Source organism: Copadichromis virginalis, linkage group LG6 (assembly GCF_057382275.1).
Source record: "Copadichromis virginalis isolate Kocher_CV1m ecotype Utaka linkage group LG6, C_Virginalis_male_GT1.1, whole genome shotgun sequence".
NCBI lineage: Eukaryota > Metazoa > Chordata > Actinopteri > Cichliformes > Cichlidae > Copadichromis > Copadichromis virginalis.
The window spans coordinates 16,936,942-17,056,995 of NC_140623.1; the positions used below are offsets into that span (position 1 = coordinate 16,936,942).

The 120,054-nt window shown below is 41.1% G+C and overlaps 6 protein-coding genes, 2 long non-coding RNA genes and 1 pseudogene across 23 annotated transcripts; 5 read left to right on the forward strand and 4 right to left on the reverse strand.

The window, feature by feature from the left end:
- Window positions 1–1,182: 1,182 nt before the first annotated feature.
- On the reverse strand, window positions 1,183–5,991 carry LOC146707569 (annexin A5-like; annotated as a pseudogene). The gene is made up of 11 exons (XR_014920852.1): window positions 5,897–5,991; window positions 5,474–5,568; window positions 4,127–4,240; window positions 3,901–3,991; window positions 3,622–3,701; window positions 3,495–3,545; window positions 2,800–2,893; window positions 2,390–2,485; window positions 2,008–2,066; window positions 1,671–1,793; window positions 1,183–1,584 (listed from the first exon to the last, which is right to left on the reverse strand). The product of XR_014920852.1 is annotated as an annexin A5-like (transcript).
- Window positions 5,992–15,054: 9,063 nt separating this feature from the next.
- uchl1 (ubiquitin carboxyl-terminal esterase L1 (ubiquitin thiolesterase)) lies at window positions 15,055–21,038 on the forward strand. Its single transcript, XM_085458963.1, has 8 exons — window positions 15,055–15,285; window positions 15,383–15,951; window positions 16,365–16,506; window positions 16,750–16,835; window positions 18,246–18,293; window positions 18,570–18,639; window positions 18,726–18,784; window positions 20,057–21,038. Exons 2-8 carry the CDS (start codon window positions 15,823–15,825, stop codon window positions 20,138–20,140), a joined length of 618 nt encoding a protein of 205 aa, XP_085315089.1. The 5' UTR covers window positions 15,055–15,285; window positions 15,383–15,822; the 3' UTR covers window positions 20,141–21,038.
- Window positions 21,039–22,419: 1,381 nt separating this feature from the next.
- Window positions 22,420–53,626, forward strand: LOC146707571 (LIM and calponin homology domains-containing protein 1-like). 4 transcript variants are annotated; one of them, XM_085458964.1, is made up of 31 exons: window positions 22,421–22,843; window positions 32,093–32,163; window positions 32,275–32,344; window positions 32,434–32,540; window positions 32,633–32,663; window positions 32,760–32,870; window positions 33,338–33,465; window positions 34,083–34,153; window positions 35,625–35,826; window positions 35,983–36,183; window positions 36,639–36,947; window positions 37,116–37,385; window positions 39,398–39,655; window positions 40,824–41,186; window positions 41,322–41,630; window positions 43,368–43,727; window positions 43,992–44,030; window positions 45,378–45,507; window positions 45,584–45,741; window positions 45,855–46,503; window positions 47,832–48,155; window positions 48,601–48,700; window positions 48,790–48,815; window positions 49,012–49,125; window positions 49,280–49,372; window positions 49,487–49,688; window positions 49,853–49,952; window positions 50,280–50,354; window positions 50,491–50,599; window positions 51,882–51,984; window positions 52,312–53,626. In XM_085458964.1, exons 1-31 carry the CDS (start codon window positions 22,733–22,735, stop codon window positions 52,335–52,337), a joined length of 5,220 nt encoding a protein of 1,739 aa, XP_085315090.1. In that variant the 5' UTR covers window positions 22,421–22,732; the 3' UTR covers window positions 52,338–53,626. The 4 variants fall into 4 exon arrangements, with proteins under 4 accessions (XP_085315092.1, XP_085315090.1, XP_085315091.1 ...); XM_085458965.1 differs by having other exon boundaries at window positions 43,371–43,727; XM_085458966.1 differs by lacking the exon at window positions 49,012–49,125 and having other exon boundaries at window positions 22,420–22,843.
- A 256-nt stretch (window positions 53,627–53,882) lies between these two features.
- tmem192 (transmembrane protein 192) lies at window positions 53,883–64,924 on the forward strand. Of its 6 annotated transcripts, none has more exons than XM_085458970.1 (6): window positions 53,883–53,921; window positions 55,254–55,406; window positions 55,499–55,760; window positions 55,875–55,997; window positions 62,900–63,005; window positions 64,218–64,924. In XM_085458970.1, the coding sequence occupies exons 1-6, from the start codon at window positions 53,895–53,897 to the stop codon at window positions 64,330–64,332; spliced, it is 786 nt and encodes a 261-aa protein (XP_085315096.1). In that variant the 5' UTR covers window positions 53,883–53,894; the 3' UTR covers window positions 64,333–64,924. The 6 variants fall into 6 exon arrangements, with proteins under 6 accessions (XP_085315096.1, XP_085315094.1, XP_085315095.1 ...); XM_085458968.1 differs by lacking the exon at window positions 53,883–53,921 and adding an exon at window positions 53,928–54,503 and having other exon boundaries at window positions 55,251–55,406; XM_085458969.1 differs by lacking the exon at window positions 53,883–53,921 and adding an exon at window positions 53,928–54,503.
- A 2,737-nt stretch (window positions 64,925–67,661) lies between these two features.
- LOC146707573 (uncharacterized) lies at window positions 67,662–97,577 on the forward strand. 4 transcript variants are annotated; one of them, XM_085458975.1, is made up of 10 exons: window positions 67,662–67,934; window positions 68,092–68,220; window positions 83,190–83,590; window positions 89,645–89,695; window positions 90,786–90,859; window positions 91,878–92,696; window positions 92,850–93,030; window positions 93,143–93,287; window positions 95,598–95,642; window positions 95,736–97,577. In XM_085458975.1, the coding sequence occupies exons 3-10, from the start codon at window positions 83,504–83,506 to the stop codon at window positions 96,050–96,052; spliced, it is 1,719 nt and encodes a 572-aa protein (XP_085315101.1). In that variant the 5' UTR covers window positions 67,662–67,934; window positions 68,092–68,220; window positions 83,190–83,503; the 3' UTR covers window positions 96,053–97,577. The 4 variants fall into 4 exon arrangements, with proteins under 4 accessions (XP_085315101.1, XP_085315104.1, XP_085315102.1 ...); XM_085458978.1 differs by lacking the exon at window positions 95,598–95,642; XM_085458976.1 differs by lacking the exon at window positions 68,092–68,220.
- LOC146707574 (uncharacterized) lies at window positions 75,459–78,305 on the reverse strand. Its single transcript, XR_014920853.1, has 3 exons — window positions 77,567–78,305; window positions 77,354–77,487; window positions 75,459–76,345 (listed from the first exon to the last, which is right to left on the reverse strand). It is a non-coding gene; the product is annotated as an uncharacterized LOC146707574 (long non-coding RNA).
- LOC146707575 (uncharacterized) lies at window positions 79,181–81,628 on the reverse strand. Its single transcript, XR_014920854.1, has 3 exons — window positions 81,261–81,628; window positions 79,939–79,956; window positions 79,181–79,676 (listed from the first exon to the last, which is right to left on the reverse strand). It is a non-coding gene; the product is annotated as an uncharacterized LOC146707575 (long non-coding RNA).
- Window positions 97,203–101,267, reverse strand: tma16 (translation machinery associated 16 homolog). The gene is made up of 7 exons (XM_085458979.1): window positions 101,184–101,267; window positions 100,995–101,098; window positions 100,671–100,708; window positions 100,487–100,571; window positions 98,263–98,411; window positions 98,120–98,162; window positions 97,203–97,916 (listed from the first exon to the last, which is right to left on the reverse strand). The coding sequence occupies exons 1-7, from the start codon at window positions 101,184–101,186 to the stop codon at window positions 97,727–97,729; spliced, it is 612 nt and encodes a 203-aa protein (XP_085315105.1). The 5' UTR covers window positions 101,187–101,267; the 3' UTR covers window positions 97,203–97,726.
- An 8,757-nt stretch (window positions 101,268–110,024) lies between these two features.
- Window positions 110,025–118,794, forward strand: tmem154 (transmembrane protein 154). Of its 4 annotated transcripts, none has more exons than XM_085458983.1 (9): window positions 110,025–110,498; window positions 111,219–111,275; window positions 113,259–113,315; window positions 113,489–113,506; window positions 113,753–113,899; window positions 115,018–115,072; window positions 115,404–115,480; window positions 116,124–116,166; window positions 117,914–118,794. In XM_085458983.1, exons 1-8 carry the CDS (start codon window positions 110,405–110,407, stop codon window positions 116,153–116,155), a joined length of 537 nt encoding a protein of 178 aa, XP_085315109.1. In that variant the 5' UTR covers window positions 110,025–110,404; the 3' UTR covers window positions 116,156–116,166; window positions 117,914–118,794. The 4 variants fall into 4 exon arrangements, with proteins under 4 accessions (XP_085315109.1, XP_085315107.1, XP_085315106.1 ...); XM_085458981.1 differs by having other exon boundaries at window positions 110,026–110,498; window positions 113,738–113,899; XM_085458980.1 differs by having other exon boundaries at window positions 110,027–110,498; window positions 113,486–113,506; window positions 113,738–113,899.
- Window positions 118,795–120,054: the final 1,260 nt, after the last annotated feature.

Sequence of the window (120,054 nt, forward strand, 5' to 3'; positions counted from 1 at the left end):
TATTAGTTTGAATCTTTTAACTTTTTTGCATCAAGTAAAAATGAAATTATATGAAACATTCTCTGACTTGAAGAAATGTTTTTAACATTTAAACCTATTTTCTCCATATTCCAGCATACAAAATAAAATATTTTTACATAGCAAAACATAAAGTCAAAGATTCAGGACCACTAAGTACTGTTGCTCTTAAGTCTATTTTCACCTGCAATAGTAATCCCTTACTTTTACAAATTACTTGGAAAAAGTAATCAGATTACAGTAACTGGTCATAAGTGGCTGTCACATGAGAAAAATAAATGCAAATCATCACGTGTCCTTTTTCACTTCCGTATAAAAACAACCCTTGACCACGTATATGTATGTATACATATGTGTATATATATATATATCTAGCTATACATATATATATGGTCATGTCCTATTTATAAGAAAATTACCTTATGTGGCTTCTTCAACATTTAGTTACTTCATTGCCAGTGTAAACAGGAATCAAAGACGTTTGACAAGCCTGTATTTTTCCTTTGAGGCAGAGCTCTTGTGGTCAGTGTGCATTTTCTGTAAAGGTTGTGCAACAGTGGAGCTCTATACAAACTAGTATTAGACAGCAGACCATCTACAGCTTTTAAACACAGTTTAATGGACGCCTAATAGATAGAGATGGACCGATCCGATATTACGTATGGACCTCATTATTGGCTGCCGGGTTCTGTGGCAACAATAAATGCCAACCTCTTCCACAAAAACAATGACAGAGTATCATAACAAGACCTGAGATAATCCCTCCTTTATAATGCACATTTGCCTCTTATATGTAATAGAGTTTTTTTGTAAATGAGAGAGGACGAACCGGCTGTACAAAGGCCCAATTTAAAATAAATAAGTATTTTAATATTTTAATTACTTAGCTTTGCATGATTTACAATTCTGTTTTAGTACAGCCTGGGAAATAAAAACATGCAGCTCTTCTGTGATGTTGAAGATGAACACCGAGTAGTGAGTGACTTCCCCATCTATCAGCTGAAGAAGACGCCTACAGAGGGTCAGAGCTCAGCAGCTCACCTCATCTCTAACAAAACTCCTTTGACTCCCTCTTGTGGTCATGAGAGGTCAATACATATGTAAAAAACAAAAACAAAAAAACAGCATACTGGCTGCAATATTATTAACGAGACACCACTGAACTTCATCAAATTAAGCATTTATTATTGGATATATATGTTCTCCCATACAAAGTGCAAACTAGACAATTGAAGTCTGATACTTCAGCATAATATTTCGTTGTATAGTGAAGATATTAGTGGATAAAAGCTGCATTCATGTTGACAAAATGTTAGCTACCTTTCAAAGACACTGTTTGGAATCATAGTTTTAAAAGATCTCATGTGTTCTCTCTCCGACACAAGACAGCTTTGCTGAGAGGAACCAAGACTTTGAGTTTCTTGTGGTTAGCTTGTTGTTTCACTGAGCCGACAGCCGAGAAGGCACTTCAGGTGTGGTTGCCGTTAGCGATTATTGCCATGATTATGCATCATCACCGCCACAGAGCGCAAGTAATGCCTTACGATAGTCACCGCTGGCGTCTCCCTGCAACAAACAAAGACGGGCACAATTTAGGAGAAAAGGCAAAAAGTATCAAGGTGTCTATGTAGGTAAAAATATTATGTGTGTACCTTGATCATCGAATGCAGAGAGCAGGCGAACAGCCTCCTGAACTGAGCTCTGATGTCCAACAGGTCCACCTCACTGCGAGTCACCATCACTCTGATCAGGGTGTTATCGTCAGTGCCTGCACCCTGAGTCGAGAACACACAATGCAGTGACCAAACACCTCACAAACATCAACGCACAACCGTAAAACATACATGAATAACTCCATAGTGATAAGCATTAAGCCCTTTTGCCTTCATTATGTCATAAACCCATTTTGACAGGTTAAACCATTACTGGCAAACATGCACCGACTCAGATAGCCTCACTTCAAGCTGCCAAACCTGTCTGTGCTGTTACCTTCATGGCGTAGTACAGGGTTTCAGCAAAGTAGGCAGGAACACTCCTGGCACACTTCACTGTACAAAAAACACACACAGAAAGGAAATTCATCACTGTGTACTTATGGGTAGTAAGACTGAGTGATGAACTGAACCAATGTCCAAGTATGACGCCATGACCCAGTTTAAAATGTGCTACAGAAATGTGGTTTTTGCAAGATCCAAATAGGAAAAAAGCTTTGATGATCTCTCTCTCTCTATCTATATATTATTTTTTCATTTGCTGATGCTTTCTTTTTTAGTTTATTGTTGTGTTGTTTTACCAGGATTGAAATAAAGCCTTCCTTTTTGGGGGGCAAGCGACAAAAGAATAACTTCAGGGAGTCGTCTAGAGCACATACCAACGGCAAGGAGGAGGTCCTTCAGGTTTCCAGATGTTTCTCTCTTGATACTCTCCTCAATCTCATATCCAGACAGCTTCATGTAAGCGTCGAATACTGGAATGCAAATAAAGTTTGGAATGAGTCTGATGTTAGTGCAGCTATACGGCTTATCTCCCGTTTCAGTAAAGCTCAACCCACAGTGTGTAGGGAAAGTGTGTAGGACCAAATAAGAACCTGTGGCAGTAAGTGGAGGTGAGTAAACTTCAAATCAAAGCTGTTGAATCTTGTCATATATTCATTTAGCCAACACATAATTGACATCACTGGCTGCAGATGTAATTTGTTTCAGAGTGCAAACACTGTCCACACCCTGGACCACTCTGTCTTCACCCACTCATACAAACTGTTTTTACCCCACACTCACAAACCTTTCCTGAGGTGTTCTGCACTCCGGTTACCCAGGATGGTAACAAAAGATTGTTCATCAGTGCCAAACTTCTGCTCTCCAGCCTTGAAGAGGGCCTAAAACCAGAAAATGACAATTATTTAAGGCGTGTTTTTTTTTTTGTTTTGTTTTTTAAATCACAGGGAGAACTGGCAGAGTACAGGAGAAAACTTGAAAAAAACTGCACATTTTTACTGTAAACTCTGCAGGAGATTATCCTGCTTTTGTAGTCTTACAGGTCCAGAATTTTTGTGGACTACCAAGCCTGAATACCTCAGATCCTGCTGCACTGATACTGAGTCTTTGTACTAGACCCAGCATGTTGTTGTCCGATCCAAATCACTGTGCTTCACTTTGAAGTGATTTCCACGTGACAAAATTGATTTGCAACAGAAATCACACCTAGATACATTTCACTAAGCTATCTATGATCAGATTTGGCAGTAAAAACTCCAGAGAGGAAAAGAGCTGAGCCTAGTAAAGATTCACAGGACCTTTTCTCTAAGCAAAAACATGACAACATTTTAAGGGAAGTTTTGCTCATGTTGTCCAGCAGAGGTCGTCAAACCATCGTTACAGACTAACTGAACACCTGACCAAACGCATGTGATGGTCATGCCGTGAGACTAAAAACAAAAGCCACTGATGATGAGGAATCAAATATTTTAAAAAGCCTACCTGAGCGTCACTCTCGATGCTTTCCGCCTGGATCCCCGTCTGCCTGTTTGCCTGAGAAGGGACAGAACATTTTAATTAAAGAGAGGTGAGGAGAGAAGAGGAGAGGAGAGGAGAGGATTACATTTACCTGAAGAAGAATAACCAGAAGCCTCTGGAAGTGACCTGAAGTGTCACCCGTTATATCTTTCTCCAGGTCGTCATCATACTCTGAAGGAAACAAACTGCAATACTCAATGCCCTCACATGACCCCAAAAAGATTTGTGTCTTCTCCAAGAATCAAAACAGGTGTCTTTTACTTCTTAGCACGTTGAATGTGCTTCATTTTAAGTACACTAAAATTATATTGAAACCATTATCAGTGTGAAAAAACATTGTCTAACTTGTGTGTGTCTGTGCAAGTGTTACCCTGTTTGTAGGCAGCGACGATTTGCTTCACCTGCTGAGATGTTCTGGAGGCAAGAATCTCCACAAGCACTTTCTCATCTGTCCCTGCCCCCTACAGGCCAAAGTGGGAAATGTCACAGATGCCGCCTGAGTTTCCAGCTGCTATCGGTGCTAAAATTTCTGTCTGTACATGAAGATCATGGCGTGAGACTTCTGATCGGTTTATATCCGTCACTGGCACACGTACCTTGATTGCATTGCGAAGTGATGTCACATCATAAGTAATGGGTGGAGTCATCAGAGCCACAATCAGCGTCTCAAATTTCCCACCCAGCTCTCCTTTCAGGTCATCTATCAGGTCCTGACAGATGTGGAGATACACAATATGCACTTTAACGAGGTGTGGATCACCACAAACCCAGAGTGTGAAGCAACTTTCTACTATTGTCAAATACTTTGAAGCCTCATTGTACTTAACCAAAAAAATAAAATAAAAAAATTGCAAAATACACTTAGATTCAGATTAGGGTTCGAACAGCTACCTGGCTCTGCTCAAAGGTTCAGTAAACCTTTGTGTTAACGTCAAGCTAATGTTAAACCAAATGACGCTTGTCGTTTCATCTTTTACGTCAAGCTGTGCCAACATGACAGTAGCTAGCAGCAGCTTCGTTTATTGCACATTAAAGTATTGTTTTGCAGTCTTAATGCACTGTCAGCTAACTGTATAACCTGTATGGTGAACAGAGGTGTAGATGTGAACCTCTTTTTTTGTAACTAATCTTCACTAATTCATTGACTGTTTGTTCAATGTTTTTGGCAGCGTGGGTCCAGTTGTAAACACGTCAGATACGTCATCATCACCTTTACAGTTAATATGGCAGATTTGTTAAACTAGTTCATGCCCCAAGTTTAGTATTTCTGGTCTATTGCTAGGCAAAACGATGACGTCACACATGCATTTTGAAAATTTTGTCTTTGTCACGAAGCTAAAATTGCACTTTTACAAATGGGTTATTTTTATCCTGTTGGTAGATGGTTGCTAAGCAACACTATTACATCATAACATCTGATATAGATAACAGCCTTGGGCGCAGATGCACCAGGTTTTGTTGCTCCTGATCGTGTAGGAGGAAATCGCAGGCAGGCACAGATGTTGTGTATTGTAGTAAGACCGCTGACTAAATACCCAGAGCAACATTAGAGGGATAAATAAATATTTACATACACAGAGCTGTGATTTATTAACATGAAGGTATTAGCGATTTAAGATAATCATATTTCAACAATAAAAATATAGGAAAATTGGGGCTTTTTTGTAGTTTGTAACTTTTTTTACTACTGGTGCACAGTTCTATTTAGTATCATCTGCATTTTAGAGCATTCCAAACCTCTGTAATAGAGAATTACAGAGATTTGGAATTATAGATAAAGTGCCAAGACCGCAGAATGAGTCTGAGTGAGATTGGAGTGGCTTAATGCGGGGCAGTGTGACTTTGGCCCACAGATTTGCTCGGCTATAACAGTGGGACAGTTAAACTGAAGGTGTGACAGATGTGCTCGAGCGAGGTAACAGCTGTCCAAGAGGTGTTCAGACCTTGCCATACAGAGTTTTGAAGCTGGCCTTGATCTCCTGCCTCTGGGCGTTGCTGCGAGCCGTGACCAGCTGCAAGATGGCATCCTCGTCGGTCCCTACAGTGACAACAAACACGGTTCATGAGCAAAGCTCTTTATGTCACAGGATACGCTGCATGCAGCACAAATTGCATAACAATGGTCCTTCGCTGTCTAGGTGGATTCATATTTACATCTATTCAAACCACATAATTACAGCCTGCAGTCTAGGTCAGCAGATGTGTTTGCTCACAGTGACTCATCTCAAGTTACTCTGCTCACGTGGTTGTGAGTCACTGCTGTCTGTGCGATGCTCCACCCAGACAGCAGGGATTTCTACACTGAAAAGAAATTCCCCGAAACAAGCTCTCCCAACTGCATGTATGAATAAACATGATCAACTTACCCAGGCCTTTCATGGCCTTGTGCAGAACCTCTGCGTCCGCACTGGCACTGAAATTTGCCACTGGGTTTTACGGTTCCTCTGTTGGCCTGCAACATGGAAGATGTGCACAGAGAAAGTTGTTCTTTGCACTTTTTTTCCAAAGCCAAAGCCTTTTTGACTAAAATTCTTCTTTCTGTTGCACCCGATTACCTCTCCACAGAGACACTCAACTTCTACACCTTTATATGTGTAAATGCACACAACTTTGGTACACCTTGCTAGTACTGCCTTCATTGAGTTTAGTTTAGTTTCAACAAGGTGGTGGAAACACTCTTTAGAGGATCTATATTCACAGACAGCATCACACGGCTGCTGCACATTTGTCGGTTTCCCATCTATCTTGCTCTACTGGTTTGACATCTCGTGACTACAGAGGCCATTTGAATACAGTGAACTCATGTTAAGGGAACTGGTTTCAGAAGATTTGAGCTCTGTGACATGGTGTGCTATCTTTTTTTTTTTTTTTTTTGAAGTGTCACAGTTTAAACTTTATTGGCATGTTTGGCAGTAGCGCACAGTCTTGAAGGAACAGGAACTCTTCACAAAGAGTGCATTAGCTTAATGGTGTGCTATCCTGCTGAATACGTTCCCCATATCCTCACACCACCACCTCCAATCTGAACTGTTGAGACAAGCCAGGATGGACCATGCTTTCATGTTGTCTAAGCCAACGTCACATTCAAATTCACTTTAAAATCACCTTTCTTCCACATTCTGATGCTCAATTTGAACTTCAGCAGGTCATCTTGACCTATGGGATCGTACATGCACTGATATGATTGGCTGATATTTGCTTTAACAAGCAGCTGTAGCTAATAAACTGGTTGGTGAATGTATAGATGATAAAGTACGAAATCCTCCATGAAAACTGCAATAACACATGCAGAGTATTTGTCGGTAGAGTGGTAGCTATGATAATTACATTACACATATTGTTATTGTCAGTTGAATATATTCTGTTTATATCCAAGGTTATCATTCTCAATGTAGTGCGGTGTATTTAACACCAAGTACTGCTGATATTATATGGGCACATTCTTAACGTGTACAGTATCATCAAGGACGTTGGGTCTTTGCAAAAAATTCAAATCACTGGATTTAAGCCCACAAATATTCATTTCTCTGTGCGATACAACAGAACAATGTCAGATGTGTATACTTTGTTAGGCACATAGTTTTGTACACCTACTCCTGATTTGTACTCAGATTAATGACCCAATGACTTACAGCTTGACTTTAACATTGATTTTTAGTAAAACAGTCCCTTTCTGTAACAACAATGCACTGATTCCAGACACTCCCGCGCTCATAAAAATCAGCGGAACGTTTAGAGAGGAAAACTACTGGAATGCTTCTGGAATTCTGACCCTCAAAATTTTAAAAAGTCAAAAGGTCTAGAACACAAGAGTCGCTGTTAACAACCAGGATTTTGTCTGTTTCTGCACGAAGGAATGTCAAAATGACACGCATCCAATCATCCAATCAAGCAAAAAGAGACTCAACGTGGCTCCTTGAACAAGGAGGTATTTAGACAACAACATCATAACACAATGCACGTCCCTCACACTGGAATGCTAGGGGTTGGAGTCTGTAGCGAGTGATGCACTGATTCCCCTGAGCGGGTCCAGGCATGACCTGAGGGTGGGGGGGAATGTATGTAAACACCACAGGCCATCACAGCTGGCGTCTCTCCTTAAAAGCACTTCTTATTACTTACCATCCTTCTTAACTGGCTGCTGTTGCCATGGAGACTGTACACAATCCACCTAGCAATGCTTTTGCAAAAGGATGTCCTCCATTATGTACCATTTTATTGTTACCTGTGCAAATGCTGTCAACAGAGTTAAGCTCCGGTGATCACGACTACAGCTCTAGCCTGATACCCGATCCCGCATAAAGATGCAACGTATCATTATTATGCCATCTTTAATTAAAAAGCTCACTAAAGGAAACATCCTTTTATTTTCTTTGTGCAAACAGGATTATACAGTTGATCTGTTGTGGCATCCACATTATGTGCTGTAGTTAAGTATTTACAGAAGCAGCACTGTGTGCAAGTGTGTGAGTCAATATAAAGTCCACACTCGTCAGGAAAGCAAACAGGTGTGTTGGGAGAATAGTAGAGGTCTGTTGTTGACAGGGATAATATCAGATCTGAATGCACACGTAGTAGAAATGCTTGTCTAAGAAAGACCTATTCAAATGTTTTGTTAGCCCTTCATAGTAAACACGCTCTCAGAATAAACTGTCAGGAAACGAACAACAGCACAGCTGATGACATTAAAAAAAAAAAACAACAACACTTTTTTAGTAACTCAACTGCTGAAAAGTAAGAAATTCCCCTTTAAGAGGGGGAGGCTGGCTTTAAACTCCAGACCAGATGTGGAAATGTGTGCATTACACACAGAAAGAGGGGGAGAGGTGGAAAAACGCAGAGGAGACCCACCCGAATGGAGCAGAGCCCACATGAGTCATACACCAAACTTCCCCAAATGAGATTTCTCTCCAGCCTCACGATCATGCGCGCACACCCAAAACACGCATATAAAAACGGATCTAACTTTTACTGTTTCACGATGTTTAAGGTTCAATACAAACTGTAAAAGCGTCAAAGGTTAACCTGCTGTCTCCCGACAACAACAACGCTCACCGAGAACCTTATATAAAGTTTCATAAAGTGGGCGTTGTCTCGGACTTTACCGGCTTAAAGCCAGTGAGTCAAACATTTGCATAAATAACGGTTTTATTCCTCGAGACTTCTGCAAAATCTGATTAATCAGCAAGCGTTTTATATTCAGTTCTGCGTGTTTATTTGCGCTGATATTGAGAAATGAGCAGAGTGGAAAGGACTCACCATTTTTGACAGTCTTTTAAGTTTGTTTTTCCAACGAAAGAAAAAAGTGCAGATCTGTTGGAGAGAAACAAATGTTATCAGGCAAGGAGACGAAACAACTCTTTATTTCCGGTAAACTTTCGACTGTAATTAACTCATCCCTAATCATCTCCGCTAGGGTTTCCTGCTGTACGGTATATACAGCAGCTGCTATCTAGACTACAAGTCTTTTATCATCAGGTGGAGACGGGGTCCGGCTGTGCCCCTGATGTGCCAAGATAGATAGTATCCCCGACAGAAGGCGTCAAACTAAGCTGGGGTCTCCAAATCACGGACAAACAGTATCCCATAGTCTTGATCTTTAGTTCAAAAACACTTCTTATACTGAATAACTACTCCTGTAATTTTGGAGATGTTAGCTCTTTATTCAGTAAAGTTACAGGAGGATACAAATAGTTATCAGGCAAAAAGTCCTCAGTTTGTTGAAATAATCCCGTCCACGCGAGAACAATAATATAAATATATTTTTTTTCTGTAGTAACCCTCAAACTGAACGGTAATGGAACGACACTCATTTTTCACAGAACTAAAACATCACTACTTCCATGTCTAGTTGGCTATAATGGAGGCGGAATAAATTGGATCTGCTTTCCGTTCGCAGCGAATGCTCCGGACGCAGGAGAAACAGATTTTGTCCGGGATACCTATCTTGGCACAACCTGGTGGATACAACGGAACTTTCTATAGGTCTCCTATAAGTGAGAGTGAACACCGGTGAGGCACTTACCGATGAACCGCAGCTGTGAAACGGAGCTCAGAGGACGGAAGGAGAGACCCGCAGAGAGCGAAGTGAGGAGAAGTAGACAGGAGAAGCTCACTTGGAAAAACTATGCGCGTGAGTGAGTGAGCCACACCCCAGTGCTCAGGGCACCGGGGCTGCCTTGCCCCTGAGCACTCTGGGAAATGTCGTTTTCTTACGTGGTTGAGCTGCTAACAGGGAAATGATGACAAGGGTCTTTCTCGCGTCTTTATTTCATGCTGCGTGTTTTATAATGGTTTATAAGAGGAGGTGCGATATTTTGCATCTAACATGCTCCTTCTGGAGTACTTGGAGAAGCGGAGCAAGTTGAAAATACAATATTGACATTACATATTATAAAGTTTCTGTGTAAGCAAACAGATGCTTAGTTGTTGGTTTAGCCTGAAGGCGTGGTTCCCTCCACCTCCTTCTGATTTCGTGTCCATTACATCCTAGTGGAAATTATAACTGTGAACGTGGCATGGGATGTTTCACAAAAATGATTTGCAGCACTACACAGTGTTTACAAGTTACAGCTTCTAGTCCATTTCCTTGATAATGCTTCGGTCACGTGTTTATTTTCATGACTTGATGTGAGAAGATACGGTGGGCGAAATGATTATTTCATCTTCTGCTGAATTTGTAAGTTTGCGGATTTGCAAAAAAAACCCTTTAATTTTTATGGTAGTTTAATTTTAACAGAGAGACAGAACAAAAGGTGCCAGAGATAATTTATCGCTACTGTTTGATGATGCAACCTATAAAAACACGGGTGAACTTTAACAGAAGGGCAGGTATTCATGTCAGGGGAGACTGACAGAAACATGGCTGTCACCGTGAAAAAAATGTGACCAATAAAGAACGTCACCATTGAAACACATATATGGATTTGATTTGTATCATTAGCCTCATGAATGCTCTTCATTTAGTAGCCTTCTGCTTTGGCATGTTGGGAATCTTCATCCCATGTCAATAATTTACCAAGTAAACTGAGAGGGAGTGATCGATTCAAACAAAGAAGCTATACACACACAGACAGAGGTGTGTGTTTGCCTGTTAAAAAACACGAGTTATGTGGGTAAGATTTGTGCAGATTTTGACACCATCGCACACGACTGAAAGCTTTTATTATAAACACAATTTTTGAGAAATAAAGAGTTGATTTTTCACATTTAAATGGGTAAAAAGAAATACTGAACTTCCAACATCACACTTGTATGAACTGCATGTGGGAAATTGGCTTTTTCTGAGACGTCATGATTGATGCTGCCAGTATGTCCAGGTGTTACAGGAATAAAAACTTTCCCCTTCAGCATGACAGATTGCCAGTACTTACAAATATCACACACACCGTTCTGCATCGTGAAGATCAAACATCCCAATTTTCTTAGCATTGACATAGTTGGTACAAAGAATTTTTAACTGGAGGATGACTTTAAGCATCAGTTTATCAGAAAAAGTTCTGAGGGCTTCACCCATACACATTTGCTTACGACTCTGGCTATTGGAAGCTCCGAAATGCTCCATCCATCCATCAGTTTATTCAATTTAGGGACATGGGGGCAGCTGGAGCCTATCCCAGCTGTGACAGGGAGAAAGGTGGGCTAACACAGACAGACATTCACAGCTAAATTGGCCAATTTAGAATTACAAACTGTGGGAAAACCCACAGAGCACCCAGAGAATGTCCACACGGATACTGGGAGAACATGCAAATTCCACACAGAAAGGCCCCAGCCAGCTGGAGGAGTCTTCTTTCATTTCTAACCAGTGCACCACCGTGGTTGTCTTCACAACGCAAACTCTCAACTTCATCCAAAAATCTTGTTTGTTTTTTTTTTGTATTTTTCTGGACTCTTTGCACTTCTGCACTCATCCAGCACATATCAAGCTGAGGTCTAGAAGTAATCATACATTTATGAACACTATGAGCAGAATCGCTCCTGGAATGACAGACATGACATTTAATAAAACTGTAATCCGACTGACATGCATCCACGTGTGGATGCAAACATACTACGAATACAACATGCATCAATAAACATACTATTTTGAATTACTATTTAAAGACACCTAATATATTTTAAATATTATACCACAATTCATAAATTGATCACATTAATTAAAAAACAAGAAAAACAGGCCGCTTTTGGAAGCAGGTGTACATCACACCGCGTGTTTGTCACTTTCTGCCTCTGAAACGTTGTAATTGTCTGAGTAAGAACCAGAGTAACAGAGCCAACAGCATGCTGAGCGAGGCGAAGATACAACAGTACACCACCGTGCTCCATCCCCAACCTGCTCCTAAAGGAGGCACACCATTCATCTCAGCAAGTATGCACCAGGATGGACAGACCGCTGTCTGAAACTGTTGCCTCTTAGAGTTATGGTGATGTACAGTAACACTGTTAGGGTCTTATTCTGTTGTCTACAGGTAATTATTTGGTTTTTCTTGTCTTCTGGAAGATGCGACCATCCTGAGAGGCCCAGACACTAGGTGCTAAAAAAATAACAGCTTCAGTCAAATTTCTTCAAGATCAAATGGAAGAAGATGAAGTTCCAAGAATGAAGGTCTTAACTCAAGCCTCCAGTGTGTGATCAGAGGAATATTCCGCAAATATGAGGAGCATTCAAATGTATCCGATTTCTCTTTTCACTTCTTCTTCCTTCTGTCCTCTTCTACTGGATTTTCTATATACTCTTGCTTTCCCCTTTTAAACCCACAGGTAAATATGCCATCGACACAGGCAGACGGACAAATGGATGCAGACATATAGAATATATCACCAGCTACCCATTTCAGTCTGACCTGTGAGCCCACCCACATGAAATCTCCGCCCTTCCCTCAGGTGACTTCCATCATCACATCTGATTAAAACATACTTTTAAAATCCATTCTGCCTGAATAAAACATATATTTTGTAGGTTCAGTACAATGTACACTCATTTACTGCAACACTTTATTAGGTACACATTCCAAAGATCAGACCCCCTTTTGACTCCACAACTGCCTTATTTTTTTACTGCATAGATTCAAACATGGTACTGAAAACATTCCTCAGAGATTTTGCTCCATGTTGACATGATAGCACTACACAGATTTTCAGCTGTGTATTCATGATTTTAATCACCACATCCAGCAACAATCAGTCCAATTGAGATCTGATGATTGCGGAGACCATTTAATACATAAACTCACTGTTCATGTTATAGAAACTAATTTTAGATGAATTGAGCTTTTTGAATAGCACGTTATCCTGTTATAGGCGGCCATCAGAGGATGGGTATACTGTGGACACAAAGGGATGGACATGGTCAGCAACAATACTCAGGCTGTGGTATTTAAACAATGCTCAGCTGGCACTAAGGGCACAAATTGTGCCACCACCCATATGAATCATTGATGCAAGACAGGATGGATCCATTCCTTCATGTTGTTTAGACCAATTCTGACCCTATCATACAATGTGATACCCGGTATGGTCTTCTGCTGCTATAGTGTTTTATGTTTTCAGATATACTCTTCTATATACTTTGGTTGAGATGGGTGGTTATTTAAGTTATCTTTTTCTTACTCTCAGCCCAAAGGAGTCTGAACATTCTATGCATATTATTTTAATGGCTGATTAGATATTTGCATTAGCAAACAGCTGAACAGGTGCACCTCATGGCGTGGCCAGTGGGTGTATTTTAAAGTCCATTCTCCATGAATAAAACATGCATGCTGTAACCACAGTGTATTCGTACATGCAAGTACCTTAAAGAACCCAGTTTCAGGACACACTAGGCAGCACATTGATGAACACAAGCTGAGCTTTCATGGAAAACGTAACTGAAATCAACAAAACCAAAACAGAAGGAACCAGAAAGACAACACAGTCAGTAAAATTGGTTAGCCAACAACTTGCAGAGGAGAAAATAGGACTACAAATAAGGACCATAACTACAGGTGAATCCAGTGAAGGTGGAGTTGATAGCGAAGGAAAACAAACACAGAGGAAGTAAAATATGGGAAGACCCACAAGGAACAGCAGTTACCAAAATACAACAGGAAGTTACTGCAAATGAAACACAAAAGGCATACAGACAAGGGCAGTCTTTCTGTCTTTCTATCAGTGTGAAGAAGTTTAGCTACACATCAGATGTCAGAGTCAGATGATTCATGAGCTATGCAGTATGAAGGAAACAACATATTTTCATCAAGTAAAGTTTTCATATGCACAAGTGTACTTGTAATGTATGTAATGTAATGTTGACATTACATTCATCTCTTATGTTATTGTGCCATCAGGTGGAAGGCAGGAGAAAATGACTCTATTGCACATACAATTTACTCAGCAGGTTAGTCTCACCTAAACAGACAAGTACCTGCATAAATAATCAGGTGCTAACACAGGCATATAGGCCAGAATCACACCAAAGGAAGCAAACAGATGCAGAAAAGCAGGGAATATAAGACACAAGGAAACAATCCCACTGGAACCCTGGGCTAAGGTCATATTTAGCAACTAAAGTCTGTAGAGTTTTTCTTCTTTATTATTATAATAACAATTATAATAATTTAATATTATTTAAAGAACAACAACACAAGCAAATGAATAGTTAAATACATTATCCTGAAGCAGAAAACCCCATGTTTGGGGAAAAAAAGAAATAAAAAAATCTGATTTTCAAGGACATTGCACACAAAGATTTCATACAAGTAAAAACACTGAGATTGTTGTACGAAAAACACTCTTCAGACTAACCATCCAGTTCTAGGTGTGGCACAACATGTGATTACAAGTTTTATCAATTCAGGTTTTACTTACTACAAGCTATAAACTCCTAGCCTCATTTCATATGTAAATATGCTCTTTAGTTACTAATAAGTGGTTGTTTTTAAAGGAGAAAGGCTAAATAATAATAACTCTCTCTGGTAAAGAGACCAGAATAATAGTATTTAGGTATGGGAATACATTTGATCATTTATTATTACTAGCTTGGGTTATTTATTTTTTTAAAATATGGTTATTTGAAAAAGTATTATTTCTTCATACTGACTTTTTCCACGTTGATTATAATTGTCATATAACATAGCGAATTACAGAAAAAAATAATCTGTTTCTAGTTTTCTCTTAAGTGGTCTGTGGAAACAAGGACGACAAAAGGGGAATAAACGTAGTCTGTGCACTACAAATAAATATAATTAATATTGCTGTGACTGTTAGCTTGTTGCATGTGCAGTGAACAGGAGCGCAAGTAGCAGAGACGTTGAACAGGTATAAGAAGGCTGCAGTTTAAATCTTATTTAAGTGTTAGAGGCTGCACAAGCACAAGTATTGTTGATAGGCAGTCATCAATACGCCACACCTACTTTCTAGAAAGAACGCGATTTACTCGGAATGATCTTGTATTTAGAGGTGTCATTTCATGAATATCTACTTTTATAAACGTAAATGTCTTTCTGATATGTACTTTGGTATTCGGGCGTGTAGAACGTTAAATTTGGCGTTTAAGTCTGTCTGATATTTGTCCGGTAGTTTGCTAAATCTGTGCACCGACGGTTATTTGCTCTGGGCCCACCCCCGCGTCTGTCGGTAAGTGGTATGATCAGCAGCGATAAATAAGGGTACACGCGCGGCTGTTCGCTGTAGTCGAGATAGCAGATTGACCTAGAGAAGTGATAGCTCAACTTTAGCAACAATGGAGTGGACCCCGATGGAAATCAATCCGGAGGTAAGGAAATGTGTGCTTAATTACAACAGTAATGCTTTCAAAGACAGCAGATTTTTGTCTTACCGCTGTCTTTTTTCGTTTGTTTTTGTTGTTTCAGATGCTGAACAAGGTGCGTATGAAATTAAACGTTAGCCGCCGAATAATGGCGACATGTTAGTAACCACTGATTGACCCAACCGTGAGGTAAGTTTCACAGAGGCTAATTAGTTTAGAGGGCTGTTAACGTGTTTCCAACATTGAAACGCCATCAGACCACTACGAAGCACCAGTATACCAGTAGAGGTGTAGTTGCATCGCCAACTATCCAGGTAACAGCGTTAATTGATACTAAAAATGAAATTATCAGGGAGTTTGACCGTTATCCCATATTAACGGGCAGTAGCATCCTTCCCGCGGCTGTCCCAGTGTCTGGGCTAAAGGGTGTGGCCTGAGTGAACCAGCATAACGCAGCATCTCTGAGCAGCTTCTGAGAGCATCGTCTGCCAGTGTGCAACTGTTGGGGCTTATTCTTTATTCCGTCATCGTTGTGCCTTTCAGATGATGGGAAAGCTGGGCGTTGGTGAAAGCTGGCGCTTCGTCGACGTGCTGGGGCTGGAGGGTGAGCAGCTCTCCTCCGTGCCGAAGCCGTGCTGTGCCTTGATGCTGCTCTTCCCCTTAACGCAACAGGTAACACCAGGGTGGTGGCGCTGACTACTTCCTGGAAGGGTGGGTCGAGCAAGCGAATATTGGCCGTATCAAGTGGGGTGACGCAGAGATGCAGGGAGGGCATGGATAGAAAAAGAACTCCTAATGTTATTTAGATGGGTAGAGGAGTGAGAGCGAGAGAGATGGCTACGAGGAAATGAATCAGCAGATGCTATCACTACTATAAGTTTGAATGCAAATGGTTAAAGTTTAATATTTTTTCACATACTAAACAGTTTAAACATACTGCAGTTAATAAAACAATGGAATTTTTTTTTTTTGATGGTTGAGATTTCCTGACTCGGCTCATTTTAAGTGGTAGACCCACTACACAGTATTATCAGACTGATGATGACATGCTTCCCCCCCCCCCCCCCCCCCCCCCCCTCCCGCAGCATGAGTCTTTCAGATCTCAGCAAGCTGATAAGGTTTCAGGAGGTTCTGAGGCTTATTTCTTGAAGCAGACAGCAGTCAATTCCTGTGGCACCATTGCCCTGCTCCATGCTGTGGCTAACAACAAAGACAAAATGACTTTTGGTGAGTACAAGAGGGATCTGGCGCACCAACTGAACATGTGTGAGTAAATATTTAAATTGGTGACTAAAATAATTCTGCCTGTGTAAATTTTCCTACTGGACTTTCCAAATCTGTTTCTATAAAATGCATGGAGGAAGTGTACTAAATGAAAGGTTAAACAACAAAGAGTGCTGTTACCCCATGATTCAGCTTGATGTGCATAATCAATCTTCCTGGTATCTAAGATAATGTTGACATTTTCAGATGGTGCCTCTGCCTTGAAGAAATTTCTGGATGAGACAGCAAATATGTCTCCTGATGACCGTGCCAAACATCTGGAGAAAAACAAAGTAAAGTGCAGTTAAATTATTTGGTCTATAATAAATCTGATTTGGTAGATGAGAACCAGAATACTTTTATAATCCCTAAGGAAATTAGGATTATGGTTGCTCCAAGACAGTAACAGTAACATGTTGAACTAATTAAATAATATGATACATTACATAGTTTACACATTTAAGAAATGGCTCTAATATATACAAATCGCTCAATTATAAATATCAAGAATATTACAGAGGTGAAATATATGATTGACATTAAACTCTAAACTGAAACTTTGTCATTTGATGTTTTACTGTAAAGCATGTGCCACGGGTGTAACTATTGCAGTGTGCACAGTGTATTATATGGAGTTGTAGAGGGAGATGGGCAGGAATGATTTCCTGTTTCATTCAGTGGTGCTTTTTGGTAATCTCAGTGTCTCACTGAATGTGCTCCTGTGACTAGCCAGCACATCATGGAGTGGGTGAGAGGCATTATCCAGCATTGTCCTTATCTTGGGCAATATCTGCCTCTCAGACACCACCCTAAGGGAGTCCAGCTCCGTTCCCACAACATTACTGGTTTTGTGGATCAGTTTGAGTCTGTTGGCATCTGCGACTCTTGACCTGCTGCCCCTGCATGCAACAATCCTGAGCATTGTCGAAAAGATATTAAAAGACCTCTGCTGCCACCTCAGAAAATGGAGACTACTTTGGCCCTTGTTTTAGAATTCAGTGGTGTTTTTAACCCATTCAAGTTTATTTACTGTGTACTCCAAGGTATTTATGGTCCTCCACAATGTCCACATTGACCATGGATTGAAACGGGTCAAGGGTTTCCTGGCCCACCTAAAGTCCACAATCAACCTAGATAACTGGAGTCCAGCAAGTAATGGAGATTGTCGACCAACCAAATAAATGTAATGGCAAAGTATTATTGTATAAGGGGCTCATCTGACCTGAAATCAGCTCAATTGTACAGGGAAACTTGCAACGGTCCATTTTAAAATGGATGCTTTAAACTTCAGTTTGAAATGACTTGTCCTCCTTTGTGTGTATATATAAAAAAAAAAAATGCTATATTGTGCAAACATTGTTAATGTCACATAGGTGTATGTGTCTTTATATTCCAGTGTCATATCTGAGACTAGTGTCTGCTAGCAAAGTTGTAGTAAAGTGAAAATGAGTGAATATAATGGCCTAGAATTTCTAGAATGTTGCATAATGGAATTGGTTTTTAAGGCCACTTGGGGGTGCCACATACTGCCAAATTTTCTTTAGATGTAGTAGGTGGGTTCACTTATATACAAAACACTATAAAAACCTTTCAAACTTGTTTGACTGCCCTGCTACTTTTTTTTTTTTTTTTTTTTTTTTTTTAATAAAAATGGAAGTATTATGTTTCATTAGTTACATCTTGCACGTTCTTCCCCCTTTTAGGCAATCTTTGATGCTCACAATGAGATTGCTGCACAGGGCCAGTGTCGGGTAAGGCATTTTACCACAACATCAACACACTGTACCACATTCAGACCAAACACATGTAATGCAGGTCAATGTTAGACCTGTGTAGGACAACTTCATATGAGATTGCTGTTATGAGCAGTTTTATTTCATTAGCTTCCAGGCAGTTACATTGTTATGGACCACATGTGAGATGGGGTGCGGGTTATTAAAGAGATCAGACTATATATTTAAACAGAAGTAGTTGTTATGGTATCTTTGCTTTTTTCAAAGTTATTCATTTTGTCTCAACCTTCACAGCCAGAAGCAGATAAAGTCAACTTTCACTTTATTGCCTTCGTCAATGTAAATGGACAGCTGTATGAATTTGGTAAGAATTTGGCCCCATGCACAATCCTGTAGTTACTGTCCCTGTATTTGTTTTACATTGTGGATTCTAATATCTTATATCTTAAGATGGGAAAATAAATGGACCAGTGAACCACGGTCCTACCAAAGAGGAGTCCTTTGTAATGGTATGTATATCCAGTTATTGAACTTTTCAGTTTTTGAACATTTACAAACTGAAAATAACAGTCATTGTTCTTTGCATATCAACTAGTCGCGTATTAAACTGGAGAGGGAGTGTGAATGAGAGTCTGCCAAACTGGGCTTAGTCAATTTGTATATCTGATATACAAATTGCAGTCATTTAAAATGAGGTTAAATTATTACATAACCTGGCAATGCAAAAATGTGTGAGAGTTTTGCAGTTATTAATTCGTAAATTTTTATTGGATTATTTATGATTGCAGCAAATGATCACAAGGCAAACCCACGTTTATGTGAGATAAAACCGCATCATTAAATGTGGTAATTTATTGAGAACTAGATATGGTAAAAGACTTGCCTCTAAAGTAAGAATTAGTATTTAATTTAATTGAAGTTCAACAAGCTGGTTTGTTTTATGAACATCTGCTTGTAATGCATTACTACTACCGGAGGATGGCAGTATTGCACCTGGCAATGGTGTCGAATGCTCAACAAGTTCCCAGTTAATACCACAGTATTGTTTTAAAATCACCCAGCTACTAGGAAGTTGAATACCTTCATTCCACTATGATAGACTTGCACTGAAGTGGAACTTGCTAGACTGCTGCTTTCAGAGCTACCTATGTGCACAGCATGTAATGCTGTTGAAACATTTAGAGCAGAGGTCCTCAACCTTTTTTGCGCCACGGACCGGTTTATGCCCGACAATATTTTCATGGACCGGCCTTTAAGGTGTCGCGGATAAATACAACAAAATAAAACTAGTACCGGTACCGAAAAAAAAGAATTTATTCATAACACACGTGAAAAGACAAAGGAAAACAGAGTAAATGATACAAACGATAACAAAAACGCTGAAAACAGATTTAAAAACCATACATTTCACACCTGAACCTCAACTCTCGCGGCCCGGTACCAAACGACGCATGTACCGGTCCAAGGCCCGGGGTTGGGGACCACTGATTTAGAGGATGAATTTCCCTAAAGTGTTTCAATTTAACTTAACATGGATCTGTGTTAACTGGCAGCACTAGACCTCATTATCAGGGCATTTACATCAGTGATATTGCCCAGACCTACTAAAATATGAAAATATCAGCAGTAAAATAAACGTTAATACAAATGCGCTTTAGGACAGTCTCTCCTCATATTCTGAATAGTGCACTCCCATTTTAAAATTAGTTGATGTATTGTTTAAATATAGTGGATAGAGTTTTGAATAATTAGTTGACATGTCATCTTTTGATCATATCTAGGATGCAGCCAAAGTGTGCCGTGGATTTATGGAGAGGGAGAAAGGTGAAGTGCGCTTCTCTGCAGTGGCTCTCTGTCAGAATTAAGATGTTCAGTAGGACACAAAATTGAGCAAATTGTAAACCAAAATGTCCTGGAGCGTTCACATGACAAACAATCAACAGGCAACCTGTGTGCGCATACATCTGCAGACACTATGCACTAAAGCACATTGTTTCCACATTTCTCTTATTTCATGAACAAAGTCTTGTTTAGCATTACCACATGTACACAAACACAATCAGAGCCCTTTGTTCTGCAGACACTAACAGTACAAGCCTGTCCATACAGTTTAATGTGGTTTAGCTGTGAATCTGTACAGCATGTGGTCATTACCACTGCTTGTGTGCACATGTCTGAAAGTTTTTTCCACTGCATCTGTGTCAAACTCAGAAGACTGATGTTAAAATACCTTTTGTGCCAACAAGTGTGACAGATGAGACAAAAGATGTTGAGGGAAGTTTTGTTTCTGAAGCCCTTTAGTTTCTGTGTGGTTGAGTTCTTAATCTGATGTTCTGCTGAATAGCCCAAATGTATCTGTAGAAATAATCAACCATTGTTTAGAGCAAGGAAGAAACCTACTCACTGTTTTGAAACGTCTCTGGAAAACTGAGGTTCTTTCTGATAAGCTTATGTTTAGTGTGATCGCAAATCAGTTCAGTTCATTGCAGTGTTCAAAAAATGAACAGGCACCTTATTTAAAAACCCAAGGATCCACAAATGATCAAACGGATATACCCTTACTGTGCCAGTTTAACAGATAATACAACTTCCAAAGTGAAGTAGGGAACATCTGAAGTGCTACTGTATGTTGGTTGTTGTGCAGTGCTGGGTGTCTGGCTGTGTTTGAATTGTTTACCTTTCTGCACTTTCAAATCCTATGTCGCTGTCGTTATACTGTTAATACAGCTGTGGGAATATAATAAAGCAACTGTTGTCTCCTTGTCCTGTTGTCCTGTCTCCTAATATCCATTGGGTATATTTAAGTAAACGGTACAGGGAAATGAACTACTGGGCGATTGTGGCTCAAGAGTTGGGAGTTCGCCTTGTAATCAGAAGGTTGCCGGTTCGAGCCCCGGCTTGGACAGTCTCGGTCGTTGTGTCCTTGGGCAAGACACTTCACCCGTTGCCTACTGGTGGTGGTCAGTGGCGCCAGTGTCCGGCAGCCTCGCCTTTGTCAGTGCGCCCCGCTGTGGCTGTGAATGGGTGGATGACTGGTTGTGTAAAGCGCTTTGGGGTCCTTAGGGACTAGAAAAGCGCTATACAAATACAGGCCATTTACCATTTCACTGTTGAGAACTTTTCTACCCCTGCCATTACTCTAACATTACAGGCTTTTAGCTGACACACAAAGTGAAACCTTTGTCTTGTGATGTGGTTAAACGACCTCAGGCTCATCCTGGACTGCACTTGGCTGCTGTCCAACTTCAAAAGAGTGAAACTAGAGGAAAGAGCTGTATATAGCACCTCATCATTGTGCTTACATAAGACAGTCTGTCCTTCAGGTGAGCAGGCAGCATACTGGCACGAGCAACACTTCATGTTTTGATAAGAAACAAAGGAACATGACACTCAGGCAGTTAGAGCGGAAATATTGCATTTATTTCTTACTCCGAGAATGTCTTTCTGAACAGGTCACTGGATCCAACATAACTGGTTTGACCTGCCAGCTGAAAAAGCCACATTTAAGCTCAGTGATCTGAAACAGCTGTTATCACCAGTGCTGATAGTTACACATGACCAATCCATTCTTTTTAGTCTGTGTGTGTTAAACTCCAACACATGCCACTTAAATTGAGCTACAACTTAAATTGACTAACCTGGTGGTGCTGGGACTGGAGCTCACAGGTTCTTGACTTTTTGAGTCTGAAGCAGGACCTGATCAACCTGACATGGGGGGCAGGAGCCTGTTACCCTGCACCCCCCCCCAATCGTTTTAGTGCTTTTTTTTTTTTTTAACGTATACATGATGTCATGTCATTAATTATGGGACAGACTTCAGTATTGTCACATTACTAAACTAAAGACTTATCAGCTGTGATATAGGTATTGTATCTTGATTATATCATGCTTTGGAGATTCATACCAAACAAATCTGATTTTGTGAATAAAAAACACGCTGACTTTACCTGCCTGTGATTTAAATACTGCAGTTTTACATTTCTATGGTGCTCTTTGCTTCACATTTTAAAGCCTACAGTCTACCTGTGCTCAGGTATGACCAGTCCCCTTCAAACACATTATGGGTCACCTTCGAACAGCCCCCACCTCCCTCATCACTCTCTCTCTCTGCATCTCTCCTATCTATCTCGACCTCCCCCGCAGAGATTCCTGCCTGCGCGTTCACGTTTCTCGAAACGCGCGGCGGGGGCCGAGGACAGAAGCCTCGCGCAGTTCGGCGGAAAAGAGTCATTATTTTTAGCGCCTGTTTCGCGAGGAGCCGCTTGTCTGTCTCTGCGCCACAGTCTGCGCCGAGCTCGCGCGGAGCACGAGAGGACCCGCCGTGACAGAGCGCGGAGTTGCGGGGGAAGCGCGCGAGGACGAACATAACGGGCTCCGGACACAGACCATCTGAAGGGAGGCTTATCACATATCACGTATCACCGTATCGTCCGGCTTTGGTCTCGGCCTGTCCGGAGATGGCTAGCCCCGGTGCCTCTGGAGATTCACCGAATGCCCCGCGGGAGCAGGAGCCGCTGGAGCAGCACCATCCCGAACCAGCCTGTCGGGAGGCTCAGAAATGGATAGAGGTAAGTGAGGAGAGGGGGGCTCAGAGGCCTGCTGCTATTGCACACCGGGGACATAAACGGGTCATATAGCCACACGCTGTGAGCGGGGATATAAATAATCACCCCAGGCGTCACCTGTTTGGGAGGAGGGGGACGATGCGGTGTCCGTGTGGGACAACAGCCACTGTGCGTGTGAAAAGTTTTCACCTGTGTCGTCGTCCTAATGACACTGAACGCCAACACCTGCTCTGTAGGGACTTTAAACGCCGCTCGGGCTCGAAAATAAACCGTCATCATGAAGTAAAAGCTCGCAGAGTGTCTGTTTGTGTAGGGACGATGGAGAGCCTGTTTTCTACTTGCTAGGAGGAGAAACGCCCCCCTTTTTGATGCGCGAGGGGATTCCGGTTGCCATGGTTATGAAACCGGGCCAGTGTTCACGCACGAGATGCTTCACTGTACCCACGGTTGATCGCATCGGATGAGATTATCATTTGCTGCATCGCTTCCACCATCATCTGCTCGGATACAGTGCCTCCTTCCATCAGCCTGAGCGGTGAATCACGGTTTGCCCGCGGAGCTGCTGCCTTATGACCTATTTTATACCTCCAGAGCGGCTCAGCTACCTGCCAGCCAGCATTTCAGATAGAGGAGATAAAGGACTGGAGCTGCTTCAAAATGACTATTTTTATTTTTTTTAATGTTAAGTTTTGGCTTTAGCCTCACACCATGCTGTGTTTTCACAAGACTCCCACAGACTGTGCTGGCTGTCCTGTACATTAGCCAGTTTGCCACAGGCTCTGGTAGAGAGAGAACAGGATGCTGTTATGGATAAAGCCCCTTAAAATGTTTAACTTTGTTTCCTACCTGGTCCTACTTAGAAGAGATGTAAATACAAAATGCATCTTTAAAATTATGATTTAATTTTTTAGGGGAAAAGAAAAATCTATGAGATACCTCTATATGAAATCATAACTGTCCCTCTTGTTAAATCAAGAATTAACTGTAATTAATCACATTTTTTTGAAAGCTGAGTACAATTTCACTAGTCACTGCCAGGCCTGATTACTGTCACACCTGTTGAATCACTTAGATAGAACCTGTCTAATAAAGACAGGTAGCAAACTAAAGGAACTGAAGGATCTCAACAAACTCACGATTTAAAGAAACTCAAGAACAGCTGTGAAACAAAGTCATTGACATATATCAGTCTGGAAAGAGTCCCAAAGCCATTTCTAAGGCTTTGGGACTCCGGTGAAGCACAGTGAGATCCATTATTCACAAATGGAGAAAACTTGGAACAGTGGTGAACCCCTCCCAGGAGTGACCAGCCTCACAACATTACTCCAAGAGCATATTGATGATTCATTCAGGAGGTCACAAAGAACCCTCAACAACATCTAAAGAACTGCTGGCCTCACTTGCCTCAGTTAAGGTCAGAGTTCACGATTCAACAATAAGAAAGAGTCAGGACAAAAATGGAGAAAAAAAAGGAGAAACCCACTACTGACCATAAAGAACACAAAGGCTCCCATTTATTTAAAAAAACAAACAAACCCCAAAACAAAACATGTTGATGAACCCAGAGACAAAAAATATTCTGTAGTCTAACACAAAAGTTTTGGGAAGCTTTAAGTCCTGTTTCATCTGCATTAAACTGACAGTATTTCATGAAAAGAACATGATAGGTAATAACCAAATGCACCAGCAAGTCCTTCTCTGAGTGGCTTCAAAAAAATAAAAAAATAAATAAAATGAAGGTTTTTGGAGGAAGCTTCATCAAAGTAGGACTTGGGTATGCTTGAAAACCATCCAGTGTAGGTGAATTAAAACAATTCTGCAAAGAACAGTGAGCCAAAATTCCTCCACGGTGGTGTGAAAGACTCGCAGCCAGTTATCACAAGTGCTTGATTGCAGTTCTTGCATCCAAGGGTGACAGAACCAGTTATTAGGCTGAGGGGGCAATTAGGATAGCTGTTTTCCCTCAATCATTTAAAAAATGCATTTTGTATTTACTCGAGTCACCCTTTTGCAGTTGGACAGCGGCAATTACTTTTTCACAGCACTGGAGCTCACACTTGGTTGAATTTTAATATAGAGTAAGTCTCAGTGTCCTGTCATCAATGAGATGTGAAAAACTGCAGCAAAGCTGAAGCTCGACCAAATTTGAAGCACAGCAAGCTCTACATCTATTTTGTCCTCAGTAGTACTTGTCCTCTTTTAATGACAGTCCTGACGTCGAGGCTACAAAGGGTTACATCTATACAAGAAAGCACACCTAATACTGAATAATACTCGTGTTTTTGTCGAGGAGAAGCTGGATTCAGGAAAGCTTCATAGCCAAACAGTTAAGTGAACAGGCCTTTAATGAGTGCATACAGATAAGACTGAAATCCAATCAGAGATTAAACAACCAGCCAGTGCACTCAGTGTAACAGTGGCTCCTAATCTGGAGGTCAGGACCCCATTGGGTTGCATAATGATTAACAGGATAGAAGAGTAAAAGGACTGACGGTCCGTTAGCTGCATTAGTGATAATGGGGTACTTCTGGTTGTTGTCAACATGAGAATAATGGATTTGTTTTAAAGATAATTCATAGATGAGCTCAGATTTGTTGAGTTGCAGATTTGTTACTTGTTCATGTTTAAAAAGTTTGAAAGCTTTATCCATAACTTGGAGTATTCATCATTGTATTTCAGGCTGTGTGTGCTTTATTTATATGCACTCCATTTATTGTGACTTGTATCATCATTTAATAAGCATTAGATAAATAACTTTACATATGCATTGTTGTGTTGCCTCCAAACTTGTAAAGACAGCAGTATATTCAAAGTACTGAGATGAGAATTTAAAACACAGTACTGTGTCTTTATTGAGAAGAAAATAGGTCTTCAACTTTCAGATTTATCTAACACTCTAAATCTTGGAGATAAAAGTCATTTTTAAGCCCTTCTGCAGTTGGCTGAGTCCTCTTTGTTTTTTTGGGACCATCTGCCACTTTCATAACTACATATACAGCTTCAGCACCTGATAGTTTTTGACCCTACACTGTGGACTGTGTTAGCTTTTCCCTCAGCAGCAGGCACAGTCTAGTCTAGGTTAATGCCCACCTCTTAATCTTAATCTCTCCTGCGTCTTTGCTCAGTGTTCCTCTCGCTTTGTCGTCTTCCTGCCTCCTAATACTCCAGTTATTTTCAGGCTGCTCAGGCTCAACCTATTTCTGGTGGGGTATTTTTACACTCTCACAGGTGGGGATGGGGATTCAGAGATGACCATGCCACCAAACACTCCCTGCAACTTGTTCAGTGCCTGTCTGCCATGTCTGTAAACTATGCAAAGTGTATGCACACTCACGCATGCCAATCAGCTATGCATGATACTCCTGACAGCCTTGCACACTCCTCGGACACGCCCCGGTCGGGTGACACCGGTCACTATGGGAACATAACACGGGCAGGCTCTCAGGTGTCACTCTTTCCAGTGGGGGCAGTAGGCTATATATCATCAAATGACCCGAGCAGGAAATTCAGCTGGCACCGACAGGGCCTTTCTATCTGTTTATAGACAAGACAAGGCAGGAGTGTCACAGGGCTCATACACACAGTCTCAGCTGCTGAGCAGGTTAAACTCAACTTGAACCTCAGAGACAAACGTGAGCCTCTGCTTTCATCAGCATATACCACATAGCAAGAGATAGAGTCAGATGCATGGGGAATAAACTGAAGAATGTGTATGCCTGAATAAGTGTGTGTGCGCGTGTGTGTGCCAGATGTCACAGCTGTCCAAGTCAGATTAACGCTGATAGTCTCAGACAGCCAGCCGGGCTTGCACGGGAGAGTGTGAGAGCATGGATTCATGGATTTTCCATGCATCAGATGGGGAATGAAAGAATTTCAAAATACTCGCACAGGCTCGTTGTTAGCAGAGGTTTCTTTGGTTTATGGAAAGTCACTCTCATGTTTTACACAACACGCACAAAAACCAAATTGTGACTGGATGTGGTAATGTGGTATTAGTCTCTTGTGCATGAAACAGTACTATAGTTTAAGGTTCAAAGCACATCAAAATCTACACACAACCATATTTTTAGTGAAATATTTAAACAAGTATTATTCTTGTTGACCATGTGATAAAATTTTAAGATGTGGGTCTATGTAGTGAACACAGCTATTGTTTATCTACAAAGTACAGTAAAATGTAAATTAAGTTATCAAAAATGTCTAAATATGTTTTTGGAAGCTTCAATACTGGATGGCACCAGCATGGTTGACAGAGATCAGCCGGCAAATAAGATGACATTTGCTAATGTCAATGGCCGATTTATCTCTTGGTTTGCATACTTTAAAAAACGGATGGATAACGTTTTTTTATTGTTGTTACCCTGCTGGGTGGGTGGGTAACCAGTATGGACACCTAAGTTTGTGAATACGGTAACTTCAGAATGAGTTGTGTTGGAGTTTCAAATTGATAACATAGGGATATCTTCTAGAAATTTCAGATGTATTCTAATCCTGCTGATCTCAAGGTCAGAGGTCAAATTTTCTCAAAATCTTGTGAACTCATGAATGAGGTGACGTAGGATTTTGAAATTGATGCCACAGGTATATCTGCCAGGAGGCTGAGGGGCAAAGGAATCTACATAGATTTCTTTTTTTCATTGGTATAGTACATAGTATAATTAACCAAAGAACAAAGAGGGGCAGCATGGTGGTGCTATGGTTAACTCTGTTGCCTCATAGCAACAAGGTCCTGGGTTTAAATCCACCATCTGTGGAGTTTAGTAGGTTAATTGGTGATTCTAAATTGGCTGTCTCTCTGTTCCTGTGACAGACTGGGGATCTGTCCAGGGGCCCTATGGCAGATAGGATAGACTCCTGCTCCTCTATGACCCTGATTTCTCATTACTGGCTACATGGTTTGGATCTTGTGGGAAAATTGAAAATTCTTTCATTATAAGTTGATATATTCAATTTGTATTGGGTCTATTTTCACAAAGAAAAGCATCACCTCATTAAAATATGGATGGTTGGATGGATGGATGTTAAACACAGAATATAAGCTTGGGTGTAATATTGGTCTGACACTTCCTAATCATTTATTAAGTAATACTGGAATTACATAATGAAGTGCCTCTGAATTTGTATTTAACATAAATTGGGGGGTTCACAAGATTACAGAACATTTATATTTGGAAAGAAAATAATATGTAGATTTAACTCAGGAGGTTTCCTGACAGTTGCATCTTTAGCAAAGTGGCCCCAAATTGTCATCATGTTTAGTCTTGACCTGTGAAACCCTGTCTTTTACCACCTAAATGGATTACAGCACATGATATTTTTCTCCTCCTCTGCTTCCTATGTGTCTGCTCTCTCATTCTTTCCATCTTTTCAGTTGTTAAAATAAAGGGTACTTTGGCCTACTTCTGCATCTCCCCTACCCATCTGCGCATACACACACACACACACACCTCAGGGTTTAAGTGGTAGCTGCTGCTGCCATTCACGCAGGGTGAGCAGAGCGATCCACTATGAGCGAGGGTCGAATTACTGTTACTGGCGCTGAAATACCTCCGAGGCCTTTGGCTTGGGTTTTTGTAGCTAACATGAATACATACAATACATAAAGCCCCAGTTCTTCTTTTGGCATCTTCTCTTTTCTCTTCTGCTTCAATATTTTTGAGCTCTCTATCAAAAACATGCACACTTACATTAGTCACTGTGTTTAATCGCTGCATTTATTTCAGTTTCAGCTCACATAACCAATCATTAACCACCTCCACCTCCCACCCACTGTCTGTTTGCTGTCTCCTCCACAAACACACACACACACGCACACATGAACTATACAAAACACAAACAGTAGTCCTGCTCTCCCCTAAATACAGTACTCTACTCTGAGAGTAAATTATACATGGCTGTGCTCTAAATGTTTTACAGTCTTTAAAACACCTAACGAATACCAGCCTGCATTTAAAACCCTGTACTGAGGAGAGACTGCTCCTCTCTTCCTGATGTATCTTCAAAGAGCTGCTTTCATGTTAACACTTTTTTCTTCAAGGGTCAGTTTAGAATTAGAGTTTAGAACTTAGCTAGGAGATGTTGTGTGTGAATGAGGGGCCTCACAAAGATAGAAATATAAGCTTTATGTATGTGTTTCTCTGTGGGTGGGTGAGTGTAAGAGAGTGACACACAGAGTGATGAAAGACAAGAAAAAGAAGTGGATGCCAGTGGGAAACATCTGTTCATCACTTATGTAACAATAAAGAAAAGTGATATTGTTTTCATAGCTACAGATGCACTGTGCTTGTGTGTGCTCTTCTTCAAGAACAATATGTGCAGTGGAACTAAAAAAGAGAAATTGAAATAAAATATGTTGTATTTTATTTCAATTTCTCTCTTTTTTTAATATAATACATTGTAAATGGAGTTTGTATGTTCTCTCTATGTCTGCGTGGATACTCTAGCATACTCCCACAACCCAACGTACTTGTATATGTACTTTGTAGGGTTAGGTTAATTAGTGGTGCCGGCCAATAAATTCAAATGTATTCTCAGTGATCAACTTTAATCTGGTATGTATCCTGTAATTTGCCACCAGTCTGTATATGTGAAAAGCAGAATCAGAGAGTGTGGGCCTGCATTTAACGGTTTGGGTGCTAACTGTAATCTCTACTAATCTGGATTAAATGTCTAAACAGCATTGGTCTCTTCTCTTTCATTCATCTTTGGCCTCTGGTTACACAACTGCTCCTGAAAGCATGGCGTGCGGGTGCATTGGTGTGAGGGCGGTAAATCACCTCTGGTTTTCCTGATTCTCTCCTCTCCTACAGGATAGAGTCCAAATCAGAGCCTAGGTTAGAGGATTGAGGTTATTGCTGCGGCATATGGGAACATTTTGGATAAAATTGAAAGAGGACACTGAGCAGTGTGTCAGCGACGTGGCGTCATTCTAATTTGGTTTCAGCTGATGAAAAAATGCTGGGGGAAGGGTGAGCAGGGAAGGAGCAGGTTCCTCTGTCAGGAAAATAGAAAGGCACAAATCCAGGGCCTGTGTAAGCATGTGTCCTGTGAGTAAATGCTTCACATATGGGCTGCAAATAATGATGGAAGAACCGCCAGGTGATATCTTTCTTAGACAGAGAACTATGTTATTTATCGCCAAGGGGAAATTCAAATACCTAGGAGCTCATTTTAAAGAAACAATCATCCTTCCAGTCATAACCATAAAAGGATTAGATGTGTAAAATAATTTAAGAAATTGTGGTAAAAACAGGAGGTGCAGTCCATCCAGGTTGATGCAGGAGGCAGAATGTGTACGAGTGTGAGATGATGTTTTAGGTGGCTTCACTTCCCAGAGTGTCCACTGTTGTCCATTATAGGTTTCAGTTTCTTCACCACAGTTTCATACAGGCCTAATGGACATATTTTATCAATTTTGCTGCAAATTTACAAAACAATCCTCATCATTCAGGAGCCATTTAAATTTTCTCTCTAGCCCAAAACAGTTGAAGAACATGGTATTGTGACTCGTGCATGATAAAATCTACGTGGAGCTGATTTTTTCTGTCTGTGTTCAGATAGCGTTATCTTATGAATGCCTTGTGCTACCATGATAAACCAAATATTCATGTAAAGCTTGTGTTCTCTTCTTTATGAAACCATTTGAATGAGAGTTATGATCATTTAAAGAGCACTTGTAAAAAAGTGAGTCCAGCCTTCTGCCAAGCAGAGAGTTGGCTTTTTCCACCAGCTTATCCAGCCGTCTCAGTGGGAAGAAGAGGCGGCTCTGTCTCTTCCTGTAGAGAGCATTGGTGTTCAGCAACCAGTCCAACTTGCCATCCAATAGGACCTGTCCTCGCCTTGTATGGAGACTGGCAGATGGGATGCTCTAGCTCTACTGAAATCAATCACCATCTCCTTGGTTTTAGTTGTGTTAAGTGGGAGGCAGCTCCCACTGCATCAGTCCCTGAAGGCCTCACCAAGGTTCCTGTATTAGTGCTCTTGTCCACTACTGATTCATGTCACAATAACTGTGTCATCACAGTATTTTTGCATGTATTTAAAGTCCGCTGTTTATAGTGTTAACATGAATGGTGCTAAAACAGGCCACTGTGCGCCCGCTGTATCACACCTCACCGTCCCAGAAACACAGTTGACCAGCCTGACGAACTGAGGTCATACTAACAGTTTGTTACCCAGGACATCAGGAAGGGATCCACACCCAACCCCTCCAATATGAGAGGCTGGAGTTTGTCCAAAACACTAGAGAAATCAATACACTAGATTCTCACATGCATCCTGGCTCTCTAGGTGTGTGTAGGTCCTGTGCAGCATGTAAAGGACTGTATACAATGTGGTCCTGGTGACAAAAACTGGAGGGGTCCTGGACACGAAGCCTAGACTCAAGAGGGGGAGGGCCAGACACTCCAGGGTCTTTATAATTTGGTAGGTTAAGGTCATATATTTTTCTCAACCGGTCAATATACTCTGAGCGCCGGTTTGAGAGAGGATGTTTTCCACTATTACAGGACCACTTTCCTTTGGCTGCTTCAGGCTTCTCTTCAGTTCCCACTCCAGACACCTGAGCTTCTCCTTGTCCTCCTCTTCGAATGCCTGCTTTTTTTCTAGTTAAGGAGCTTTTTCATGATCCAGGATTTATTTATTTATTGGGAAAGCAGCCACATGTTTCTAACTGGAGCCACAGCATGCCTACAAAAGCTAATGTAGTCCCTGATGGTGTCCATCCTGCTGTCATTGTCCACATCTATGTTGTTATCCTGTGACTCCAGCAGCACACTCCAGTCTGGGCACTTGAAACACTCCCTAAGACACCGGTTAGCCTCCAGAGACAATTTCTTGAATAAGCGGGTGGTAACAAGCCGCCTCATTACACAGGGTTTATGTGTGGGCTGAAGAAAGACCAGATTGTGATCTGATCTGACAAGTGGTGGTAAAGCAGAGATATCATTCACATTAGCATCTTAATGCTAATCAGTGCTTGTTTATTCTAACTAAAGAGCTGAAAAATATTTGCTGATTAATTCTACCAACAGTAATAGAATACCAGTCTCTTTTTCTGTGTTATATAATGTTGTAAATAGAACATGTTGATGAGTTTTGGCCTGTTTTAACTGATCATACAGAAGAATCCACAGGTGTTTTATTTATTCTGTGATATTTTAAAGAAATATTCACCCATTTTATGCAAAGAGCTGCACTCTGTGTCCCCATCCACCACCTTTACATCTGTGTTTTCCTGTCCTTCTTCCACAGGCTGTAACCGGGAAGAGCTTTGGAGACAAGGACTTCCGCAGTGCGTTGGAGAACGGCATCCTGTTATGCGAGTAAGCCTGTGACCTCACTTCATATCACTTTTTGATGTCTCAAGCATCACCAACATGCACAAACTCCCATAAGACTCAATAAATCTCGGCCTCTCCTCCTCCTCTACACAGGCTCCTAAGTGCGATCAAACCAGGACTCGTCAAGAAGATCAACAGGCTGCCCACCCCCATCGCCGGGCTGGTAAGGAAACACTCTCCAGTGCGACACTGATCTCTGTAAATCACCCCTGTTCAAGTGATGAACTGACCGGCTGTTGCTGTCTCCTCCAGGATAACCTGTCAGTCTTTCTGCGTGGCTGCGAGGAGTTGGGCCTGAAGGGCGCCCAGCTGTTTGACCCAGGGGACCTGCAGGACACTTCCATACGAGCTAACCTCAAGTAAATGAGTGAATGTGCAAATGTGTGGTTTGTGTTTTTTTTTTTACAGTAGCAGAGTAACATGCAATAGTAATATTCTTCTCTCTTGTTAGGGACTCAGACTGCAACCGCAAACTAAAGAATGTGAGTTGTTACCATTTTTTTTCTTTCGTTAGCTTGAGTATTAGTCTGTTTGGCATTTATAGATATACCCTAAACCCCTGTGGCTGTGTCTCTCAGGTGCTGAACACAGTGTACTGGTTGGGGAAAGCTGCCAGTGGCTGTGCTTCCTATAGTGGGCCTACTCTAAACCTCAAGGAGTTCGAGGGGCTTCTTGCTCAGATGAAGTTGGTGAGTGAAATCACAGCGAGGTACAGAAATGGCAGATGGTGTGGGGGATGGACCTGTTAGTTTCCTGTCTTTGTTGGGGTGTCCGAGATGGGAAACAGGAGACGGGTTTGTTTTTGTTACACAACAACACCTGCAGACAGGATATGAAAAATTGTTCAGACTGGATCTGTGGACTCCATTGAATCAAGTCTGTTTAAATAAAATACCCTTTTCTAGTTTTTGCTTCTTAGACTTGGCGACCCATAACTTAGCTTCATCATGCATTGCTCCTGCTTCACACAGTCGACTGCATATTAACCTGAGATACCATTAATTTGAGATCTGTGGACTCAGTGGTGTCTTTTAAAAACAGCTAAAAACTCATCTTTTTAAACATGCTTTTGGTTGATTTTTGTTTTTATGTTTTAGCTTTACAAATACAAATACAATTTTACTTACTTAATTTACTTAACCTGATGTGTGTGCAGGAGAGCGAGGAAGGAGGGGACAGTTCACAGAAGCGCAATGTTAGAGACAGCGGTTATGACTGCTGGGACTCTGAGAGGAGTGAGTCCCTTTCTCCGCCACGGCACACTCGAGACAACTCCCTAGACAGGTGAGACACATCTGTCAACACTCCTGAACATGCTGTATAATTTGCTGTTGCAGGCACAAGGGTATTTAAAATGGACCTATTATGCTATTCCTAATTTCCTAACGATGGCAGATGCTTATATTAGGCATGGCCAAAGTTTATAATAAAAAGGTCAGTGGGGGCTGCGAGGCTCAGGTTTCAGACTGCTGTCGACATTCATACAGAGTTTTTCGCTTTGTTCTGTATGATGTCACAGAGAAAGAACGGGTTCCCTTCCCACCAGGTGTTCACACCTTATTTTTAAATGGAGGTGGGGGCATGGATCTAAATATGGACAAAAGTAATGGTCCATCTACACATCACACCTACAAGAGCTGCTCAGCCCGCAGAAACCCATGCCATGAAGCATCCGGCACACAGTTTTTGTTCTGATGTTAGAGTGTATCAGAAGAGAGCACTGCACTGCTTTTATCTTTGCCAGGCCAACTCTGGGCCCCAAGCCTTATGTTTGACACCCCTGGTCTACCCTGAATTGCACAGCTTTTGACCTCCATTTGTGTTCAAACAAGTGTCCCATCAGTGACTTCAGTTACATCATGTCTAATGTATTCTGGTATGTGTCCTTTTGTTCTTGCCAGTCTGGATTCCTTTGGCTCACGCTCGCAGCACAGCCCTTCTCCCGACGTCGTGAATCGAGGAAACAGCGACGGTCAGTTCTGATGAAATGCCTCTGAAGTGGATCCTGTTTTTATATTTTCAGAGAGCTGTTTGCTTCTCACCACTTCTACTGTGTCAAGCCTTTGTTGTTAAGCTGGTGGCCTGCAAAGCTCCCAAATGACTCTCAAAGGAAAACTGCAAAAGTGTAGATACCCAAATACTCAACTACAGCATTCCTTTAAATACAAATCTGCTCGTCCAGAATTAGACTCACTGCTGTTCGACAGCATGTTGGTTGTTTAACCTTCATATAGTGCAACTGGTCAGACTGGCTGAGGGCAACAGCTGAATATCACAGTGTGTGTGCGTGCATGTATGTGTGTGTTTTGGATCCCAGATGCAGCAGCTGTTGGTCCCAGTAGCAGTCTCTAGACTCTAGAGAGGTTTGGACCTGTGAAAAGACACAGGCTGAGGTTAACATCCTGCCTGTCACACGCCGTGTGTGTGTGTGTGTGTGTGTGTGTGTGAGAGAGAGTGATGGAGGGAGGGAGGGAGGGGGTATCACAGACATCCTGTTTGTGTCTTTTATGTCGACACTATAATGTACCGTATGCTCAGCAGGGTTACAAGAAAAACACTACCCCCAAACCACAAATAGCCTTATTCCCTACATTTCCTTTAGGTCATGGAGGTAGGAGTAGAAAGGACTTTGTGATGTTGCTATAAATTGATAAAATGCTTAAAAGTATCTATAATGATCATGTCACAAGTAATAAAAAAATATGGTGTTACTGTTTCTTTGGCAACATTTAGAAAGAACATTTACACAAAAGTTTACCATGTGATCTGTGTCTGAGTGCTTCAGCTGGGTAATGACATCTCATCCGTGGGTGTTCGCACCTGGTATAAATAATTGGTACTAATCTCATTATCTTGATCCTGCACTTATTGTGGTTGTTAATGTGCAAATTAGTTATCTGGAGCCTGTCGAACTTGTTGACAAACAGGATTCATGCCAAAGGGGATTGTCACTGCCTTCAGTCACTTTTTGTGAATGAAGGCTGGTTGGGCTAGTGGGAGATATTTGCTGTCAGGGCTTTGAGGCAGAAGGCGTTCCTTTCTTTGATGTTATTTTCAGTTTTCAGTTGCAGTTTGGTTAGATTTGAGAAATAGCTCTGCTCGGGCAAGTTTAGGAAAAGATGGTTTGCGTTGATACATCCTTTTAACAACATTAACCACATCTTAGATTGCAGTCTGGGAGGCAAACTCCTGCTATGTAAGAATCTGATGAGTCTTTTTTTTAAGCTACCAGGAGGAACTGAAGTGGCCTTTAAAATGTATTGGCTGCATTTAAATGTCGTTTCTCTTCTCCTGATAAGAGTCAACTACAGATTGCATCTCAGTGTCAGTGAAAACTGGGTCCTGTATGTCTCTATGTGTTATATCGAAGGCCTAATTTGAAGTAACTGCACGACCTTCAGCATTATTTTCTCTGTAATGCTCTGTTGCTCTTTGTTGCCCAGGGCGAGGCAGCGACTCGGAGGCCGATGCCCCCAACAGGAAGCCAGATGTGCGGAAGGATGACATGTTGGCCAGAAGGACTTCCAGCAAAGAAGCAAGAAGTTCTGTCCCCTTTAACCAGTTTCTTCCTAACCGAACCAACGCCACCTCCTACGTCCCAACTCCACGGCGAAAACCACATACGGAAGAGAGAGAGCAGCGGAGGTAATGAGCAACATATTAAAAATAAATTATTTGGCTTTAAATGATTTCCAAAGCAATACAAGTGTCACTGTGGAAAAACAAAAACCGAGGTGAAAAAAGAGGTAAAAGCACAAAAAACACAAATGTGCTTTTTTTAATCTTCCTGCCATTCCTCAGTCAGCCACAAGCTACTGCAGATCAATGCAAAAAAATTACACTCCTCCACAAAACCTCCAAGACTGTCACTTGGGCACCTGAGAACAATGGGGAAAAACAGGAAGAGGAAGTGGTCACCCAGGAAGTGTTGGAGCAGAGGAGGATGCAGAAGCTGGAGAAGGCAGGAATTAAAGTTCTTCCTGCTGTCGTTCGCTACAGCAGGTCAGGGAGGATGGGCATGACAACTCCTGCCTCTGCTGTGGTGGAGAAACGGTTTTGTTTACATGCACTAACATGAACTTCTGATGGTAGAAACAGGTGCTCTGGATGAACCTTTGGCTTAGTGATGCTGTCTGCCTGTAACTGTCTTGCTGCTTTAAGGAGAATGTTTGTGTGATAGCCCACTGATGTCTGTTGTGACTGTGAACTAACTGATTTGTCATTGCTGGTTTTATGGAGAAGAGACATATAGGAGCAGTTAAGCCATGTCACTTTGTGTTGTGATAGAGGTTTCAGCTGACGGGAATTCTGTGTGGTTGTGTCATGTTTCTAAAACACATAAAGACACATCTGACTACTGACCTGGACTAACAACCGTTTGGGCGCATGTCAATCAAAACCCGCACATTACTATCCTCTGAAACTGCCTCGCTGCACTACCCCGTCTCTAACCCCAGCCCTCCCGAAACGGAGGAAAAGGAACCGAGGTCACCATCTCCGAACATCATCCTCCGCCGTGATAACGACTTTTTGAGCTCCCAGAAGTCTGCGTGGGATTCCCCCTCTGACGGGGAAGAGGAAGCAGCAGTGCGGAAAGTTCCAGATGTCCGGAAGGATGACTTGGCGTCCAGGCGAGCTCATCGTGGCACAGTCGCACCCAAAGTGCACCAGTTCATCCCTCCTCCATTATGTACCGATAAAGACAGAGAGCGCTGGGAGGGCATCAGACGAGCCTCGCAGCAAATGCTTCAGGAGAAGGAGATCAGGTTAGCAAAGCGTGGTGTTGTTTTGACTCCATTTCCTCTCGCTCACCTCTAAACGTTCTTCTCACTCTTTGTTTCTTTGCCTGTTGCGGTCACTTGTGGTTTGATGTGTTGCGCTCCACTTTGATGTGTGCCGTGTGATGCTGCTGTACTGGCTCTGTGGTTGGACAGTGAGAAGGAGGCGGTTGCTGACATCATTACACGCAAAGACAACCCCTTCCTAAACTCTCCCTCTTGCCACGAGGAGGAGGAGGATGAGGAGGACGAGGGACACGAGGGGAAGGTTAAAGCGATGCCTAATAAGCAGAAGGACGACCTGGCTCGTAGACGGGCTCAGAGTAGGCCCCTCCCTCACAGGGACGGCCCGGTCAGCTTTGTGTCTTCCTCCATGAGCCAGGCAGATATGCAGAAGTGGGAGAGACTCAGGATGAGTGAACCAAGGTGCCCAAAACACACACAGTCTGTTTCAGCAAACACGCAAGACAATGCATGTAAATGCTGCTCTATGCAAAGTGTGTGATCTTTAAGAGGTGACAAGAGAATGGGTGGTGTGGGTGGGTGTGTTTCTTGTTTTATTTTAGTCTTCATCAGATCATCAAACTATTTATTGGTAAGCAGTTCTCATATAAAGAAGTGTTTAATTCATTTTTTAGCTGAAGCAATATAGATTCAGTTTGTGTCAGCCACTTTAAACCCCCCAGCAGGGTGTGACACAGAAGAGTATCACGTCTGGTGTTTTAATTGGAAATGTTATCAAAAAGGTGGAGGATAATGAAACTGAAAATGAGATGCTTTCTATAGAATTTAAAAAGGCAGAAAATTGAATATTCAGCTATCTAAAACCCAAACAACAAAAACATAAGTGAAATTATAATTTTAGAATAAATAATTGTTGTAAAAAAAACCAACACGTTCAGCCCGTTAAACAGCCAGAGGAAAATTCAGAGATTTTGTTTCAGACTTGATTGTTAAATGAGATAATAAATGATAATAAATGAGATAGGTATGAGTTTTAAAAAGTTTCAGAGTAGCTTTGTTTCACTTCAGCTTTTTATTGTATAAAATGTTTTGTTACAGTGTATGTTTTATTAGTTTCAGTGTCACTTTGATTATTTTAGTTGATAAGGATAAGAACAGGTATTGTAGTACAAACCTTGTGTTGTAGACGTCATAGTCTCAATAAGCATATCTAACAAAGCCTCCTCTGAAGACATATTTCTATAATATTATTTTTTGGCACAATAGCATTTCTGTTTGTTTTCATTTTTTAAAGCATGTTTTTGTTTATTTTGATTTAGGTTTTTAAAAAATTCACACTAAGTTTTAAGTTTTGGTCAACAATAATAACCTTACACCACAGTGGTATCAGTTTTTGGATCTTGTTCCTGGCAAGTGAGCATAGTTCTCAAAATGTCTAATTTTACTACACACCTGTGCCACGGCACTATTTGGCTCATTCGTGCTGTTGGCAAAGTGACACATTAATAAAAGTTTAAAAACATTAGGCGTAGTAGTGTTTTTCAGTGTTTATGCAAGGGAACAAAAGGGTCCCTTTAGCCTTTTGCTAGGTGGTTGCTAGACAACACGATGATAACATCATAGTATCTGATATAGATAAAAACCTTCAGGGGCCTAAATGTATCTGTGTACCAAGTTTAGTGGCTCAACTCCTAATGGTCCAGGAGGAGTTTGCGGACAAACAAGCAAACAGACAGACGTTTCCGTATCATAGTCACATTTATTACATTTACGAACAATTAAATAATCATCAACAATGTGAGCTGTCACTAGTTAAGCCTTTAAATTAAATAACGTTTATAGCCCTCCCAACAGTCTCTTACTGTTAGATATTTAGAGTAATTTTAAATTACATCTCTCTGGACTTTCCCTTCTTCCCTCGTCTCTGTTGTCCCCCTGTGTTCTCGCCTGCTGTTTGTTCTCCTCATCATTGTGCACTTCAGTCCTCTTCAGTCTTCTTTGACAGGACTTGAAAAGGAGCAGGGAATTGGCCGGTGTGTATGAGACCGTGTGTGAGACCAAAAAAGAGGCGACTGTTGGCTGCGAGCACTGCTTGGCTTTGTTTTTCTCCGCCTGTGCTGATGTCATTAGATAGGATAAAGACTTTTTTGTGTTCCCAGAGGAGCAGCAGTGAGCAGAAAATGTGACCACCTAGAATAGATCAAATCCTTACTGTGTGTGTGTGTGTGTGTCTGTGTGCGAACATGAGTGTTTGAGTAATTTGGATATAAAATCCCATGCTTTGTCCTCTTTTGTGCATCCATCCTCACTATCTGACTCAACATTTCCATGTAATCCTTCTTTTGTTTTCACAGTCTCATCCTCCGTCTGTAGTTGCTCATTATTTCTTTTCCCCCTGCTTGTGGTGTTGCTGGTGTTGTGTGTGTGTGTGTGTTTGTGGCTGTGGGTCTTAATTTGTGAGACTGTATGTACAGTGATACTAGCCCAGGCCCCGTGTGTCAGGCCTGCCTGGTGAAAAATTATGGAGGTCCCTTCAGCGGATCAGCAAAGGCTGGACGAGGTCAAGGCAAAGTTGTGACCTTTGGGGGCGTGACTGAGATCGAGCAGCCAATAGACACAGTCATGTCGAGTGAAGGCGAGGAGACGGAGTTACTTAGACGACTCCTTTCCAAGGCAACCATAGCCATGCCTACCATTGGCCTGGGCTCCCAGCTTTCAGAGTGGGAACGCAGGTATGGACGCGGCCAAACAGAGGCAACTTAGTGGTTTGAATTCCAAGTCGCTTGCATTAGTATGGATCGCACAAGGGAAGCTTTTGTGCTGCATCACTTGTTGCATTGCTCCTACTTGAATTTGTATAATAGGTAGTTTGAATGGTCTTTCCTGCAATGTCCTGATTTGCTTGTAGTTTTAATGGGCAAGGAAAGCCTACACATTGACACACACACACATGCATGTAGTAAATACTGCAGCAAATGGAGCTTGATAAATCTGCCGGGCAGCTCATACGTCAGCTGTAGGGGTTTTTCCTGGTTCAGAATGAGCCTTTAATAGAAGACCATGTACACAAGCACTATTACATACATATAGTAAAGTTCCTGTTGCTTATGAGCATGTGATGAATAGAAATGTGCTTAATTAAATGCAGTCACAAATACAAAAAATACAAACTGAAGGGATTTTCCTTTGGCTCTGACTACATTCTCTCTAAGAGGCTGTCAGAATTTTTTATCTGCAGGAAAAACCCTGTCGCAGATTTATCCTTAAATCTGATTTATGAAAGCCAAATGATTTAGTTATTAAGAAAAGTCATGGCCTCACTTATTTAAAGAGCAAATTTTGACCAGTTTTGTCAGGGTGTTGACTCAGCGATGTCTCATCATGTTTCTCGAACACGTTGAGATGGTCACTTCGAATCTGGAACAAACATTCGCTCACATTCAAGGACTAGAATTTGATGCTCAGTCTATTTTTGTCCCAATTAATTATATTATTATACAGATGTATAATAAAATAGAAAATGAAAATATGAAACAAAGTGTTTCATTTTTCATCATCAAGTGAACATCTGTTGATGTTGTGCACTTTTCTGGCCATTAATATCCGAGGGGGAGATTGTCACAATACGTCAGCCATGAACATACAAATGTACAAGATGATAATAATAATAATAACTAAAACACCTCTTGAATATCTTAGTTTTGTACCTTTGTCACGTTTGTGTGCTTTTTCCCCCCTAAATCTTGAATGTTGATATTTTCTTCTCTGGTCTGTGCTCTTGCTGCTGTGCTTTCCTGCATGTCGATGCCTGGGCTTTGTGGCCATATCTGGGTCATCTGCAGGTGCACGTGACCTGTTTTTTGCTGCTGTAGTTTGAGCCTTTATGCAATACTCCAACAGCCAGGTAGTTGGAGCCGACCCCAATCAAACTACCTCTCCCTCTGATGACCTCCCACCCTGGACCACCAAGGCCACTCCCACTCCCGCTGAGATCGATGCCCGCCTGGCTCAATATGAGGGGAGATCAGAGGAAGAGGAGGAGGAGGAAGAAGAAGAGGGGAGAGTCCCAGATCTTCAGAAAGACGACATGATGGCAAGGAGGACGGGAGTTTTCCATAAACAAAGCGCCTCTACAGTGACTTACAACCGCTTCCTACCTCTGCCTTCCTCCAAACGCTGCACACAGGGAGAGGTAACCACAGACGCTGCTCCGCAGAACAAGAAGAAAGTGCAGGCAGACAGGAGCAAGAAACTGGATGTCAGGTGGGCTGAGCTGTGATCTGGAGTGTGTCTAACAGGGTGCAGATGCAACTAACAAGCTCGGGTGTTGTTTGCATCATAAAAGAGGTTCTATAACTTGGTGTTTAGTTCTTTCAGTTAAAAGACTTTTTGTCACAGAGTGGAGCACCAGCAGCCCATGGAAGCACCTCAACAGCAGGTTGAGACAACAGTGATCCGATCAGCGTCTCAGGGAGAGTGGGAATACGGTGATAATGAGGATGAGTGTGGTGAAAATGTGCCTGCGCCTGACCCGGAGAAAGATGATATGATGGCTCGAAGGACGGGGTCGTTCCAAAAAGCGAGCACAGCTAAAAGAAATCAGTTCCTGCCTGTTCCTGGATCAGTGAAGTATAACATCAGTCCAGTGTCTGCTATGAAGCAGCTCCACAGCAGGCCTAAGCTGACAGAAAAGAAGGAGGGTGAAAGGTATTTAATGAAAAGAAATCGTGGCACTTGTGAACTACTGCAACTAACAAAGAGTGTTTATTGGCAAGGATTAAGGTTTAATGATGTTTACTTTACATCTTCAAGTACTAACATTAGCATGTGTCCTGGGTGAATTACAGTCTCGACTTGCCTGCATTGTTGCTGTGAGTGTTTCTGAATGCCTGCAGCGTGGAGTGTGATGTTCATTCATTCATATGAAAGGATTGGTTGACTTTGATTTGCTGCTGTGGTCGGATTCTCGCAGCTCTGTTTTCCACGTGGTTTGGCTCATTTGTGCTTTGGTTGAACTAATGTGGTTGAATGTTTTGTCGTGACATCTAACGTAGGTTTTGTTAGGCGTGACTTTTGTCGTTGTTGTGTAAAGGACTGTTGGCTATGAATCACGGCTGAATCACATAAATGGCTGCTGTTTCAGTCTGAAGAGGTTGAAACTCTTAAAGGTTGGGTCACCCTAATTATGTGAAAATGTAAACTTGAAAAAGTCTATAAATACTTAATCTGTCTTTGGCAGAGATCTGGCTTTAGGGATGAGAAACACATTTATGCAAATTATAAAAATTCTCCAAATCTATAAAACTGCCAGAAAGCTTTGCCTATTTATGTAAACTAGTACTTACCCATGCTGCAGTGCTGTGTAGTATTTTCATGCTGTTGGCAAACCAATATACTTCATCACTCTAAGAGAGTGTGATTACTTAAAGCAATTAGTCCATTTTTGGGTCCCCAGTAATGCTCAGATCCTTCTAGTCCATTGTTAGGTGGTTGCCATGCAACATGATGGCATTATAATATATCATATATCTCATAATATGTCATGTTCATGTTTTGTGAACATAAATAGAATCTTAATGAAGTGAAATGATGCAAAAGTATCATTTTACAAGATGATATAACATGTAGTAGCAAGATTTACCTGTGTGCCATGTTCAATGTCCAGTTAAATTACCATCATTACAAATAATTACCTAAATCTTCTGCATCACCCTCTAAATATATTGTTCTGGTAGTCTGGTTGTTTTGTTGATAATGACATTTGTATCATTGTACAATTTCCAATAAAGAAAGATGCTATCAGGTGTTCCTTAGGGGGTCTCTACAGCAGGTAGCGCCGCATATTTGATCTGGCAGATTTTTACACCAATGACGTAATGCCTTTCTGAACACAACCCCAAAGGGATTTGTGTCTTCCAGAATGAAACCAGGGATCTTTTTCTTCTTAGGTTAATATGTAAACTAAGCCACATCATTATGGAGCCACTATAATTTGCTCAGTTCAGTTTTTCAACTGCAGAGAACTGCAACAATTCTCTATAAGCAAGCACTTGGCAACTGTATGAAGGAAGAACACCCCTTCAACAGCAAGAGACTTGGTAGCTACTACAGAGAGCATCTAGTGTAATACAGTGTGACTTTAAAATGAATCCGTGAAACAGAACTGATGAAACAGTCTAAAAACTCACACTCCACCTTCTTGGTTCAACAGCAAAGTTGAACTTACAGTAGATCAGATGAAAAGTTGACAAGAAAAGCATTATTATGTTGTTTGGGTGACCCGACTCTTTAAGCACTGTCTAACCATCCCCGCTCAGTGATCTCATAGCAGGCTGTAACATACCCAGAGTGGATCAGCTTTCAGTCTTCAGTGATGCAGTTTTAATTTCCCCTATAAGCATATTTTCTGTTAATATTGGCCTTGTCACTGGGTTGCTGTTCCAGCAGTATTGTTGCTGTGGCAGCAGAGCCACAGGCCCTGCCCTCCAAAGCTCCAACCAGTCCCACGTTTGCAGTGCTGAGAGAAAGGCGTGAGGAAAAGGAGGAAAAGCAAGAAAGCGAAGGTGCGATGGTCCCTAATACCTCTGCCACAGTTACTGCTGAACCCCTCTTTTCTCCTTCACTCGTGCCTGCACCCAGTCCTGGTCCTGCACAAGTCTGTAGTGTAAAGTCAGGGCTGGAAAAGCAGAAAGTGGAGGAGAGAGTTGAGGAAAAAGCTGAGGTGGAGGAGAGAAAGAAGGATGTAAATGAGAAACCTCGAAAGAAACCCTTCTGGCTGGAGGACGACGAGCTTCCTCCAATGATGTGAGATAACTGTTAAGCTTTTTGTGCATGTGTTATCACTCCCCCTCCCAGATTTGATGAATGGGATTGCTGCTCTGCTTTTCTAGCAGGTTTTATTTGTTATGATTTTGTTCAGATGTGCAAAGCAAAACATTTCCCTCTGTTAGCGATTCACACGTTAAATTGCTAGCTTTGAAAAATATTGTGTGCATTTAGGGCGCCTGCAAACCCCGCTCTTACCCATACCCTCACCTGCTCTTTCCTCTCATTTACTTGCTGTTTTAGGATGAGCCGACGTGTTGCTTTTATGTCTGAGGACACCGAGTAAGTGTTTATCTGTGAATCTGGATGAGCACCTGCATGATAACAATATGGACACACTACACATGCCACAATTCATGAGTAGAATCCAAAAATATGCTTACAATAATAATGTGCTTTGATACATTTTAATTCATCAATAGCGTCAGGCTTTTGGTTTCCATTGATTGCTTTTACATATGAAACTACACATCAACATAGACTCCTTCATCGGATTGTACTACATTGCAAAGTTGAATGACTGTGTTTCTTATCTTATGTTCATAGACTGTATGTAAAAGATGGACACAGCCACTGTGCCACACTTACTGGTTAGTATGGTTAGTTAGTAAGTCTCATATGCTTGGAGATGAGCATTTTTGTCAAACACTATCTTGATGTTTCAAAACTGTACTCAATGAGGAAGAAGTGGATCTAGCTGAGAAGCTGGGTTTATACCAGCTTCTCCGTCTACCGAGGACCATAACACACTTGAAACCAGGAAGTGAGCCCATAAATTCATCAGGAAGGGTCACGAAGAAACGAAGCACAGGCGTTTTCTATTTTACCGTGTACAACTGGAAGCCTCTTTTTCCATCCACAGGAGTCGCCCCCTGCTGGTGTTAACAGGAGTGCAGGTTTTAAACCTAGAAGCCATGTCCATCTTTTATATACAGTCTGTGGTTGTGTTTGCTCAGTTTATTAGCTGGTTCGTGATTAGTTTGCAGAAGCAGTAACATGTCTTTGCTAGTGTTACTGTGTTGAGACACGGGCAACACATACACAACTAATATACAGAAAGATTGATTTTAATATATTTTTTCTATCATGCTGTATTTGTTTTTTTTTTTCATGTATAAATAATATATTCATCCTTGAACCAAAAGAACCCAGATCCAGGATAGGACGTATGGACATTATCCAGACTTTAAAAAGAAAGGTTGTTACCTTGTGAACAATGTTTTTAAAAAAAACCCCCAAAAAACTCAAAACATTTATTTCTAACTTCTATCAAAGTAGCAAAGAAAGTTAAGGAGGGCATTTTGTATTCTTAGTGGACAGTTGTTGGTTGTGCATGTCTTTCTCCGTGTTTGTGTATATTTATAGAAAAAAAATTGCAGTTGCATTTATTTTCAAGACTTTTTTTCCTGTTTTTGCTGCTTTTTTTTTTTTATCATGGACTATGTGTTGTTTTAGACTAGTGCTTGGGTGTTATTTTAGGCTCTGTGTTATACACACGTTGATGTCACTAAATGCAAATAATAGATTAAACTTGCTGGAGGGGTTTTCCAGAGCCAAATCAGGCAAAATGATTAACTGTGGCGTTTAAGGGATTTATCTAAAGTAAAACTATAGCCTTTGTTTTTCTAGGAGTGTAAGTATGGGTGACATGCTTAACGAGGAAGAGGTGGGACACTTACCGTCGCTGAGCCAATCGCGACATGAACACATGCACGAGCAGTACAACAACTTTCTGGAGGATGAGGACCACTGGCAAGATGTGAGTGATGTGAGGAAGCATTTAGGGTGCATTGGGAAAATAAGAACCACATATTAATGATGTGAACTTGTGACAGGACCTGGCTCGCTGGAAGAATCGCCGCCGCAGCGCGTCACAGGATCTAATCAGAAAGGAGGAGGAGAGGAAGAGAATAGAAAAGAGGATGAAGGGGGAGGGACGTGACGGCAATAAGAGGAAGAGCATTAAGACTTATAAAGAGATCGTGGAGGAGAAGTAAGGATTATACAGAGACCATTTTTCTTGCTTTCCTTACAAACATACTTTATTTAGTGTCGTGACAGTATTTCTACCTTTGGACAAATGCTTTGTGTTGCTGCTCTTTTTAGGGAGCGCAGAGAAGCAGATCTGTGTGAAGCCTACAGAAGCGCAGCGACTCCAGAGGAGGCAGCCTTGGTTTTGCAGCGCTATGCTCTCCGCTTCACCATCAGTGATGCAGTACTGGACACCCTAAAACTACCCAGATCCACCTCCACACCCAAAAACGAACTAAATGAGCTGGACAAAGAGCAGAAGCCAGAATCACCTGTTAATAACGCTGAGATGTCAGAGGCTCTGCGCCAACCAGAATCACATGTAGTTACAAATCAGGAGCACATGAAACCTGAAGAGATAGAGACAGACACATCAGATCAGCAAGAAAAATTAGCCACCAGCCCTCTAACACCAAACAGTCCAACCAGTCCTCTGTCCACAGTCACAGACTCACTGAGTGTGTCACCTCAGTCTCTGGAGTTTAATGAACCCCAGACCCAACTAATGGAGTCTCCAACTGCGCAACAGGCTGCGATCACAGGAGATCCACAGCCTCAGACAAAACACACTTCACCTCAGAGTGCGCAAGGGCAGCCTCACCCCACACAGTCGGCAAACGCTCTCCCCTCCCCACCATCTGTGTCCTCCAGGCCCATCCCCCTGCTGGCAGCCAAACCCTACTGCCAGCCTGGGGCCGTCCTCCCTGGGCACAAACCTATTAAGGTAATGACTCAGATCCATCAGGATTGACTGATAGCTGGTACCTGTGTTGTTTGTAGCTTTTAATGTTTTTAAAGTTTTATTATTTTCCTCTTGCTCATCAAAACCTTTTGTAATACTCTTCATGAAAAAAATATCATGGGCGACTTTTTTATTAGTATTATTTTTTAAAGTATTCATTATGAAGATTTAAACACTAATGAAAATGTAAAACTGTATGTATTTTCCCATCCATATAGTCTAGGTAAAATATCCCTGTAGTCCTAATGTTTGTTTACATGTAAATAACACTAAATTTTGCCATTAGTAATTAAAGCCTTCACATGGCTAAATGGTTAATGCTTAGATTAGACATTGCAATGCAAGTGTAAGCAAATATCAGTTTCGGGAAGCATGAAAACAAAAGTGGACCCAGCAGCAGACATGGGAAGCAAAATGTGAAAACTAAAGCTGAGCTTTTTACATTTTTTATTAAGCAAGAAAAGGTGAAATGAAAAATGTACAAGCCCCCCAAAATAATTGAAAAGTAGGGAAAGGGAACAGAGGCAGCAGGCAGTCAGACTACAGAGACAAACAGGTGAACAGAGGGAAATGACAGGAGGGAACGGGACACAGGTGTGGGCAGAAAGCAGGCAGAAACAACATGTGAAAACAGGAGGTAAACACAAGAGACACATAACAAAAAACAAGTAGATGAAAGTGTTTGCACGCATAGACATGGCTGAGGGAGTCAAAGGCAGGAGAACACTGAGGAGTCGTCAATAACAGAAGCAAGACAAGGACCAAAAGCTCGATAAACGCAAGAATCAAAAACTTCACAAGCAGCAGAACAGCATTGATAACAAAACAGAAACAAATCTCAATAATATTAAACAAGAATCCAAAACTGAGAAACAACACAAAAGCCCCATCAGTGTCAACAACTGTATGACTTTTCCTGTCATACAATAATTGGAGTCTTGTGTAAAAACAGATCATTATAAGCAGCAATTTTTTGTTATTAATGAATAATGTGTCTTGATGAACACACTAGCCCTTACATATGCTTTTAACTACATTATAAGTTTTATAAACCATTTCTTAAACCCTGCAGCACCAAATGTGTCATATTCAATACATGGGTTTTTGAGCCCTAAAGCAAAGGTTGCAAAAATGATACAAATTGAAACTTGTCAGAAGGTTCAATAAGCACTCCAGTTAAAAAATTGAACTTTCTGACAGTTGGTGAACATGGTTTAGGCTTTACAGGGTTAAAGTTTGTACAGTTTTAGTAAATGCCAAATAGGTTGGCTATAGTTACTCATCGCCTTTCTCTGCTTTCCTCTCAAAAGGACGGGTTGGTACGAGTGAATGGAGAGGAGACGGAGGAGCTAACTGTTTCCACTCCACCTACCTCCCCTCAGCACTCACCACAGGAGACCAAAGATGTTTTATCCAAAGAGGCGGAGAAAGATGCTCCACCTGTGGAGGCTGTTAAAAGTGCCGAGACTGCAGAGCAGCAGCCTACGGAGACGGAGAAGTCAACGCCGTCTTCAAGCTCTGCCATCAGCTCCCTGATCGAAGGTCGAAACTGTATCATCACAACAACTATTGTGACAGAGCTTACGCAGAAGGTTGTGGAGCCGCTTCACACAGACACCCAAAACGACGGAGAGGTAATGCTACAAGTGACATATTAAAAGATGCTTCCTATTTGTCCCATTTAGCAAAAGTACCACACAAAAGCTGTCATTCTGCTACAGTCATTTCTTCCAGCGATGGATCTCCCTTGTAAAGCAAAAGTATAGTTTAAAGAAGATCACATTATTGAACAATTACATTAACGTAAAACAGCAGCTGCATAGGGTGTAAAGAGAAAATTCATCAGAGTCTTGAGCAATAGTTCTCCACGGTTTCTGAAGGTCTTTCAAAAAAATTGTATTGGTCATTATAGAAAGTTGCACAAGGCCCAGTATGAGAGAAATAAGTATTTAAAACTATGAATCATGCAAAGCCACTCAAGCAGGGTTAATTAAGTTTTCATTAATTATTTTTCCTGCCTTTTTATTACCACTGGATAGTTTATAAATATAGTTTAATATTCACCCCACATATCCACAGGTTGAGACCACTGGCTTGTTTGAGAAACCAGAGGATGAAAAAAATACTCAACCATCTTCCACACCCAGCAGCATGGAAGAATATTCTCCCACCGTCTCGGGTAAAACTGCATTTCAAACAAATCCTTCACAACGTAGCCGTCCCGTTTCATTTCTCTAATATTCTGCTTGCGTCTGTCTCGTTCCACAGAAGGACTTGAGGAGAGCAGTGTGACCGTGAGTATCTCTGAGCAGCTCCAGCTCCTCCTTTCTGTTTCTCCTTCATTCTTTAATATGATCCTGTCCTGACCCCTCGTCTCCAGTGGTCACTGTAGTCGCTGTAGTCAGACTTGTCCTCTCACCTTTCCTCTCTTTCTGTCCTTTTGGTGGGTATACATGTGTGTGTCTGTGGTTGTTGGTCGGGTCTGGGTAGATTGAGACCCCCATGTTGAACTTGGCTAAACGTGTTAATCACTGGGTCTGGGACCCCAATGAGGAGCGTAAGCGCTTGGAAAGGTGGCAACAGGAGCAGGAGCGCCTCTTAAAGGTACTGCAGTGTAATGATGTGTATGTGCACGAATGCCTTGCAGAAAACAGACTGCACGCGATGTAATGGACACGTGTGTAAATGTTGTGTGTGTGTGTGTGTCACATGTGTTTTCTGAGCATTCAGAAATTAACATGAACGTGTTTCACTTCAGGAGCAATACCAGCGAGAGCAAGAGAAGCTGATGAAGGAATGGGAGAAAGCACAGCTCGAGGTGGAAGAGGAGGAGAGGAAGCACAATGAAGAGGTGCAAACATCTAGACAGACTCACTTTAAGCTAAAAAAAACAAAACTATGTGTGTTGGTTCTGCACGTCCTATTTTTCATCTTTGATTTTTTGTTTTCTCTGTGCTTCTTCCAGGAAAGACGGATTCTAGAGGAGACCGTCACACCCCTCAATCCTACCGGCCTGTTAAACCAGGTGTCAGGACAGACGGCGACAACCTCACCTGGTACAGAAAACGACAACACAAAGGGAAAAAATGTTCCTCTGCAGCACAATGGCCAAAAAATCTCTACAGGGAATGAAGATCAGCATGCATCAAAGCTGCATTTCTTCCAGGGTGAGCATGAAGTACTTACATTTCTGGACCGACAAAGCGAGGGAAAAAACAAACATCTGAAGAAGTTGGATCAAAGAAGCTTTAGCCTCCAAAGGACAACGTTTATAATGAGAACAGTAAAGCATTCTTTAGAGTTTATCATACTATGTTATTCATTTTTATAGATTCTGGGGCTGATGTTGAACCTTCAAAGAAACAGGAATTGTGGAAAACAGCCTCTCTGGACCGCAATACTCAGCTGAACCAGGGACAGGTTGTTAAAAGGTACACCAGGTGGCTGTATATGCCTGTATCTACACCCTTGTGTTATTTTATACAGTTGTTTTACTTATTGGATTGAATTCTGGCAGCAGCAGTTCGCACTTTCGCTCTCTCTGGAGAGCCCTGTGATAAAATGGCAACCTCTCCTGTCTGGTGTTAATATTCAATTGTCAGAAGATTTAAGTTGTTTCTTTTGTTTGTTTATTTGTTTGTTTTTGTTTGTTTGTTTGTTTGTTTTTGTTTGTTTGTTTTTTTGGGGGGGGGGGGGGTACTAGCATGGCACATATCTTTCAGCTGTGTATGTGAATATTTTTCTTTTTTTAACCTCAGATCTGGATCTCATGATGGTGTTACAAGTGAACAACAGTCCTCCTCTCCAAAGCCTCAGCCTCCCTCACCCAGCAGGTGATGATGCTAGCACACATATGCACCAATGAATACCTGAAATATTACCACAGATCAGCAGATTGAAGATCCATTAATGTGGGGAAAGCAGAGTTTGTATCTGACTAACTGTTCCCCTGCTCTCTTTTTTGTGTAGGTGTGTTAGTGGAAAGAGACTGTGCACTGGTTGTTCTCAGCCTCTGGGAAAAGGCGCTGCTATGATCATAGATACGCTGGGACTGTTTTTCCACATGCACTGTTTCAAGGTTAGCACGCTCATGCAGATTAATTAGATGATTTTATTTTTCCTCCATATCGAAGCAGATACGCAGAGATCACCTGAGCACATCTACACCCACCAGCCACTTTATTAGGTACACCTGTTCACCTGCTTCTAAAAACGAATACCTATTCAATCAGTCCCATGGCAGCCGCTCAGTGTAGACATGGTCAAGATGGCCTGCTTATGTTCAAAGTGAGCATCAGAATGTGGAAGAATGTAGTTTGCGTGGCTTTGAAGGTGGCCTGGTAGCCAACACTAACTCAAATAACCACTTGTTACAACCAAGTATGAAAAAGAGCATGTCTGAAGGCACAACATGTCTGATTGGAAGCAAAAGACCACTCCAGAGCCACTCCTGTCAGCTAAGAAACCTTAGACACAATTTGCTCTTTTAGTCATAATTGGACATTTGAAAACTGGAAAAACATTTCCTGGTTTTATGAGTCTCGATATCTGCTGCAACATTAAGACATGAAAGCATGAATCTATCCTGCTGGGTTGTGTAGTGATGCGGGGGATATTTTCTTGGCACACTTTGAGCCCCTTAGTGCCAACTGAGTATCATTTCAACATCACAAACTATCTAAATATTGTTGCTCAGTATTGTTGCTGACTATGTCCATCTCTTTATGACCACAGTGTACCAGTCTTTAATGACTAGAGTAGCACACCATATCCCAAAGCTGAGATAACCTCAAACTGAGCATCATCTCATCTTCACTGCCTACCTGACAATTTTTGCTGACCATCTCCATTCTTTTATGGCCACAGTGTACCCATCTTCTGTTGGCTACTTCCAGCAGGATCACACACCGAATCACAAAGCTCAAATACTCTCAAACTGGTCATTTAACACGACAGTGAGTTCACTGTACTCAAGTGGCCTCCACAGCCACCAGATCTCAATACAACAGAGCACCTTGCCAAAGTGGTGTGACAATTTCAATGAGAGAAACATTTGCAAAATTTGTACAGCTGAAAAATCTGCAGCAACTGTGTGATACTCTGATGAATGTTTCCAGCACCTTGTTGAATCTATGACAACTGATGGCTTAAGAAGCATTTCTGAAAGGAAAAATAAGGGGTGGGCAAGGGGGTCCGATCTGTTAGGTATACATAATAAAGTGGGTGAGTTTATATCACAATTATGTCCAAGGAAGAGAACACATAAAAAATTGATGCACAACAGGAGTAAAAATGAGAGTTTTCAACATGAAGACAGTCCTGTGTGTACATAATGTTAATTGCCGTATTTCCAAACGCAGTGTGGACTGTGTGGTGTACAGCTTGGTGACGCCACTGCAGGGACTGACGTACGGATTCGTAAGGGAATGCTGAGCTGCCACGAGTGCTACATTGCATCTCGGGGTGAGAAGACACGCACACCCACACAAACCAGCACAGAGGGACTGCATCCTGTCCTGCACACAGATGGCATACAAAACACATACCTAGCCTGTGTGATGTCACCCGTTGGTTTGTGGGCTCCATTTTGACTTCAGCTTTTTGACTGCTAACATCTTTTTTTTGTTTATCGGATTTTTGTAATGTCTGTGGTGTCTGAGTAACTTCTATAGTATGAGTATATACAGACATCGTTTCTGTCTTTATCTCACATACCAAACATTTTAGATAGTACAAACCATTTCAGTGTAAACTTATTATATGACTGTTAATGTCTGTTTCTGTTTGCAGGCCGAGGTCAGCCCACCACACTATGATGACCACTGTTTTGGAGCTGGACCCTCTGTGATTGGGTGGAGAACTCTTCTAAAACCCTGAATCACACTGAAACAGTCTTGACGCTACAAGTCATCATCTTTTTTCCTCCTTGAATGCACAACAGCTCACGTGGATGTTCACAACGAGGAGTCTGAATCCACGTGGGTCAAAAGTCTCAACTACATGGACTTGCAGGACTATCGCTATACTTCTTAACCGTACACGTGTATACACTTGTTTTTAGTATGTGTAGCATGGATGTAATCAAAAAACCAGTTTGTTTAGGCGTTTGCACATCCATACAAGACATTCAATAGGGATCTTACTCCAAGAGCTGAACACTACTGTCTGTAACACATCGGCCTCCCAAATCTTGACTCATTAACTCCTGCTTCTGCATTGATCATGTGACTCCACTCTCTTGAGTGTGATGCAAAAGGGGTTCAGGTTGGATAACCTGAAGTAGCTTGACCATTATAATGCCTTACTCATACCTTCTCCTTTATTTTTGGGTTTTGTGTTTACAGTTTTGCATGGATAAAAGTAACATATATATATATAAGTTTTTGTGAGTATTGCTCAGATGGATAGTGAGTTGTTATTTTCTTACCTATCCTTGTGTTTGTCGTACATCATTCTGATGATTTTGTTTTTGATTTTCTTCTATAAGTCATTTTACAGGAATGAGAATGCATGTTGTTAAGTAATAATGCTTGTTCTTTGAATTTTAAATAATTTCCCTTTAGGATGTTTTAGCCATTGTTTCTTCTCACAGACTGCACCTGAATCAGTGCCTTATGTAATGAATGCGAAGGCGAGTGGAGTGTGCAGGAGTATTTCACACTCATACAGACCTAAAGGTCTTGGCACATTGTGTGTGTGTGTGTGTGTGTGTGTGTGTGTGTGTGTGTGTATGAATGCAGTGTGTGATTTGACTTAATGCACAGTTCCATACCAGCAAAAAATAAATGTTAAATGGATCAGCCTCTCCTAATCACCTGCTGTCCTCTTCCATCGCCTCCAGTGAACTAAACCAATGACATAATGTTACTTGCTGCTTCCCTGTTTTAATATCTTCTTAAGGTAATCCACAGTGTCCTAAAATCTCTCCTCATTTGCCTCTGTATCACAAGCGTTGCCTCCCCAGAGAATAATCTGAACTGTCCTATCCTCTCGTCTCGCCTCAATCTGGAAACCTGACAGCTTCTTCATCTCTCAGAGGAATAGAGCACAGTTCATTGTCTTTTATAGTAACTGTATGTTTATCAATAAAATGTTTTAAATGGGATGCTATCTGTTTCTTTATTTGGATTTACTTTCATGCTGACATCAACATAAACGATTTTGATTATGAGCTGTAATGTTATAGCCATGCCAAGTACACTTACTACGAGCTTCGACGCTGTTAAACGACGGTATGTGCTCCCTTCGAAACTCTGCGATCTCAGCGTTATTTTAGCAAATAACAGTTTTGTTTTTCGATATCGCGGGAAAACTACTTTACCCAGAAGCCTAAATTCCAGCGAGGTCTCTGATTGGTGCTGTTCGCTGTTACCATGGAAATGTTCAAATGTTTCAGGAAGGTCGTATTATATTTTATTACACACACAGAAACAAACAAAAATAACAAAATATATATAAAATGTTCTGAGACAGCACTACGTAAGCTCTTGGCATTGTAATCCGGGTTTTGTAGTACATTATGAGTAGTGTAGTGTGAAGGATGAGTCATTTCTTCACCCTTAAAACCTTCGCCTTTTTTTCATTTCCCACTTTAGAAATTCAGATCACAAGTTTTTTGTTCATAGTTCACCTCGTAGATGGATGAGTTTGTTTGAGGCTTAAAACTCTTTTCAATGAGCCTTTAAAAAACTAACTGGTTTTTACACCAGTAAACTTTTTTTCATATCCGGTCCGGTTTTGGCTTTACCGCAATCTGAAGTCGTTTTGATGTAATTATTTTTCGGTTTTAAAATTAAAAAAAAAAACGGAACTATTGAGCAAGTAGCCAGAAAACGGCGCCAAAAAAGGAAGGACCGGAAGTTTACTAATATTCACCTGACCTATCTGGCAAATAAATTGTAAGCCAATGTAGTTTGTTGTTGTTATTTTAAAAACGCTGAACGTCCGGACAGATGGACCCAAAGGGACCCTCGCTTTATGCAGTACGTACCTTTCAATCCACATTAAATTGATTGCCACGTCAACAGCGCGCTTGTTTCCTTATATTGATGTTTAACTGCACGCGGAAGTTAGCTTGTGAGCTAGCTGGCTAGTTGAAGCTGTCGGCTAAAAACAACACGATGAGACGTGAATTAGCTGCGACTCTGCTTCTCTTGTTCCGCAGCAGGTTTGTTTTGGAAATAATTAACTAGTAAATGTTTGCTCTATATATCTCTACCGAGTTCTTTAACTCATGAATATGTGCTCATTTCCCTTATTTTCAGTGCCGATATTGAACCGAGATTAAGAACTGAAACCCTATATTAGCTTCTTTTTTTCTTTTAGTAGCCATCACAAGTGGTGTGGAGTAAGCACACCATAAGTTGTCTTTACGCTTCTAAGTGCCTAAACCTTGACTGACTAGCCTTAAATACTCGTTAGTTTTGCATACATTTTCGAAGTGCACACAAACCTTAAAGCCAGACCTGCTTGGTCTGCTCTCAAATTAATTGCAGACCTGCTTCTGGGTAAGTTTGGGAAGTCATTGTTTTCAGTCACCACTTATTACTTCTATCAGACCCAAAAGCCCATAGTGAATTTGAGATAAAAACCGTTTAAATTTGCTGTTTCTTCCTGTAAACAGCTGCTAAATCAACTCAAACTCAAGGATCTGATCGTACTTAATGAATTTAAGGTACTTTTAAGCGACCTGGCGGCAGTTGCATAAAGCATGTATGTGTTTGTTTTAGCAGGCAGGCTCCTCCGCAGATATGACACGAAGCATAGAGGAAGAGCCTTTGGTGGATGGGCCCCTGATCTCTGCGGATGCCCTCCACTCTGCCATCAGGAGAGAGTTTCAGACTGTGCCAACACACTGCCATGCCATCCTGCTGACTCTGCTGAATGTATGATATGCACACATTTGCACACACGCAGTGTTCACCAAGTCATTAAATACCAGTAAGTCTCAAATCCTCTACTCTCTTGTTCTTTTCAGGTGGTTTATGTTGTGTTGTCTGTCTGCGTGGCAGTGCTGTGTGTATTAAAATTCGGCCAAGAGGAAGTGTGTAAGAGTATTTTGGGGAGAGTCCAAGGCGACAGCGTCATCGTGTTCGCAAAGTCGTGTTTATGGATTCTGGTGCTGGTGTTCACAGGCTGCGTGCATCACCACCACAGTCGTGCTCGGAGCAGAGGATACCTGCGGTTTTACAGACAAATGCAGAGGCTGAAACAGGTGCCGTTCATCATACACTCTGCAGGTACAACTTTTCATGAGGATACAGTGAATGAATCTGTAATGGGCAGTGTTATCCACAAGGTGGCAGTAATCCTAAAACAAAAGTAAGTGTTTATATTTCTGTGTGTGTGTACAGGAAACGCTCTGCTTATGACTCTTCTGGCTGCGAGATTACCACAGACTGTACACGTCTACGTGCTGCTCAGTATTCTGGGATTTGAGGTCTTGTTGACATTGCCATACCTGCTGTATTACATAGGTAAAGTGATCTTATTTTAATGTTGAGTAAAAGAATCTCAATCGGGGATTTAAGATTGACCCTTTTGTAGGACTGCAGACAAATTTAAGGTTTCTAAAATAATGTATATAGACCTTTAACATCAAATACTCAGGCTTACATTCTGAAACACCAAGACAATTATTTTTTGAAAGATGAAACTCGAGCTCCTTGTTGCTAACCAATTAGTCTGCACATGTACTTGTTTTTTCCTACCTTCCCTGTCACATCTAAATAGTTTAACCTTGAAGTTGTAGAGTAATAAACCATTTTAAAAATCAAATATACATTTGAAAAAGGGTAGGTATAGACAAAATATACAGTTTTAAAATTCTTTATGAAGAAGAAACTGAAATATAAGTTCCTTTACGTACAGATCAGATAAACTCGTTGTGGTCAAACTTAAGTCTGGGTGTGGTTTGGGACGTGTGTGAATAAAGACAGAATGCAATCATTTTCAACTTCATACACCAATATTTTATTCACAATAGAACACTGAAGATGAATGAAATGTTTAAAATGAGATGTTTTAATATTCTTAAAAAATCTCAGCTCACTTTGAATTTCTTCAGCGGCAACACGTCTCAAAAAAGTTGGGACCGGGAGAGCAAAAGGTTGGAAAAGTAAGTGGTGCTAAAATGAAACAGCTGCAAAAACATTTTCAACTAATCAGGTTAACTGGCAACAGGTTAGTGACTTTAGTATAAAAATGAGCATACTGGAAAAGCAGAGTTTCACTGATCTGCACAAAAACAGCATCTATAAATTGTGGAAAATTTTAAAAAATAATGTTCCCTGAATGGCTATATCTCATTTGGAGTACATTAAGAATCTGGGGAAATCTCTCTGTAGAAAGGAACAAGACTTAAAGTCACTACTGGATGCCTGTGAGCTTCAGGCCCTCAGCCAGCACTGCATTAAAAACGGATATACAATACCAGTGAATTCTGTTATTACATTCATCATCGTCATTATTATTATTATTATTATTATTATTACACAGCATCCCGTATTGTATATTAGCTGCAAAAAGGCAGCACATGGAAAAATAAACAGGAAGTCCATGCTTAGCTTAATCATTCTTCTTTTTTTTCCTTTTTTTTTTTTTTTTTTAACTGTTAAAGACATTTTCTTCTCTTTCCTAAAAAGTCGCCTGGCAATGAACGAAAGCTGTTTTCACTCATGCACTACAGCCCCTAAACCTTTTTTATTTTTTTTAAAGACATTTTTTGCCCTAATCAGTCGGGGCAGACATTAAACAGTCTTTAACCTGCCTGCTTTCTAGTAAAGTCTGTGTAATGTTTGACTGAATCCTTGTGGGAATAGAGCAAGTAATTGTCCAGAGAGTCTATCGCGAGCGAGCAAGTGGGTGTCCTGTGTCTGCCACATGTAAGATAATGCACAGACCAGGTTTTTCCAGATATTTTCCAGAGTTTCATTGTGAAAACAACTCTTGACTAAATACCGAATATCAGTTTATTTTGTTTTGGTTTTTTTGATGTTTTTTCTCAGATTAAAAAAAAAAACAGCTGATATAAGACCTCCAGAGACGTTTGGGACTTTATCTCTACCACATTCACTGGCTTCCATACAGCTTGTAGAGTTTAATGTAATAACACTTTTTTACTGTTGGTTCTCAATCACTAGTTCATAATAAGAGTGTGTTTTTTGTGCTGCAGCATTACTTATTAGATAGCAGCTCTAACATCAGCTGTTTTTTATATTGAGAGGCACACCCTGTAGATTACATTACACACACACTACCCCCACACTGTGTCTTAGTGCGTTTGCATTACAATACCTGCCCTGCCCTTTTCAGACTCGACAGCATGACAATCAACCATTCAACTCTCTGTCCACCCTCCTCCTCTCTGCTGATTCTTTGCTTCAGATTCAGCACGGTGTTTGCAGACTTTGAACACTGTCTGTGTGTCCACTGTGTGCGTTTCCTTTGCCTTAACCCTCAAGAACAAACTGGTTAAATTTAGCTATTGTTATTTAACCCTGTGATACACATTTCAGATTAAGTAGCTTTGGTAGCTTGTTGGCTCGAAGCAGCGGCTATTAACGGAAAGGTCCCTCACTGTGACGCTGCTTTTTGTAGTATAAAACTAATTGCTCATTAGGATGGTGAAACCAAACTAATCTACAAAATTTTTTATCATCTGGTTTTTTTTTTGGTTTGTTTGTTTGTTTTAATGTCAGGTTAGCTAAAAGTTTGCTTTTTATGTAGAAACAGCCTTTAGAATCAGACTTGCAAACAGTGTGATGCATTTTTAAAAAGGCAAAAAATAAAAAGCACAGAACCATAATCTAGCCATGAAATGCGTTAAATGCATGCTTTCCACACATGCAGTGAAATAAGCAGGTGATGCCGTGCATGCCTAAAACCAAATCAGTTTTCATACAGGAGGACCGGGTATAGTAGAAGACACTGCTGTGTTCAGATGGTTTTACAGGACAGAGACTCAGATTTACTTCATTTAATTGTACGTAAGTATTTTATAAGATGAAGCTATACACCGCGTACGTGCACAGCTGTAAATTAAGTCAACGCCTTATTTTAATATAAATCTCCAGAAATTCTTGAAATTCTTCCCAGTTTTCCATTTGAGGCACATCAAACTAAACTGTGTGGTAGCAGGAAGTCAAATTTTAGTTCAGGGGAAAGGAATCAAAAGCAGACGCACCCAAAGCAATTCTTAATTTTTTGATTTTATGAAGTAGTTCACTGATTTAAAATCTTCTTATGTGGTTCACTCATTCATGACGTGTCTGAGAAGAATAGAAGTTTTAAAGAAGGAAAGAAATTTTTTGTTTGTTTTGTTTTTAGTAAATAAGGCACTAAAAAGGTATCTGGTTTCATTTGGCAAGTTATCGGGGTTATACAGATTTGTTTTTCTGCCTTTGTTGAAGAACGGGGAGGAACCACAGGAAATGAATGAGAGAGATGTGACTAAAGCCCCCCCAGGTGCTAGTGATCTGGAGACGTTGTGGCTCATGGTTGGCATCTTAACCCCTAACAAACGCAACCGCTACATCCATCCACCCGTTTCTTTTAACTGCTTATCCAGATTAGAGGAACTGAGGCTTATCCAAAGTGTCAGAGGGTGAAGATCGCAGCAACATATGACAAAGATCTGTTTTTTTAATCAATTGTGTGAATTGCAATTTGTTGTCTTCAAAAATACCACGATGCGATATTGTCGTAATCGGCAGTTAACAGTATTTTGCCGTGTGTGTGTGTGTGTGTGTGTGTGTGTGTGTGTGTGTGTGAAGTCCTGCCTCCCTCTGAGTGAAAACTCCTGTTAAAGATGCTAAATCAGAGGATGCTGATATTGAAGAATCATGTGATGAAAGGAAATCCATATTAAAGTTGTGTTTGGCAGCTGAGGGGCACAGATGTGAGATGAAGATACCGAAGAGCCACAGAGAAAAGATTAGAGGCATTAGGATTTAACCTAGCCAAAGGGTAGCCCTCACCCCCTTCACCCTCTTCACCCATGGGAGACCCATGCACATTGTCCCTGTGTTTACAGTGCTGGTTTTTCAGTGTGTTTGTGTGTGGTGGGGGGTGTCCCTGGTCACCGGTTGCATTCCTGCTCAGATCAGTGCAGTCAGGCATAGCACAATCAGAACGATGCCTCACAGCACGAACCGAGCACAAACAGGCACCCTGACAGATCGGAGAGAGTCAAGGTGGCACCAGTGAGGTCGTGAAAAAGAAAATGAAAAAAGCAAACTCTTTTTCTTCTTTTTCTCAGAGAGAGATGTAATGCCTGCAGCCATAAAGTCCTCGTTCAACTTGTCTTTGAAGTGCGTGCCTGATTGTGATTGCGTGTGTGGGTATGTGTCTGTGCTCGTGTGTGTGTCTTTGAAGGTTTTCTGTATGTTTCGACCTCTCTCATTTTAACATGAATACCCTCTCCTCTATAGACCTCCTTGCACATCAAAGCCATGCCCCGGCCTTCAAAGGCCTACCTTACATCTCTCTCTTCTGGCTGACCAAGAACTTAGTGTAAGCACTGCAGGGCACAACAGAGACACACACACATTGATGCTGATAGCTGCAGTATAACCCGATCACACACCAACCCCATATACTGCATGATGGGGAGAAGTAAAACAAGACTGAATCACTTTTAAAAGATTCAAACCACATTTTTGATCAGGAGGTCCTCCATTATTTTATCATTATTACTATTATTATTATTTTAGAATATATTTGTTTGATGCCTGTCAGTGCAGACTACAAGTGAATATTTAATCTCTCACACCATTTTATGAATGATAAATAATCATCGATGTTTAATGCTTGGAATATTTTTCCCTGCAGGTAAATGATAAATGTTAATGTGCCTTTTTAATGCGCCTCATTCAACACACCTCGCTATATATAGTAAATGTGGGTCGGTTTGCATGAAAAATTACCCTGTGCTCATTGTTTGCAATACTGTGGCTTACTTTATCTATTTACTGATAGAAAAGACTCTTAGACAACATTACTCGTAAGGGAAAACATGCTCTCGGCTGACCTACTTGCAAAAGATCTATAGTTATTGGAAACTGAGCACTGGCGTTCTTCTTTCTACCCACTGATTGCTACACCGGAAGCCTGGGAGTTTTAGGATTCAGAGCAGTATCTTAGCTGTTCCCAGGACTGCACTGCTCATCATCTCAGATGTTGAACCTGTTGTGTGTTCTCCTAGCCTAATATACCAAATTCCTCCACTCTGTCCACCATCTGTTCCACTGGTTCCTTCAGGCCCTGCTACTTCTCCGTCTTCTCGTGCTCCTTCTTTCTGATGTTATTGTCAGCTGGGATTACCACATCTGTCACAGCTGGCCTCCTCTGCTTCTCGTCAGCCACCGCTGTGTCTGGCCGGTTAGTCAGCAGCTGCTCGTGTGTCTGGAACTTGAAGTTCCACAGGGTCTCGGCTCTGCTGTTCTTAACCACTTTTTGCTACTCTGTGCCCGACTTTGATGTTTTTTCATAGCATATACTACACCTAGAAGACTTCACCGCTGCTTCTCTCTGTTATCTATATGCTTTCTGTTCAAAAGTGTGTTCTTGCTGGTTCCTCTCTGTTATGTGGCTAGGTCATGGTGCTGCATTGATGCTCTTTGGCTAAGAGAAGGAGGATTGTGGGAACTTTACCAAAGCTGTTATGCAGATGTACTTGCATGTGGTCCTTCAAAAACATTAAGAATCTCAAAGCTTTGTTGAAAAGCATCAAGTATGGCTTCAGTCAGTAGTTTTCATTGTTTTGCTTTGCTTCACTAGAAAGACTCTTGTGGTAACGCTTGTCTTTTCGTGGTAGAAGTTGTAACACCACAAACTTTAACAAGAGTAGCCCACATAACTGGTTGTGGGACATATTTTTGACACTGCCCCCTGCTGATGGTGCATAGCTACAACAATGTAGACGTGGGGTCTGCAAAGCCGCGCCGCACCGACACTTCCGGCGCACTACCATGCTGGGCGCATTCGCTCTTAGCACTTCTGCAGCTTTGCTGTTGTCACCTGGAAATGGGCCTTCCTGGATGGGTCATTGAGGCTTCTCAGATGCGAGCAGACCAGGCCTGAGCTCTGTCTGTCCAGCCGTGAGAGTCTGTAACAAGAACATGTGAAATGTATCACTTCCTTTACACTGCCCAATCCATCCATCCTGTTGTGTCTGTCTGTTGAAGTCGGAATTTTACTGAAGCAGATGCCTGCAGCGCTGACAGTGTGTCTGCTAAAACTAAATGTAAATACATCATTTTATGATGTTAATAAGATTTTTCCTGCCGCATGCAGTGCATGCTTTCCTTAGATTTATTTGCGTTGTTAAATGTTCTAATTAATGTAAGTTAAAACGGCTAAATGTTCAAATATATTTAAAGTAAAATGAAATCTGCAAAGTTTTCAGGGACATTTGTCCATACATCTGCTTTTTAAAAAAATATATATTTTTGAAAGGCATTTTTCGTGTATGAAACGTTTCTTTTAATTTTTTTTTTTTTAAATTTAATATATGAAAGCGTTTTTGTGAGCTGGGAAAATGGTTGATTTTTTTTTTTTCTCTCTCCTGGTATTGTAAATATTTCAGAGCAGTTTGTGATTTTTCTGCATCAAACAAAGGCTCATCGTGACATTTTGCCTTTATACCTTTTGCTTTTCTCTCCTCCACCTCATTTCTGAGGAATGTAGGAATCTCTCCCACAAATACTTACTTATTATTGCTTTATTTACTTGTGAGCACACACACACAGATTTAGGGCCTCATTATGCAGGAATGTGTAGCATTTCTTTGGATTGTGTGTGAGTGTTGATGTTGAGATGCTGCACTGTAGCAAAGTAAAGATAGTGCTCTTTAGAACCTCCCTGACAATTTCTTCTGGCTAATGACGCTCAAGTCTTATCAATACTCGGCCAGCTCCTCCCTTTGGCCTTCATCGCAGCCTCACCCATACAGGCTTACAGACGTACTCAAACCGTAGCCTTGTGACCCTAAAAACTCCTCCAGCACATATTTTGTTTGCAGCTTCTCTTACTGTAAACTATTGGACCCACCATACACACACCTTGCTGCTAGCACCACCCCTTAGTAAAGGTGCATGTTTAGGGTGTGAGAATTAGAGGTTTAAGTGCAGGATATGGCAGCCCGTAAGAACTAACTGCAGGATATAACAGCCTCTATGTGTTTAGGAGAGTCAGAGGGATGAAAAACAATTTAAATTTTTTTTTAAAAGTGTCATGTTTCTCACCTAGGTGATTATCGTGGGTAGAAACCTGTCACTGCTCAATAATGTCTGTGTGCCTTTACAAGCAGTCGGCAGCATTAAAACTCGGGTTTGATGATTTTATTGCGAGGCTAAGAGCTTTTTGTTTGCTTTTCCAGTTAAAGTGATGCGGTTCAACAGAGAGCGCGCTGCACCAGATGTGAGCCAGGAAGAGCTTTCACACACCTACAGCGTCACCAACGCACCGACTGAGACGGGATTCAGGTACAGCAGTTTCACTCAGGCACCCACAGAAGTGTCGCTGTGCTCAGATTTAAGTTTCCTCTGTGGAGACACATGAATTGAATGAATGTGATTTTAAGCCATAGCAGCATGAGTTTCCATTTTAAAAGGGATCAGTTTAAGAGCATCTCCCATGATCGGTTTACAATTTACCTCACATTCAGATGGTAAAGATTACAAAATAACTTTGGTAAAAAGTACAATTTTATGATGTTAGTGCTTGGAGATGCAGTCATGTGGGCCTGATGAGGCACAACATGAGACTTGGTGCATGTTTTACAGGCTTCCTTTGTGATCTTTTTGTTTGTTTGTTTTGTTTCATAGTGAATTAAATGTTTCAGTGAGTGAGGTGCTCTAATATGTGCAGACTTTAATTTCTTACTGAAACAAGCAAGCCCTGGCTGGTAGCATATGTTGCTTCCAAACCTGTGTATATACAATCAGATATCAAAACATGTGAGACAGGGTCATGTGTAGCATCCAGTCTTCTTTTAACAAGTCTGTAAACATCTGGGCACTGAGGAGAGGAGCTGCTGGAGAGGAATGTTGTCTCATTCTCGTCTAATACAGGATCCTAGCTGCTCAGTCTTGGGTCTTATTTTCCATTTAATGACTGGCCAATTTTAATTTTTTTATATTATGTTTTTTTTTATTCGGGTAAGATCTGACCTGTAGGCCAGTTAAGCACCTGGACTCTTCTGCTACAAAGACATGCTGTAGCAGTAGATGCAGTGTGTGGCTTAGCATTGTCTTGCTCAAATATGGAACGTCTTTCACGAGTAAGACGTCACCTGGATGGGAGCGCGTGTCACCCCAAAAGCTGCGTGTATACCTTTCAGCATTGATGATGGCTTTCCAAATGTACATTGACACTAATGTACACAAAAGATGCTTACTTTTGAACTGAGTGCCGAAGCAAGCTGGATGCTCCCTCTGCTCTTTGGTGTTGTCTGCAGAAAGACTTTCAAATTTCAATTCGTCTGACTACAGAACAGCTTTCCACTTTCCCTCAGTCCATTTTAAATGAGCTTCGGCTCGGAGATGATGGCGGCATTTTTGGACCCTCACACTCTTTTTGAAGATTTTGTAGACATTTTTTTTTATTTTTTTTATTGCTGCATAGTTTGAGAAATACTTGAGATAACCCTCAATTCTTGTATGAGGATCTTTTACAAACTCTTATTTTTGTTACAGAGGAAGCTCTAATCTGGAGGAGGTGGTGGAGAAACAGGCCGATCTGATCGAGTACCTGAAACAGCACAACACCATACTGAGCAAGAGGCTGCTCAACCTCACCGCACAGCACTAACCACAGTTTGGCCTCTTCCTCGATGCCAGACGAGGACACCCTCCAACACTCTGGGGAAAAAGAGCCTGATCATTTAACTCTACAAGGAATTTTAAAAAAGCAATTGGAGGCTTTAAAAGAAGGGGAAGCTGTGGGCAAATGCACCTGTACACACAGACTGAGTGAGAGGGCTCCTCTGTGGGGCATCTTCACCTGAAATGGACAGATAATGGAGGAGGAGGAGAACTGAAAGCGGGAGGGCAGTTAAAGAGGCAGAGGGGAGAAGTCGTGGGTCACAGATCAGAGGTGGGCGGGGGGGGTTATCACTGTGCCACGACCCCCGGTGACCCACGTGTGCTGCCGCTTTTTGTTGCTGTGAAAGAAACAGAGCGGTGAAATTGTTCTAAAGATCATCTTCACCGAGCAGGGAGAGGTTGTCACTTATCAGCATCAAACTAAACGAGAGCGGTTAAACCATGCTGTAAAACGTGTAAGTGCTTTTTATGTATCTAAAAATGTGTGTGCCGGTGGTTTATTTGGGGAGTGTGTTTCTTTGTTCAGTCACTGGAATCGTTTGTGATCAGATTTCAATAAATCTTTAATATTCTTGTGATTTTTAAAGCCTTTTCACTGCGAGAGTTGAGACTGTATCCAAGTATGTGGCAACTGCTTTGTTTTTGTCGGCGAGTGTTTATCTTGTGTGATGTGGTGCAAGAGCACGAAACAATAGAAACACAGCAGTGTCAACATCAGCTGGAGTAAATGCCTTCTCCCTCTTCGCTTAAAACTCCCAACAGTCACGGGACTCTACACTAATGAAATGTGGAGATTGTCATTTGAAGCCTTGGTGTTTGTTCCGCATTGTGTCTCCTTTATGCTCCGGCATCCGTAACTCCACAGGGAGCGCAATATTTACAAGGGCTTTCCCGTGTGGCTCCAGATGAGAGTGCAGATTTAATAGGAGGCCTTCAGGTAGCAGGATCCCCCGTTTGATACGGGGCATTTAACATTTTTATATATATATATATATATATATATATATATATATATATATATATATATATATATATATATATATATATATATATATATATATATATATATATATATATATATATATATATATATATATATATATATATATATATATATATATATATATATATATATATATATATATATATATATATAATTTTTTTTTTTTTTAAACCTGTTTTGTCAAGAGTTAAGTGTAATCTGGATGTAGTGCATTGCATCTTTAACACAAACACAATCAAAACAGTTTTCTTTTTTGTTTTGTTTTTATTAAAAAGTAATTCAATAAACATCTGAACATACAATATAAACAATTTGTAGCTATACTAGGGGTATTTACAGCTCTTTGGTCCGCAGCTTTTTAAATCGATTATTGAATATACTTGATGATATTGATTAAAAGCTCTCATGCTATTTTCCCCGTTTTATCATTTGGAAGGAGCTCAAAACTGGCCGAGCCCAGCTCTGTGGTCGCCCAGCTGTTGTAGCTTTTCATGGTTTAATGAATATTCAGATTCTTGCTGCAGAAGCAGATACATGTACATTAAAGTCTGTGGGTGGCATCTTTGTGGAGTCCCATATCTCCCCTTCTTTCATGGGCTCCAGCCGTGATGTTTCTGCCACAAACTGCGGTCCATATTCACATTTCTCTCCTCGAGTCTTCCCCATTGCAGTTCTCCTGACCTGTAATGGATAAAAACAGCATTTAGACATAAAGTCACCTTGAGTCCCCTCTTTCACCTCCTCCCAGTTCAGTTTGTGAGATTTATGTCCTCTGTTCTTCGTAAACACTAATCACACACACGCTTTTCCTGACTGCCAACCTGCCGGCCACGTAGCCTGTTTTTGTTAGGCTCGGCTCATAACCTCCTGCTATATATGAACACATGCATGAGTGAATGTCTCTTACCTCAAGGGAAGGGTACTCTGGAGTGCAGAGGCAGGCAGCGTCTGTGTGGGCAGTGGTGTCTGTGGTATTTTTTCCTCAGGTTCAAGAAATCTGGAGTAAAAGAGATGGTTTGATTGTAGATGTAAACAGATATTTAATTAAATTAGACTGCTATCAGGCAAAAAGCTGCCCATTCATGCGGTCTGCAGGTGGATGCCTGGCATATATAATTTTGAACCTTCTGCAACTCTATAACCTCTCCTGACCACTTTAAGAGTTTCTTTTTTTTTTTTTATTGCAACCCATTTACAAACAGCTGGGACACACTCACCTAACACGTGATTATTTTTATACGTCCCTAATAAATCCAGACTGCCAGCCAAGCCCAGGAAGAGATAAACCGCCAGATGACTTTATGACTCCCCTCCCACCCTCTCTGCCTGTACCTCTGAAAGAAGCTGCCCCCCACCCCACCCTGAAGGTAGCCTGCTTTATACTTGCCACTGCTACTCCATGTCATGTAAATAAAGCGCGGGTATTTGCATGAAGTTTTAACACTGTCATTAACAAAAGCGCTCCGGAGCGCCTTCCAGCCGGGGACAAAGGGCCCACCGGTCCGCTTTGCGGATACCCCGGCGGCGCTCCGCTGTCCTCCACTCCTCCTTTTATCCTTCATCATCGTGTCCTCGCCATCAGCACATGAACCGACCCGAGGCACAAAACCTCCCCCTTTAACAGCAGCCGCCCCCTCCCCTTTTTTTCTTTTCTTTTCTTTTCTTTTTTTTTTTTTTTTTTTGCATCTGCGCAAAGATAACCGCAAAAAAAGTCGAGAATTTGCGGGGGAAAGCGCACCTGCTACGAGGCAGGAACACTAAAACGTTTTTTTTCCTTATTACAGATGGGGGGTACTTATTTGTGGTCAGGCTAAAAGGAGGCTTTAAAAAGTGCTTTTCCTGCATTATGCGAAATCAATAAATACCGACACTTAATTATCAGTGTCACTCAGCTGTAATTTGTTTATGAGACTGGAGCCTTTGAGCTGAGGAAGCTTGATTCCACCACTAAAAGTTTCATTTATTTATTTCCAAATAGTCAAAAAAAAAAGTTTGACCTAATAACTCAAAACTGAGAAAAATAATTTCAAGTTACCGGGTGAAAATCTTTGAGATAATAACTGTAAATATTGACTATTTAACTTTTTCACAACAATTTTCACAACAAGCAGTGAATGCATCACCACTGTTATAAAGAAGTAACGTCCAGCATCCCGTCAATAATTGGCCGTCAAATTATCTCGCGCACTTTTAACATTGCTTAGGTTAAAACAGAAAAATAAAATAAACTTTTCTATTAAAAGTTTTAAGTCTGTTTAACTCATAGGGTTAAGCTAATCTGTTTTATTAGTGACAGTTAACTATAGCTAACATAGTCCAAGCTTGTTGCTATGGATGCGAGTTTAAGGGTCAGTGCGCAGTGATTCAGAACGCTGCTGACCGGGACTATGTTTTGGTCCATGTAACTGGTTGTAAAGCTTTATTTATGTATTTATTTTTGTACCTAGCAGACATTACTAACGTTAACGTTCAGATTTATAGGCGTCCCCCTTTAAAAGGACACCTCTGGGTGGTGAAGTCTGAGGACGCTTACCTGGCTTGGCAGAGGAGACCGATGCTGCCATGACTGCGAGCAGCATGAGAAGGTAGAGCAGGTTGAATATCCTCATAGTTAGGTGGCAGCTGGTTTCAGGAGCTGAAACTTATGATAATTTTCACAAATAATTCCGGAGAGTCCCTGTGGCTCAAATCCGGACTGGAGATGCTGAGTGTCTTTCAGATTTGCCCCTCTTCTCTTTTCAGTCAGGAAATCCTCCTCTGGGAGAATCCAGTACGAACAAGTAGATCTCTTCTGAGGATAATCGCTATGTCCCTGAAGGAATGTGTGTGTCCAGAGTGATTGTCTCTGTGTCTGAGAGCGAAGTGACAAAGGTGCTTCTCCCCCTTCCTCCTTTATACAGCCTTTTTTAGAGGGAGGGGGGTGGGTGGGTAGTTCCCACAACAGCCCCCCCCCCCCATACACACACAAACTCTCTATCCCTCAAACACACACACACAAACACACATTTCGGCACATGTAGAGGGGTAATTCAAATGACAGGAAGCCCCCTCCGTGCACCCTGAACTGCCCCTTGAACACACACTCATGCTGCATGCTGTATTTTGTGTGCGCAAGTGGCTGATATTTTCAAAGAGAGCGGAGTGAGCAGGCAGGGAAGATTTATCACCTGTAACATTAGAGCAAAGATTTAAGAAGCTGTGACTGGAAATAGCAGGTCCTCCAAGAACCAGATCCCGCCTAGCTCTCTCCTGCCCCCCAACAGATGAAGACACACACACACACGCGCACACACACACACACACACACACACACACATATATACATCTGGAGCTTTTGGGTGTTGAGGTGGTGGGGGCAGCGGTCCTCTGAATGAAATCTAGGGGACGGCAGACTAATGATGGCCAAAGACGTCTTAACTGTCTGTGTAGATCTTGTACTGTCTCTGAGTGACAGCATGAAGGCCTGCCTCTGTAATGTTGGCTTTTAGTTGGTTGTTTCTCTCATCACATGGATAAACCATTACAGTTAAAAAAAACAACCCACAATATCCAGGTGAACTTGATAAATATCTTATAGCACAAGGATAACCAGAGAAGTAAACAAAGCATTCTGTGGCTAACTTATATAAAGATTGTTTAGTTATTCTTATTTTTCTGCCGTCATCCGATGAGAGGGAGCAGCAGAACCTCAGCAAGGATTTTTAGAGTGGGAAGGGGGAAGGGATAAAGTCTGGATTTTTAACTGCATCACAGCTTTTCCCACTGATAAAATACATTATTATTATTATTATGCCAAAAATGATTAAATAATCATTAAATAATATATTTTTTTACAATGGATCCACGGTGAAATTAAAAATGAATACATAAATCAAATAAAGCAGAACTTTGCACATTTAAAAGCCCAAAGAGTGGTGCTGACAGGTTTTTCATTTACAATAGCAGCATTTCTCTCGGCTTTGCTTCTTTTGTTTGGTTTTGGTAAAAAGAGTCTGTATTATATAAGCGCTGTTTTTATTATGCCACATTCCAAGAAATATCCAGCCCTGCGTGGGTATCCGGGTAGCCCATCGTTGGGGTTTCCTGCAGCAGGTAACCCACTTCACTTGGCATTAGCTCTGCAGTCACCGGCTGCGCGCGGGGGGGACTCATTAGTGTGTCTGCTGACGGCCGTCTCTGTGGACTGAGTCTCTCCATTCAGCACCCAGCTAATGAATTAACACATTAAGATGAAATGTCAGCCGTTACATGTGAATGAGGATTAGAGGAGCAGCAGGACACTAATGGACCGCAGGGCTTGAAACAGTCAGAGAGTCTCTGAACGAGCACCTGGGCCGTCAGCTCCTTCAGCTCTCAAGAATAAAGCCAAGGCCAGGGTCTTTGTGTTTTTTAGTGTTGTTTGTCGGTGTCGCATTTTGAAATGTTGCCTTTTATTGCTTTATGATGTTTGCAAAAATGCTCCTTGAAATGACAGAGATTCTTCCCCAACAACACACAAACACACACATTCATCCTGCTGCAAACACTCTGCTGAGGTATGTAGTTTGTTTCTGTGGTGAGCTGCACTTTGCATATCAGCTGCCTTTGTCATTTAAAAAACTTTTATTTTCCCAATTTGAATATGCTTATTTGGTCTCAATTGTCATTCACAGCCACCTGGTATCCACTGCCTGCTAACTCCTGCCAGACCTCTGCCTCTCTGTGTTCCTCACTTTCTGTCTACCTACCTGCCCTTTGGAGTAAGAGAGTAAGATTCATACCAGATTCTCCCACCAGGTCTTCGCTGCAGAGCGTGTTGTAATAATTTGCCCTTATAAAAGGGATTATTCGTGTTTACGAGGATTACCCAGCCTGCTTGAACACACCCCCGTGAGAGAGGCACACACAGACTGGGCGAGCTCTCACACTGCTGCAGTACCCTGGCAGGGCTGCAGGTGAAGCTTGTTCTTTTGTGGCGTGAGAGCCATCTTTGGTTACTTAAACAGTGCAGTGCATTTTTGCATTGTATGAAGTGTTTAACAAACAACAAGCCCAAGATAACATGTGAAGATAATGAGTTGACATCGATAGAAAACAGAACAGCTGCAAATCCACTTTTGCTGTGGAAATGACTGAGAAGGATGAGCATTTATCTAAATTGTTTCTTTCTGCTTTGCTAAAACAGCATCAGGATGTGTGCTTTATGTGTTCATGTGTGTGATGGAAACCATTTGGAAAGTGGATTTACCTCTCTGAGTGTAAAGTAACCAAAATGCTGTCTTGCTACTTGTATCTGCGCTAAAACATCAGCCTCTTTTTGGATTAGAGCAAGAATTTTATTAGCTGATTAAATACTTTTTTGTCAGCAAAAAGTCTCAAAAAATTAAATTAGACAGACTACTGAAATTGTAAAACTCAAAAGTCTGAGTTTGGGCAGTTAGTCCAGCATAGCAGTAAACGTTAAAAGATTTTTTTTTGACATTTCAGAACCATGATGTGACTAAATGAGGAAAAATAGCTGGTAGCAAATTATTTGCAGCCTTATGTGTGACCATTTTTTTGAAGCATTCCCAAGTACCAGCCCCGTTATTAATCCCGTCGCTCAGCGTGCTCATATTTTAGTCCAATGTGTGCCTGAACTCAGCAGGCAGTGTGCTCTGAATTAGTGTGCAGCTCAGAAAACAGTTGGACTGCAGGGCTGCTGTTATTACGAGTGTTAACAGCAGTCCTGGTTTTCCCAGCAGCTGTACTGACTTTACAGCGTCTCCTCCCCTCCTCTTAAAGTTTCACTTTCTTCTTTTCCTCTGTCATCATCTCTTGACCGGGATCAGCAGATAAGGAGCTTTCTTTATCTCTGACAAAACTTGCTTGGAAGAACAGTGCTCCATAAAATGCCCCTGTAACTTTTAGACTTGGGTGATCATTAGCACATATCATTAAAACACTGAAATGGTAATATAAGGTACATGCTGTAGATGGGTGACCAGTAGAACTTTTTAGTGAGGTTTTTTCCCCATTGAGCTTCCAGATCACCGTTCTTGAAAGTCTTTTCAACTTCGCTGGAGGCATAAACAAAAGACAGGTCATCCTCTCAGTTCCTTAGCACACTATTTTCAAACATTTATCTAGCGCACAGTTAATGTGGCAAATCAACGCCCATTTTTTTATACTTGATATCAATCACATAGGTCGATACTGATGTTTAGCTGATGTACAGCTGTAGATTTGATGATGGTTGAGGATCTGGTGATTCTCTGTGCCACAGTTTTTAATTTTACATTAGAGATAGAACAAAATAAACCCAATAAACTTCCCATCTTTATTTTCAGACTATTCATACACAACTGCCTTTTACATTAGAACACAGTTATATTAAAAAATCATGAGCAGCGGGACTGCTCAATGGTGATATTGAAATATTTCATGACCAATATAACACAGTATTATGATTTATCAATGATTTATTTTGCTAAAAACAAAGATACCAGAACCAGTCGGCTTAACGGAAATATTTAGTTATAAATATTTTTCATCGTAGGTTCTCAGATGTAAATATTTAGCAGTTGGGCTACATGTTATAATAGAAAGCTGAACACATTTCCATTGTACACACTGCTGGTTGTTCAAGAAAGACAATGTGAATGAGTTCTGAATTTCTGGGAAATTTCTGGGTGATTTGATACAGAATGGATTACATGAGAAAAAAATGAAGGCCAATATAGGCATATAGGTTGTTATAAGCCTTGTTGCAAATACTGCTGGGCTGAAAATAAAATAAAAACAAATATTGGCATTATAAGACCACGATTTCACAAATAGTCCAAAGATTGCATATAATTATGACCTCCTTGTGCTTTATATGGAAGAGTTTATGTTTGTTTCTTTTTAAGAATGATCACCCCTCTCTTTATAGGATGGTTTGCACGTGAGATGTTTCCATAGTCTAAGGTCTTATGAATCAAAGAGCTGACGTGATGGCCGGAGCTTGTGTGGGTTGTTCTGTTTCTCATTCAGGAGCAGAGTGTAGGTGATGAAACGAGTGGCCATAGTTGAAATGTGCCGTGATGTCTGAATTTGTAGGGGTGTGTCCTTGCCCTTGTGTCTTTGTGCACGGGTGTGGATTGTGGCCTGGTGAGTTCATTGACCATCATTAGAGTGATAGTGGGTCTGTTGTCATGCCACAATATCGTCAGTGTTAATGAGGGCTGTAGCCATCCAGCCAGAGCTTAATTACTCTGAAGACCCTTTATCTCTTCAACAGCCCAATACTAACCTCAATGGCTGCATATACACATGAACAGGAGCACACACACACACACACACACACACACACACACACACACACACACACACACACACACACACACACACACACACACACACACACACACACAGGATCATCATTACACACCAAAGACGCTGGCTTTAAAAGAAAATCTTCCTCAGTTGCTTTATTCTGGAGCTCCTCCTCCGCTTCATGTCAACAGCTAGACGGCTGACTGCAGAGGAGTGACGGAGGGCTTAAGGGTCGAGGGGCATTCTCCACAGGGAGCAGCCTCTAACCCCCTGGGATGTCACCCCACGAGGGCTGCAGGGGCTGAAAGTCACTTGGTTTGTTAAATCCTAACTCAGACATCACGGCTTGTCAGAGATCTGTGCATCAGTGTTCGGCTCTGTCTGGTTCTTCAGCTCCACGGCATTTAACTCTACCTATTTTTCTGTGGCCTCAGTTCAGAATTCAGCTGATGCTTTTTTAAAACTGGAGATGGAGCTAAAGAGCAAATTATCATAGAGGAAAGAAAAGATGTGGTGTTACAGTGATAAACTGTACAAACAGGATCTTTGCTCTACAAGTTTATCTAATCGTCCTCTCCAGATACCTGAACAAATACGCTGAGATCACGTTATGCTGTTAGCAATTTGTGTTACACTTCTAAATGATTACCTTCAGCCTTATAACAATACTCATAACTCACGAAGCTGTATAATTAATAGGGTACAGTTTATTGCCACCTTATCTTTATTGTGGGAACCTACTGTAATGGGCATTGCGTCAACACTAATACAAAAAAAAAGAAGAACAGTAAGCGGTGTTTTCAGTTTTGCCTTCACTCAGCTGGGGTTTATAATGTTTGCTTTATGTGTTCTGTCCAGCTTCTTTGATGATCACTCTCTGCTTCCTGTTACATGGCTGCAGTTTCTTCACTTCATAGACATCTTTTTCTGAGATAGAGCATAGATAATCGGCGTTAGAGAGGCTGACGTTGGTTTCTGTGGTGATATCAGAGGCTAAATGTGTACCTGGCCGGGCTGCCTGTGGTCGAAAACAGACTGAAGCCAAACTGAAGAGAGTGAAGATGATGAAGGCAACGATGATGAAGGTCAGCTCAAAGCCAGTGAATGGCAGTTCCATCTACACAACTATACAACACAAAACAGGACTCATTTATACAGAGGAGTGAAGAAATTACTCTTTGCCACAGTGTAGCTTCACTGTATAATTTTATGCTCAGGCACAGACAGAGCTACCACACAGGCTCATTTCCACGCCTAAAGCTGGAATTACTAAACCCACACTGGCAAAGCTGGAACATGCAGACTACTCATAGAAAGGATCTCTTTTTTTATTTCTTTGCACAGTCGAGGAGCGTATCAGGTCACATTTCAGTGCGTGTTATACCTGTATAACCATGCGCGTGACAAACAAACAATCTTGAATCTAGCTCACTAAACTTCTTGCTTCTAATTATACAGTCACCAACCACTATGCTGGGTATACCTGTTCAACTGCTTGTTATAGAAAATTTCTAGTCAGCCAGTTAGATGGCAGCAACTCAGTGGATTTAGGAATGTAGAAATGATAAAGATGACCTGCTGAAGTTCAAAGTGAGCATCAGAATGAGAAAGAAAGGCGGTTTTAATCTTTTCAAATGTGTTATGTTGTCAAATGGGGGTCTGAGTATTTCAGAAGCTGCTTAAATGCTAGGATTTTCCCACACAACCATCTCTACGGTTCACAGAGAATGGTGAGAACTTTGAAAGAGATGCGCTACAGCAGCAGACTTCTGCCACTTCTGTCCTCTAAGAACAGGAGGCTATATTTCACACGGGCTCACCAAAATGTGACAATAGAACGTTGTAGAAATGTTGCTGATCTGATGGATATCAATTTTAGCTGCAACATTTGGGTCACAGTTTGGTGTGGTGTGAAAGCATGGATCCATTTTGCCTTGTATCAACTGTTCAGGCTGCTGGTGGTGGGAGATGTTTATTTGGCATGCTTTAGCCCCATTAGTACCAACTGAGCATGTTTTTAAATGCCACAGTCTCCCTGAGTATTTTTGCTGACCATGTCCACTCTTTTATGATGACAGTGGACCTATCTTCTGGTGGCTGCTTTCAGCATGATAACACACCATGTCACAAAGGTCAAATCATCTCAAACTGCTTTCTTGAAAATGACAATGAGCGCATTGTACTCAGGTGGCCTCCACAGTCACCAGACCTGAATCCGATGGAATGTGGTTGAACCGACAACTATCAGCTGTGTGATGCTATTGTGTCAGTATGAACAAATCATCAATCAATATCAGGTTGAATTAAAGCGGCACTGTACCGCAAAATGAATACTAACATCTACCTTATGAAGTGGCTGGTAAGTGTATACTTCTAAGATTAAGTTATGGACTATGTGTATTCATGAAAATGGGGCGCATTTTAAAATATTAAACAGTTTAATTCTCTGTAAACTGCCCAGCAAATCAGGCTGTAAGTGAGTTCAGTAGACGATTTTTTTTTTAAAGGCTTTTGCAATCCTTCGAGTGCAGTTCTGCATGCACTGCCACCAGAGGGCTGTATAAACTTGGAATTGGCATTACATTCGAGACTTCTCTGCTTTATATTCAGCTTGAAATGTGAGAATTCACACAACCTCAGCAGTATCACCTGCTGGGTTTAGAAAGTTAAGAAATGTACAGTGGTATCGCAGTATGAGTGGCAGGCTGAAACTCCAGGCCGGGCTCCCATGAATAAAACAGTCAGTGTGAAAAATCAAAGAAAAAAGTACAGTCACTGAAGTTTCAGGGACTTTCTGTGAACTTAACATCAGTGAATAAATTTTTAATCTTCAGCAGAGTTTCAGAATCAAACATCCTTTATTATATTCTTTTTGTTTTAACTCTTTAGCCATCACGTGTCAGGTAAGCAAAATAGTTATAGATTTACATGTTTATGAAAACACGGCTGTCAAACAAGAGCTGGTGCTGAATAACAGAGCATTTTTATGTTGTCACAGACAGGCTGAATGAATCAGTGTAGCCGACCACAGATGGCCTGTGATTCCTACATTTTTCTCTCTGTAAATGTAGGCATTCACACTAGCGATAGCCTTTGAGCCTTGGCACAAGTGATTCATACTTCTCATTTCAATAGAGTGATCAGATGGCTCGCTCACAACCTGCCAAACACACCTTTTGTTTTTGACCTAGATTTTTCAACTGCCTTCCAGTATCAAAGGTAACCGTCAGTGGGTAGAAGAAAACATCCTTGAGCAACTCAAAGAGGAGGTACAAGAAAAGAGTGAATAAGAAGAAGAGCAGGTACGGTTAAGCTTTTAAAACTTACTGGTAGAAGCAGCTGCTTACAGATCTAGGTTAGATAAAATCCTTCTGTCTTCACACTCTCACAAAGAAAGCAGGCACGAGATACTGACTTGACACTGTTTGTTAAAGCAGGCGTTTCTTTGTTCAGTCCTTTTTTTTTCTTTTAAAATGTGTAGTGTAGGCCACTCCCCTATGGCTCATCTATGCAAGATCCTTTAACAAAGTACACATGCACTTGTGTTCAGAGGTTATCAGTTCAACTTTTTGTCTGGTAACCAACAGGTTCACACAGGAGGGGGCTTTGACTGTCACATTCTCAGAGGGCTGCTTTTCCCCTGTGAATCTTCTGTATCTGAATCATAACCCTCATCAAAGTCAGACAGTCAGCACATCGTTTTGTGGGTTTGTGTTAGTCGCTGCAGAAAATGGAAACAGAAAGTTAATTGCTTTGGTTTTTCACCTCAAAATGCAATACTTTATCACAGATCTGGTCACATAAAATAATAATGATTTATTAATAACATTTAATAATTAATGTGATGCCAAACAAAATAATTTGACCATCTTTCATGTTGTAGGCTATTAAATATAAATGTTTAAAAAAATGGACCTATCATAATCGAATCTTAGAATTAAATGTAATAATGTATGTATATATATATATATATATATATATATATATAAATCTATCAAATATGATTTATACATTTGATAGAAATTGTGTGGGGTTCATTCATGATAGTAGATCGTAAATAGATATATAAGAATCTTATATCCTGCCTGGACAGTTTGCCTTGTGATCTAGTGGTAGTTTTTTTTATCTGAAGCATTCTCTAAGTGGAAGTATAAATGAACCAATGGAAAAAAAATATAATACATTTAATATAATAATAATTTAATATCACTAAAACATAAAATATATAAAACAAAGCAGCAATTCCAGTCAAAGGAAGTACAAATGAAATACAAAGAGAACCTTATTGTGTGAAAATAAGGTTAAAGATAACGCTTCAAAGCTGAGGTTCATAATTAGACGGGTTTGTCTTAACAGGAGGAAGATATAGAAAGTTCAGTTATGTGGAAATAACTCTCAGTTATGTGGAAATAACTCTCAGTTATGTGGAAATAACTCTCAGTTATGTGGAAATAACTCTGTTATGTGGAAATCCAAATCTCGTTAAACGTGTGCCACACGTGCTTAATGCTTGCAGAGTTGACAAACTTCACTAAGTTGATGACAAAAATTTCCTATATGTATGAATGTATATATGTATTTATATATTATTATTATTTGAAATGTGTAATCATTTTTGAAGTACTTTGGTGCTCTAATATTTTGCTATTTTACCTAAGTGTGAGTGCAGACGCTAAGTCACAGTCCAGACATTAGTGTATGTGTGTGTGTGTGTGTGTCTTGGTTGTACCATTTGACTGTCCACATTCCTCATTGAGCATCCCTCCAAGTGTGAAGAGGGCAAAAACCAGGAGAGAAAACATGATGGTCAGCATCTCCAGCTCAGCTAATGAAGAGGCCATCTATTTACGCCTGCTCCCACAGCTGTACATTGATAGTTTCATCAGTGAGATCATCCAACATCATATGACACAGCAATTGAAAATGAGGGAGAAACACTTACTTAGCGAAGTAAAGAAGCTTGTGGATGTTGATCATCACGCAGCAGCTGCATTACACGACACACACACACACACATACACTTTATGTCCTCTCTGACACACTCTCTCTCTCTCTTTCTCTCTCTCTCTGTGTCATGCACTTGCAAGAGCTGTGAAGAGCTGACTTACACGTCCCCTCTCAAGTTTAAGTGAGATCATATTAACCGTAATTATTAATGGTGCCCTGAGCCTCCCCTGAATGTGTGTGTCTGTGTCTCTGTGTGTTTTACACAGAAAGTTCTAACTCCAAAAGCATGCATTTTGTTTTCAAGCATGTTGCTTTTCCTGGGTTTGGGTCTTAAACAGTGAGATGAAGAGCTTTGTGTTTCCTCAGTAACTGAACCTCTCTGTGGAAGAAAATGTTTTTTCTCAAGGCTTGTGATGTGGTAAAATTGTATGCTGAAACCATGCCCAACTTCAGTGCGAGCATCCAGTAAACACATGCTTGTATTCTTTTAAATGTACACTGACAAACTGAAGCTTTTCAGACTGTAACTGATAAAGGAATGGTGTTTGGAAAATGTGGAACCACAAAGAGTATTAATTCTGATTACCATTGCCATTATATGTTTTTGTGGTGATGTTTATTTTAGTATGTATGTGTCAGTAAAAAGGATGTGGGTGGGCTTATCTGGGGCATTTCTTTGACCACCACTTCTTTAAAACCAAGGCTGTCACTGCTCTTAGCATGCAGTCGATGTTCTTGTGGTACAGCTCATGTGCGTTCTGCAAAAGAATCAGGAAATAAAAGCATAAGAACAGATAGTTTGAGCGGAGATATTTTAGGGTACTTTTGGAACAGCAAAGATGGTGGTAGAAGCAGAACAGGAGAATGAAAATAGAGGTTTTAAGATTGTATTCCAGGGTCATAGTCATCAAAATCAAAGCAAATGTAACTGTTGACTTTGTGCATTCAGTTTTAATCTCTTAAAATTAAAGTTAATTTAGATGGTGCTTTAAAATAAATCCACAAATAAGTGTCTGGAGTGGTTTTGGGAAGCTTCTGAATGCTGACACTTGCTGCTTGTCAAACTATGGGTCACTGCTCATGAAAATCATTCCACACAGGAAATCTTGCAGTCTGGAGAAGTGAGAAACTAACAAACTGGAGACAGAAAGTTTAAGTTCAATTCAACCAAAGCACAAGAGCATGTTCATTAAAAAAAGAAGGATTTTAAAAGATTCAAACCACTTAACTTATAACCTATAATAATAATAAATAAAGTACTGTACATCCCAAGGTAGTTTGGATTTAGGATATAGTTTTGAATGCTTTAATAAAAAAAACAAAACACAAAAAACACCTTCTTTTGAGAATAAATGCTTGCTGATCATCCGTAAAAAGCCAAACATAGAACTATTTCTATGTCCCCTGAGATGTGCAGCTTGAATGCTGCTATTTGTAATCTTCTGAATTTTATTGTGCATGTAGGCAGTTTGTGAACTCCACACTAACTCTGTTGAAAAAATGGTGGCATGTAGTGATTCTGCAAGTCTTAAAAACCCTGTATTTGGTTAGAAACAATGCAAAAACAATGTATTTAAAAATAAATCTTATTTTATATCTTATATGTTACGACCCGGCTCGAAATGACCGTAACAGGAGCGGGGTGTCCCATGACTTCCCACGCCCAAACAGACACAGTCACAGCATCGGACTTTTAACAATAGTTTATTCACAACAATGGTAGTGGCAGTGTATAATTTCGGGGTGAGCTAAGGCCAACACAACAAACAAAACTCAACCTAGGCTTCGGTTCCCCTCTGACCTGTTCAAGGAAAAGAAAAGAAAGAAATAACACAGTCTGACCTCCCTGGTCTAAAAACACAGGAGAAAAGAAGGCTTCCCAAAATAATCGGCAGCTCACCCCTACTTGCTCCGCACTTCACACACATGCCCGACCTTTTAACCAAATAGCTACGGCCGCTCCGTCTGGACCTGAGGCAAGTGCACGGGAAGTCTGCCACACCCCCCGCACCGCAGCTCTTCAGTCGCCCTTTTATAGTTCATGTCCACAGCAGGAACCAGTTACATCAGGTCGTTCCTTAGGTCCACCAATCACAGCCGAGCCCCTGCACAGGTGAATTTGCATACACACATTAGGAAACAAATAACCCACCAACACACGCACGTAACATTATACTTGATTGCAGCTATATTGTGTTAAACTAAAATCCTTATAAAAGCGAGTGTCTCGTAATTTTACAGCTATTTCAAAATACCTTCACGCACATGCATCCATGTGTAAAAATACGTTTTTATACAGCTCTGTGCAATCCTTTGAAGGTAGCATAACATAAGCAGCATGGAAAGTGATAGGAAAACAGCACATACCTGTTTCACATATAGGACCTGCACAAAGGAACACACAGTGGTAAATATAACCAAACTACATAAACAAATGAAAGATTCAAATCGACTAATGATTAAGTGACATTTAGCTTTAGGAACACAGATGTACTGAATGTAACCAATGCTACCACAAACAGAGATAGTATGCAGAGCCAAGGTTACATGTGCTGTGTTTACATTAAAGCATTATGATTGACTAAAACATAACAGAACACAAAATAACAATATATGCAAGTGACAAATGGTAAATGAATTCAGTCCTAGCCATGATTCAGTAGCTTGTAAAGCCAGCTTGAGCTGATATAACTTGAATTTGTGGAGAGATTTTGACCTACTCTTCTCTAAAATTCAGTGCATTGAGGTTTGTGGACATTTGTTTATGTGCTGTCAGGACTTTCAGTGGGCCACTGCAACACCGCTAGTTTCCATTTATAGACATTTTGTTGTAGATTTGCTGCTGTGTTTGGCATCATTGTACTCTTTATTCCTGTCACAGAGATGACCTCGTATCTGACTCTACAATACTTTGGTGTTCAGAAGAGTTCATGGTCAACTCAATGACTGCCCGGTACCCAGCTTTTGTGGGTGGAAAACAAACCCAAATGATCATCTCTCCACCACCTTACTCGACAGCTGGTGTGAGCTGTTGGTGCTGAAATGCTGAGTTTGGTTTTTAGGCCAGTTTGGTTTGGTTTCATCTGAATAAAGTACATTGTTCCAGAAGTCTTGCAGTTTTCTTCAGATGCAGCTTTGCTAGGATAAGCTAAGCTAAGCCATGCTGCCATGTTCTTTTTACTGAGAGTGAACCTTTCCAAACAAGCCATACTTAGAGTCTGTAGAGTCTGAGATGTAGCTCTTAGATTTCTTTGAGTATTGCATGGTTTGACTGTGCAATGCTGGGATTTGCTTGGACATCCACTCCTGGGGAGATTGTGGCATTGTGTTTACACGCACCTGAATAGGCCAAACCCGCAAACTGTAAAAACCTCTGCTTTGATATAGGTGTTCACACAGATAATCACGTAAACAAGTTATCTTTCATTAGTTTTTCTGCATAAAGTCATGGAGTAAACTTAAAGCTTGCAAGAAAATTCATGAAATGTAGTTTTATTTGCCCCAAAATAAGTCTCTCAAAAGGCTTCTCTTAACCCTCATCTCTTCTCCTATTACACTTCGGGATTCTTTTCATGCCGTGTATTTCATAATATCTCTGAAACTGGCCTGCCTGCATTCCTGAGCTGTCACCCACTGAAAAAACATTTGGAGCATTACAAAATGAATAATACAACAAAGCAGGCTCTTACCTCCTGAGCAGCTGAAATCCTGCTGCAACAGTGCAAAACCATTTGGACTCCTTAGCTCCCAAACACTCAGAGGAGAAGAGATGATGCAACACAGTGGTGCCCTGCACACTAATGGTACTCCATACAGTCACATATGATTGCTTGTGAGCTGTGCACCAAAAACAAGCTATATGGTGTCTCTTTCTAGCCCAGAAATGGCTGTTCCATGATTTCCTGACTTTGATTTATCAGACCAGATTACAGCTTTCCACTTTGGCTCAGTCCACCTTAAACGAGCACATGCTGACAACAGATGAACATTTTTCTAATTCACTCATTCATTCATTCTTAATAATATTGCAGGGTCTTCACCTTACAATATAATCTAAGAAAACTGGTTCAGTCTTTAACCAAGAAGATCCTATGAAAGCGTATTTGTTAACAACAGGAATTTAATGTGAGGAGTTGTGATGTGTCCTCATCAAAAGCCCAGATGAATTTTTTTGTTTGTTTAGGCCTACTTTTGAAGGTTTATGTTAGGGCTGTTCGATATAACGATATATATCGGATGAGGATATAAAAACGTCTATAGTTTCATTTTACGCTGTCGTTTGTTTCATGATGTCGCAAAATAAACTATTTACGGCAATATTTTTTCACCATTTTGATGGTCACTGTAGTGCCTATATTAATTTCGTAAAGTTCTCTCTTTCTCTTATATTTTATATAACCACACTATGGACAGACAAGCACCTGTTTTTATGCGTTGTGGTTAGCAACAACGATGGTAACACCATCGCGTGTCCGCTTGTTTATTTTCCACATAAACCTTTCACAATAAAGCTCAAGATCCTGTTGAGACTTTTCAAAATAAACTGAATCACGTGAAATAGCAGATTGTTTACGGATGACAAGTAAAAAAGAGCCGCCAGGTGCTAAAAAATAAACCTTAGACTCAAACGTTAGAACAGGCTTTTCCCCGCAGCACGCCGTGTAATAAATACAAAGAAAACGGCGGCTGTTACAACTTATGTCTAAAAATGTATAGTTTCATGCATCGGTTAAAACACTCGACTCCAGCTACATGACGCGCAGCTGGAAACACTTCCAGCAAGACGAGCTGCCCGAGATTCACAGAATTTACTGAAAATGTTACATTTTTGTGATTTATATCGTTATCGGACGATAGAATTCTTATATCGGGATATGAGATTTTGGTCATATCGCACAGCCCTAGTTTATGTGTAACCTGTGAATATTGGGGTGCTTTGTTTATTTTTTAAATGTGTCACATGTATTTTGTAACTCTTTGTCTCACAAAGTAGTTTGAGCTACTTTTTAAAAGCATCTTTAGTTGCTCCTAGTTTAACTCCTGGCTCTAGTTTCTCTAATACTACCTGAGCATGTCTGTGAAGATGCCCCTGCTTTTCAGTAATCACTTTCAGTCACACATTTTCCGGTTATATCAATCATAATCCTCGTGACCCGAGACCATGTGAAATAGGATTACATCCTTGCCACCCACACACACACAACCCTCCCACACACAAACGCACTCTTTGAAGTGAAGACTGATATGGCTGGAGATTTGTCCTTTCATAGCGAGTCAGATATTAATGTTCGTTTAATTGCCTAACATGACTGAAGGAATGAGGTGTGTGTATGAGTGAGTGCTGTCCATGTGCACAAGTTGTGTAAGCTTATTAGCAGCGCCACTGGTCTGAGGAGGAGATTGAGGTTAGTCTAAGCCCTAATCCTCGTGGACCTTATGCTTGTTATACAGCGACAAAATCCTGGCTCCACCCCTTTTGCAAAGACACACAAGAACACACACATACTCTCACACACTCACACACTCACACACACGTGCGTCACAACAACACAGTTTCCCTGCCTCCTCGTTTACTGCTCAGCTCCATCTCAACTCTTCCTCTCTTGTCTCGCTCTCAGGAGGAAAGCGAAAAAAGGGGAGGAAGAGGAGGAGGTGGTGGGCACTGTGGAGTAGTTTCCCAGTCGTCATGACGACCTCACACCCCACCATCCTGCTATCTTCTTGTTACCACGGTGACCTGATCCCGTTTCATCTCCGCTCTTCTTGATGATCCGGATTGGCTCGATAAATAAGTGCGATCCGGGAGTGCCTCTTCTTATTTCAGGAACGAGCTTGCGGACGCGAGAACAGATCCCACGCAGGGACGCAGATTGGAGGACAGGACTGGGAATGCTGTGGGAGTAACTCCGGAGCGTTGCCTGGAAACAGCAGCATGCCAGTACAACAGATAACTGTGGTTCCGTCCAGGGACATAGCCAACAATGGCAAGAGTGCTCTTCGCTCCAAAGACAAGACCGAGGTGAGTCTCTGACCTCGAAATTTCACTAAGGGTGAGTAAAGGCTTTGTGTGACCGTTGTGTTGTTGTTTTTTTGGTTAAGGCTTAAAAGTAGCATAAAGTTGGTGATTTAAGATTGCAAAAAAGTTGTTTCTGCTGTCAGAAGGCTGAGGTAAATCGATTCAGTATTAATCTTGTGGACATTGTGTGTGTGTGTGTGTGTGTGTGTGTGTGTGTGTGTGCGCGCGCGCGCGCGCGCTTCTGTGCGTGTTTTTATCAGCCTTCAGTTTCAGTTCCCAGGCTTTTCAGCTCACTCACTAAACAACACACATGTACAGTATAGATGTATCACAGATCCTTCACTTGGGGTTTGGTGCTTTGAGGTAGAGCCTGACATCATAGCTATCATATCACAGACTGAAGGATTAAATTACATCACATCAGTTCACAGCAAGTAAAATATCCCACAGTGACACATCATGGCACACACACAGCTGTAGGAGCTGATGGAGCATAGCTCATATACGTAAGCATTTTTCATGCAGGAGAGCTCGCTAAACAAATTGAATGGTCAAATTTATCATCTTGATATTTAAGCTGTATACAATTTTAATATAGCATCAACTTATCCAAAATAACATTCCATCTTAAAATACTCCTTGATATCTGCAGTTCTTCAGTTGCTGATTAAAGTTTTCCACCATCAGAGCAATGGTTTCATAATGTCAGAAATGGGCCTAAACTTGACCTCACTTCACTTCATGGTATGCTGTGGTACAAAAACTGCTACACATCTGGTCACAGGTGATAAAGTCAGATGCATAGCATAGTGCTGTATTTCTCTGACAGTACTGATAAAGAACAGGATGAGTATAATGCCCATACATTATCTAACAAATAATACTCATACATAATTTGTTGAATAAGTCTTCCCAGGCTAGTTTCTTTGTTTTTGATATCCCCCTAATCATTACAAATCTGCTTATGAAGCGAGAAATTGCTGAAATAGCTGTGCCAGCTTCCTCAGGTTGGTGCAGTGTTGTGTTTTCTTCTTAATCTTGTAGAGCAGTCCCAAAAGTATACAGACTTTTGGAAATGTTCATCATTTCATTACATTGTGGGGGTTTTTTTTGTTTGTTTTGTTTTGGGTTTTTTTGTTTTGTTTTGGGTTTTTTTGTTGCAATTTTCCTCTTTTTTTCAGTTGCAGCTGAGAACAATCCAGTGAAGAAAATACAGTTAATGGACTCAAAGTTAATCTGAATAAATCAACCATGATACATCATGTGTACCATTACTGTTTGGTTACACCAGTGGTTTAAGGCTGGATTTGTGGGGCACTTCCACCAGAGGAACCTTATCCTGCTTCTATTGCAGAAACACCTGCAATAACTGTAATATCTAAACATTGGTGTTTGTACAGTAAGCTGTTCTGATCTTGTTTAAAAATGTATTCTACTTTTACCACAGGGATAGAATATTATTTTTGCACCATCAGTGTGATTCCTTGTTAGTGAGCTCTTAGCCAAAAACTTCTTGGCATGGTGTGCAGAGTGTCCTTAAAAGTTTGAGGAAAATGGATAAGAAAATAGCAGATGAAGAAGTGGCAGGCCTAAAAACTATCTGCAGCAGATGAACACTATCTGAGAGTCATGTACTGAAGAAATGGGAAAAAAAATCCAGCAAATACCTGACACAAAACCTGAGAGATGCATCCGGACCTTCAGCAGATCCATCTACTGTTGGAAGGGTGGCTGTCAAGAAGTCATTCTTTAGGAAGGGAAACGGGAAGAAAAGGTTGAGGTATGTCAAATTGCAAAACAACTGCGCTGAAAATCAGGGGCAACAGGTCTCATGGAGTGATGAATCCAAATGTTACATTTTTGGTTCAAATTACCATTACATAAGGAGGAGGTCAGGAGAGTCTAGGGCCTTTTGTAATGTGGAGGTGGAGGCTCTGTATGGTTTTGGGCTGCATTTCAGCCGGTGGTGTTGGAGATCTTGTCAGAACTGATGGATTTGCAGTACTACATGGAATAAATGGAAATACAGTATATGAAGTAAAAACAGAGTTTGTACAATTTTGGCAAGCTTGTACGTCAGAATTTAGTATAACCACGTTTTTAAATGCTACGGCTTGTGCTCGTAAAGCACTGAAACACTGTTCCTTTCTACCGTTTTGATCTGCATCTTAAGACGATCTGTTTATGGTTGATATTCGGCTGAAGTTTCAACAAAAAACAAACAAAAAAATATATTGTTGGAACAATCAGAACTTGATAATAAAGTCAGGATTTGCTGACAGTTGTTGGTCAGTTTGGTCTGTGACTCTGGGTTTCTTATGGAATTGTATCTGTTGTTTTCACCTGAACTTTCACTGTGGCTCAGTGAACACTTTGTGTTATAAAGACACAAATGCTCTGAGGTTGTTTAAAGCTGGAATTTTGTCAAATGCACCGCTTTCAAATATAAAGTGTGCAGCTGCAGTGTCACGGTTGGTTGTCTAAATGTGGCTGTAGGTGTGTTTGATCGTATGCCAAACTACAGAACCAAAATACATCCCTCAGTCCATGCTACATCACTTAATCCCCTCTGAAGAAACATGCACATGTCCACACACAGACTCGCCAGAGTTTCTGCTGTGCATCAGAGCCAGAGTGCCAACAGAGGATTCGAGGTTCAGGTGAGCGACAGCAGTACGCTACCTCTGAAACTTCACTTCATTACTGGAGAGCTATCAGTTATAGCTTATAGAAGCTAAATCTAGAGGAATTATGTGTTTTGCTGGAGTCTTATGATGGTCAGTTTCTTATTGCCCTCTTTTGCTGTGGCATTTAAAAGTTGATGCACTTAAAAAATTTGATGTCGTGTATTTTCTCTAAGAATTCATGACCAAAGTATTTTTGTGAGTGTTTAGCCCTGATATTAGGAATTGTAGAATAGCATTTGCTCTTATATCTTTGAATAGTATTTTTTAATCTCTGTTATGTGCCAGCCAAAGAATTGAAGTGTCAGTACTGTACCAGTGCTATGAACGCAGTCATTATTATGGTATTATGGTGCTTTATGCTCGTCTGCTAAGGGTAAAGCTTCTTTTTGCTTTTCTCTTGATTAACCTTTGTTGTCACATAGATGTATTTCGAATTGATGTAATGTCCTTTCGTTTAGAAAGGCAAGAAACTGTTTTACATATTCACACAATGAGCAAGCTAGAAAACGTCTATAAATACACAAAGTGTGATTTTGTCTGCTAGACTGCTGTTGTGCAGTTAGACACATCTCACCCCTTTATCATGTAAAGCATATTGTGCACACGTGCTTTATAAAAGACAGGTTAACTATCTGACTGGGTCTGTGCAGTATTTATTTTTAGGTGTAGGACAAACTTGTGCTGCCTCCCTTGTTTTTGGCCTCTTTTCTTACCTGAGAGGTGCTTCTTCTTTATTTGTACGTATGCTCCATCAAAGGAAGTGTGCTTGAATTGTTTGGGCTTTGTTGGCCTTAGAAGGGTGAAAGACTCAGTTGCAGGGTATCGATAAGTTGTAGCAACTCACACATGACGTGTTTTGGAACTTTATCTATGAGTTAAGGTTGGTCCCAGATGTGTTTAGCCTAGCATAGCACAAAGACTAGAAGCAGGAGGAAACAGTTGGCCTGGCAGGCTCAAGTCTGTTTCCTGTTGATTTCTTTTTTGTTGTTTTAAGCAATGTTAAACACTATTTAGAGCAACAGAATGCAAGAAGGAAAATGGTATTAATCGCCCCATCTATTACTTTTTTAAAATAATAAAACAGCACATACATGTCCATGCACGTCTTTTCCAAAAGATATTCTAGTTTGGTAAAATAAATCAGTTTTGTTGGAGAATGTCTGCTTTAGCCCACTGGTTGTGTAGCTGATGTTGGTTGTGTTTTGGGGGTAAGCATTAATGTTAATGGAAAAAACTCCAAACAAAATCAAGATCTCATTATTTCCTTTCATAGCTGTAGTCTTTGATCACCCACTTCTGGGGGGTTTTTTTGTTTGTTTTTTTGACGCATTAGAGGTTTACCACAACACGGAAACCAACCTGACTGGAAGGAATTACACGACTCCCAGGCATCAGTAGTTGTATCTTCTTAGAAATACCCTTTTTATTATGAAACTTTGGAAAGATGATGTGAGTAATTATAACTGGTCACATACATGTGAACACGTGTCCATCTCCTCTAAAAGGCAGAGGAGTGTTTGCTTTGACTCCAAGCAGGGCTGCACTGATTTAAAAGTGGCCATCAGAAAATCCCTTGATCAGCTTAGATGATGCAGTTCTCTGCTTGTCAGTGTCTCTTATTTATTTCAGTGATTTTCACAGAGTGTACCTACAACTGTGGCTGTGTATGGGCTGATGCAAGCTCAGGTTTTCCTATTTTATGTCAAGTATTTAAAAAAATAGATCTATGGAAAAACCACGCAGGTGTTATAGATACTCTATAATATATGACATTAGGATCAGATGGGTACTGGTTTTGGGAAAAGTTGCAGTTACATCTTTGGTTTTAGGATTTATTGACAGAAAGGAAAATACAGCCAGCTTTATCCATGATGTCCATTGTCCTTTTAACTCCTGCCAGTTCATTCTCCACTGCCCACCCACAGCAGTAGCAGACAGTTGGTAGGTTATTAGCTTGAGCTCATTGCATGTATGATACTTAAAACAGTATCCAACAAATATCTGCAACAAAGCCAGATTTAATCCCATAATGCAGGTGCAAAGGTCCATGTGGCTGAGGATGAAAGCGAACCAGAAAAATAATTGCTCGCTGTGACTGCTTCGGTTCATCTGCATTACTTATTCAGCAATCTGTAGCTTTCCCAACTCACAACCAGCTGATTTCATTTGAATTGAGCCATGTTGTTGATGTGGTTCATACGTAAAATAGAAGCTAGGTTTCAGTGATATGATGGTAAGAATTTTGGGATCAGGACAGATCGAAAGTGTCTGGAAAATAATTTGGCACCAAATTATTATGGAGAAGATATTTTCCTTCTTGGTGGTTTACCAGCTGGTCGTCACTTGGTAGCTCCCACTCGCCACCATCTCATTGGTAAGTAAAGCTGCTGCAGGCCACAGATGTCTGCTGGCGAAGCCCAAGGTCTAATAGGTGAGTTCAGACAATCAGCGCTCAGGGCAGATTCTAGAAAAAGTGCCTTAAGTTGCCTTTAAATAGAGACACATTGCAGAGCAGCATCTTGTGCTCTTAGCAGGACAACCAGGTAATAGGATTGGCTGGCTTTAGCTCAGGTCACAATGAAGCAGCAAGGACATGAGGCTGTGCACGACTCTTGATGCTGGATTTTAATCGGTAAACACAGTAGGACTGATCAGCGCTGAATACCTGCTGGTGTTAAAAGCAGCTTAGTTTGATTATTGGAGTTTTGTTTTTATTGCAGATTTAAACTTTAGTGTCTTTTCTACAAAAACAGACACATTTCTCACCTCGCCTATTTTTGGAGGTCTTGGTGTTGGGTGGGTGGGGGCACGGGGAAGATTTAAACTTTAGTTTGAACGTTAACAGCATGCCTGATGTGTGTAATCATTTGATTTAAATTATAATGATTGCAGTTTGAAGGTGAAGCCGCCAGGTGATTTAGAAGTTATTGCTAAAGCTATTATGCGGCATTCATTTCTCAAAAAGAAAAGAAAAGAAACAAACAAATATAAATGAAAAAAAAAAAACCCTTTTGCTGCTTTTCTGTGCATTAATATTCACCTTCCTGAACTTGACATGGGCATATTTGAGTAGTTTAAAAGACTTTATCTATCATTATCATACACAGAAAAAAAAAAAAAAGCAGCAGCAGCTCTGCAGCAGATTGCACTAACACATATTCGGGTGAATCAGCCATTAGCTGAAGTCGACACAAGGGCTGTAAAATATTGTTCCAATATGATTTTATGGTTCTGTCTGGTGTTGTGTGCCAAAGAAATCATTGGTTTAAAAGCCTCAGGCTCCACAGCTGCTGCGCACTATTAAAGCATCACATCCTTCAGCGTGTTTATTGGGCTCTAATGATTTTCTGTCTCTCCATCTCCCCTGCAGGGGAGGAAGGCACCTGGGCGCTCAGGGAGTCGATCCAGCAACATCTCCAAGGTAACTGTTAAATATCGGTGCTTAAAGCATTAAAATTAAGGTCACAGTTCATAGTGTACAGTAGCATTGCATGGGAAAGCACAGTTTGATGTACGAGAATGTGGTTAGGGTGTGTGTCACACTTAGAGTAGAGATGGATGTTCACAAAACACCAAGTGCACACTGATGCATGACTCACACAGAGTACTCAATTTTCATTTAAGGTCCATTAGTTCAGATTTCTCATATAAACATCAATCATCATTTGAAAAGCTACAGATCACTTTTTTTTTTTATCACATCTATAAGTCTTTTCTATTTTTTTTTTTCGCACGGCCTTCAAATAAATAAGGCTCGCTACTCTCACGCTGGTTTTTAGCAGCACTAGGCAGCTGTTTTTAACAAAAACAACATCACCGGCTGAAGACTGTCTTCAGTGTATTCCGATGAATCATCTGAGACTAAACCCGATTTGAAAGTAGAAATCATAACACGGAAGTTAAGTTTTTTACATGACCAGAAATGCAGCTCAAATAGCTCTAGTTACTCTACTTTTGCCAGAGGCGGAAATAAGCAGTTTTTTGTTCACATATTAGCTAAAAGAGCTTCAAAAAGCAGCAGCGATTTACAGTATAGTATGGGTGCATAAATGAGGTGCAACCTACTCAGTGTCACTGATTATTGAATGCAAGCACAGTGGAAGAAAACTTTTTGCAGTGTGTAGGAGAGAATCTAAAAGCTGTTTTCCCTCAGAAATTAATGATTCACCTTCAATCTTATTGTAGTATTTTATATATATCTACTGTCTATATTTTATGCATTAGGTAAGTTAAATTGTCAGTACCTACAGTAAGAGTTACAGTAAAGGGTCACCCACATGACAAATGATAGTACATTAAGGAGTATGTTTGATACTCAAATCTTAGGGTTTTGGGTATTTCAGGAGTACCTTCTACAAAAAATAAATGAATAAAAAAATTAAAATGCAACCACATTTGAGCACCAGTAAACATTTACTGGCACCTGATTCATAAAACAATGTGTGATTGGTTGTTTAGTAACTCATAAGTAATTGTAGAATGCACTAAATAGAGGATGTTGGTGGTTGCAGGCTAGCAACTCGACTGCAGGGCTCACTACAGCCTCAAGGACATCCATAACACCATCCGCTCAGGACATATGCAGGTAAGATTGGCTTCTCTTGCAGTTACAGTTACCTGGGAAGAGAGACTCCATTCCTTGACTATCTGCAAATATCTGTTCAGACATCTCTTTTAAAGCCAGGAGCAGCCAGCCTTCTCTCTGTGATATTAACATGCACACTTCTCTTCTGAGTGGGAGACTGAATTAGCATGGTCGGCTGCACCCCAAGGGCATAACAAACTTAAAATGTGTGCTGTGGCGCTCCCATAGTGCAATCAATGGGGGGAGATGACTGATTGCAGAAATGGAAACCTTCAGCTTGTTATACCCACTGGTGCCGTGTTGGCCACACTGACAGGCTCAGTCCTTTGGCTTCATGGTCGAAACAAGCCTGTGTGTGTGTGTGTGTGTGTGTGTGTGTGTGTGTGTGTGTGTGTGTGTGTGTGTGTGTGTGTTAGCACCTTAATTTGCTGTCCTAAGTTCAGTCCATGTCCACTGCCTGCTTGTTTGATTATTTAGTCTGATCATAAGCTGTAGTTTCCATTCTGTTTCCTATTATCCATTTCCTGTTTTGCAGCGGCAGCTTCTGTCCAACTACTCTCAGCTTCAAATGAAACAGAAGCTGTGTTAGCAACCTCTAATAGCAAATAACTCTTTGTTATCTACATTAATTAAAGAAGAATGAGATATTCTGTGATCATAACGTGTTTCCAAGTATAAGAGAGAAATCATAGGCAGCCCTAATTCTGTCACTTAGAAATTAATCTGAATGACAGCAGAGAATATATAAAGAGAAGTGTCATTTTACCGTAAATACACCAGAAAGCCTGAAAAAGAAAAGAATCAGTGTTGCAATGGTGTAAAGTCCAGTTACTTGTTAAGTAATCAAAATCAAAAATGGTAGCATAAATTGTTACTAGTAAATTGACTAAACTTAATCTTTAAAATCATGCAGCTATGTTTCAGCCCATTGCTTTAGTTATGACAGATTTATGTTTTTCCATCTTGTTTCACTTTATTTCATCTCCATCTGTGTGTGAATGTGTGTGTGTGTGTTTAGTTCTGGACAGCTGACCCGCTTAGAGGAGGATGTGTCTGAGTCACGCAAACACAAAAAGCACACGCACAACTCCTCTGCAATGACGGTCACTGGCACCACTCTGGGCTCATCGGCTCAGGCACAGAAAAAGCAGGTGAAGCGACGTCACCGCCGCAAGAGAAGCAGCTGCACGGCCATCGACTGCGTGGAAACCAATGGCAAGCACGACCACAGCGACCGGAGCCTCAGCTCTGACCGTAGTGAGCTGGGCGAGAAGAGGGAGCACTCCTTCAGGAACCGGAGGGATCTCCCGCCTCGCTTCCGGTGCACAGGTGCGCCGCATTCAGACTCCTCTGAGGATGAGGCGTGCCGCGAGAGCCGCAGCTGGAGCAAAGAGAAAGCCAGAAGAGCGCGCCGCCGCAGCGGGAGCAGCCGGGACAGGGAGGTGATAAACCCACACAAAGGAGGAGAAGACAAAGCCGAGATCATGGAGCTGCAATCTGTGGGCTCAGATGAAGGGAAAGAGAGTCAACCTCTGATGGAGGACAGCAGCGGCCTTAAGAAGCGCCACAACCACGGGAGCTCAGTGAAGAGAGACGGCCATGCATCGCAGAGGGATCGATCGCAGGGCAGAGATAAGGATACGAAGAGCTACAAGTCACAGAGCCCAAGAGGCAGCTCCTCATTGGCCGACGACGGCGAGGAGCTCATCACCAAGAGATACCAGGAGAAGGGTTCAGGGGGCGGGGATATGTCAGTGCCCACACTCCAGAAACACTGTGGTGCGAATGGGAACACACCGCATCCCTGCTCTGACGACTCTGAGCTGGAGGTCTGCAGGTTAGTTACATAAGTGTGAAAACTGATCATGTACTGACCCCAAGTTTATCTTCATTGCCCAGATGAGGCCAAACAAACAAAGACAAAGAGAGGCACTAAAATAAAACAGTGCAGAGACTGCAGGTCATTTCTCCTCCTTCTGTCTGTGTGCAGGATCTGCCACTGTGAGGGGGACGACGAGTGTCCGTTGATAATGCCCTGTCGCTGCACGGGAAGCCTCAGTTTTGTACATCAGGCCTGTCTCAACCAGTGGATCAAATCCTCCGACACTCGCTGCTGTGAACTCTGCAAATTTGACTTCATCATGGAGACGAAGCTCAAACCTTTAACCAAGGTACGCCGCACACACTTAGGTCTTCCTGAAAAGCGTTAAGCGCTGAGATATGCAGGGCAGTTCTGAGCGTGTTTCTCTGTCTCCCTCCTGTGTTCGCGCCTCTTTCTTCCAGTGGGAGAAGCTACACATGTCGAAGAGCGAGAGGAGGAAGATCTTCTGTTCAGTGCTGTTTCACCTGATAGCGATAGTGTGTATGTTGTGGTCGGTCTACATTCTGGTGAGGAGAACTGCTGAAGAGATCCGACTCGGAAAGAACGGTCAGTGCTTTCCCTTCGCCTCCCCGCCGCTCACACGCCAGAGTCAGGCAGCATGCAGTACGGTCCCTGTGGTGTCTCCTTCACTGTTTGCATGTCAACACGTGTGTCCATAGTTACATGTTGGATACTATTTCTCACCACATGTAACATAAACAAAAAGCCTTCTTTTTTTATTATCATCTACTATGATCAATGTGTGGATCTATATTTATAATTATAATTAAATTGTCTGCTGATAGTTTGTCTTTTTTAAATGAGAATTATAATTGAATGTCACCTTTCACCCACTTACTTCACTTTCTTTTTCTGGATGTGCGTAGCGTTTGTTAATGCACCCTATGAGCCATAAAATCCCTCAGATTTCATATTCACCTCTTCTCTTATAGAATAACCGACAAATACACAGAATTAGTAAGAACTCCTAAAATGGGTGCATTAATGTGTGGGTGTTGTTTTCCTTTTCATTGATTCATTCATACAGATGGCATGAGTGAGTGGAAAGGAGTTTCCACTCACTCACACAGAGTAGGTTTAACTTCTTTAATGTTTCTTTTCTGGTGTAGTCAGTTACTTATGGCCGGTATTGATGTGGGTGGAATGGATTTATACAGGATTGTAACCATGCAAAGTGTATTAGCTTCAACTCTACTGGTACAATATGTCAAAGAATACAGTGTGCATAATCCACTCCCAACATGCCCCCACAGCACCCCACAGGGTACCTTTAACCTGCAGGTATGCCTGACTCTGGTTAAGTGATTTTAAAAAGTTTCGCCTGTTTGGGTATATTAGGTACATTATACATTAGGTGTTTTACTGTGATAGTCGTCCCTAAACATTAGACACATTAGGCGTCCTGCTCTAGTGTGGAAGACGGACTTTGCTTTTAGACATCCTCTGAAGAGTTAACTTTCAGTTTCTCAGACAGTTTATAACATTTGAAAGTCTCAAAATAAATGTGTGAAGCTGCTGAACTGAGCATGTTTAGCAATACTTGTGGTATGTGGCCAAGTAACTACATCGCGCTTGCCATATTCACAGGCCACTTTATTAGGTACATGTGTTCAACTGCCAATTAAAAGAAATATCTAATCAGCCAATCACATTGGCTGGTTAGATATGGTCAAGATCATCTGCTGATGTTCAAACTGAGCATCAGAATGAAGAAGTAGGGCCATTTAAGTGACGGGACGCCGTCATGGTTGTTGGTGCCAAATGGGCTCATCTGGGTAGTTCAGAAACTGTTGATGGACTAAGATTTTCCCACACAACCAGTGTGCAGCGGTTCTATGGAACGAAATTCCTTGCTAATGCCACAGATCAGAGGAGATGGGCCAGACTGATTTTGTCCCCTTATGAGAACAGTATGCACATCTCCTGATAACGCACCATGTCACACAATGTTCAAATCAATGTATTAACTGTACACAAATGGCCTCCACAGTCACCAGACCTCGGTCCAAAAGAGCAGCTTTGTGATGTGGTGGAACGAGAGATTCACATCACGACTGTGCAGCTGACAAATCTGCAGCTACTGTGTGATGTTGTTGTGTCAATGTGGACCAAAATGTGTTTCCGGCACCTTGTTGAATCTGTGCAACGAAGAATCAAGGCAGCGGTACCTAATGAAGTTGAAAGTCACTGTTAACGAATATAAAAGAGCTTTTAGTTTAATGTGTCATTTTTGTGTTTCTGGGGAAATTAACATTTACTGAAAATGTTTCAATTTTCAAGTTTACAGGAAGTTATTTTGACAAAGGTGACACATTTTTTGGTAATTCTAAGAGAAACACCTACCAAATTTATTGGAAAGTGAAACCCAAAGACCAACTGTCTGCAACAATAAGGTTTCAGATGTTATACTTCAAAGACAGGAAAGTTCCCACTGCAGCCTCGGAGTATAATCTCAACAACATAATAATAATAATTTTTTAAAAACAGCCGGATGGAGAAAACCACTTGGAAACTAATGCAAAAGTAATTTGCATGGTACACTACTTATACCTGAAATCTGTGAGATGAACACTCTCAGGAATGTGAAGATGATGCGATTGTTGATCAGTATCCTCTGATCCACGAGTTATCCTTCAAGTCACAGTTAACACCCCTCAGTGCTCTTCTACATTCATGGTTGTGTTCAGTGGTGGTGTGTGTCGTGTTGTGTTTACGTTGTAGGACGTAAGAGTAGATGCAGAAAAATACATATGACCTATAAAATCATAAGCATTAATATTTAGAGTATTTCTACAGTGTTTGCACAATAGAATATTTTCTCCAGAGATTAAAAAGAGAAATCGCTCTTGATTGCAGCCGAATTATGGAGAGTTTCTCTTCTGAAGTACTATACGCCGCAGGGTAAGCACAGCTCTGCACATGCCACCATCTTGACCCCTCACACGTCTGCGAGGGGCACTAACAGCTGCTGTGTGTGTGTCGGTGTCCTTTCAGGTGTGCTGGAGTGGCCCTTCTGGACTAAGCTGATTGTGGTGGCCATTGGCTTCACGGGTGGCCTCATCTTTATGTACATCCAGTGTAAAGTCTACCTGCAGCTGTGGCGCCGCCTCAAGGCCTTCAATCGCATCATCACTGTGCAGAACTGTCCTGAGAAGGACCTGCACAACCCCCAGGCCCGGAAAAGCACCATCGCCAATGGCAGGCATGAAACCGTGGAGGTGCCGGTCAGCCAGGCCCCAGCTCCGGCAGCTCCGATGGACTCTGACACGTCAGTGGAGGCTGCCGTGGCGCCGGCGCAAAACCCTGTTTGACTCATCTCCTCCTGCTCCGAGAACAGTCCCTAATCCCACTCTGCTCATGGTAATGTCAATGAGCACAGTGAGATTTGGACTTGTGCAGTGTTGTAATGTTGTTCTCAACTCCAGTGGGTGCTGTTGGACAAACGAACTGATCCAGTCCTTCGGTGATCCAGAAAAGTTGGGGTCAGAAGGGCTTCACGAAGAAAAGAAGAGGGGCAGAGTGTGGAGAGAGGACAGAAACAAAGCCATCGGCACAGAACGCTCGTAAAGACCGTGTTTTGTGGTTTACCGACACTATTTTATCCCAGTATGCACTTTCTCAACCTGCACTGATATGAGTTAAAGATGTGAACACTCTGCAGATGCTCATCAAAGGTCTCAGTATGTTTCAAATGAATCACGCATATGACTCGTAATCAGTCCCCACATCAGCTGACACTGTCACACATCCACAAGGCGGGACAATTAATAAGCTGCTTCAGCTTTTACCACCCAGCTTCTCTGACCTGCTTTCACTGATGCTGCCACTGTTCTGTGAGGGGGACTTGCTGCTGCTCTTGCTGAGAGCTGGGAAGTCCCAGAAGAGAGCCTACACAGTCCTGATTGGCCCAGCTGAATCCTCGCATGAATTGTAGAATCAGAGATGCAACATTGTAGCAGATAAGGGCTACTCTGAAACGCTCCAGATTCAGTCACTGCAGCCACGGTGCTGACTCTGAGATCTGTAACACATCTGTGCCCCTGGTGTTCACTGAGACTTCTCCATTTAGAAGTTGAGCTGCTGTCGTATTTTTGAAAAAAACATATGGACCAATCACTTTACATGAAGTGCAGATCTATGACCCGCAGACACACTACTCAAAAGTTTTTAATGAATTTGGAAAAGTTGTCAAAAGTGAGAGTGAGGCAGGATAAAAAAATACAATCGCTTGAGTTTGTTTTAAACCTGCCTGATCGGGCCTGTGTGACAAGCTCTGAAGCATACTGAGACCTTTACTCTCCTTTTGGACAATCAGGTCTTCAGACACCAAAGAGTCAGATGTTATAAGTAGAGAAACAGACCGTAAACTGAACCTTTAGCTCAGTCGGAGATCTAAAAACGTAATAGTCTGAAAGTTATCGTCAGATTATTTGTTAAAATAGAAAGTCTACAGTAGCCCAGTCGTTTGCAGCTTCGGAGGTCCTGAGCTGGACAACCTTTATTTATATGTCGATGTAACTAGAGCTTTCATGGTTTCCCCCCATTCATGTTTTTACATTAGATTATGAGCATTTCTCTTGATTCGAACCAACACAAAGTCGGCCTACTCAAAGCGACTGTTACTCACACATGACCACTTTTATAGTCTCGATTTGGTTTCTCACCTCACAGAAAATACAGTTTCCTCTGTGTCTTAAACCCACCGCAACCGCTATTTTCTAAATAAAACAGAGCATTCTGGTTACATGAAACGCATATTTGTTTGTGCAATAAATGATGAATGTAGAAACCTCTGAAAGGCTGGTGTGAAGTTACTGAGAAACTTTTAGCAGGAGTTCAGACTGGGAAAAAAAAAATCTGACTTTGCTATTTGAGGCTGTAGCACCATCTCGTGGACGGTCCAGGAATAGCAGCAGCATTTTCTCACACATCACATTAAGTGTGCTGAAAGTCTTAATACTCCAGCAGGTCCAACATGAAGAGTCTCAGTGGGAGTCTGAAATCTCATCCATTTGCTCACTGTCCAAATCGCTTCCATCTTCCTCATTATCATCATTCTCCTGATTCTCCTCGCCCTCGTGTTTCTCCTCTCCTTCCTTCTTTGACTCTAAACTTTTGTTCGAGACCTTGCGCAGTTTAATATTCGGAAGTTTCTTCAGGTCCCCAGTCCACTCTCTGCAAAATTTAAAAATGCAACAATACTAATGACCAGTCTTCAAAATCGAATCATTTCAAGTTCAGACTTAAGAGTCCATGTATGCACTTTTATCAGCTGATCAGCCAATCCGTGAAATGATGGAAGCTGAATAATTATAACATCTTCTCAAACAAAGAGAAACAAGAGGTTGAGTTTAGCTCATTAAAGCTCGTCCACTCACCTAAAGGTCTTCAGATGTTTTCCGTTGATGATGTCGGGGATTTCTGAAACACCGCAGCAGAGGATCAGACAGTTTTACAGCCAGAGGTGTCTATAAATTACTCGTTTCTTTTTTATTTCTTTTTTTTAAAAACGAGGACTCACCGAAACCGACACCCTCAAACTGTGCCCGCTCTCGCTCGATGGTCTGTTTGATTACGGCCTCTCTGGCGCCATGGAGACGACCCTGCCGACCTTTGATCCCATTCATGAGTTCAATCTGCTCAAGTTCAGAGTCAAATCTGTGGAGGTATCTGAAGACAGAAAACATACTACTGTTCATACACTTTGTTGCTTCATTTTATTTTAGGATACATATACAAGTATTTCATGAGTTTAAAACACTTTCATTGGGGGAAAAATATAATTTATGCATAAAGTCAATGTTTACAGTATTTAACCACCTTCTTCATGAGATCTGCAGTTCTTTGTGGTGTGCTGGATATCAGTGTCCGGGCAAAATCCTGACTGATTGCGATTCATTCCTGGCTCATCAGTGCTCCAGGTTCATCACAGTTTCTGGGGTTCTGCTTGTTCACGTTCAAGGACTGTAACTAGATTATGGTGGCATTAGGATCTAGGTAGTTAATTTGATGATCTTCAGGCCGCTTAATTACCATTTTTTCCTCGGGACACGGTGCTCCTTTGTGCTGGAAAATGCAAAGATTGTCACCAAACTGTTCTGGGAGCGATAAAAGAAGCTGGTCTTTTAAGATGTTTTTATTGGCGACAAACTGATCGACTTGGGAACACAATCAGGATTTTCCCCTGACATGGATATCCAGCACACCATAGAGAACTGCAGAAGTTATGAAGAAAAGTCAGTGCTGTAAATTCCTTGCTTAAACTGTTATTTATGTGACCACAAAAGACTCTGAAACTCATAAAACACACATATGATTGATCTGTATCTTCGTTTCACATAAAAAGGAATACATTCGAATAAAAACTGCACAAAATTAACGCCACGGCTCAAACTTTTGGTTGTGATTGTTGAAGGTGATGGTTTCTGTTTATAGTCGGAGTGGAACCGACCAATCATGGTAGAGGGGGTTGGGTTCATGCAGGCTGGAGAATAAAACGAGGGCTGTATTAGGGCTGCCACGATTACGTCGACTATCAAAATTGTCGACGACTGATTTAATAGTCGATGCGTCGTTTGAAGCTTTGTAAGATCACAAAAGACGCAGGAATAAGTAGTAAGATTTAAGAGTGTAATAACGGACTGAAACAGAAGATGGCACCGCTGCATGTACAAGGATGCCAGCTGCCGTTACACCCCGAAGAAGAAGTAGCTCTGTCCCAGAATTCATAGCGCAGCCCAGCTCAGTTTCCAACAATGGCGGCAGCTAATTAGTTTTAATATTACTCTTTCTGGGTCACAAAATAAACGTTTAACATATTTTCAGGCAAGAATGTAGCTGTGTAAACCTCAAATATCTGCTCAGTTTATCAAGACACCACATATTTTCAAAAGCGCGCCGACGTTTTCGGAGACGTCTGTTAGCGAATAGCTGGATAGCTAGCCGGGGGCAAGGCTCACTAGAGCCTGTGAGAACACCGAAATCGTTTTCAAACCCACCGCCGTCTTTCGCTACTCAGGTTAAACATATATAAGTCACTGAGATAACTTAAAAATGTTATTGTTTGGCTTTTTTTAGTATTTTATTTGTTCCTGAGTAAATCGGTTTGGCTGAGATTAAAGTTATAGTTTTTACACAGCTGAATAAACGTCAAGCAGACAGCTGATTATCAGAAGTGTGAGATGCTCCAGAATTTACTCCAGTGTCCTGTTATATTTTAGATAGAAAGGAGTTTATTAAACTTCTCCGAGACAATCTGCAAATTTCATTAAAATTTAATAAACTATCATCTTGTCTTTATTTTTAGTTAGCACATACCTTAAACACTTAAAGCTGTAAGCTAATGATAGTTATATAAGAGCAGATGCTGCTGGTGCAATAAGCTGTAGTTTTACGTCCAATGGATGATGATCTGATTAGTCGACTAATCACAAAAATAATCGGTGACTAGTCGACTATCAAAATAATCGTTTGTGGCAGCCCTAGGCTCTATTTGCCCAAATGAAATCATCACCTGCTGTCTGATGACATGTAGCGTTTTGTAAACAATGGCCAGCTGATGGATGATGAAGTCTCAGCCCTGAAAACATGAACCACTCTCACCAGAGACTGGGGCAGCTCACAGACTGGCTGATGGGCTCACAGTTTAATGCATGTACGGGCTCTCTCTCTCTTTTTGTTTGTGCACTTCCAAATGAAAAATAATGTACTCCAAATTCAAAATGAACATAAGCCCAGAGCCAAACCTCTCAATGATGTCGCAGGCGTCTTTTTTTGTGTAAGTCGCCTTAGCTGGATCCAGCTCACTCTGAAACCACAAGAGCTTCTCACCTGTGATTGGAGATACAAGAAAAAAAGGAAAGAAAACATCAGTAAACACCTTTTTCTTTTTTGCTCTTGCAATAACATGAACGAAAAGCTTGCTCTCACCAATGTTGCTTAGACGAGTAGCTTTCTCAGTCTTTTGCCTGCAGCATCAGAAAGAAACCAGTTAAACCTCCTTTAAATCATCACACAGACGCTGTTTACTTCACACAAGAGGTTAAAGAAAACTGTCAAGGCAGGATGAAGTGTCTCAATCAGCCCAAGTTACATTTAATAACATGTCCCTGGAGCCACGCTCGTATTTGCATCTGCAGACTCGCAGCGCGGAGGCGGAGACATGGCAAGAGTTTAACACAATGCTCAAATGTGAGGCTAACAACATGCTATTGATTCGTTAAGGTGAGCTGATCTCTGCGGCCATCTACAAACCTCTCTTTCCTCCTAAGTCTGCACTCCTCTCGGGCCATATAAGCTGCCTTCCGGCTGTACGGATGAACCACTTTCTCCGCAGGTTTTCCCCTCTGAATCTTCGGCTAAAAAACACGACGAGCTCCGATCATTTAGAGGCCTTTTATTAACGCTACACAAACAGAAAACCCCACAGTTCAACATACTCACCATTTTAACTGTGGAAACACGTGTGCTGCGGGGTCTGTTGACAGCTGGACCGGAAGTGGTCCGTCTTCAAATTAAATCCGGACGTCGTGCGGGGAAACTAGAGAGGTTCCTCCAACTTAATGAGATACCTCTACTACTACTGCTACTAATAATAATACAATTTTAAGATGCGATCAAAAATAAATTGAGAAATTTATACACACACACACACACACACACACACACACACACACACACACACGTATATATAATAAGAAATTAATGAAAATTAATGAATTTTTCCTCTTCATGTTTTTATAATTAAAGAAATGTAAACACTGAAACAGACTGCACAATAAATATGGATACATTACAAATTCTGTAGCTAAATTACACAAAGTAATCACTCCATGAATAAAATTAAAATGATAAAGGATGGTGCTTTATTCTCCTTCTTATCCATTTTTTAAGTAAAACCCAGACATTTGGATCTGCTTCACTCCAATACTGATATTACGTTTATTGTTGAGAAAACAAGTGTACTTGATTTGATCTATATCTGTGTTTGGCAAGATTTAGGTGCTACTCCTTGACTCAGGAATAAGTATCTGTAGAGAAGAGGAAATTATAATATCAACATTCATGTCCACACGGGTGCTGAATGAATGCAGCGGCATTAGTGGGACCAGTTGAGACCAGTCGGACTCCCCCTGCACTGCAGGCTTCATTGAAAAGATTGGATATGAGGAGAGGAGCGAGCCTCCGTCTGCCTGAAATGCACTCATTTTGGAGCTACAGGCAGGCCCATAAGTTTTTGGACAGTTATACTTTTTTTGTGTGTTTGTTTTTGTAATTTTGCATCTGCATTCGTGGATTTTTATAGAATAGAAAAATATGGTCGATGTAAGTTTTATCACACTAAAGCATTTATGAAATGTGAGTAAGCAGACTAACCATGTATGAATAGCTCTGTCTCCCAAGCCTAGTCACAGTTAATAAGGTGGGATGCCTTTCTGCCACAGTCTTTTTTCTCTGTCAGTAGTGACGGGAGAATTCATTTACTTATATAAAATAATAATATACTAGGATAATACTCCATTAAGAGTAAGACACCTGGTGGTACTTGCTGAGCATTGAGTCTGACTTGGGTTAATGAGCTCTCAATTATAGACTACTCTCTCCACACAAGTACAAACTGCTGCACAGATCTGCTGTGGGAGAAGTATTGCAAAAGTCGGGTGTAAAGAAACAGCCAATTTAAAAGCTGAGTGATGTGAAACTGATGACTTGTGTGTAAATTCAGTGATTTGAGCAAGACGTCAAGACTTTTCAACCATTAATATCTCCTACGCTTGCAGATTTATTACACACACACAGATGTGATAAAACAGTTCCTTAAGTCTCTTGAAAGCCTTCTGAGCAGATTCATGCCAGCCGATTGGAAACTTTGGAGAGGTGAGAGTGGTTTCCTGCTTGGTCTGGGTGAGTTAGTGTTTTTCCGTAGTGCCTGGCGCTGCTCCTCTGGGTCATCATCACTCCTCCCAGGGCTTCCAGCTGGAGCTGATTAGACCGGCAGTACTTAAGACCAGCGCTTACAACTAACCCTTGCCAGAATGTCTGCTAACCTATGTTAGTTTGCAGCTACTTGTATCCTGTGTTAATCATAGTGCCATAGTACCTTCTCTTGTCTTCTCTGTCAGTTTATGGACATACTCTCTCCATCTTACCATAATTTCTCCAACCTGGATGCTGGTCACTTCTGCTCCATCAAAGCCAGTAATATCTCACTGAATGATATCCATCCACACCTGCCTGCCCCCCTTTCACTGCTTGGAACCTCAGGATCAATCCTCACTGGACCCACCAAGACCACAACCACTCCAACCAAGACCTTCCCCTCCAGCTCACTCTACCTGCAAATAGGTAAGACTTTAGACATTTCACCTGGACTTTGCTCGCACTTCTCAGAACCACCTTGACTCTCTTTTCGCTCTGTTTCAGTGCCCCAGTCAGCCAACTCTTGAGCCACAGTTTCTCTGCCAAGTCCGTTTTCTCATTGCTGGCAACTGAGCCCTGACATTAGTGGCAGTACAATCTTATTGTGTTTACGGATGAGCTTACGGTAGAAATTGGCAAGGCCAAGGAAACACTGAAAATGTTTTCTGGTAGCTGGTTCAGGGCAAGTCCATAACTCCCTGGACTCTGGCTGGGGTCTGTGCTAATTTGATCATTTGACGACACAGCCAAGGGACAAGATAGAGTAAGGATTAAAATTTAAACTTCTCACTTTTCACATACAATTTGTTCTCCAGTAAGTGATGGAAAACCTGACGAATGACAGACTGACTCTCAGAGAGGTTCCTGGAAAAGATCCAGATCTTTTCAAGAAAGGTAAACACAAACTAGTTCAGAAAGTCTCAGATGATGTCATTTACCAATATCAGAGTTGTTGGTGCGTCAGAATGGCATTACTAAGTATTCAAAATGAGCAAGTTGGGTTTTGAATGTTGTTTTCTATCCATCTCCTTGACTGATATGAACAAGATTACAAGTATTGCATAAATCCACTTTAAAAAAAAAACAAAAAACAAAAACAAAAAAACAAACAGAGAAAAACAGATGTAATGGGTATTTATTTTTAACAGTAATGTTGTTCAAACCTCGAAATATCAATGCAACAGCAAAGGGACCTGTCTGTTGTTGTTGTAGCTGTTAGAACTGATGTCTGAAAGCCAACAAAGATGCCCAACGGATTTACTTTGCCAAGTGGATCATCACGGCCTTGCTTTTTTGGTCCATTTGATCAACCTTTGTTGTTATTATTTATTTCATTTTATTTTCAATTGTTACAGACATGGCTGGGGGATAGGAAAGAGAGAAAGAAAGATGAAGGGGGACAGTGAGAAAGGACACTTAAAAAGGAAACAAATCTCCCAGATCACCTGTTGAGAGAAAAAGCAAAAACGAGGGCGACATAATAAACACAGCACCATCGCATTAATCTAGCTAACAGTAAATACTAAATATTGAATGTTGTTGTGCAGCACGCAGGACTGACAACGATTGCTGTGACTTAAATAGTCACAGCAATCGTTGCTTGAACCAGAAGAAGAGCTTTTGTTCCACGTGAGGATTGTGGTTGCTTAATGAAGGGTGTCCTAATACCAGGGGCTTCAAAGAGATGCATCTCAATATGTTTGGAGTGGTTGGCTGATAATGAGAGCTACCACTTCTGTAGGATGGGTGATATCTGGAATGTAGATACTAATGTGGATAAGTGAAGTGTTTCTGGCAGCTCCCCCAAAGGAATATTGAGCTTGATGGCTTTGGTTTGAGCCCCAAAATGTGTTTGTCTTTGGAATCTATGAGTGCTCGAAGTGAATGGGAAACTATCTGAGAGGTGAATTTAGCGCTGAGCAGAAGTCTATGTAGGGATGCTTGATTAATTTTGCCTGCCGTTATCCCTACTATGACTGCTGGATGTTGGTTAACCGCAAAGAACAGGTGTCAATAAAATGTCCTTTTGTGCGACAATAGAAACTCACCAGCTGTGATCCCTTCCTCTCTCTCATGGAGGGATACAGATTCTTCTCCCTGCCTGCTTCCTTAGCCAGTCAGCAACTGTTACTTTGACAAAAGGTGATGAGTTTATGTGATGCTGTGTCACAAGTTCAAGCCTTTGTTAAACACACTAATGAATTTTTTCAGGAAGGCTATCTTTAACTATGCCCCAATTCAGGGGCTACTACCTTCGAAGGCTGCAATTGAAGGCCGATTATGTCACAGCCAGGTGCTGAAGGCTGTCCCAATTCGAAGGCTGCTCCAAATGCGGCCGACAAACGCTCCTTCATTTCCCCGAATTTGAAGGATAGGTCGGATGTATCGAAGGAAACGCCATGATTCCCAGAAATAGTCTCTCACCGGTGGTACAGCTCCGATTTCTGACTCTCTTCCTCTTTTTGCCCTAAAAACAAACACATTAGAATTTTCACGAGCTGATACAAACTCTCCGATGTGAATGTTTCATCATTCAGTGCAGTCACAGGCACATGTATGAATGCTGGCACTTTGGACATACGTAGTTGTCTTTGGTGGACCGCTGTGGATGCTCGTTTGTGTGACGCCATCTTTCTGTCTCCGCCCGATCGAAATATTTCGCCTGCTCATCTTTTGAGAGCAACTTCCACTGTGGACAGAAGAGCACAGGAACACACTGTCAGCATATACAAATGCACAGCTACACTGTTACTACACATTACTACAGGACAGCTGGTACACATGCATAAACACGAGCACAAAACACGAACAGATCCATAAATGTATGTAGAGTTAGTTACACACTTACTCTCGCTCCCGCAACTGCATTCACAGCTGCACTCCCACTCATGTTCAATTCAGCCACCACCTTTGGCCTCTGCTCTTTCAGATAGACCATGAAGGCATTTGGTGGCTTCTTAATAGAAGGGCGTCCGTCATCCTGATGGGATTGACGCGGTCGTTTTCTACAGGGATAAAACACAGAGTAAGAGCACACAGAGGCTAATAATGATAAGCGCCACAGAAACATGTACGTGTGGACAAATTCAAACTTTGGTAATTTAATCTTCACCAGATTCAAAGAAGATTGCATGAACAACACAAAGTGATCAGTGGGAGGAGAACATGTGCATAAAACTACATTTATACATAGCTTCACTTTGCGCTCCTCACTTATTTTTGGAATTATAATTACAGGCAGTGATTAAGTTTACTGATCAGCAAAGCTTCACACCACAGTTATACAAAGGTAAAATACAAGGAAGGTGGCAGCAGAAAAACAATTTTTCTTTCATCTGACCTGAAGTATCTGACAGTTTTAAGCACCTTTATCAGTAAACACCTGCCACCACCTCTGGCTGTCTCACCTGGCCATCAGTTCCTGGCTGAGTGAGGAGGTGAGCTTCCACCGGGATAATGGGAGTGACCATCAATGGAGCTTGCTCCTGAAACAGAGATGGAGCTGATCCCAGGAAAGATTCTCCAGTATGATTCATTGCTGCTAGCTGAGGGGAGGCGGATGGTCCAGCAGGAACAGGAGGAGGAGGTGGAGGGTTGGGTGTTTGCTGTTGTATTTCATACCTGGTGTCCATTTTCGTGACACAGGGCTTATGTGGCGTTTTTTATTTGAACTCGGCCAGAAGAAAGACACTGATTCTGTCTGGGATCCTGTGGCACACATACATAGGAGGTTTTGATTCTGTTAGACAGAGACTGACACCTTACATAATACACAACTAAACCCAGGACAACTATTGTGTGACTTACCAGTTAAAATCAGTATCAAATGTAAATATTATATTGATTTTATTAAAAATTCAACAACCTTTAAATGTGTTGTATTTGTAAACTAATTGAAACCAAACTGAAAAATGTAAAAACATTCAAACCAATGAATACACAAAACTATCAACTATTGCAGCTATCATTAAATGTCTGCATGTACATATAATCACTAGTTCTTAATTTGTTATATCACACAATCAGATTTTAAAGTGTACTTTTTCTGATAGTACTACTGCACTTTTTGTTCAGACTTTTACATGTTGTGAATTACTTAGTTCACTGTTCACTCATCCACAGTCATCATCATGGCTGGATTTCCCTCTTGAGGGTCCCCAGGGCAGTTTTTCTGAGCCTCCCACTCATGGGGCTATTATGGTAGAAAAAGCATTTGTGCATGATTTCACTGTTTTCTGCTAATCCAAATGTTTGTATCAGAAAGCCTGGTTATACTTTGACAGTGATATGCCCTCCTCTTTGACAGTGTTTTTTTAATTTGGTTAGATATGTTGAAGTTGTTTTTTTTCATCGTGGTGTTGTTGAGCTGAGACAAAACAACCAAAACTATGTTTATCCAAAAACCTATGGACTGAAATATATTTTGAAAATGAATGCATTGCAGGCACACAGAGTCTTGTTCCCCATCATCATATCTGATCTTTTCAGGCAAACCTAACTGGTCTCAACTCGCCCCAGAGGCGAAACTACAAAAACGTTTGTCCAACAAATTATGGACGCAGCTGTCTCTGTTGTAGATCCCTGAGGTGGAGTTTTGTTTTTCTGCTTATGTGGCCTATTGTGAAATATTTTGAAGTCAAATGGACTCTTGGGTGGAACCACAGATTGCTTATAGACGTTACAAAACACATTCAGTCTCCACCAGAGATTTTTCTTTTAGAAAAAGTAACAACACATGCAATCTTATTTCTATAAAATAGTGAAATAGAATTATTAACAGAAACAGAAATACTGAAGTGAAAAACAGAGTGGCACTGATGGTATGACTCATGGTATACGTAAACGCTTCTGTGGAAGAGACGCTAGTCACGGATGATTAGACACATGTGAACACGATGGCTCCTTTCTCACAGAAAAGGATCACAAAACAACGATTCTTCAGCAGAAACATTATTTAGCTTCAGTTTGCTCAGTGCCAGAAGCTTGCGGGCTATTCTCAGTAAAGTCCTTGTATTGATTGTGTGAAACAAATAGAGATCATAAGTTTTCCTGTTTTTGTACCATTTGAGGTACTGTGCAAAGATCTTGTGCCAACCCTAATATCTGTATATATTTTATTTCCAAGTAGCCAAACTTCCTTGTCATTTTTAAAGTGTTCTTGAGCATTAGTTCTCCAGGCTTTCTGAAGGTCTTTATTTTGACACTGGCTGCCTTTTCACTCATTTTCAGTCCAGTTGTACCTGACTATTTTCAAGTAGCATGCCTAAAATCCCCACAGCAGATAAGCAGTGTCTGAAAGTCATCTTCATCTAAAAAGATCTATCTGACCTGAAACAGTTGACCTGTTGTTCAATGGTAACTCATCAGAAATGATCTCAGTGAAGTGTATAGCAGTCAAAACAAGATTCTTAAGGTATCTTAAGGCTGAGGTATTCCAGATTACACAAGAACTGGATTGAAATCAGTTGTGAATTAACGTGGGATTTTTGGTTCGTCAGTATGTATGGAGGAGGTGAGGAGAGAGGTACAACAGTGAGTATCTACAGCCAAGAGCAGTCAGATTTTTTTTATCTATCATACAATGCCATCTGAAAAGCATCTAGGTGGCCAAAGTGTTGTTTTTGAGTATGACAATGATCCCAAACTCACTGCCAATGCTGTAAAAGCAAATCACAGCGCAAGACTGGATAACCCAGAACTGCAGATAATAGAGCTGTCTATATCTGCAAGAATGAAAAGCTTCCAAAATTTTTAGTACTGATTTATAAATAATAATAATAATAATAATAATAAGCATTTAATGAGAAATCGGTTTGGCCTGAAGAGCAAAACAAAACAAGAAAAGACGCTCACTGTTAAACACATTAATGCACGCCTTTTAAGCACTGCTTCTGGTAAAGTCTTAAATCAGGGGTGTGAAACATCAGCATTTTGCTTCTTGTTGATTCAAACCACCTGTATCTTTTGTGTTGTGTCAGGAAGGGTCAAACTCTGCCACATCAAACATGCAAAGCTACCTGCTGCGGAGGCAAGAAACCAGCTGAAGGTAGGTTTTTCAAACAACCTCCTGAGATATAAAAATAATTTTCCTGCACATTTCCATTCATTCTCTGCCTCTCTACCATAGGGTCCAAAGCGGGTACACCATGGACAGATCACTGATCTGACGCAGGGCTAACACAGAGAGACAGACAACAATTCACACTGACAATTTAGAATCACCAGTTAACCCAACGCCACTAACTGCCTGTCCTTGGACTTGGGAGGATGCCAGAGTACCCAGAGGGAAACCACAAAAAAAAAATAAAACAGGGAAATTTGCCCAGAATGGTCCCAGTTGAACTCTTTGTTGCTGTGAGGCAACAGCACTAACAACTGCACCACCATATTACCCAAACAGTTCTGGTTTTGTATTTTATTAAGAAATAAGTAAGACGAAGAAGAAGACTTCTGCAAAAGTTCTATGCAGGGGCCCGATTGAGCCTTCTGGCTGGCTAAAATGATACATGAAAAATATTTTTTAGCGACTACTGACGAAATTGACAGATGCTTTTTGTTTTGTAAGGAATTTTAAAAAGACTTATTTATTGAAGACACCGATGGTTTTTAGCCACAGCTACACCTGTTGGTCTTCAAGGTTTTTGGGCCAAACAGTCTCAAACACGAGGCTCACACGGTTGAGCACATCTATTTTAACCCCAAAACACAACCCATTTCCCCAATTCAATGCTGAAAACTCTACTAGGTGGTGATGTGGTGGGTGTATGCACTGTTGTGTGTATTGGGAAGCAAGTGGGTGCAATGCAGACTTTCTTGTCCCCATAAGGATGAAGCCTTCTCAGCAGCACCATGAGGTTTGCAGGGGTTTGATTCTTGACTCGTGGCTGTAAAATCTGATAAGACATTTACTTTTCTTCAGTCAGGCTCAAATAGAAAACCTGTGCTAACTTCATATCATGTCAAACCATAATTGTGAAAATTTTACTGAACATTTATATCAGAACGCTCAAAACATGCAGCCCAACTTCTCTATGTCCATTTATATTCAATTAGATATTCATTTTCTATCATTTCATTTATTCTTGTTTGTGCTAACAGAGTCTCATTCTTCTTCTTTTCATGGGAATCGAACAGTAATTCTGTGGTATACATTTTATCCCCACGTGACTCTTGAGGTGATCTGAACAGATAAAGCTGATGGAAATCGCAAAGCCCGGCCGTCATGTTGAAACACATCACCGTCGCATTTCTAACGATGAGAAGAGAAACTGTGGTCTTTTTAAAGTAGGCCAAGAACCCACAGCAGCTGACTGATAACCAAGGCAGCATGACCCTGAGGTTCATGATCAGTGTTTCACCACAAACAGTGGCTCAAGCTCCAGCTATAGTGGACACAGCAGACACGCAGCAGTTTCACACTTGGATCATTTAATGCGGTAGCTCGGTGACAGCTTTCTTCTCTTGGCAGAGCTCACGCCACCTGTTTTTTTCTTTTCTTCCTTTTTTCCTTCCTTAAAGTTTGTTCAGCTTCCCCCTTCACTCTGTTGAGCTGCATACCTAACCACCAAGAATGCCATGAGGCGTGTGGCTACAAGCACACAGCTGATTGCATCACATCTCAGAGCGTCTGAGGGTGTGCGAGTAAGACAGAGAATCGTTTTTCTTCTTCTTCTATTTAACGTTAAGTCATATCAGGAAGTGCGATGCTGTGACAGTACAGAAGGAAGCGGGCGCACAATGGCACTATGTCTGTCTCTTGGATTGGTAACATGAGCACCCCGAGGGTGAAGGTCCCCCTGCTCCTGCTGCTGCTGCTGACCACTGTGCTGCCTGGGACAGGTAGGACCGGGGACATTAGTTTCTTTACTTTCAAACAAAGCAGTGCTCTCCGCTTTCCTGCCTCCTCCCCGCTTTTGCCGTTTGTGCGCTTCAGTTTTTCTTTTGGGGCACTCTGAGAACGTCTTTTTGACTGAAAATCAAAGGCTCCTATTGCTCACGCTTTCAAAATCAAAAAAACTTCTCCTATAGTTAAAATGTAACAAGCAGAAATTGACAGTATAGGGCTAGAAGAGTCACAGGTTTGACTGTGAGATGAGCGCCATGTGTAGAAATCAGTTACCTGTCTTTATAGTTTTATAAGTCTATAACAAGGTCAGCCAAAGCTGCCTCTTACAGGCGTCACAGTCTACAGTTAGTACACTCTGAAAAGGACAGTTTCAACACAACGTTATTGTTTTTTACTGAGTGGAAAACTTGCTTTAAACCAGTTGCTCAACATCATCACCTCCTAGTCCTCGGTTTTGCAACAGTTTAGATTTTTTTTGCAATCATTTGGACTAAACTAGACGGAAGTGCTGAGTTCCTGTGCGATCTGACTCGGGTTCGCTGTTTTTCACAATGTTGCCAATGAACTCAAGCAGAAGTAACAGTCTTCAGCCCCAGGTGTGTTTCACTTTTGCTATGAAATGCTGCAGATGCTTTACTTTCAAGTGTTCGCCGTCCAATTTCAATGACATAACAGCTCCCCAACACAAAGTAACGAGCTGTGTCCAAATACAGGGTTTGGCCAAGAAGAAATGGAACAAAGCGGGTCAGGGAATGACACAGTAACCACAGGTGAGGTGTAAATAATATGCTGCAAAAGTATGTGGACATGTTTTTTCTGTCAGTGCTCTGAGAAACAGATGTCTTAGTTTGTCTCAATCTTGATATCTTGATATCTCTAACTGAAGGCCTGAAGTTAAAAAAGAGATACTTGCTCATAAGATCACCATAGAGAGTAACATATATGTATATATATATATATATATATATAACATATATAACATAGCATATATGTATAACCTTTGCCTTGAATTCCCTTTATTGAAACAATATCTTATAATAATATAATTAAAATTTACTTCAATTTATGTGTCTTTTAAGCATTTATTTGATGCATCAGTTTACAGCAGAACTTAACACCAATGTATTTATATACATTGGTGTGGATTTTAATCTTTTTTTCTGTCGTACTGGAGTTCCTGAGTGCACTTACACTGAAATTTTGGACAAAAATGAGGAGAGCCCTCCCCTCTCCTCCAGATCCTTAAAGAATCACTTCTCCTCAGGTCTGCACTGAGCCTGTGGGCTGGGCTGTAAATTAAGCATTTACAAGTCTGAACTTGCAAAGAGGGGAAAGAAATCCCACCATGTGACGGTGTTTCAGTATTAATCAGCCCACTCAGCTGCAGTTCTGCAGACGCTGTCACCCACTTCAACACGTTCTCTTGGATAAACATCCAACAGTGAGCATGACTTCACCACCAAACGTCAGGTGCCCACCTCGCTGAATGGGGGAAAATCCCAGAGTCTCCAACACTGTGGCGAACGTCTGCAAAATATGAATTTTTTTTAAAATCGCAAGTATTTATGACTTTTTCCTCTAATGTGTTACAAGTGTTTTGTTTTTTCTGCGATGTTCACTCAGAGACTCATGCGTGCCTCTACTTATCAATACAGCCATTTTATTGCTTTTTTCTGCCACTAAGGTGTATTAAAGTAGCTTTTACTTTCCTGTACTTATTTTAAAGCTGTAGTGACTAATTTTTAGATCAGCGTTTCCCACGAAAGAGACAACACAACACGCTTTAATGTCTCATGACCCATGCAGCCAGCGATTCTTACAAAATTTCAGAGTATTAGCGTCCCTGCCCTCAAATACTCTGAATCATTTCAGAATGTACAACACTAATCGAAAGCATGACATGAATCATTCAGTGACTGTAAAGGAGGAAGGAGAGGGGCTTATGCTTTTCAAATTAACACAGAATTGTATTCTTTTTCTTTTCATTTCGTTTCTTTTTTAAAATTTATTTCTGCTGTTTATGGTTTTAGCTCTGATAAATGTATTTTCTCTGGGAGTCTGCCTAATTTAAATATATTTGTTTTTACTTTGAGAGTGCTTTTCAGTTACTTGTGCAGGCGTTGCCTACACATTAACTAAAATTACTAAGAATTTAAGCATCTTTGGACTTCATCAATGTTAATTTTGTAAGGGAGCTTATGGAACAATTTTTTTTTTAAATTTCCTGCCCAATATAAACTTAAAATCATCACAAACCTCCAAGTGAATGTGTCACATCATAAAAAACAGCTTCAGGAAATGGTATGAAACCTCGTTCTTCTTCTTTCCTCTCCCCGCAGTCGCCTCGCATTTATCTTGTGACCCTTTGAACGATGCCTGAACCCTAGTTCAACTCTAGCGACGACAACAATAACACTATTTTTTTTTTTAACACATCCTCGGGTTTCTGCAAAGAGAGAAATTTTACTTACGTTTTGTTGCTAAAAATGAAAGCGGGCCTCGTATTGGGGTAATTGTGTTGCTTTTACTTAAGCAGTAATCTGGATATTGGATATTTTTAGCTTTACGATATTAGGTTTTTCTTTGTTGCTCTGTTTCTTTCATATTACAATAAAAAAAAACTGTTATGATGTTACTACAGCATCTTTTTTGTATTTGGTTTTCAATTTAGATGCTTAGCAACCACACTTTTTGGATATCTACATACTTTTGTCCAGGAGTATGAACACATCTGCTCTTTCTGTTGTTCCCAGTTGTTACTGACACCAGTATAGTCATCAATCAGACCAGTTCAAATGGGACTCTGTACGGTGGGTCCACAGCAGCTTTTATTTTACATGAAATCATTTTCCCCCCATCATTACATGTGAATGATGCTTTGCTTTGTTTTTTATCATCATTTGTTCTGTTTTTGCTCCCTTTTCATTTTGGATGAAACCATCTCACAATTTCTGGTTGTTTCTACTCGGGGTTCATGCAGAAGGCAGTGCCTCCGGTAGTGGTATGTATAACTGACTGCTTCTTTTACCACATGAGTAATGATTGCATTAATTATCACCTGTGCAACTGTAGTAGTCACTGGGCTGAATTGAATGTAATGTCAGTAATGCCCCATGGTTTTAATTCCTGTGAAAATCCCCTCTTTGCATATTTTTATGCCAGTGAACAAATTTTAAGACCGTTATGAGGCCTGGGTGAAACGAATGATTAAACTGCTGTCTTCCTTCCACATTTGCCACATCAATAGATGAAAACTCCATGGATGAAACTGAATCATCAGGCCTGGACCCCATCATTATCATTATCCCTGCAGTGCTGGTGGTCTTAATCATCTGCATGATAGTTTGTGGCATTTTCATCAACCGCAGGTGGAACAAACAAAAGAGAAATCCAGGTATGTCAATCAGAGGAGGGAATATTTTAAAGTTTCACTTCTCTCACTTAATCCTGGTGTCACAGATTATTAGGCAGAGGACTCACTCGCAGGACTCTGAAGTTTAGAGAGAAGGTGAGGGTTTATTTACAATGTGACACCAAGTGAGGATATATACATATATACAGTGAGACAGATAACACAGGGGGTGGAGCTTCAACTTAATCCACAACTCACTCAGAAAGTCCACTCCAAAATGCTCATGCTCACTCACACACATCCACAGAAATCCAGACGGCAGGGAAGACGTGCAGGGAATCTAGAAGGCCTGTACACAGAGAAAAACAAAAAGTCCAAAAACAAACAAAAAGTGAAGGACTGGGGGTGATAGACTGAAGTATCTGAAATAATTTAGTGTTTGGTGGTTTTTAATGACTACTGCAATTCTCTTCTGCATGGTCTCCCCCAAAAATCCCTCCATAAGCTTCAACTGGTTCAGAACTCTGCTGCTCGAATTATCACCAGAACCCCCTCCTACCAGCACATCACCCCTGTTCTTCAGGAACTTCACTGGCTCCCTGTGAAATTCCGGATAATTTTCAAACTTCTTCTGCTCACCTTCAAGGCCATTCATAACCTCGCTCCTTCTTACCTTTCTGACCTGTTAACCACCACTTGTTCTGCCCGTTCACTTCGTTCTTCTTCTTCTATCCAGCTTACTGTACCTTCCTTCCGCCTCACCACCATGGGAAGCAGAGCTTTCAGCTGCTCTGCTCCCAGGCTGTGGAACTCTCTGCCCCCAGAAATAAGAAATATTGGGAAAAAAGAAAAAGAAAAAGAAAAAGAAATATTGGTTCTCTCCCCCAGTTTAAATCCCAACTCAAAACTCATCTGTTCAAATCTGCATATTCACTGTGAATCCACTGTTTGTTCATTTTATCTTGTGCTTTTATTTTATTGTTCTTATTCTGCCATTGTTTTACTAAGTGTTTTATCCTATTGTAAAGTGTCCTTGGGTGACTTGAAAGGCGCTCATAAATAAAATGTATTATTATTATTATTCAATGTACAGATTATCTGATTTGTTTTTTTGTTTTTTATGACTGCGGCCTTGGCTGCTGCATATTCTCTGCTTGTAGACCTGAGTAAGGAAGATCCATATTTGGATGGATCCAGTACAGAGAAGGTGCCGATGTAAGTGTCACCCATGTCATTTTGCTACAACTGCTTATTGAACCTGTTAAAGAACTGATATCATCTCGATGTTCAGCGCTTTGTGAGAATAACTTCCTGCTTGTGGCTGCAGCTGAATGATACTGAGAGCTGTAAAGAAAACATATACTACCCCCTGGCTTCTGTGCAATCTTTTACTATAATACTACAAACACGTCTTTCTTTTTTATTTAAGTCCGACTTATTAAAGATTAAAAAATGTGGCTCTGAAGTCCTTTGAAATTATATTTGATGTGATGATACAAAAGAAAGAAAAAAAATATGACTCTCAGTCCTTCTTTGCGTCTTTCAGGCCGATGTTTGAAGAGGACGTGCCCTCTGTACTCGAGCTCGAAATGGAAGAGTTGGACGAGTGGATGAAAAAGGATGGTAGGTTTCACTGGATGAAGAAGAGAATTTGGAAACAAAAATACTGTGGCTAGGAATCTGATAGAAATACAGATCACAAAAGAAATACGTCGAAGTTCACTGACATCCAGGTTTTGGTGGTGTCGAGTGACTAAAAAGAAGGCACCAGGTCTTCTTTTTGTCTCTTAACCAAGAGACTCTGTCAGTTCTGAAACAACTGGCCAAGCGTCACAGGTATTTAAGCCCCAGCGAGGGAGGCTGTGCCCTTGGAGGTTGTCCTGAAGGTCACTGACATGCCATTAATCGTATGTGAGTCATGACATGAGTTAGGGTGTGGAAAAAAAGTCTTGCCACTGTCACTGGAGCTAAAGTAATGCTCTCAGACAAAAACTGGTTCAACCGAAAGATAAAACGCAAGCTGAGCATCATAGTGTAGTGCAGTGACAGGTGCTCAGACTTTTGCAACCACTCCACCAACGTGGAGAGCCACCCGCACAGGGAAAGACCCAGCTGGTTTGAGAGAGGCGTGAAGGAGGTGCCACAGTTTATCCAGCAGATGTCGCTGTTGTTTACATCAAGTAATCTCCAGCAGAGCTTCTTACGCTGAAGTTGCTTTATTCCACACTGACTGATCTCATGACTTTTCTTTGAATTCTTTGCATAGGTGAAACTGCAGAGGACTCTAAATGTCTGTAACTGAATTTAAGGTGAGCATACCTGTGCATATTATCAAGTTATTAACATTTACAGACTATTTTGAGAATAATTTCTCTCAATTGCAACCTCACTTAGGATTTGTTTATATATTAGATCATTAGATCTCCAAAATGTGTTTTTAAACCAAATGATGATCAAGCATGAAGAAGTGTAGAGTTTTGAGTGACATTTTCCTGCTGCCTACTAACAAAACTTCACTTAATATTGATTTTCTCATAGTACAAACACAGAGCGTTGCGCAAACAAATTACTTATAGCATGTTGCACAACAATGCTAACACAACACAGATCAACAGCTGACTCGGGCAATAAAAAGTGTTTCCAAGCCGTTTCCTCTCTGCTGCCAGCCTCTGTTTGTTGTGATGCACCAGCTGGTTTTCAGCAGAGCTGTGACTGATGAACTGTGACCCTTTCGTCACTGCACATGTTTGAAAGCGCAAACACCACTAACATCTGTTAGTGATTACAACAGGCATGCGTGGAAGTGTGGTGCAACTCAAACCTGGAATAGTCTCCTTTACTGGAAGAGCCGGGAAGGCGAGGTCAAGGTCCGCTCCGCGAACTGTTGACCAACGTCATTTACACATTGCTTTTTCCCAGGGTTTTATTTCCAAAGCTGTACAAGGGCTAGAGGTTACTTGCATTCAACTAGGAGGCACTTTGTACACACGAGGTTACACAAGAGATCTCAAAACAGAAGTAAATGTGATGTTGGTGTTGCTGCGGTTGCTCAATGCGATGCCATCTAGCGTGGCAGCTGTGCCCTGTTTGTCAGACCTGTGAATTTCCACGGTGACTCGGGCACAATGGTGGCTGGGAGTAAGAAAAGAAAGCATATGCAGTGTTGCTGAAAGCAAGTTTGTTAAAATAACCTAGAATAAGTTTAACCTTTGTGACATTCAGACGAAAACCAGTCTCATGACCAGTTTTAACCTAGTGATTAATTCGAGGATCCTGCAGGCTTCATTTATGTTGCCCATGAATGTAGATGCTTTTAGGTGCTTCAGTCAACTACAGCTTCATACCAGACCTCTTCATCAGCTTATTTACCACTCAAATATGAAGCTCTGGTTAGTGTGTAGCAAGAACGGAGGCTGTGAAAGGCATTGAGAGCAGAGCTAAACAGGAAGTTTCTGATGTTTGTGAAGCAAAACAATGAGCTGAAAAACACCAAAATGCAGATGCTTGGTTCTAAAGCGCGTGAAACCTTTATTCTACACAAGAATAGATTCATTGCCAAATATGCTCAGGAAAACAGGATGAATATCGGCCACTGCAAACGTTGCTTTCAAGTTAAGCACCTCCGCTCTGACTTTTCACACTTATGTTTTTTTTAGTCGTGTGTGGGATCATCACCTTTCCAGCTCAGCTCACGGGTAGCAGAGGAGCTGTGAAGTGAAGGTTTTATTGTTTTGTTGCTGCCAGAGTCTGAGGTTTGTGATTAGTGATCCTTCTTTGATGCTGCGTGAACCAGTGCTTACCATGTGTGCAGCGAGGCTGTGATGGACTGTACGGCACTGTGAGTCAGTGAATGTGGCACACTAGAGATGGAGTTGGGCTGAATTATGCTGTAATTTAAACCCTTTTGATCCCAAATATCAGCTGAAAAACTACCCGAATGTGTCAGTTTTACCACATCAGCTGCAAACACAGGACACTGGAGTTACATTTTAGAAGGTTGACCTTTAAGTCTGACATGTCTACCTCTTTCTCTTTCCCATGATTCCCTGTCTGCAGGTTAAAGGAGACACTGTCAACACAACGCAAGCCAGCACTGATGTTTGAACCTCCTCCACCAGCAATAATCCAGCCATGTGACTGTCTGGAAACAACACTTAACACTCATTTTTACAATTTTGCTGGAAAACAGCAACAAAAATTCAACCTCAAATTTTTTCTAATGCAACACCTCTGATAGCCGTTAGTGAACAGCAGCATATAACAACCGAACCAAAACCGTCTCTCTGTGATCCGTTTCACACCACATGGTGTTCTGCTTTAATATGCTGCCAGGTACATGTACAGTATTTTATGGCTCAGATTCATAATGTAGTAACTGATGATGTTACAATTAGGTCAATATCTCTCTCCTCTCCATCATAGATTGCACTGTTCTTTGTTTCTGCTTATGGCTTTTTCCTAAGCTCAAAGCCATTTTGTTGCATTACACTATGAGTCCCTCCAGCTGGAGGTTTTAAAGGGGAGATATCCAGCTGAATGCATGACAGAGAAGCAACTTTTTTAAGTGTTTTGTTTGAAATCTCAAAGCCTGTTTCTAAAGCTTTGGATAAATTATTTCCCGTCATCGAAGCAGCTCTCAGAAAGCTGCACCCGATAAGATTTTTATCTCTCCACAGATAACAAATAACTCGTTGACTGAACACTTTATATTCTTTCCTTTGTCTTTGAAAGTGTTGAATCAAAGCAGTTGTAACATTGATCCAAATGTGAGCTCTACTTTCTTATAGCGTCAGTCAGTATTGTGCGGGATCCTGCACTGTAAATATGAGAATACAGTATACCAAAAGATGTTTGTAAATATTTCATAAAGGCACTTGTGTCATTGATTTGCTGATGGTGCTTTAAGTAAAATTTCAATAAATAAAACCTTGCCATAAAATTCGTCTCTCTTTGTGTGTGTGTGTGTGTGTGTGTGTGTGTGTGTGTGTGTCTTTGTCTTTGTTTTCCACGAAGATGGATCCCCTTGAAATTTAGACATCACAGTCAACTGATGATGAATCCTGTACCGGTTATGGTGGTGCTTACGTTTCCTTGAGTGCCACTGTTCAGTTCGGATTTTTGATTGTCTTGAAATTTGACTGTAGGAATATCAGCAGCTCAAACCTTTTACTTCACCCAGTAAAATTTTGTATCCTAGTGATTTTGGTTTTTTCCTCTTGTTGTGTACCCATGAAATTACAATTTGTGGATCTGGTCTGTGTGTGTGTGTGTTTCGTCTAAACTAGTGCTTGCCCATGTTAGAGTAGTCCTTGAACCTTTCTGGAGTGTTAGCATGCTAATATTACTGGTATTCACATTTATAGATGTGAAAAAAGAAAAGAAGGAGGTCTTATATGTTAAACGTGGGTTGATTTAAGCTGTTGCTAGGTGGTTGCTAGGCATGTATAAATCAGGTTTTATGGCTATAGATGAAATCTTGCGAAGGTGTGAAACTAAAACAACAGGATGTTTTCATATGGTGCTAAAAATAGATAATTTTAACCCGTTGCTAGGTGGTTGCCAAGCAATGTGGTGATGTCATAATATATCATGCACAGTTCAACACTTTGGATATAAAGCAGATTTTACTGTGATTAAATTAAGACTATAGGATGTTTTCATAAGATGTTGTCAGTGTACGAATCCATAAACAGGCCGTCTTAACTCATTGTGAGGCCGTTGCTAGGCAGCATGATGCAATTATCTGATATAGATAAGAACCTTCAGAAGCCTAAAGGGAGATGAACCTGTGTGCCAAGTTTGGTTGCTCAACTTCTGATGTTCTAGGAGGAGTTGGCGGACAAAGAAACAAATAAACGCAATCTCTCTCTTTCACACACACACACACACACACACACACACACACACACACACACACACACACACAGTAAGATGCAATCATTTCATTTTTATGACTAAGTACCTGTAAAAACAAACCCAGCTGAAGCCTGTGGTTTTGGCTAATTAGCGCCTCTTTTTCTAACACACCAAACATGTAGCGCTGCACAGAAAGCTGCTTTTCTTTTTATACTGTGTGTGATTCTAATGTTTTAGCCATTGTGCTGAAAAATATCCAGCCCGTGAAGTCATAAATGAAACTGTAGCTCGATGCAACAATGGCTAAAGCTCTTTTAAAGCAACCACTGGAGAGCTGGCTT

What these genes read in the sequence shown, in the direction of transcription:
- uchl1 (XM_085458963.1), top strand. Translation starts at nt 15,823, where the DNA reads ATGATGGGAAAGCTGGGCGTTGGTGAAAGCTGGCGCTTCGTCGACGTG. An exon ending in AACATCTGGAGAAAAACAAA is followed by an intron (nt 16,836 to 18,245) that starts GTAAAGTGCAGT and finishes TCCCCCTTTTAG; the next exon opens with GCAATCTTTGATGCTCACAA. An exon ending in CTGCACAGGGCCAGTGTCGG is followed by an intron (nt 18,294 to 18,569) that starts GTAAGGCATTTT and finishes CAACCTTCACAG; the next exon opens with CCAGAAGCAGATAAAGTCAA.
- LOC146707571 (XM_085458964.1), top strand. Translation starts at nt 22,733, where the DNA reads ATGGCTAGCCCCGGTGCCTCTGGAGATTCACCGAATGCCCCGCGGGAG. An exon ending in AACGGCATCCTGTTATGCGA is followed by an intron (nt 32,164 to 32,274) that starts GTAAGCCTGTGA and finishes TCCTCTACACAG; the next exon opens with GCTCCTAAGTGCGATCAAAC. An exon ending in GCAACCGCAAACTAAAGAAT is followed by an intron (nt 32,664 to 32,759) that starts GTGAGTTGTTAC and finishes TGTGTCTCTCAG; the next exon opens with GTGCTGAACACAGTGTACTG.
- tmem192 (XM_085458968.1), top strand. Translation starts at nt 54,474, where the DNA reads ATGGACCCAAAGGGACCCTCGCTTTATGCA. An exon ending in AGGGACCCTCGCTTTATGCA is followed by an intron (nt 54,504 to 55,250) that starts GTACGTACCTTT and finishes TGTTTGTTTTAG; the next exon opens with CAGGCAGGCTCCTCCGCAGA. An exon ending in GTTCATCATACACTCTGCAG is followed by an intron (nt 55,761 to 55,874) that starts GTACAACTTTTC and finishes GTGTGTGTACAG; the next exon opens with GAAACGCTCTGCTTATGACT.
- LOC146707573 (XM_085458975.1), top strand. Translation starts at nt 83,504, where the DNA reads ATGCCAGTACAACAGATAACTGTGGTTCCGTCCAGGGACATAGCCAAC. An exon ending in AGCTCAAACCTTTAACCAAG is followed by an intron (nt 93,031 to 93,142) that starts GTACGCCGCACA and finishes TCTTTCTTCCAG; the next exon opens with TGGGAGAAGCTACACATGTC. An exon ending in GATCCGACTCGGAAAGAACG is followed by an intron (nt 93,288 to 95,597) that starts GTCAGTGCTTTC and finishes TCTTGATTGCAG; the next exon opens with CCGAATTATGGAGAGTTTCT.
- tma16 (XM_085458979.1), bottom strand. An exon ending in AGACTTAGGAGGAAAGAGAG is followed by an intron (nt 100,709 to 100,994) that starts GTTTGTAGATGG and finishes CTGATGCTGCAG; the next exon opens with GCAAAAGACTGAGAAAGCTA. An exon ending in GTTTGAGGGTGTCGGTTTCG is followed by an intron (nt 98,163 to 98,262) that starts GTGAGTCCTCGT and finishes GCGGTGTTTCAG; the next exon opens with AAATCCCCGACATCATCAAC.
- tmem154 (XM_085458980.1), top strand. Translation starts at nt 110,405, where the DNA reads ATGTCTGTCTCTTGGATTGGTAACATGAGCACCCCGAGGGTGAAGGTC. An exon ending in TTCAAATGGGACTCTGTACG is followed by an intron (nt 113,316 to 113,485) that starts GTGGGTCCACAG and finishes GGGTTCATGCAG; the next exon opens with AAGGCAGTGCCTCCGGTAGT. An exon ending in CAAACAAAAGAGAAATCCAG is followed by an intron (nt 113,900 to 115,017) that starts GTATGTCAATCA and finishes CTCTGCTTGTAG; the next exon opens with ACCTGAGTAAGGAAGATCCA.